General features: G+C 29.7%; 6 protein-coding genes and 1 long non-coding RNA gene across 9 annotated transcripts; 3 read left to right on the top strand and 4 right to left on the bottom strand.

Annotated features, from left to right (window-relative positions):
* Positions 1-13,076: 13,076 nt before the first annotated feature.
* On the bottom strand, positions 13,077-14,891 carry LOC111633073. The gene is made up of 2 exons (XM_023377606.1): positions 14,613-14,891; positions 13,077-14,535 (listed from the first exon to the last, which is right to left on the bottom strand). Exon 2 carries the CDS (start codon positions 14,270-14,272, stop codon positions 13,508-13,510), a length of 765 nt encoding a protein of 254 aa, XP_023233374.1. The 5' UTR covers positions 14,273-14,535; positions 14,613-14,891; the 3' UTR covers positions 13,077-13,507.
* A 4,750-nt stretch (positions 14,892-19,641) lies between these two features.
* Positions 19,642-46,076, bottom strand: LOC111632946 (sodium/hydrogen exchanger 9B2-like). Its single transcript, XM_023377470.1, has 11 exons — positions 46,067-46,076; positions 45,680-45,961; positions 45,514-45,601; positions 45,261-45,443; positions 42,879-43,054; positions 42,705-42,811; positions 34,564-34,728; positions 31,867-31,975; positions 27,316-27,452; positions 20,817-20,894; positions 19,642-20,747 (listed from the first exon to the last, which is right to left on the bottom strand). The coding sequence occupies exons 1-11, from the start codon at positions 46,074-46,076 to the stop codon at positions 20,568-20,570; spliced, it is 1,515 nt and encodes a 504-aa protein (XP_023233238.1). The 3' UTR covers positions 19,642-20,567.
* A 16,813-nt stretch (positions 46,077-62,889) lies between these two features.
* Positions 62,890-67,036, top strand: LOC111633328 (cysteine-rich and transmembrane domain-containing protein 1-like). 3 transcript variants are annotated; one of them, XM_023377879.1, is made up of 4 exons: positions 62,890-62,947; positions 63,556-63,653; positions 65,486-65,628; positions 66,740-67,036. In XM_023377879.1, the coding sequence occupies exons 2-4, from the start codon at positions 63,615-63,617 to the stop codon at positions 66,855-66,857; spliced, it is 300 nt and encodes a 99-aa protein (XP_023233647.1). In that variant the 5' UTR covers positions 62,890-62,947; positions 63,556-63,614; the 3' UTR covers positions 66,858-67,036. The 3 variants fall into 3 exon arrangements, with proteins under 3 accessions (XP_023233647.1, XP_023233660.1, XP_023233656.1); XM_023377892.1 differs by lacking the exon at positions 62,890-62,947 and adding an exon at positions 63,314-63,338; XM_023377888.1 differs by lacking the exon at positions 62,890-62,947 and adding an exon at positions 63,316-63,334.
* Positions 67,037-67,101: 65 nt separating this feature from the next.
* LOC111633318 lies at positions 67,102-76,267 on the bottom strand. The gene is made up of 3 exons (XM_023377869.1): positions 75,759-76,267; positions 68,319-68,468; positions 67,102-67,505 (listed from the first exon to the last, which is right to left on the bottom strand). The coding sequence occupies exons 1-3, from the start codon at positions 75,814-75,816 to the stop codon at positions 67,288-67,290; spliced, it is 426 nt and encodes a 141-aa protein (XP_023233637.1). The 5' UTR covers positions 75,817-76,267; the 3' UTR covers positions 67,102-67,287.
* Positions 76,268-77,389: 1,122 nt separating this feature from the next.
* LOC111632937 lies at positions 77,390-104,011 on the bottom strand. Its single transcript, XM_023377457.1, has 3 exons — positions 103,972-104,011; positions 94,736-94,867; positions 77,390-77,586 (listed from the first exon to the last, which is right to left on the bottom strand). The coding sequence occupies exons 1-3, from the start codon at positions 104,009-104,011 to the stop codon at positions 77,390-77,392; spliced, it is 369 nt and encodes a 122-aa protein (XP_023233225.1).
* LOC111633310 (calcium-activated potassium channel slowpoke-like) lies at positions 99,910-126,453 on the top strand. Its single transcript, XM_023377856.1, has 31 exons — positions 99,910-100,021; positions 106,562-106,668; positions 107,670-108,366; positions 113,343-113,404; positions 113,841-113,861; positions 113,967-114,063; positions 114,136-114,247; positions 114,326-114,477; positions 114,589-114,756; positions 116,978-117,069; positions 117,235-117,345; positions 117,421-117,526; positions 118,457-118,609; positions 118,691-118,846; positions 118,930-119,042; positions 119,134-119,292; positions 119,361-119,437; positions 119,629-119,643; positions 120,391-120,441; positions 121,201-121,272; positions 121,356-121,385; positions 121,470-121,644; positions 122,154-122,243; positions 123,022-123,196; positions 123,286-123,510; positions 123,582-123,765; positions 123,830-123,931; positions 124,004-124,134; positions 124,215-124,409; positions 124,485-124,652; positions 124,720-126,453. The coding sequence occupies exons 3-31, from the start codon at positions 108,031-108,033 to the stop codon at positions 124,798-124,800; spliced, it is 3,609 nt and encodes a 1,202-aa protein (XP_023233624.1). The 5' UTR covers positions 99,910-100,021; positions 106,562-106,668; positions 107,670-108,030; the 3' UTR covers positions 124,801-126,453.
* A 5,689-nt stretch (positions 126,454-132,142) lies between these two features.
* LOC111633069 lies at positions 132,143-134,163 on the top strand. Its single transcript, XR_002758003.1, has 4 exons — positions 132,143-132,888; positions 133,648-133,719; positions 133,803-133,832; positions 133,917-134,163. It is a non-coding gene; the product is annotated as an uncharacterized LOC111633069 (long non-coding RNA).
* Positions 134,164-137,580: the final 3,417 nt, after the last annotated feature.

The raw sequence follows: 137,580 nt of genomic DNA, 5'->3' as shown, positions 1-137,580 counted from the left end.
TCCCTTCTTAGTGTGCGTTCTCCTAACGTACCCTAACTGTGTACCAAATTTCAACTTTCAACTCCTAACCGTTTGGGCTCGTATCCATAATGTATATAGAAGTTTTAATCCTGTCTCTCTCCCCCCGGGGGGGAATTTCGAAAAATCCCTTCTTAGTGTGCGTTTTCGTGACGTACCCTATCTGTGTACCAAATTTCAACTTTCAACTCCTAACCGTTTGGGCTCTGCGCTTATTATTATTATTATTATCATTAACCCGTCTCGATTATATATTAGATGCGAATCTTAAGAATTCTTTAATATTCAAGTAAACTATTAAAATTAAACTATATCAAATTTTATAAGTAATGTGACGTCATTCACTACAATAATTATGCAACGAGATTTTTGGTAATTGTTAACGAATCAACAATTCAAATTTTATTGTTCTTTGTTTGAATCAAGATGTCATTGTCCTCTTGCAACTTCGAAGAAAAACACTGAAATTTTTCATAGTTTTGGAAGAAATAACATAAGGACGAGAAATTGCAAAATGATGGATGGAAGAGGAAAAAACAAACACACTATTTATTATAAGAAACAAACATTCAACAAGAATAAGGGATTTTTAATTGTTTATTCGTATATATGTAATATAAATATATATATAAAGTATTATCATCAAATATAAATATAATTGTTAATTATATTAGAATTAATTAAATAGAATTAGAAATAGAAATTGGAATTAATTAGAATTAAATATAAAAATTTTATATATATGATTATACAGTACTGTATATTATATTACATATATGTGGTGTGGCTAGAAAGTAACGAGACTGATTGCCTGCATGCAACAGTCGCATGTAGGCTGAAGTGAGCGGGTGGCTAAACAACCTTGAACAAGTTAGAACAAGTGCAGCAAGTCCCAACTTGCTAACGCTATTAGACAAGTCCACTCGCAGCAAGATTGCTGTAAGTGCCTGCTGCGAGTGGACTTGTTGTCAGCGCGCTTTGGAAATATGGCCAGCTTGAAACAGAAGCAATGTATCAACCCTGAAGTTTTTGGCAAAATTGAAAAAACTGCCATTGAATCTTTGCACCTGCTACATGAAGCATACAGAGATGCACATCTTTCTCATGCACGTGTGTTTGAATGGCACAGGAGATTTTCTGAGGACCGAGAGGATGTGAAAGACGATGAACTTTCTGAACGGCCCAGGATATCAAAAACTGAGGAAAGCATGCAAAAAATGAAACAAATTGTGAACCAATACTACTACAAAGAAGTTCTGGAATCTTTTCAGGAAAGGGCCAGAAGAAAGCAATGACACTTGTTGCAAAATGTTTCATCCTCCTTCAGGACAATGCACTAGCCCATTCCACTCTGTCAGTGAAACAATTTTTGGCCAAGAAGGGAGTCACACTACTTCAACGCCCACCGTACTTGTCAGATCTAGCTGTGTATGACTTTTACCTTTTCCTTAAAGTCAAGTCTGCTCTGAAGGGACACCATTTTGATTTGTTTTCTGCTGTCAAGAAAAAACGACGGAGCTGGGTCTTACAGATGATGACCTGCAGCACTGTCAAGATCAAGCACTGTCAAGTGGAAGTTGCAAATGCAGTGCTGTGTTGAAGCAGAAGGATCATACATTGAAGGGGAACACAACTAGAATATACTACTCAAGATTTAAAGTTCAAGCTTCAGTCTCGTTATTTTCTAGCTACACCTAATATATTTAAACGATTTCATACTACAGATAAGTTATTTCATTGATATATATATTATGCATATTAATAATTAAATAAAATACACTTATAGTCGTAATGTTAGCAATAAATTAAACTGTTAACCTATTATTTACAGCTATAATCATAAGGGCTTATCACGTCGAATAAGCTGCCATAATAGACACAACTACTTTGCCGACTGCACTCAGTGCTGTCAGGTGCAGTGGCCCTCCTCGTGGGCGGAGAGCCACCAATAGGCATAGCCGTATTCGACCACAGCCGACAGCGGCGTTCATTGATGCTGGCCAGCCATCTTTTTATATACAGTACTGTACATCAGCTCATGCATCACATGCTAGGTGCCTTTCAACTCGTGCACTAGCATGTGAGTACCATTCTGTGTGCTACAAAATAATGATAATTTTCTAGTATATATTTTCAATTATGTATTTTAATATACAATATATTTTTTATTATTTTATTTGTTGCTATTTTTATTTTGAATTGACAAATCTGGATTGAAAATGCCCTTTACTTAATAGAAATATTTGACTTAAAAATTTTGTGTTTTGTCATCAATTTTAGGTTACTGAATTAATGGAATATCAACGAATATCCAGTTCTATTCCCAGATTGTTATTCTGTCGAGCAATCAGGGTCAGTTTTTGGAGAACAAAAAACTACCACAAAATGGGTGTCGCCTTGACGTGGCTTTGTGGCTTAATGTGTGAAAATTTTATCAAAGTTTTAAAGATAATATTTTCCACAAACTAAGTACACCCGACAGAAATTTCATAAGTATTTTAATACAGCTTTTATGAAGTAGAGTTTTGTCACTTTCTTAAAAAAAAACACAGAAACACACAGCATTACATGTGTCGACTGTATCACTTCATTTAGGTAGAAATAGAAAGAAGCTAAACAAAATATACTGTACTAATTGAAGAAAGAAATTGGGAATATAATGATGTGACCTAGAAAAAGTTTGCCATTCATGAGGAATTCTTGATCTTTGAGACAATGTTTAGGAGGTTCTGATGCTATTTCATTTTCTGTTTCACTTATAAGTAGAAATAAGAAACAGTTAAAAAGAAAAGCAACGCTTAAATGTTGGAAGTGGTAGCATTTTAATAACAGGTTTGCTCTTTATCTGACAAATTCAGATAATTGAGTGTTTATATTTGATCCATTCAGACTCAAGTCCAAAATTATATTTTTTAAATTATTTAAATATACAGAGAAGGTGAAAAAGTGGCATGCATTTGTGTGATACAGATATTTTGTGTTTATTATTATTATTATTATTATTTTGTATTCATTTATTTATTTTGTATTTTGTTTTAATTTATGCATAAAAAACTATGCATAAATTTCAGTAATTTAAAAATTACATAAACAAAGAATGTGTTAATGTCAGTTATGATATTATTTAACTATAATATTTCCTAAAATCCATCACTGTATACAAAAAATACATATTGATGGATTTCATTTCATTCCTAATGTTTTCTGTCAGGTTTCAATTCTTGTTTGTTTCTCTTTGATAAGTTCTAATAGGAATTAGTAACATAGATAAAAATATTGATATGTAGCTTTTTATCATACCTCACAGTTTCTACCTTAGAATATTTTGTGGGGAAAATTTGTGATAATGCTGAAATCACTGCAATTTTCCATCTTTAAGTTTCTGGCTTAGGGAAGTTTGCCTCTTGTAGATATATATAATTTCATTATTTCATTTTGTTACTTAACTTTAAATGTATTAAAAAAAATCAAAAATACATTTTTCAAATTATAATGAAGGCAAAGAATTTTAAAAGTCATAGAATTATAGACTACATCACAAAAATTTAACACTTTATTTTACATATACAGTATATAATATAATCTTTACATTATATACAATAAAATCCTTTTTAATCCAACTATGGATAAAAATTTATAATTTAATAATGAATAACACTTTCTGTAACATAAATGACTCCATTTAAATATCTTTTTAAACAACTATATTATAAAAATACTTTGATTTTAATACTACAATGTTATTAAATTTGGTCTTTACAATTCTTATCATTTCATTTTAAATACATATATATAAAAACAAAGTATAGGGTGGTCACAAAGACTTGTTACCCCCTATTAAATTTTAAACTAACCAAAATTCGTTTTGTTTGTAAGTAATTATGCATAAGTATGTGTGATATAAGAAATTATACCAAAGAACAGTAGTATTAGCATAGCAAGACTACCCTCTGTTTTGAACATGATAGTATGTTAATCTTCCATCATTTATATGAAACCCCTACCATTGTTGGTCTGTCATATATTTTCTATTAAAAACAATGTTTTCAATACATTTCATTACTGTTCATTATATCAGATATAAAACTTAAGGAAGTGATTTTAAGACATTGTGACCACTCTGTATATAAAACAAATAAAAGTATAATTTTATAAGTTATCAATACTAAACTTAACACTTTTCAATTTTTATTATTGTTAGTCTTTTAGGTTAATCAGCAGTTCCCAAACTACTGACATCTGTAGACCCCTTTAAAAGTAAAAAAATGTTTACAAACCCTTATGTACACTTATTTGCATGAATCTATGTGTCTGCAAGTTACTTTCATTAGCCATAATTGTGAGTGAGAACCAGTGTGTTCTCACTCACAGAGATAATTTTACAGCAGAAGAATTTGAAGTTTTGCCAACCTTTGCAGATTAGAACCAAATTTTCATGCAAAAACTTATCTCTACTCTTCTACTGCTCATAAAATGATAAAACTCTGTGTTAATAGAAAGAAAATTGTCCAAACAATAGATTAAAGTAAAAAACATGAAGATAGAACTTGCTGGTGTTCACCTCACAGTATATGCAAATTATCTAAGTACAGTATATAGAATTAAGTATAAACATGAATTAGTGGTGGGAATTAAATATGCTTTGCATGGAAAGCTATTTTTATACATACTTATTGTATTGTTAGTAAGTGTCACTCTGTAAGGAAACTTGTCACTCTCTAAAAATATTGTATATATTACTAGGTACTTTCTGTATATTTTGAAGACCTTCTGGAACTGGTCTGCAGACCCTAGTTTGGGAAATGTTGGGCTAAATCATTGCTGATGTAAACACTTACAAACTTTTGAAAGTATAATGATATTGCACATAATAAAATATTAAATAACATTTTCAGCTTTTAGCTAATATTAAATATAAAAATAATAATAAAATTTGACTAACTGGCTAAACATATACATTTTCTTCTATAATTTAAATACTTCAGAATAGTTTTAATAAACAAAAATATGATCACAAATTTTAGATCAGATTTTTCTCTCATTGGAAACATATTTAAATACATTATGTTAAAATTCCAAGTTAAAATGAGAGAAATCATTCCAATACATCTCATAAATTGGTCTGATTATCAATTATCATTCACTACCAATGAACACTAAAACTAATAAAACTACTAAATTCACTATATTTATAGCTAGCTGCTTCACATCATTATTTTATGTAGCAGATACTATTATTGAGAATTATGTGAATATGAAAATAAAAGGAAAGATAAAAAGTCAGAAATAATAGGTGTATCTATTGTGATAAACAGCTAAGTAAGAAAAATACTTGCTTAGCTGCTTACCACTTGTAAGTACAGGCATATCTCACTAATATGTTGGGTTAGGTTCTAGATCACTGCCACAAAGCAAATTACAGCCTGTTTTCACTTTCCAATACATATAAAACCTAAGAACATATTTACATAATCATTTATTAAGTGTGCATAATGCTACATCTAAAAAATGATACAAAAGTAAAAATGATAAATAAAAAAAATCCTGAAAATCCCTTTAAGAGTAGAGTCAGCACTAAAAATAAATATAATTGTAAGCACCTTAAAGCAAGGTATGCCTATACCTGATGCCAATAAGTACTTTTTGTTATCTGTTACAAATGATTGCTAATTATTTTTGAAAAACTGTTTTTAAAATTATAACTGTATTTACAACAATAGTTAAAACTGAAATTTGTTAGCAACAAATAATAATTGCCTAATTAAAAAAAAACTTTCAATGTTTTTTTGTAATGACACTTTTGTAATGATAATGCTATTTTCATTGTATGATCACATTCATTATTATGTAAAAACAATATCAAGATAAAAGTCTTTATTTTCATTCTACAAATGAAGGAATTTAAGAAATTTATATATCTAGAACATTAAATCTTGAAACTGTTTTAATAAAAGTATCCAAATAAGAAATTCCCGTAAGAAAAACTTATCTTGGTGATGACACATTTTTATTAAATTCAGAAAAATGTCAACTTTTCAGTTTAGGAACTTGGTTATTATTATAGCTATTTGGATGGATCCACAGAAGGTTATTTCAAATATTGTATACATAAAAGAAAAGATATGGATTCATGAGAGATTATTGAAAATATCTATTACAATCACATTATACAAACATTGCGTATCTATTATGTTTAAAATGTTACTGACAACAGATAAATAACTGCAAATTGAAATTAAGTTTCCATAATAAAAAAGTGAATTAAAATTTGCAGATGCTGATAGAAACTGTGTTTGTTCTTCTGTAACATCATTTTTATATTCAGAAAGTTTGTTAAACATCCTTGAAGAAATCCAATATAAGTTTCATTTCTTTTGTTGTTTGCAAGGATCCATGTGTGCCTGAATTTTCATTCTTATTCATAATGTTGTTCTCAGAACAATGACTAATCCTGCCTAAACACACTGGTTCCTGTCCAATCACTGAAGTTAAGTGGCACAGACCCTTGCTAGTACTCTGACTACAGATAACAGGGATGACTGTGTTATTCACCCCCATCTAGAGTGTGATAGCTCTGACTGATTGCAAGTCTGGTAAAAGAGACAGGGTTAGTGTGAAGGGCAATCTGACCCTAAAATGACTGCCTAATTTAACTATTCTCTGTATAAATTATTCCAAATAAATTTTCTTCATAGTTTTACATTCACATGATATTTACTAGCACAAAGCATAGTCATCTTATGAAAATTTGCCTATGAATAAACATAAATTTTGCATTTTGATTTTACTTCTCTATTTATCTATCACATAAACAAGTTTATGCATTAGAAATACAAGTATGTATTATAACATCAGATATTGTATCTAAGTTATATCTTCTTTATAAATATGAATTATTTCTCCACTTTTAAGGAAATATGTATGTTTTATTACATTTACATTTATTTGTTTTGATTGATCAAGTTAATGTATTCAAGCTCACATAAATACATAGATAAATCAATTTTGTAACTAAATACCTGAAAAATTTATTTAAATATAAGGATACCTACAGAGTTTTGTCTCAGTGGGCAAAACAAAATATTTAGATCAACTAGTCATCATGCAGATTATAGTTATTTCAGTGTAACAACTTTTAAAGTAAATTTACTTTTACAAAATACATTTGCTTTATAAAATTCATAATTGAGAAAACAAACAACAGTGCAAGTTTTAGGAGAGGCAATTACTCTTCCTGGACTCTTTTATGGAGATTGCTTTCATATAATCTGTTAGATAACTTATTTATCTCTTACTTTGCATTTTGTAAATATGCAATGCATTATATTTGTAACTACATATCCTGTTAAATAATATGTAATTAATATTTTTCATTGTCAATTAAAATTCACGTTAAAAGTGCTATGCAAAACTAGGAATGTACTTGAATTAAACCAGAATTAAAATGTACAGAAAATAGAAGCTTAGTGATTCAATATCGATTATGAGATGTGGAAAAAAGAAGATTCATAATATCTTTATTATTTCTTGTTTTTAACAAGAAATAATAAAGATATTATGAATCTTCTTTTTAAGAAATAAGAAATTATTCCTTAATAAATTAATAAGAAATAAGAAAGCCATATCAATAAGAATGGAATTCAAGAGTATATAGTTTATTGTAGAACATATAAATAAGAATGAAAATTCAATAAGAATCTCTGTTAACAATAAATAGATAAAGGTTAAAATATCTGATATTGGATATAATTCAAGACTGTTTCAACATATACTTTGATTGCAAAAAAAAAAATGATGTTACTAATTGAAGAATAAAAAGTGAAATTTTAGACTTTAAGGATTATATATACAAATTGAATCAAAATTTATCTTTTATCAACATGATATATTCTCTTCTTGTTAATAAACTTTTAATTTTTTATCTTGTTTCCTGTACATTAGTTCTATAAAATATATATTTAAAATTCAAAATGTTATTAAAGCTTATTGTAACAAGACTTTTTTATAATTTTATATAGCAATGTTTATTTTTATTAGATTATATCAATTGATAAAAATAATTTATTTTAATAAATAAAACTTTCAATAAAATATATTAATTATTAAGTACAAAGTTATTTTGATATTGGAAAATATTATAGAATTTAATTTTGTGCATAGTTTTGTTCATCTGACTAGTTTACATATATATAGTGATCAAATAAAAATGTTTATTTGTGAAGAGTAGACTTGGCAATGCAAGCAAAGAATTTCAAATGTTATCCTTTGAGTCTGTAATATATACAATAAATGTTCAAGATTTATGTGTTTCTCATGATATATAGCAGCCATGCTGCTATACATTGCAACAAAATGTATTACAAGCATGGCTGCTTCATGGCATCACGAAATTTATTTAATTCAAGTAAACTTTTCATTTGATCATCTGATATATATTTGATAAATACAACATTGTCTTCAATATTCTTCTTTTTAATTTTAGAAATTAATCTAAATTTATTTTAAAAATAATAATTTGTACTTTTAATTTTTAACATTATTTATGTAAAAAAATAATAAATCTCAATATTTTGAGCAATATGTATTATAATACTATCATCAAAAAGGTAAATCTCTAGCTAATAGTTAACACTTTGAGTGCCCAGGCAATTATTTTATATTCCTTCCAAATATTAATCCTTATTTTAAGGTGAGGAATAATTATTCTTATTANTAATATAGATGAATTAAAAATAAATTTTACTTTTATATGTCAATATTTATATTTTAAACAAGAAACTTAAACTTAATTTCAAATAAATAAATTTTTGTTCAATTTTTTATCATATACTGTATATACCAAAGTAATCAAATAATTGAAGTGTGAATTGTTAACATGTTTTAACTTAAATTTGATAGAAACCAGTATACTGCATATGACATATCTACCATTTTGACAATGAATTCAACTTGAAATGGCAATATGCTTAATACATTCTGAAGATAGAAGCATATTAAATTCAGTCCAAGCAGTTTTGTTGTTATATAACGCTTAACTTACCTAGGTTTTCTATAGATAAATTTGTTAATTATAGTCAATCATGGAAAATGATCAACAAATCCAAAAATTTAAGTAAAAATATATTTTCAATCGAAAACTCAATAGAGATTTACCAAGAATACATATTTTTGCATTGTTCGAGTGACCACTTTATTTATTTACTAAATCGACCTAGAAGAAACCCCAATTATAGGTGTGTTTATAACATACAAAGGAATATAACTTAATAAAAATTAGAATATTAAACATCACTCTTCTATCTGTTAAAGAAAAATATAAAACATAAATATTGAAAAATGTAAAACACAATTTTTACATTAGTCTTAATGTTCAATATTTATTATAAACGTGTAATATTTTTGGTTTATAACAAGGCTGTGGAGTCGGATTCGGAGTCGTGGAGTTGAGACACCAAGAAACTTGTTACTTTTTTAAAACNTATATACAAGATGTCCCATAAGTCAGGAATTATAGAAATTATGTTGACCTTTGTTTATTCTTTTACAGATAAAGCATGGCATTGAGTGAGGAGGAATAAATTCAAGTTTTTTGGCTGTAGGAACCCATATTCAGAAAGCAGTTGTTAATGAGTTATCAGTCTGCATCCAAACTGTTGTGTTTGATTGATGGGAGGTCTGGATGCATTCCATCAAAATGACTTCATTTCATTCTTTTTTACTCACATATCATGCTTTACCTGTAAAAGGATAAACAAAGATCAACATAACACCTACAGTTCCATACTTATATAAAATGAATCTACAGGTGACCTATATCAGCAACATAATTGCAAAATGTTCTTAGATTTTCTACTTTTCATATTTGTTGTTTTTAAATATTATTTTCTTATAACTTTTATTTCCTGTAATTTCTTATCTTTAAATTTTTTGTTAAATAGTGCTTTTATTTATGGGAGAATTTCTTACTTTCCTTGCACCATTATCAATATTCATCAAGATAAGAAAACAAATATTAAACTTAGAATGAATATATACATTAAAATGCATGAATTATCAGGAATGTGCCTAGTAATATTTACAAACATACTGTATATACTTATTCTTATATCAATGTATAGCATTTTTATATTGATTTAGTTTTCCTATATACAATACAGTTAGTAAATTTAACATGTAAATGGCAGTTTGTTTTATATTGTTTGTATAATTTGCACAAATTACAATTTTGTATCAATTTCACCTTTATCCAATGATGCTGATGAACTTGTATAGCTGGAAGTTTCATGTGGAAGGTTGTCTTTATCAGTTTTTTCTAATAATCTTGGAGCTGATACTGCTATTGCTGCAGCACCAATTGGAGCTGTTAGAAGAATTGAAAGTACTGCAATAGTCAGTACCTATAAAAACATTCGATTAACTTTAAAATAGAAACTCATATGATACATATTATACAATGTGATGCATACTTGTATCCCTAACTTTTCTTCTGTTTTATCGCTGCCTAACTTTCGAGCTAAATCTAATGCAAATGGACCTATAGCTGCCTGCAAAGAATCATTTTGTCATTTTATTTTATTTTTTTAATTCAGTTGTTCCCAGCTTATGTTCCACAGAACCCCTGATTTCTGCCAATAAAATTTGGGGTTACAAATAAAATTAGTTCTTGAGTTTTAATTAATAGTTTAAATCAGGCATGGCCAACATACGGCCCGCGGGCTGGATCCGGCCCATGTAATGAATTTATGTGGCCCGCGATCAATCTTTCAACATTAGCTACTCAAGTCCGAATAGCTCGATGAAGAATTCTGACGCCTAAAAAAAAAGTCAACTTGTGTGTTTAGAGTTAACCCTCCATTACAAATCTTGTAAGTACAGTGTAGATGTTGATAAAGCATGATAATGTGAAAAATATATATGTAATCTCTATCTACAATTTAGTCTCTATGGGGTGACACCACAATGAGATCTTGCACTACCTCAAAATCTTCCTAGGGAGGCCTCTGGTTCGGCCTGTGAAAAAAATTTTCTTTCCAATTCGGCCCGGGGGCAAAAACTGTTGGCCACCCCTGGTTTAAATAGTTTTTCAATATATATTTAAAAGAGTTTCAAAAATTATTAATATTCCTTAGAGATAGGGGACTTAGGAACAGCTTACATTTGTGAAATATAAAACTGCATTGAGTCTAATGGTAGGAAAATCAAGTCATGTATTTGATTCTTTCCTGTGTATTTGATTATTAAGCTACAATTTGGAAAAATTGCAGACTTATAAATTTCCACTGTCATCCGTCTGTCTGTCCTTCCTTAATCTCAAGAACAGAATTAGATAGATGGACTAGATATGGAAAACTTAGGGGCAGGAGGCCCAGATTAACTATATAAAAACTTCCAGTACAAACTAGAAGTCATGTTATTTCAATTCAAAAATTTTCCTCTGAATGGAGTTAGATGGATGACCAACATGACTCTATTGCTAAGAGGAAAAGTGTGATGTATAAGGACAAAACACTACTAAAAACATTGAGAACAGTGTGATGAAAAATTGCAGCCCAGTATTGTGACAATGTCATAATAAATAACTGCTCATTTTCAAATTTTTGAATTGAAATAACATGACTTCCAGTTTGTACTGGAAGTTTGTATATAGTTAATCTGGGTCACCTGCCCCTGAGCTTTCCATATCTGGTCTCAACTCTCATCTATCTAACTCCATTCTGAAGATTAAGAAAGGAAAGACAAAGAAACAGACAACAATGGGAATTTATAAGTCTACAATTTTTTCAAATTGCAGCCCAACTAAAGTATCATTCCTGTTGGAGAAATTGTTGCTTAGAAGTTAGCAATATTCAAATACTTGAGTGTTCAATTAGCAATTCACAAAAAATCAAATGTGTTGATTCTTCCATTGGTTGAGCTCCCACCATATCTGCTGACAAATCATCTGCAAAAGTTAATCCTTTGTATTAATTATTAGTTTGAATTAATATTATTTGCTTTTCCATTATTAATCTTTTTTCTTTTTGCATGTTAAATAAATCAGACAAAATGATCAATTTCAAAACATTTTGTTAAGGTGAAAAGGGTTCTGTGATTAAATTAAGTTGGGAACTACTGTTTTAATTTATAACTTTTCAAACTTAAATATTTAAAATAAAATTTAAATAATTCAATAAAAGTATGGAAAAAGTAATATTGTATATAGCAGTGACAAAGAATTCATAATATTATTTGTATGTAATTTAAATTTACAGTTTAATAAAAATTGAATTGTATAATGTTGAAATATATATTTTTTATATCATACAGGATTCACATATAGTAAACTTCCACTTTTACAACCAAATTGGTTCCTGGAAAATTTTTCTTAAGTGATATACAGGTATCCCTTGATTAGAGTGATTAGTTAATCCCTCGAAGCAACCATGTATATCAAAATTGCTTTAATCAAATACTATACATCGGTACCTCAAACAAATTTTCAGTTAATAATGAATATTTTTGTTTTAATTTTGTCATCTGTATGAAAAGTTTTCTATGATAAAAATCACATTTGTCATGTCCACTATGAGTATTTTTTACTGTTTATATAGCATTATATCCTTTGTAAAACTTAAAAACATATATAATGTGCCTGATATGCATTTTATTTGCAGCCAATTCAATTTGACTTTACATTAAAAAACATTTGAAGTAAAGTTTTATAATTAACTTCTAAACAAAGAATGAAATAACACATTAGCAGTAATGTGTTAAATTTTGCAACTATCATGATTAAACTATAATATAAATAACACCTTTAACCATCCAGCAATAAAAATGTTTAATATGACAAAAATGTTTCAACCATTTTTTTAATGGCCATCTTCAGTTGAACCAATTTTAAAAAAGAGCATTAAAATGGAATGTATGAAATACAAATTAAACAGAATCCAAAATGCACATGCGCAGTTCACCTGATTTGCATCTTCGGATTATCTATAAATAACTTACAAATAACATAAAAATAAAGCCACCAACGGGGAAATATATGTTGATTACATCATATTAATCTGCATTATTGTAAAAAGATTTCCAGGCATAAGATAACCCTTCCGCATCTCTATGATTAATGCATCCCTTGCTTATGTGAGCCTTGTGTATCTTTATCTTTTCAAGATTCTTCACTGCTTGTTTGGAATTCATGGCTCTAATAATTTAGGCTTGATCCCAATATACCTTGACCTCCTGCTGTTTGGCAAATGCTGCAAGCACTGTGCTATCCATGTTCTTACTCACAGAGTATTTGTGTTCGTTGAGTCTTTGCTTTAACTGCCGCATAGTTGCACCAACGTAAACAAGGTCAGAGTTGAAACACTGATCTTTTATAGGTATAGAATATACTCTTGGTAAATTATTTCGCTTTTCCTTTCTCTTATCGTTTCTTAACATTCTATAGATCGTTGTATTACACCAATATACTATTCATAGATTATTACTATTAGCAACTCTCTTAATCATTTTGTTTAAAAAGAGGAAAATAATTAAGTACTACTCTTCTTTCCTGAATCATTTTGGGAGAATCCCAATTCTGATTCTGAAACTTCGTAATAAGCTCATCCACCTCTCTTCTCCGGTAACCCTGCTTCATTGCTGTCTTCCTAATGTAATCCAACTCTTTATAAGTATCATATACACTCGTGCAATGAGTATATGCCCAAAATGCTGCATATTTAATATGCCTAGGATCGATAGAATTCCTTGGAATAATAATGGGTTGATAAATTGGTTTGCGATAAATGTCTGTCCAGATTTCTCCTTCTTTGCACATGATAGATAGATTGAGGAAGTTAATATTACCACCACTCCCTTGCTCTAAATCCAATGTCAAACCATATGGGTTATTGTTGACTGTGTTTAGAAAACATTGCACGTTGTTATCATTTCTCCACAGAATGAAAATATCATCTATGTATCTGCAGTATAATATTATGTCATTTTGAAAAATGGGCAGGATATTGCTTTCCAGCTGATGCAAGACTAATTCACATAAGACAGCAGACATTGGGTTACCCATTAGCACCCCTCTTCCTTGTAGATATGTCTTTTCTTCAAAATTGAAAAATGATGTATAACATACTAAGTCAACCAGCTCTAAAATGTGCTTGTGGTATTTCCTTGCATTTTTGATGTTAGTAAAAAGGAAATCTCTTAATGCACAAAAACATGGCAGTAACCTTATTGAAGGGTATAAAGCCTTATAATCCATTACAGTCATATATTCTTTATCTTTAAGAGAAATGCTTCTCAGCTTCTCTACCAGTTGTATCGAGCTTTTAATGGAATAGGGGGATTCTTGTATCTTAGAACTTATAAACTTGACTAGGTGTTTTTCAATGCAGAAAGTAGGTGAATTGCATTTTTCAATAACCAGGCCTTGTTTTATTTATTTATTGATTAAACTATATATCTATATCAGAAATCATCCTCAGCACAAAAATAGCAAATTCACCAACATCTTATTTGCTGAGAAAAACATATCTATATTAAGTAAAGACAGCTGTTAGAGCCGCACTAATTTTTCATGTTAATCAAATCTCACATTAAACAAGGGATACCTGTATTGCAAATCAAAGCACCACTTTCCTCATAGACCGGGGATTTCCAATCCTTTAAAGAAAAATTTTTTTTCCATTAACCCCTTCAATATTATATACTAAATATATTATATATAAATATATATGCCATAGTCTCTTGCATAATTTTTAAAAACACTTCTTATATTTGCAAAGCTGTATTAACCTCCTCAAACTTTGATTGACCCATAAGGGGTCAATAACAACCCTTTGGGAAACCCTTTCAAAGAAAAAAACTGAAGTTTTATTCCCATGAAAAAATTTTGAACTTTACAGAGTGTAAGTAAAATGTTTTTGGGCTGTAATTTGAAAAATTGTAGACCTATAAATTCCCACTGTCATCCATCCCCATCTGTCTTTCCTTAATCTCAAGAACAGAGTTAGATAGATGAAAGATGAGATCAGATATGGAAAGCTTTGAGGCAGAAGACCCCAATTAACTATATATGAATTTTTGATGCAAACCAGAAGTCATGTTATTCCAATTCAAAAATTTTTCCCTGAAAGGTATTAGATGACTGGCAACTCTATTGTTAAAGGAAAAGTGTGATGTTCAGGGGCAAGCCATTACTAATTTGAGGTGGAGAGCATATATTTTAAATTAAATAAATTAAAAATGTGATTAAAAAGTCCTTTATACATATACAAACATCTCTAAACCTGGTAAGTCCCACTCCAGGTCGATTCCTTTCTTCCAGAATATTCTAAATTATTTAATTTAATTATAATTATTAAATTGAATAAGAGATGGTGCCTAACATCTCCCTCTAGTGACTAATTATTTAGAAATTAATTAAAACTAATTGTAGAAAAAGTAGCCTGATTTAATCCAGTGGTTGTTTGGCTTATTAAAACTCTTTTAAAATTGTAGCAGTTCTGTTTAAAAAAGGTTCAGCAGGAGATTTGCATATGTGAGGGCCCGGATTTAAGATTCGAATATTTTTATTCATTAGGTTAAAAGTTAGATTAAAAGTTAGGGTTAACTCCAAACGAGAAAAACAACCAACAAATTTTCTCATAAAAATCGCTCATAAAATTCTGTTCCCACGGGGATACTTCCTTGTAGGGGATGAGTTAACCATTGTGTCATAATTTTGTCACTTCTCCCGCTATTGGTCAAAGAAGATCATCACCTGTGATGTATGTGGGGAAATATTGAAAACATAGCCCCCATATAAAAGGAAAATGCGATGATGACACAGGAGGAAAAACAGTTCTTTTTCTATACTGTGAGTGTGCTGTGGATTTACCTGCCTCTCGTCGCCACCGTCTTCAACAGACTTGGAACTTTGACTGATTCAAACTTTGGACTAATTTGAATTACAAACTTGGAAGGATGAGCCCCGGATCAACTTTATAACAACGTAACCAGAGGTATTTTTTTCTCGCGAGAGTATGTAAGCTCTCTCTCGATCACAACTAATTTACATTTTGTCAACCCCGAACTTATGAATCAAACTTATGGAATCCCGTGAGGAAACTCCAACCTAGATTTAGGAAACACTTATCTATATAACTGTTCAATAATAAACGGGTAGATTGTTAATGAACTTGGATTGGTGTGCATTTCTTCCACCCTTATCCACTCCATCCTGAACCCGAATGAGAATAATAACTCCTCCATTCCACCGCGTATCTATTCGCGACGGAAATGATAGATTGGTGTCAGATCCTGACGTGAAATAAGGATCTAGCGATCCTTAACGTTAAAACCCTTCCGCTCAAAAGAACCCATCCTTTAGACAAGCGAGACCGGACCTCAAGGTCTTGAGTCGAGTAAGAGGTAGGGGAGTCAAGAACTCATAAACATCCTACCCCCGATTAGTCTCTCACATATCTTATGTATTTAAACAGACTCTTGCTACAATTTTATGGGACCTTTTCTCACAAACGAGAGATTTTTGGACACACATTGACTAGACCTTTTTTGTTTGTTTTTATGCATAGAATACATCTACCAACTTTGGGTACACATTTTTACATACACTCTGTGTAATAATATTGTAGTAAAATGTTACATAAAAATGGCATGCAATATTTAAATATGAATTTTCATAGTCATACTGGTAATAATTTGATATTAATCATAAAAATTGAAATTTTAAAGCAAAAGTTATTTTACAAAATAGAGATTTACTGCAATTGTTTTGAAATTTTTGCAAATTTTAAGTATTAAAAAAACAATGAAAAGATCTTGCAATTAAGCTATAAATAAAATTATAATTACATAAAGAAAACTAAATGAGATTCAAATATANTAATAAAAAAAGATCACGAATCTCTATGCCTTGTTAAAGATCATGGCATTTATATATAATCAGTAAACTGCTTCAATTGCATAAATAAAATTGCCAGACCCATGGTGAGAGTGACCTGTTGTGACTCAGCCATCCAGTCAGAATAAACAAAAGTTATTTATGAATTTTAGCACAAAATACTTTTTAAATAAGTCATTGTATGTCCTTATTCAACACTATAGCACTAGTTATTACTATATTGTTCCTGACTTAATTTTATTAAAAATATTTAATTCTTGATAAATTGTATGTTATAATAAAGATATTCAAAAACCAAAAGCAGTTAAAATAAATTGTGGCCATAAAATTAATACAACAAATTTAAATGTATAAAGTAAATCTTATTTTAATTTTTATACTGTTGTTATTTTATAAACAAAATAAATAATAATTAATAATATATTATTTAGTTATCAATATTCTAAAACATTTCTCCAAAATATAATATTGGAAGGGCCTGCATTCAGAGTGTTAAATTATGGCAATTCCTGATAATTCATGGCAATAAAGAGATAGTTAGCAGTAAGTACAGATTATTGTATGAAGTAAATAAAATTTTAATTATGACTTATATTAAGTACAAAGTACAGAAATAAATATCTTAAATAAAATAGAGAAAATCTGATTGAACAATACTATTTTCATTAAATTATAAATATACAATACAGTTTTAAAATGCCAGTTTTCAATTATTTTGTTGTTTGTATAGAAATTAACATTTTGACATTTTTCATCAGCTAATGAATGTACTAATACAGAGCACATTCATTAATTACTTACAACAAATACAAGTATGCACTGATTAACATTGTATTTAATGATAGAGGTCTCATAAAATTGTAATAAAGATAGAAAAGATACAGGTGGTTATAAATTTTTCATGCTTAGATATATTTAGATAAATAAATAGTCATCATGTTTAGAATTGTGTTACATAGAGCCTATATGAATAGTACACTACAGTAGTGTTTTCCAATCTTTTTGGATTATCCACACACTTTAAATGTAATAAGATTCCTGTAACACACCATAATTTTTAAAATAAAAATGTTTAAAATTAAAAATAAATTAGAGTTGATTTTTAAAAAATTTTGAAAATATGGAAGTTAAACTTACCAAGACAAAAAACTCATAATTTTACAAATATACTATAAAAATAAAAAGACTGTTTGAATAAATGTATAAAGAGCTAGTATTGGTCTTTAAGCTGGTGAGCCACAACATTTACAGATACTCCAAGAGTTAGTATTTGCCAGCATTTGCATATACACATACAACTTTTGTCAGGGTGTGTGATGCTGCTAATTTCGCAACCAGAGCCAGCCCTACCATAGGACGAATGGAGCAGCTGCTCCAGACATTAAGTCCTAGGAGGTGCCTCAGTAGTAAAGAAAATTAAAGGGTATAAATTAGGGGCAACCAAGGGGGTGCCATAATAGGATCATGCTCTATCCTAAAACTTGCCTCAGGCCGGCACTGTTTGCAACAATCAGCATTTTAGTGAATACCTTCTTCTCCCTTCAATTGGCCAACAGTAAAAAACAAAAAAAGGATAAATGAAATTTTTTTAAAACTGTTTATTCAAAATTCTAAGAAATATTTAATATTTCCATGGCACACCCAAAGCATTCTTACAATACACAAGTTGGGAAATATTGCACCATAGCATATAATGTTTGTCTAAATACATTATGGTGTTCACTTAACAACATATTTCTTGGAACATATCCCAGCCATTATGTGGCACATACCAATATACATAAAACAATTAAAACTGGGATATAATAGAGCTATCAAATTAGGCAATGCTGAATTATTTTAAGCAAGTTAATATCACATCTCAAAATAGTAATCTTTGTTACAGATGTTATTTGAATATTGAATTTTAAACTTAATAATATCCAAACTACTTTTGATCTCATTGAACAATTCCCCAAATCCATAGTTGCTTTTAAATTTTTTTAGTGCTTTTCTGAAGTGAAAATAATAATGAACATAGAGAGAAGGGATAGAAAATTACTTAAATGAAATTTTTTTAAATGTTCCAGAGGAGAAAATTACACTAAATTGTTTACTTTTCAACATAACAGTAAACTGTTGTCTTGTTAATACAAAACGTGAAAGTGAAATCAAATTACCAACAACAAAATAATAAAAATAAATATCTAAGCCAATATTTTAATTAATTTTTATGAACATTTTTATAATTTGTAAAAACTAATTGTTTTATAATTATTCACTTTAAAAATTATAGTTGTTACTCAGATAAAAGATATGGTAATCTCTAAAAAGAACAATGACTTAAGAATGTATACATTTGAACAATAATTTTTATTTTAAAAAACAATAATTTTATGACATATTTATTTCATAATAATTAAGTTAATGTTTTTCTTTTCATAGAAACCAACTGAAAGATTTTTATTGTATAATTTCGTTAAAAAATATCAAAAAATAATTTTTGTTTAATTTAATCCTTCAACTTGCATATCCATTTCAAATAGTTTTCTCTAGCACAGTGTTTCTCAACGGGGGCGAAATCGCCCCCATGTGGGCGTTTTTCCATGTTGAGGGAGCGATTTGTAACAATTTATATTTGGAGGCGAAAAACAATTTTCTGGGCAATATAGTAAAACATTATATTAAGAATAATTAGATATTTTATTCATTATATTGTATAATAATTAAACAAATAACATTATACTAGTCACTAGTCTATTCAATGCAGTACGAATTTGACGTTAGCCTTGGCCCTCAGCATCGGAATTTTGAAGTGAAGGGGGCGATACTACATTAAAGGGGGCGACGATTCGTTAGAGGTTGAGAAACACTGCTCTAGCACAATTTCTGTAATCTCTTCATTCCAGGATTCTTCACTCTAAGGCAAATAGTTCCAAATGTTTATATACAAGATGTCCCATAAGTCAGGAATTATAGAAATTATGTTGACCTTTGTTTATTCTTTTACAGATAAAGCATGGCATTGAGTGAGGAGGAATAAATTCAAGTTTTTTGGCTGTAGGAACCCATATTCAGAAAGCAGTTGTTAATGAGTTATCAGTCTGCATCCAAACTGTTGTGTTTGATTGATGGGAGGTCTGGATGCATTCCATCAAAATGACTTCATTTCATTCTTTTTTACTCACATATCATGCTTTACCTGTAAAAGGATAAACAAAGATCAACATAACACCTACAGTTCCATACTTATATAAAATGAATCTACAGGTGACCTATATCAGCAACATAATTGCAAAATGTTCTTAGATTTTCTACTTTTCATATTTGTTGTTTTTAAATATTATTTTCTTATAACTTTTATTTCCTGTAATTTCTTATCTTTAAATTTTTTGTTAAATAGTGCTTTTATTTATGGGAGAATTTCTTACTTTCCTTGCACCATTATCAATATTCATCAAGATAAGAAAACAAATATTAAACTTAGAATGAATATATACATTAAAATGCATGAATTATCAGGAATGTGCCTAGTAATATTTACAAACATACTGTATATACTTATTCTTATATCAATGTATAGCATTTTTATATTGATTTAGTTTTCCTATATACAATACAGTTAGTAAATTTAACATGTAAATGGCAGTTTGTTTTATATTGTTTGTATAATTTGCACAAATTACAATTTTGTATCAATTTCACCTTTATCCAATGATGCTGATGAACTTGTATAGCTGGAAGTTTCATGTGGAAGGTTGTCTTTATCAGTTTTTTCTAATAATCTTGGAGCTGATACTGCTATTGCTGCAGCACCAATTGGAGCTGTTAGAAGAATTGAAAGTACTGCAATAGTCAGTACCTATAAAAACATTCGATTAACTTTAAAATAGAAACTCATATGATACATATTATACAATGTGATGCATACTTGTATCCCTAACTTTTCTTCTGTTTTATCGCTGCCTAACTTTCGAGCTAAATCTAATGCAAATGGACCTATAGCTGCCTGCAAAGAATCATTTTGTCATTTTATTTTATTTTTTTAATTCAGTTGTTCCCAGCTTATGTTCCACAGAACCCCTGATTTCTGCCAATAAAATTTGGGGTTACAAATAAAATTAGTTCTTGAGTTTTAATTAATAGTTTAAATCAGGCATGGCCAACATACGGCCCGCGGGCTGGATCCGGCCCATGTAATGAATTTATGTGGCCCGCGATCAATCTTTCAACATTAGCTACTCAAGTCCGAATAGCTCGATGAAGAATTCTGACGCCTAAAAAAAAAGTCAACTTGTGTGTTTAGAGTTAACCCTCCATTACAAATCTTGTAAGTACAGTGTAGATGTTGATAAAGCATGATAATGTGAAAAATATATATGTAATCTCTATCTACAATTTAGTCTCTATGGGGTGACACCACAATGAGATCTTGCACTACCTCAAAATCTTCCTAGGGAGGCCTCTGGTTCGGACTGTGAAAAAAATTTTCTTTCCAATTCGGCCCGGGGGCAAAAACTGTTGGCCACCCCTGGTTTAAATAGTTTTTCAATATATATTTAAAAGAGTTTCAAAAATTATTAATATTCCTTAGAGATAGGGGACTTAGGAACAGCTTACATTTGTGAAATATAAAACTGCATTGAGTCTAATGGTAGGAAAATCAAGTCATGTATTTGATTCTTTCCTGTGTATTTGATTATTAAGCTACAATTTGGAAAAATTGCAGACTTATAAATTTCCACTGTCATCCGTCTGTCTGTCCTTCCTTAATCTCAAGAACAGAATTAGATAGATGGACTAGATATGGAAAACTTAGGGGCAGGAGGCCCAGATTAACTATATAAAAACTTCCAGTACAAACTAGAAGTCATGTTATTTCAATTCAAAAATTTTCCTCTGAATGGAGTTAGATGGATGACCAACATGACTCTATTGCTAAGAGGAAAAGTGTGATGTACAAGGACAAAACACTACTAAAAACATTGAGAACAGTGTGATGAAAAATTGCAGCCCAGTATTGTGACAATGTCATAATAAATAACTGCTCATTTTCAAATTTTTGAATTGAAATAACATGACTTCCAGTTTGTACTGGAAGTTTGTATATAGTTAATCTGGGTCACCTGCCCCTGAGCTTTCCATATCTGGTCTCAACTCTCATCTATCTAACTCCATTCTGAAGATTAAAAAAGGAAAGACAAAGAAACAGACAACAATGGGAATTTATAAGTCTACAATTTTTTCAAATTGCAGCCCAACTAAAGTATCATTCCTGTTGGAGAAATTGTTGCTTAGAAGTTAGCAATATTCAAATACTTGAGTGTTCAATTAGCAATTCACAAAAAATCAAATGTGTTGATTCTTCCATTGGTTGAGCTCCCACCATATCTGCTGACAAATCATCTGCAAAAGTTAATCCTTTGTATTAATTATTAGTTTGAATTAATATTATTTGCTTTTCCATTATTAATCTTTTTTCTTTTTGCATGTTAAATAAATCAGACAAAATGATCAATTTCAAAACATTTTGTTAAGGTGAAAAGGGTTCTGTGATTAAATTAAGTTGGGAACTACTGTTTTAATTTATAACTTTTCAAACTTAAATATTTAAAATAAAATTTAAATAATTCAATAAAAGTATGGAAAAAGTAATATTGTATATAGCAGTGACAAAGAATTCATAATATTATTTGTATGTAATTTAAATTTACAGTTTAATAAAAATTGAATTGTATAATGTTGAAATATATATTTTTTATATCATACAGGATTCACATATAGTAAACTTCCACTTTTACAACCAAATTGGTTCCTGGAAAATTTTTCTTAAGTGATATACAGGTATCCCTTGATTAGAGTGATTAGTTAATCCCTCGAAGCAACCATGTATATCAAAATTGCTTTAATCAAATACTATACATCGGTACCTCAAACAAATTTTCAGTTAATAATGAATATTTTTGTTTTAATTTTGTCATCTGTATGAAAAGTTTTCTATGATAAAAATCACATTTGTCATGTCCACTATGAGTATTTTTTACTGTTTATATAGCATTATATCCTTTGTAAAACTTAAAAACATATATAATGTGCCTGATATGCATTTTATTTGCAGCCAATTCAATTTGACTTTACATTAAAAAACATTTGAAGTAAAGTTTTATAATTAACTTCTAAACAAAGAATGAAATAACACATTAGCAGTAATGTGTTAATTTTGCAACTATCATGATTAAACTATAATATAAATAACACCTTTAACCATCCAGCAATAAAAATGTTTAATATGACAAAAATGTTTCAACCATTTTTTTAATGGCCATCTTCAGTTGAACCAATTTTAAAAAAGAGCATTAAAATGGAATGTATGAAATACAAATTAAACAGAATCCAAAATGCACATGCGCAGTTCACCTGATTTGCATCTTCGGATTATCTATAAATAACTTACAAATAACATAAAAATAAAGCCGCCAACGGGGAAATATATGTTGATTACATCATATTAATCTGCATTATTGTAAAAAGATTTCCAGGCATAAGATAACCCTTCCGCATCTCTATGATTAATGCATCCCTTGCTTATGTGAGCCTTGTGTATCTTTATCTTTTCAAGATTCTTCACTGCTTGTTTGGAATTCATGGCTCTAATAATTTAGGCTTGATCCCAATATACCTTGACCTCCTGCTGTTTGGCAAATGCTGCAAGCACTGTGCTATCCATGTTCTTACTCACAGAGTATTTGTGTTCGTTGAGTCTTTGCTTTAACTGCCGCATAGTTGCACCAACGTAAACAAGGTCAGAGTTGAAACACTGATCTTTTATAGGTATAGAATATACTCTTGGTAAATTATTTCGCTTTTCCTTTCTCTTATCGTTTCTTAACATTCTATAGATCGTTGTATTACACCAATATACTATTCATAGATTATTACTATTAGCAACTCTCTTAATCATTTTGTTTAAAAAGAGGAAAATAATTAAGTACTACTCTTCTTTCCTGAATCATTTTGGGAGAATCCCAATTCTGATTCTGAAACTTCGTAATAAGCTCATCCACCTCTCTTCTCCGGTAACCCTGCTTCATTGCTGTCTTCCTAATGTAATCCAACTCTTTATAAGTATCATATACACTCGTGCAATGAGTATATGCCCAAAATGCTGCATATTTAATATGCCTAGGATCGATAGAATTCCTTGGAATAATAATGGGTTGATAAATTGGTTTGCGATAAATGTCTGTCCAGATTTCTCCTTCTTTGCACATGATAGATAGATTGAGGAAGTTAATATTACCACCACTCCCTTGCTCTAAATCCAATGTCAAACCATATGGGTTATTGTTGACTGTGTTTAGAAAACATTGCACGTTGTTATCATTTCTCCACAGAATGAAAATATCATCTATGTATCTGCAGTATAATATTATGTCATTTTGAAAAATGGGCAGGATATTGCTTTCCAGCTGATGCAAGACTAATTCACATAAGACAGCAGACATTGGGTTACCCATTAGCACCCCTCTTCCTTGTAGATATGTCTTTTCTTCAAAATTGAAAAATGATGTATAACATACTAAGTCAACCAGCTCTAAAATGTGCTTGTGGTATTTCCTTGCATTTTTGATGTTAGTAAAAAGGAAATCTCTTAATGCACAAAAACATGGCAGTAACCTTATTGAAGGGTATAAAGCCTTATAATCCATTACAGTCATATATTCTTTATCTTTAAGAGAAATGCTTCTCAGCTTCTCTACCAGTTGTATCGAGCTTTTAATGGAATAGGGGGATTCTTGTATCTTAGAACTTATAAACTTGACTAGGTGTTTTTCAATGCAGAAAGTAGGTGAATTGCATTTTTCAATAACCAGGCCTTGTTTTATTTATTTATTGATTAAACTATATATCTATATCAGAAATCATCCTCAGCACAAAAATAGCAAATTCACCAACATCTTATTTGCTAAGAAAAACATATCTATATTAAGTAAAGACAGCTGTTAGAGCCGCACTAATTTTTCATGTTAATCAAATCTCACATTAAACAAGGGATACCTGTATTGCAAATCAAAGCACCACTTTCCTCATAGACCGGGGATTTCCAATCCTTTAAAGAAAAATTTTTTTTCCATTAACCCCTTCAATATTATATACTAAATATATTATATATAAATATATATGCCATAGTCTCTTGCATAATTTTTAAAAACACTTCTTATATTTGCAAAGCTGTATTAACCTCCTCAAACTTTGATTGACCCATAAGGGGTCAATAACAACCCTTTGGGAAACCCTTTCAAAGAAAAAAACTGAAGTTTTATTCCCATGAAAAAATTTTGAACTTTACAGAGTGTAAGTAAAATGTTTTTGGGCTGTAATTTGAAAAATTGTAGACCTATAAATTCCCACTGTCATCCATCCCCATCTGTCTTTCCTTAATCTCAAGAACAGAGTTAGATAGATGAAAGATGAGATCAGATATGGAAAGCTTTGAGGCAGAAGACCCCAATTAACTATATATGAATTTTTGATGCAAACCAGAAGTCATGTTATTCCAATTCAAAAATTTTTCCCTGAAAGGTATTAGATGACTGGCAACTCTATTGTTAAAGGAAAAGTGTGATGTTCAGGGGCAAGCCATTACTAATTTGAGGTGGAGAGCATATATTTTAAATTAAATAAATTAAAAATGTGATTAAAAAGTCCTTTATACATATACAAACATCTCTAAACCTGGTAAGTCCCACTCCAGGTCGATTCCTTTCTTCCAGAATATTCTAAATTATTTAATTTAATTATAATTATTAAATTGAATAAGAGATGGTGCCTAACATCTCCCTCTAGTGACTAATTATTTAGAAATTAATTAAAACTAATTGTAGAAAAAGTAGCCTGATTTAATCCAGTGGTTGTTTGGCTTATTAAAACTCTTTTAAAATTGTAGCAGTTCTGTTTAAAAAAGGTTCAGCAGGAGATTTGCATATGTGAGGGCCCGGATTTAAGATTCGAATATTTTTATTCATTAGGTTAAAAGTTAGATTAAAAGTTAGGGTTAACTCCAAACGAGAAAAACAACCAACAAATTTTCTCATAAAAATCGCTCATAAAATTCTGTTCCCACGGGGATACTTCCTTGTAGGGGATGAGTTAACCATTGTGTCATAATTTTGTCACTTCTCCCGCTATTGGTCAAAGAAGATCATCACCTGTGATGTATGTGGGAAAATATTGAAAACATAGCCCCCATATAAAAGGAAAATGCGATGATGACACAGGAGGAAAAACAGTTCTTTTTCTATACTGTGAGTGTGCTGTGGATTTACCTGCCTCTCGTCGCCACCGTCTTCAACAGACTTGGAACTTTGACTGATTCAAACTTTGGACTAATTTGAATTACAAACTTGGAAGGATGAGCCCCGGATCAACTTTATAACAATGTAACCAGAGGTATTTTTTTCTCGCGAGAGTATGTAAGCTCTCTCTCGATCACAACTAATTTACATTTTGTCAACCCCGAACTTATGAATCAAACTTATGGAATCCCGTGAGGAAACTCCAACCTAGATTTAGGAAACACTTATCTATATAACTGTTCAATAATAAACGGGTAGATTGTTAATGAACTTGGATTGGTGTGCATTTCTTCCACCCTTATCCACTCCATCCTGAACCCGAATGAGAATAATAACTCCTCCATTCCACCGCGTATCTATTCGCGACGGAAATGATAGATTGGTGTCAGATCCTGACGTGAAATAAGGATCTAGCGATCCTTAACGTTAAAACCCTTCCGCTCAAAAGAACCCATCCTTTAGACAAGCGAGACCGGACCTCAAGGTCTTGAGTCGAGTAAGAGGTAGGGGAGTCAAGAACTCATAAACATCCTACCCCCGATTAGTCTCTCACATATCTTATGTATTTAAACAGACTCTTGCTACAATTTTATGGGACCTTTTCTCACAAACGAGAGATTTTTGGACACACATTGACTAGACCTTTTTTGTTTGTTTTTATGCATAGAATACATCTACCAACTTTGGGTACACATTTTTACATACACTCTGTGTAATAATATTGTAGTAAAATGTTACATAAAAATGGCATGCAATATTTAAATATGAATTTTCATAGTCATACTGGTAATAATTTGATATTAATCATAAAAATTGAAATTTTAAAGCAAAAGTTATTTTACAAAATAGAGATTTACTGCAATTGTTTTGAAATTTTTGCAAATTTTAAGTATTAAAAAAACAATGAAAAGATCTTGCAATTAAGCTATAAATAAAATTATAATTACATAAAGAAAACTAAATGAGATTCAAATATATTTTAAATTTTAAAAATCTTATTTCTAAACATATATTTTTGCATTAAAATTATTTTTGAAAGATTTTATTTATTGTTATATATAATGGGAGATTTACCTGGACTGTAGCTTTGGGAAGCCAAGCTATTGCTATAAAAAATTGTTCACGTAGAGACAAACCAGCTTTAAATACAACAATGAATGAAGTTAGCATTCGAAAAACCAAGGCTATTAGTAGTACAGCTATTCCAAATCCTTGAGAAAATAAATAAATAAATCTTTTAAATTAATTCTAATATAAAAAATTTTAAAGAATATTTGTTTAAACTAGTTACAATTTACTATATTATAAAGGACATTATAAACCTCTAATTTAATAAAATTTTTAAACTATTCTTTATAAGTAATATATTTAAAATTTCATAATAATCTAATTAATTTTATAATTCTAATTACTGATTTATAATTACTGGTCTTGACAAGATTACAGAAATTGTGCAAGAGGAAAAAAAGCAAATTGAAATGATTATAATTTATTGACTAATTTTTACTAATTTATTGACTAATTGACTAATAGTTTTACATTTAAGTAAAACTATTAGTATTAAAAATTCAGGATTTGTTATCAAGTCTAAATATCTAAACATTTCATTTTACATGCTATAGTTCAGCTAAAACAAAACTATTAACAAAACTTTGGTGTAAAGCAGACAGTTAGGTTGGCATTTTGTATTAATAACAAGTAAGTTAAACTTTAAGTATAAGAATAAATGAAACAGTTTAAAATATTCTAAAAGAAAAGAATAATCTAAAGCAAGATTTAAATCTGTAACTTCTGTTAACTGTATTCAAGTATTGCCATTTATTCTATCTGACCCTCCATCAGATTCATTAATTAGTGCAAAAACTGGATATACCACTTACAATTAATTAAAAATACACCTAAATCCAGTAACAAAAAACAAATTTAATAAAAATGAACTCACATTTTCAATCTTATTTAAAGACATCATCAGGTTCTTAAGACAGAACAGAAAATAACTTTAAAAATACAAACAATTAAACAATGTGAATCATATAACATATCATATGTCCAAGGGTTGAATATACAAATTGATTAATATGTAATATAAAAATAGTAAAATAAAATATCTAATGAAAATTAATTCAAATAAAAATGTGAGGAGTCGAGTCTGAATGTTACTTTTATTTTCAGGGTTTTATTTAGTTCTTGTTATTATTTATTTTGGGAACAGTTTTATTTTGTTAAAGGACAAATCTCCACATCCAACCCAGAAAGAAAAGTCTAAATTTTAAAAAATAGTAACTCTTACCATGTCTGACACCTATGTTGCCTACGTTGCCATGCCAATCTACAATGGCATCTCAAATTAAGTGATTTCCAAATCACAATTAAAGAATAGTTCCTTAATCCCAATTGTAACTGATTCTAAAAATCAGAATTGTTTTATTGAAAAGATCAGAAAAGATGAATATGTTCAAAAGATTGTAAAAAAAAAAAATAATAATAACAATTATGTTAGACTAAGTATGTAAATGAGCTGGAGTAGCACAGCTGTTTGTTACATCACACTAGGGAGTATAAAACCCTAATCAGACTGAAGAAAATTGAGGTGAAGCTACTGTAAACAAAAAGTGAAGTTTCTGATCTGTGATAATATTCTTTTAGTAATTTTGTAAATAGTCTAGTTTTGTATTACTTGACAAGTTTTGTAAAGATAGTCTTAAGAATAGTTGTTAGTTCTAAGTTCCCAAGTGTCAGGAAAGTTTTGTGAATTGTTTTTTGTTTTGTTTTTGAACAGATAAATTTTCATTGAGAATTTTATAACTTGTATAATTCTTGTTTTCTAATGCTTTTCATATTTTATATTAACAACAATTGTACATTGTTGGTCTTGATTAATAATAAATCTATTTATTTTTTAATGAATTCTTCTTCTGGTTCCATATTCATTTCTGAATGTAGGACTAGTATTATAACAATCTCAATTGTGCTTCACGTGTTAGTTCTTCTGCTTTCTTATTATTCCATTCACATATATTACCTAACCAACTTTTCCTTCTCCTTCCTGGGCTTTTCTTTCCACAGATTTTTCCCTCTAAAATATTTCTCAAAATTTCATATTTACTTCCTCGGATGATGTGGCCAAAATACCCAGTCTTTCTTCTTTTAACTGTATTTAAAACTTCTTTTTCTTTCCCCATTCTTTCCAAAACTTCCTCATTTGTTATTCTATCTGTCCAAGATATTTTTAAAATTCTTCTATATAACCACATTTCGAATGCTTCAAGTTTGTTTGATGAATAGTCAAGTATTTATTTTTGAATTTTTTTACTGATAACATTGATTGGTAGTTCTTTTTGAACAAATTCATTTGTGTTTGCCCGTTTAAAAGTCCAGGCCTGGCACCAATCAACTCTCATTTTCATTTTTGGTTTATGTAACACCATAAATGTTAAGTTAATTCCAGGTATTGAAAAAGTAGATGTTATAAAAATAATATACAAAATGAATTTAAATGAAAAGTATGTTACATAAATGAGTAAACATATAACAACAGAAGGTTAAAATTAATAAAAGTGTGACAATAACAAATAGACAATAAATTAAACTAGGTAACTTCAAACAAAGCCCTCCACAGATTTGACACCACCACCAGATCTCTGCTTCTAGATATAGCTAGAAGCAGAGATCTTAGAATATTTTCTTCTAAAATATTCTAAATCATTATTATTATTATTATTATTATTATTATAGTCTTGATGGAATGCTTCTTATACAATATATATAAAAGTGCTTAATGCCATGCCATGCCAAAGTCAAGACATACTACAGAAAATAAAAGTTTTGTTTATGTACTGTTTGTGTATGTATTTGTGTAAGAATTTCCTGACTATGTGACACGTATTTAGTATGGCAGTCTTCTGCAGTGTGATGTATGTACTTTTATGAAGCCCTAATGTTTTCAGACTTTTGTATACTGTATGTGGTATAATGCTTGTACAAGAAAGGATTATTGGTACAATAAGTATCTTATTCATTCTCCACAGACACTTTATTTCATGGGTGAGTTCTGAGTATTTACTAATTTTTTCAGTGTTTATTTTGTATGTTGCATTTTGAAGAACTATGTCTATAATGTATGTGATTTATTTTGTTTGTCAATGAATGTGATGTTGGATTCTGTTGCAAAGGATTGTTTTGTATTGTTTTGTCTGTGATTTATAGCTTGATCATAGTATATTTTATGTGTTGTTTTCTATAACCATCTGAGGTGGTGTGTATTAGTTTGTTTGTATGCAAGCTTTTGATACATTACTTCATACAATAGAATCTTGTTTTAACAGACTATGGAACAATGGATTTCTTGGAATAACAGATTATTTTACCAAGTCCCACCAAATCAATGTAATTTTGCCTCCTTTTAGTGGATCTGTAACTTGGAATAAGGGCTTTTTCTAGCCCTATCCATTGTAAACTTTGAGTTTTTTTTAAGTTTAAGTTAATATTTGGGTGTTTCCGGGAATTTGTAGAATTTGATGATGCACTCGTTACATCTGGAATACATACAGTACAATTGAAGAATTGTACAAGGGGAGTCAGTAGGCTGATATGATTGAGGAGGAGCCATCTAGTGAATATTTTGACACAGGTCCAAGTGCAGTGCTGAAATTTAGCAAGGTCATTGAGTCTTTCCAAGTCATAAAGACCTTCCTTACAAGTTTCAGAATAAAAGAACAGACTGTACTATATATGACATAAATATCAAACAGTGGTTGTATTTAATAGGCAGAAAAGCGGCATCAAAACAAACTGAGATGGACAAATTTTTTAACAAATTGTGAATTCGAGTGAAGTGCTAATGAGCTATATGATCTTGTAACATGTGTTTCTATAGACTAAAGAACAGAGATCTCGAAAGATTAAGTACTGGAATATCTTATATGTAGTGGATTAAAACAAAAATTTTTTCAAATAAGATATTTTCCCGGATATGTGGAAAATCCATTGTCCATGATACAGTATAATGAATTCTTGGAATAACGAATAATTTTTGACTGCCCAAGCGACCCATTAAAATAAAATTATACTGTATTTGTTATTTGATTATGTCAATGTAAGTAGTCATCTTATAGTCATGTTTAAGTGACAATTAAATAATTGATATCTGAAATAGAAGACAAGTTGAGAAAATTGAGTCTTCTAAACTTAAGATCATTGTGCCTCCTGATGTCTCTCCAAGAATCATTGTTTATTTAGTTCAGTGTAAATTAGTACTAACTGTTCATAAGTTATGCAGTAAACATTTGTTTTGTTGTTTTAATACATTGACTATATAAATTTGTAAGCATCTGGGGATTTTTCATACTAAAAGTAAATAAAAATAATAAAAAACCTTTAACTGACATTGACTCACTTAATAAAAAATTAATGAGATGTTTGGAAAAGTAAATAAATCATAAGAGAAATATTTGATATATAAGAGAGACAAGAGCAACTTTCATAATCAAACTATATAATTTCTACATTATAGGCTATGTAACATGCATATAAGTCATTATTTTAATGCAGAATCATAACTTTTCACAATACATTAGCTACACTATATTCAAAATCATTAATTTCAATAATTAAGTACTAACTCACCAACAGTATCACCTTTTAAGTCTTCAAATTTTATTTCAGTACCAATTAATCCAAATAATATTGGCTGAAACAGTAGCCACAGATTACCCAGAGTAGAACTGACTAAACTCTATAATTTGAAGAAAAGCAGAACAATTTTTCTTCTTTAAATATGAAATTTTTGTGTGTGTGTTTATATATATATATATAAATAAATAAGAATATTAATATCTATATAAAAATTTAATAATAATAATCTATATAATACAATTTTAGGAATAATATTGCTTTATATATCATGGATTCTTAAGATTTTCACAAACCAATTCACATAAGTTTTACCTCATAAATTTCTTATTTTAAAATATTTTCAAAAATAATTTACCCCATCTTCAGAAAACAAAATAAAAGTATTTTCCAAAGACAAAGATAAAATTTCATAAAATATTTTAATAAAACATGTTGTGGAAAAATTTTTATTAAAGTAAAAGGAATATTTTTTATTTATTCTCTTCTTAGGAATTCAGTTAAATAATAAATTTTAAGTTTTCACATCTACTGACTCCATGGAGAATGAAAGAAAATTACAGAAATGCTATATAAAGTATAGGAGTCAATATTTATTAATGGTCACATTGAAAAAAATGGAGGTTGTCTGAAGTCTGTTATATTGTATTCAGTGTGATTTCCAATACTATTATTTATCTTTTTTAAAATTGCACCTTTATACATAAATTTTAAAATTAATCTTCAGGAAAGTGTGTTTTTAAAGATTTTATCTTTACTACAATCAATAAAAAAATGAAATTCAAAATCATAATACAGTCAAGTCCACATAAGTCAACACCCCAAGGGGAAGTGGAAATGTGTTGAGTTATCTGATATGACGACTAAAACAAAGTTGAAAATCAACCACAAAACTATAATTAGGAAAATACAGTAGTGCTTTTACAGTACAGTACATGTAATGTATCTCTCTGACTATCCATCACTGACACTAAAGTTGGTTTCTACTCCAAGTACCTCAGCAATTTTCATCGCTTTTTCTTTCAGTATCAGCCCTGAAACAGGAAGATTTGATAAACCAATTTGCTTTAGCCAATATACTAGAGCATCTTTGACATCTTTATATGGTGACTTTCTCTGGCATTTTAAATATTAAAACTTTTAAATAAACATTATTCACATAAAAGTGTATGAAGTTATAATATATTAATAGCTCCAGTCTATTTTAAAGATGATTAATTGTTTTAAACATGATTTATTTATATTAATTCCAAATATAGGGAAACTACTCAGTTTTTAAAATACAGAAATACAGTAGTTATTATTGTATAAGGAAACAATAAAAATGCACTTTTTATTATTTTACATGACTCATATGAAATGAAAAGTTTCTTTATTGATCTACTTTTCTACTTTCCTCTCGTCATTCTTAAAAGTATGTATCAAACAATTGAAGTTTCTTAATTTTCCATACAATGAAATCCAACAGAATATCAACAAAAATTGATTTTGGTTTCTATTGCCAAATTATCCAGAATGTCAGTATAAACCATAGCACTAAAAGTCTGTTTCATTGAACAATTAATACTATAAAAAACAAATCCAAATCATAATCCTTTCCCTTCAAAACTTCACAGTTGGCACAACTCACTCAAGCAAGAATTCTCCTGGCATTTGCCAAACATCTGACAATCTAATGGATAAATCTATCTATTAAATTGCCAAATGGTGGACCTTGATAATTTACAGAACATGTTTCCATGCTTAATAGACCAATGATGATAAATTTTGTTATTCTAGTTGATGCTTGGCATTGTTTGCAATGATCTGAAGAAAAACAGTCATCATCTGCGTATTCCATCCCAAAACTGGCACTTACCTATGCAGATTTTACGACTGTGGATTACCTTCTATCACTAACTAAACCACATCATATGATAATTACATCCACTAATAAGATAGGATGTCTGAATACTTTTGATAATATAGTATATGTACTGTAAAATAATAAATAGTTCATTTTTATTGCTTCCTTATACAATAATAACCATTTTAAAAACAGAATAGCTTTTTCTCCATTTGGAATTAACATAAATAAATCACATTTAAAACAATTAACATATTGGAGAAAAATAGACTTGGTAAAAATAAACACCACAATCAGACATTTGAAAAGTTTTTCAATATGTTACAATGGGCTAATATTCTTGTGCAAATAATTATATAAAACTTGACAAAAATATATTATTATTACTTTTTAAATAAGATATAATTGTAATCATAATGTATTTATAAACCCTAGAGATTGTCTTTAGGTTTTTAAATAGGCTAGCCTTCAGCAAACACACCATATTTTGTGTCAGATCACAAAGTTAAGGGGCTTGGACATTTGAGAACAAGATGGAATTATTCCTATTCTAGATTAATATTCCTAATCTTCCTATTTTGGAAGATTAAGAAAGCATATTCAGCCATAAAACAAAACCAAATCAGAAAAACAGTGATCCCAAGTGGACTAATAATACTGAAGATTGAAAAGAAACACTCTAGTAAAATATATTTTGATATACACAAGCCCATTTTAAATAAAATATAAGATTTAAAAAATAAATATTTGATAGATTATAAGATCTTTCAAGCACTTATTTTTTTTTTGGGTTTTAAATCAGTTAAAACGCAATAACTATATTATCATTTATACTTTTTACTTACATCTTCATTGCTAAATGATTTTTTCCTCCACCCAAAAGCAGCAACAAATGCTAAAGTTAAACAAGCAAGTGCTCCGATACCACCAAATTTAACTGCGCGCCCACCAAACATCGCAAACATTCCTCCAAACAGAAGTTCCAAAATTCGAAATAAATTCACTTTTTTCTATTGGAAATATACAATGTAATTTACAATGTAATTATACAATACAATTTACAATGTAATTATTGATAAATTTTGTATTTTAACATATAAGCATAACTAAATTATAATAGAATTATTGATAAATTCATCTAAAAACTTTCTGCTCATGTTTAATTTTAATTAAATCACAAATAACTAAGATTAAGAAGTAAATCAGAAAAAAATAATAAATTTGAATTAAAAATATAGATGGTTTATTTCACAATATAAAAAATATAGAATAAACTAAAATGTCTTCAAAACTTCTGTTACTTTTTTATATCATGAAATATACAATCTGCCTTTTTAATTCAAATTATGTATATTTTTAAAGGTTTTGTCTTATCTGAACTTTTTAACTGTTTTATATAATGTTGCAGAGGCATAGCTTCTAATAAAGGGTTGTCTCTGCAAAGTAAGGACTGTTTGTTCCTGGTGATTAGACATGACAGAAGTTTTGAAAATGTTTGTTTCTTCTATATTTTTTATATAAAAATTTACTTTTCAATATTTCAAGCCTATAACCAAGTCAATTTCGAAATATGAAAATTTTCTCATTCAATTTAAACTTTCATTCAAAATTTCTCAAATGTACTTGGTCAGGTATGAAACAAACATCAGATATACCAGGCACTTCATGATACCTGATTGGATTTTACTGTACAGCACAGACTTGGATGTATTTTGGAATTTTTAACTTCTCCTCAGCCAACCATTCCTATTATCTCTATCAAATTATAAATTTTCATTTAGATACCAATAAATCTGTAATTTCTCTTTACAATTTGGGACAAGTTACATACTTCAAGTTCTATGAATCACAAACCACACTCATGTTGTAGTTCCTTACATTGAAATGTTCTATATCATAAATGTCTTATATGGTACCCTTAGTTATCTATCTTAAAATTAGAAGTTAAACTATCACTTACAAGCTTCATACATAAAAACCTTTCTATTTACTCTTTTTAATATTTATACAAAGTAAAACTTTTAAAAAATAATATGAAGCTGTTGGGAACCACATCCAAAAGTTGTGTTAGCACCAATATCAACACTCTACAATAATACTTTTAAGGTAAACTTAACCATATCCATTCTTATTGTATTTTTGCAGAATGACTGGCATGCTGCATAAAAACAGGGAAGACCTGCACGCTGGAAATCCTCAATTACTGGCGTCCTGGTTAAACTGTGGCTAAAATATAAAATTAATCAGATCTAATAAAACTAGTTGTTAATTAAATGTTAAAGAAAACATTCTTCCGAGTACAATAAAATAATAACATTGTTAATTTGACTGACTTAAAATTAGGTAGAGAGTTTTTATTTACAAGACAATAAAACAATGCATCCTCTAGAAGAAAAGGATGTACAACATCACTTAAACCAGTATGCAGCATTTTCCCAGGATAAGCCAACTTGCTGGTTTTTACCATATGGAAATATCTGATTTCATGGTCTCCCCCAGATAGACTGGCATGCCAGTCATTCTGAGAAAATACAGTATTTATACTCTACCAATAACTTGCATAATTCTACACCCAAGATTCCAAAACACAGAAAAAACAAACTTTTACACATCTTGTTCAAGTTTAACTATGCATGTTTATTTTTAAAAAATCCCTCTCATACATTACTTATACTCATGCTTAAATTTTTATTCAATGCATTGTGTGTCCTTAAAGTATAAACATATTCTTTAAATTCTATTTTATAAGCATTTATTTCTTCTTCCAAGATTTTTATATTATTATTATTAATTTTAAATTTGCTTACACTACAATTGTCAAATAAATGCTGAATTTTATCTGTTTTGAATCGACTTGATGCTCTTTAATTTTTCATTTTAATTTTCTGTGTGTTTCACTTCTATAAACTTTTTTATTTTGACAAGTACAAGGTAATAAATATACATTTGATTTTTCCAATTTATTAATTTTATTTTTTTTACCTTTTTTTTTAGATAATTTAGAAAAAAAATTAAATAAGGTTGACATTAATTGTATCTTAAATTTCTCTAATTAATTTTACTTTTCATTTTTCATATATTCCTGCTAACAGAGAAAAAATATATTATAAAGTATAACTGTATAAAAATAAATATTGTTATTTTTCTGATTTATTTCTTTAATCATTTATAATTTACTCTTAAGATTAAAATAATAATTAACACATCACTGCAATATAGTATTTTATTTTTACTTTTCCAGCTGTTGTTATATATATATAACAGAAGGAAAGTATAGCAATTGGTCAAAAAATGACTCCCTAAGATTTTTACATTTTTGGATTCAGAAGACCTAGAAACATTGAGGAATGCAAAAAATATTCAGGGGTTTTTCTGTATGTATGGATGTTAGTGTGTGTGTGTGTGTATATAGTGCTGTGGCATTGCAGCACTCTCCCCCTCCCTGCCAACTTAAACTGTAGGCCTACTTTAATGTACTACATTATGTAAGGTATATATTTGTAAGACGTGATAAAAATTATATACAGTACAGTTTTGTATTTAATATATTTTTCATAAATGATCAGTTATCCAAAAAATCAGTTATCTGAACAACCCCAGTCCCGAATTGTTTCGGATAATTGATGCTCTACTGTATTGGGAGATAACAAGCTATACATTATACTATATGAAAAAATGAAAAACTGACTTACAAGAAGTAAAGCAAGAAGTTTAGCAGTGCTATGAAGCAGACAACATAAATGAACCATTGTAACCCAATTAACTCATTACCCTATCACACTGCCAGAGCCATGGAAATTGATTGTGGACCCTACAACTAAAACCTCCCAGTCCACCCTATATCTTCTTCTGATAAAGTGCTTTCAGTTTAACAATTTGTTTTTTCTCCCTTTAGCACTTGAAACTATATAAATTGATTTTCTAGACTTCACATTACATAGATTGGAAATTTAATAATGAGAATTATGATATAATTTCATAAAAATACAAAATATTGAGATTTGTGGACAGCAGTATGATAAAATAAAGTGTGCCTAATGTCTATGCATGATGATGTCCAAATCATCCAAAAGATGTTGCTGCAATATTTGTTTGAGATATTAGTGTTTGAACTGATTGTCCTAAACAATATTTTCAGTTTGTACAATATTTTGTATTGTTTTTTTGCTTTTTGCCTTAACTATTATTAAATATATCTACTAACTTAAGGTAGTTATTTATATTAGGGCTTATCACATCAGTGAACATGAATACAAAATTTCTTAAATTTAATATATATTTAAGTTTTCATAAAAAAGAGATTTACTATAATTAAAACTTTCAATATGTACAAAATATGTAAAATACACCCAAAATGCATTTTGGACTCTTCAGTTGGTGTTTTAATTAAACATATGAGAGTATACATAAAAGTTATATTAAAAGGTTGTAATAAGAATAAAGACAACACAATTAAGAAACAGGTGCTATCTCACAAGTGCAATATAATAACCAAGCCAGCCATAAGGAGTTAATTGGTGCTTCTGAAGGATTGACTGACACATTACACCTTGTAATTTTTCCTCATAGAAAACTCTGCCCTCTCCCCAACCCAGACCTCATTTAAGCCAAATCTCTCCAGATCTTGGAATTTAGAAAAAAATGGTGGTCTATAGTTTTGTTTATAATATAATCATTAACTCACATAAAATTCCTATGGATGGATTTGTCAAATAAATAATTTAACAATGTTTTCTATAAGTGTAGAAAAAAACATCTTAGTATTTTCTAGCTTAACATCTCATCTTCAGAAGTAGACAAAAATACTAAACTCAAACACACACACAGAAATCCAAAAGTTTGAAAAATGTGAATGGTTGAGAACACTTAAGACCATGGTCCCCACATCCTACAGCAAGGCCCCAGACCAGGATCATTGGTGAGCCCTCTTTCCCTTCCCCTCCTCACTTGAACCCAAGATCTTAATGGTGTGAGGCAAGGGACCTAACCACTCGGTCCCTGTGGCCGCTTTGGGATATGGTAAGGCAGCTAAATGACAAAAAATATTATTTTCATTCACAAATTAAGCAAGCATTTACAAAAACATAGATTAGATTTATTAGAGACAATACAAGAATTACACTGATGAATTTTACAATGACGAACATGACATTAAAAACAAAAACAAAATATGAACCAACACAAAAACTGAAAGAATGACAGAAATATAAAAACAAAGCACATCAACAAGACAAAACCCAAGAAACTATCGATTAAATTATTTTGCAGTATTTGGAAGATATTGTTCGGCTGTCAATTGCCATAACTGTAAATGGAAAAATTCTGATAAAAGTTTTTTCAGCTTTCCTCGTGACTCAGAAAGATAATTTTTATACTTTTATAATTGTTATATTAAGTTAATAATAGTAGCTTAGAATATTAATTAAATTATGTCAAGAATTAAATATTCCAATTAAATTGAACTTAATAGTTATTTGATTATGTCAATGTAAGTAGTCATCTTATAGTCATGTTTAAGTGACAATTAAATAATTGATATCTGAAATAGAAGACAAGTTGAGAAAATNATGGAAAAATTCTGATAAAAGTTTTTTCAGCTTTCCTCGTGACTCAGAAAGATAATTTTTATACTTTTATGATTGTTATATTAAGTTAATAATAGTAGCTTAGAATATTAATTAAATTATGTCAAGAATTAAATATTCCAATTAAATTGAACTTAATATTCCACAAGAAAATCTAAGCAAAGCAAAAAGTACAAGCTGGCCATCTTCATACCAGGCCCCTATGAACCCAGGCCACCTGACTAGTTCTGGTCAGTCACTACCATGTGGGGGCCATGCTTAAGACCTAAACATTAAATGATATGATATTATGATACCCCTTTCACCTAATTTTTCATTGTAAAACTTATGACCAAGGACGTAATAAATTATTACAAACAGTGTTACAGGAAGATCACAACTGGCTGTCAGACATAAGTCCTTATTTCACATATACAAAGAACTTTACAACTTCATTCAGAGCTCAGGAGCTCTGGATGTTCAGGGAGCTCTGGATGTTCAGAACTCTAACAACTAGTGCTTTACAAGTTGGGATGTGCAGTTGCTGAGTCACAACAGGACCACACTTTTCTACACTTCAGTGTTTTCAAGGCCCTATTCAAGTTATGTGTTTGTGTATAGACTCAATTGTTATTCCAGACTCATCAAGACTGTTGTATACAAATGTTATTTACTGTTGGGAAAAGACAGTGACCTGTCTAATTCTGTATTCGGTAATACTTTTGTAATTTAAATTCATATACATTATGTTTTTACATATATTCATTATTGTATTCACCCAAGAAGGGTGCTTCAACTGTTGCTGTATTGTATATATGTCTTTTGTATTAATTTTGTAAATTTGTTTTATGAATAAAAGATCAATGCAGTCACCCATCAGACTTCCCTTTTCATCCCCTTTCCTATCTCGCTTTATTTTTCCCCCTCGCCTCTTCTCTTAATCCCTTTCTCTCCCTCACCTTTTCACCCCAGGCAATACCTATGAGTAGTCCTGGGCCTTCATCACCTTTAAGTTATAATCTAAGTTACAATATATTATGATACTCCATGATAAAATTTACTTACAAGCAAGAAAACACACAATGTGACAATAACCAATAAAAAAGAGTCACATAATAAGTTTAGCAAAGGGTTCCTGTACATCTTCCACTGTGCCCTCTGTATTTATCATGTGTTTATACTCTTATGCCATAGATACCATTTCCATGTGTTAGGAAGAGTTTCTGCATCTTTGACATTTGATTTTGTTTATACCTTTTGTTTTTATTTATTTGGTAACCCTTTGCTTATAATGTGACTCCTCCTTTTTTTGGTTATTATCACATTGTGTGTTTTCTTGCTTGTAAGTAAGTTTTATCATGGAAGTCCATAACATCATAGCATTTAAACTTTAAATTTTAAGTTTTCTTAACCATTCATAATTTTCAAACTATTGGAATTTTATGGAGTGTTCAAATTTAGTATTTTTGTGCTACTTCCAAAGATGAGCTGTAAAGCTCAAAAATACTAAGGCATGTTTTTTGAATTTTTCTGTACTCTTAGAAAAAGCAGTGCAAATCATTTCTTTCACAAAAATAATTGTTATGAAGAAAAAATTATGTAAGGAAAGATTTCAAGACATTTAGTTTGCTTAGAAGAATGTCTTAAAATGTATTTAAGACTATATATCAAGAGACTTGATATCTTAGTAAGGGTTCCCTATGAAATTATTTATTTATTTATTTGAAAATCAAATGTTATCCTTCAAAACCAAAACAGACAAATGTTCAATATTTAAGTGTTTTCACAATATGTAGCAAGGCCATAACAAGCACAACTAACTCATTGCATTGTCAAGTCTAATTTGTGGCATCATTGAACTCCTCATGCTGTTTCTTGCAAATAAATTTTTTCTTTGTCCACTTGGTATAAACTGATATGAAAGGGACCTAATAAGTCCATACTCGTCTCATACAACATAAAGCTACTACTGACTGAACTACTACTCATCCAAACTAGAATATTTTACAAAAATATGTCAACACCTTAAATTTCCAGCAGCAATAGTTTTAATAGCACATTAATGTCTTTGGCTATGTATTAAAACAATGTATATGGAATATATAAGGAAAAACACACATTTACAAATTTGAAAATAAGAATAAACTTTCTAAACGATCATATAGAATAACAAAATTATAACATTTACGAAAATTCAATCATAGAAAAATATACGTATTTTTTTAAATCAAGAACTGAAACTAAATCCAATTAGCATTAACAAGACTCGACACTCTGGGTGTTCTCTTTCCATTAAATCACCTCTGGGTGAAAGGAGAACACCCAGAGAGAATAAGCTCGTTAATGCTAATTGGATTTAGTTTCAGTTTTTGTTTTAAAAAATACATATATTTTTCTATGATTGAAATTTAAAAAATTTTTGTTTTCTTGAAATCTTACAGAAAGTTTGTTCTTATTTTCAAATTCATAAATGTGCATTCTTCCTTATACATTCCATACACATTGTTCTAATGTACAGTTCAGTTCATGTGATGATGGTCAATTAAAATGATCAAAGATGTTAATGTGCTATTAAAGCTGTTCTTGCTGGAAATTTAAGATGTTGATAATTCTGCTATTGATTAAATGTGAATAAAAATGATGATAGGAAGATGTAAAATATCAAAGTAAAATTTAATCAAAAATACTGATTTTAAAAATCACACTTAAAACTTCAGATATAAATTTAATACATTAATAAAAATAAACATATATAAGAAAAATAGCAGAAAACAAATACTTAATACTTCTTAATATAATTTTATGTAAAAAAAGGAAATTTCTTTGAAAGAGTAATAAAATGAAATCTTATGATGATAAAATTTTTTCATCAAACAAATTATTTTAGGAAAATACAGCCCCCAAACTTTCTTCCAAAAACCAACCAAACCATTTGATCTATCATACAGAAAAATTTTAAGGTAAAGGAAAAAATATATTAGAAAGATATAGAATTAAGTTTTTATGAAAGTAATGAAAACCAGATTTGAATTCAGAGTGTCATTTTTCTCATCCACAAGCATATCTTTTTAGGATAAATCTTTCTCTTCTCACTGATAGAAAACATTAATATCTTAACTATTTAAATTAAAAATCAATTTGTTCAGTTCTATTAAATACATTTTCGTTCCCATAAATATAGTTCTCAAGATGTTTTAGATGTAATAAAACAAAAACATTTGAAAAAACTAGTTTTAATTAATTTTGAGTAATTTAACTTAATTAATAATTTAATTTAATTTAATTTAAAAATTTAATTAATTTATACATTTAAAAATATATAGTTTTCTTATTATATAAAATGTTAAAGTTATCATATATTTTCAAAATTACAATTAGTTTTATTAAATTTACATAATAAAAAAATAGTGTATATAATTTACATCTGAATCACCAGGAACAAACCACATAATCCATCCCAAAATGCAACCATACACAATACCAATCACTGCTTCTAATGGACCTTTGGCAATATTCCAAGCTAAACTTCCTATAAAAATATGTTAATATAAACAAATTAATTATTTTAAATTAAAATTAAGGTATTTAGTTCATACCAGTAGAGAATGTAATTCCTAAAACAACACCAAATCCTGTTATCGCTAATATATCATCCACACTTGCAGCTGCAATCACAAGAGTGGGTATCCCTTTATTAACTCCTAATCCTTTTTCTTCAAGCAATAACATACTTGGAACAACAACAGCAGGTGATACAGCAGCAATAACAAATCTGCAATTGAATTAGATTATATATTAAATATTTTTGAATCAAAGAATCAAAATATAGTAAGAAAATATTCAATTTTTATTTCATTAAGTCAGCAGTGTTAAAACTTTTTGATCAATGAGCTGAATTGCATAGAGAATAGTTAAATCATAAAGTAGTGCTTACAAACATTTTTACACATTCCAAATATTCCAATTTGAGACAACACGCATGCTTATTTGAATAAAAAAAAATATCAAATAACAAAGTTTGCACTTAAAAATTGTGAAATTTTGTATGAGGGATTTCCCAAATTCTCAAACTGTGTTAGAGAAAAACTGTTGTACAAGTGCTGTGTTGTATGAGGAATACCTGTATATTATGCTAGCTCAATCCCAATGTCAGCCCAATCCCCTTTGGTAGCATAGGCCCATCACTCCACAATTCTCTCTTCCATGTTGCATTTTTTTTATAATAATTCTTTGTATGAATAATTAGAATACAGTAATACCCCAAACTTATGCGATAGGTGGGACCGAGCGGTAACCACGTAAGTCGAATTCATGTAAATCGGGGTATAATTTCGCATATAAATACATACAAATAATTTTTAATTGGGGCCGGAGACTAAAGAAAACAATAATTTAGAAAAAAATGTTTAATAAAATCTTAGATAATACATATGTATAACAAATTAGGCCTATATTATTTTACAATTTTTCACATTTACTTGATTATCACGCCATAATTTTAACATTGTTTCCATCTCAGCGATAATACCGTGACGTTTACGAATGATGCTTGAATTTAAAGATTGAGCATTTTTCACAGCTTCGAGAATTTTTTCTTTGCCTTTTATAATTGTTCTGACCGAAAATTCCGGTAGATCAAACTTCTTTGCCAATTCACAAATTTTCATTTTTGTATTGAAGTCTTTAATAATGGGTACGTTCGTAAAGTCAAACAAGTTAAACGCGTTAGTAACGAATCATTCGAAAAGTCTAACCAAATAGGAATAACGATGACTTCATTCTTGCTTAACTCGTTCGACTTTACAAACATACCCAATGTTAACTTTACATTCCAAAGATAAAGTTTTTCTTTTCTTGTTTGATGCAGAAGAATTAGTTCTACTTCGTTTGGATGACATAGTAGAGTCTCTGTAGATATAACAAACACAGAAATAAATAACACAAAATAAATTGTAGCTATGTGTGGATTCTGCGCGACACATCCGAACATGTAAATTGAACAATAGTGTGGGGGGAGTGAGTAATCAAGGGTTGCGTGGCGCTCAAACAAAAGATGAATCGACGAGATTTGAAAATCGTGTAACTCCGGGTTCGCGTAAGTCGGGTTCGCGTAAGTCGGGGTATTACTGTATTTTTTAAAATAAAATTGTAAATTAAATACAGATTTTTAAAATTAGCAGTTTTAAGTTTTAAGTTTTAAAAATAATCTGAAACTTGTCAGTAAAATAATTAAATATCTGTATTAGCTGTGAAAATGTTAAAATATGAAAGGTTCAACAGTGTGTGGTCATGATTTATCTGATCTGATTTTAAAATTTCATAATTGTTTAATTTATTAATTTCCTGTAATTTCAATGTATTTTTTATAAATATCTCACCATAAACTGGAACCGTATATTCGCAAATCACACCTAAATTCAAACTTTCCAGCAAATAAGTCAAAAAAAAATAAAGATCGAACGTTTTCAGCCACTATTTATAGAACAGTTTTTTCAATTTGTATTTCCTGAGGAAGGCCGATAAATTTAGTGGCCAAAAATATTCAATCTTTATATTTTTTGACTTATTTGCTGGAAAGTTTGAATTTAGGTGTGATTTGTGAATATACAGTTCCAGTATTTTTTAAACATTGAAATTCATAAATTTTACATAGGAATAGTTTCACTTAAAAAATTACCTAAAATATTTTACATTGTTTATGCAACAATAATAATAAACAAACTGTTGTTTAAGCATATTTAACCTCTCATCATTGTAGTTTCAAAAGCACATTAGGAAATTGTATAATTATAAAATTTCTATTTTTTTTATCATCTACTCATATGACAGATTCTTCAAATATCCTTATGGACCAAATTAAATTGTGCAATGAGCCAGATCTGGCATGCATACTTTAGTTTGAACACTACTGCATTAAATTACCAAATAAAAGATAAAAAGTGTTATATAATATTGATTAATTTTAAAGGTTTACTTACCCAAGAATGAAACCCCATAACCAAGGGAATTCTAATAAAAAGTGTGAAATTATCGCTATAGTAATGCATTCTACTATACATGGAGTGAAAGCCAAGCGAAAACATGCTCCACTTAATTTCCTAAGTACAATAGGATCTAGACCTAATCCGGCCCGTAACAATATGATGACTAAAGCTATACTTCTGTAATAAAATTTTAAATTCAATACAAATATTTCCATTATTTTCAATATTAATAAAACAAGAAAATCACCTTAGATCTGATGACCATTTTGGATTTAAATCTTTTGCAACGTCAATATATGGTACATTTTGTAAAATCATCCCCATTATAAGCATTCCTAGAATGAATTAAATATATAAAAATAATTTAATTTAACAAACTATACTTAGTTTTACAATATTACACAGAGGCTTACCTAACAATGGAGGTAATGTCAACAGTGAAACAATTTGTCCGCCAATGTAGCAAACAACAACGACAACAACAAGTGCAAATATTTCACCTCCTGGTAGTGCTAAATGATTCAATAAACCCCATAATGATCCCCAAACTAATGAAGTTGATAATATTAATCCAAACCACGATAAAACTGACGGTGATAATAAAAATGCCTTTAAAAAATTTTTCTTCTTTGATGAAAAATTTGCATTAGATAGCTGAAGAGGTGACTGTTGTTGACTAGGAGGTGTCTGAAAATCTAAAAACATGTAAATATATATGCTGATTTTATATAANTTATTTTCTAGGAATTATCATATCCACAGACTCCAAAAATACTAGCCAATCAATGACTTTATTTTACCCAGATGCATTTCAGAAATTACAATATTTTCCTCCTCAGTGGGCTTTCATACAAGCTAAACAAGGCACAATTTTTCAATATTGTGTGAGAGTTCTTGCTATGAACTGTGGATAATATAATTCAGTTTACCCTATTTTGTATTTATACATTAAGTTACATCACTTTGTAGAACTGCAGGTTATTGTAGAGGTTTAGTGAAAATTTATAAAATTAAATATTTTTAACTTTAATATGCAAAATATAGAATTTGAGAAATTCTTTCTGAATCATGCTGAAGAAAGCTAAAATAATCTGCAATATTTAACCAATGTTATATACAAAGACATTTATAATGTATTTATAATATTAAATGAACAAAATTTCTACTTCATTAAAATTTCCAGTAAATAAGCAAGCTCTAGTGCTTTTAACTCATCTACAGGTTAGGCCATCCATTAATTATGTACAGTTTTTGAACTACTTTTGACAGTCCCCCTTCCTGTTGTGTGTTCAATGTGTTCAATATTTTTGGCAAACTCTCTCTCATTTAATTATGTATACAATAGTTCATGGTCCGCCCTGTTACTGAAGAAATGGTTTTAAAAAGTTCTGCAAATATTTTCTAATTGATAATTTGTTCACATGACTAAGTTAGTAATTAATTTATAAGAACAAATTTGTATGCCACTAATACCAGTAAAAAACTCCATGTAGACACTGCCTTGAGCCCTTTCCTCCCATTCTGTACAATGATGTATTTTTCATGACTCCCTCTATCCTTCAAACTGTACATGTAATTAAGTGATGGTTCTGTAAAAGCATTAAATTACAGTATAGATAAAATTTAGAATATATTTAAAATTATATTTTAATCAATTTTTGTTAATAACACTTTCATCAAATCAATGTTAATAAAGTAAATATTTCAAGTAAACTTAGTGTATTAAAATGTAAAAATTATATTTCAATATTTGACTTAGCATAAAAAACAATTTGTTCCTGACTTTTGAAAAATATACATTGCTAATATTTGAATAATCATTCTTCTGAACTGTTAATTACTATCTATATTGAACTATACAGATATAACAACATACAAGATAATAATCTGCATTATTTTATATATAACAAAGTAAGTACAAATCTTATAAAATGTATTATACAATATTTTAACATAATCAAAACAAAATTTAAACTATTTTGATCTGAAATTATTAAAAATTGAATAAAACATGATGAACAAATGATTTGAAATTTTAGTTCGACAATATATATTTGAACTAATTTTAAATAATTTGAAGTTGTTTTAACTTTATTTTAAAGATATCATCACTAAAATAAGTGGATGGCAATAACATTACAGCAACATATGAAATAGTAAGAAGAAGAAAGAGAACATTACAGCATATATTGGAGTTATAATATTAATAAATGGAAATGGATATTGTTTAAGCATATTTAAAAATTTACATTTTAATTTTCAATTTCAATTTTTTATATAAATTTCAATATAAAAAAAAACTCTTTCTGTCCTGTGGCCACAAAGAGGTCCTTTTCCACACTCATTGTGGGTTTGGTAAGGCTCACAATGGAAGTAGTTGGATAATGATGAGGGATAGGACCAACATAATTGGGACAGACCACTCATAAAAAATTCCTAGCAAATTGCTTGATCCTAGGTCCTCAGAGTGTAGGCTAGCTATCTTAATTGCTTTGCTCTTCTGACTATCAAAATATAATGTTATCAAATATTGCAGAAAGAGGTAATAAGACTTAATAAATTTTAATTTCCAAACATTTTAAAGGAGAGCAAGAAAAAGATTAAATGGAGTGAACAACCATTAGGAAACTATAAATAATCATTTCATAAGTTGAAACAATTACTACACTGTAAAAATATTATTTATTGTTATATATGACGACCTGTTTAGATTAATAAATATATTTGATTTTAACTGTAAGATAAAAGTAATAAATGCTAAATATAAATTTTGTTTATCACATTTTAAAATGAAGAAATAAATATACTCGTATTTTTTAAATTGTTTATTAAAGAAATATTTTTATTCATAATGAAAATAAATAAAACAAATTGGATCTAAATTATATGAAAAGATTCATTTCTTTTATATTATGTAATTGGAAGCTCTTATCAAATATAATTTTATATGACTATATATTGAGCAATTATTAAGAAAAACAAACTATTTAATTTAAAGTATAATTGAAACTGTTTTTGCTCCAGACTTATCATAAAATAAGTCTGGAGCAAAAACAGTAAACAAAACTTATCATAAAATTCAAGTTTTGTTTACTTCATAATTGTATTTATAGTGTGAGATAAGAAAATTTATTACTTATTCATACTTACATTAAAAAAATTTTATTGATTAAATTACTTATTAGAATAGTGAAAAAAAATTTGAATAATAATGTAAATGTGTTGGTGAAAAGTAACTAGGCATTGAAAAATTACTATAATTTTTGTAATAATAATGCAATCATAATAAAAATTATGTGTGCAATTACATCAATCAACAGAATTTTATAATTCCTCAATAGTTGTGTGGGTAGTGACTGAGAGAGGCTATATATGCAGTGGCAACGAAGATGGCCAGCTGCTTGTCTGTCCAGGAGCAAATGCAGATTGCTACAAGCTATGAGGTGTGCAAATCAATGGTTAATGTGCAGAGATATGGTGAATGGATTTCATGCCTCAATCCGTCTGGAAACAACCAAGAATTGTCATTCAAAGCTAAAATGATCAAAGGTTAGGTTGTGAGCATACAGAAAGGTGGCTGTCCATTCACATCACAATCTGAGGAAAACATGTCATTGGTGGATGGCACTAGTGCCTACATTTAATTTTAAGGTATGCTCCTGTATTTCTATTTAATAAGTATGTGCCAAATAATTTTCATCATCTTTGCATTAGAAATATAGAAATTATAGCAATTTCTCAATGCCTAGTTATTTTCCACCCACCTTATATACTAAACAATATAATTTATCCTTATATTCCATTTTTTTTAATTTCAATATGTAACTAGTTCAGACACCATTATTTTCTAGGAATTATCATATCCACAGACTCCAAAAATACTAGCCAATCAATGACTTTATTTTACCCAGATGCATTTCAGAAATTACAATATTTTCCTCCTCAGTGGGCTTTCATACAAGCTAAACAAGGCACAATTTTTCAATATTGTGTGAGAGTTCTTGCTATGAACTGTGGATAATATAATTCAGTTTACCCTATTTTGTATTTATACATTAAGTTACATCACTTTGTAGAACTGCAGGTTATTGTAGAGGTTTAGTGAAAATTTATAAAATTAAATATTTTTAACTTTAATATGCAAAATATAGAATTTGAGAAATTCTTTCTGAATCATGCTGAANACACTTCGGGTGTCATTGTCTCCTATTACCCCCAGATGGAACCGTCTCGTTGCAAAGAAACAAGCTCAGGGTTCTCATTGATTTAGCGTTCTAGTGAGTTAAAATTTTAAATCACATTATATTCATTTTTTGGTGTAACTGTATATTACTTTGAAGGCATTTTTAAATACAATTAAATTAAAATTATTAAATTAAATTAATCTAAAATATAAACAATCAACGTCCCTCCCTCAGTGGGCCGCGGTAAAATTATCAAACGTTGGCCGGTCCGCGGCGATCAAAAGGTTGGGGACCGCTGTCCTAAAGGATTTAGTTTGGAATTCAATTTGTTATTTTTCACAGATAGTTCTGGTTTAGATGACGTTGTAGCCGAGTAATAAATAACAGAATCCGGGGAAACGTTCGACGTTGATAAATAAGTTTAATTTTCACAAAAATAACTAAAGTTCCGAAGAAGCAATCGTTCTAACAATGAATTTACTATTTACTATTTAATTGGGATCGATCGTAACAAATACAACGGATGGGTCCCCAAGTACCGACAAACAAAGAATCTACTCTATTTTAGGTCTAACTTAACTAATTTTTACAAATAACTGGGCTCAAAAGCAAAAGGGAAGATGTTAAGATAAAGAACTCTTTTTGCTCAGTTTTACTACAAAATATAAACATGTCTGAAAATAAATTATAATTTCTTAAGATATTTGCTTTGTTTAAACTATATGACATTATTTTTTTTATCTTTAAAGATTACATTTAAAGAGCGAAAGATCATGCTGTAATTTGTTTACAAAAAATGAATGGGCGCGTGTCGGTTTCACTATTTGATTTCTAATCGCTTTCGAATGCGGAACGAGTGACGTATAACACAGAAAATATATTATTCAGCAATTTTTTGTTATCGATACATCAAAATGCATTAATATTACAAAAGAAACAATAATATATAAAAAGACTTTACCTATAAATAATTATTTCTTTCATGCAGGAACCGCTACCCTTCCTGATAATACATTATCTATGATTATATGACATTAATTAAAATATTTAATAATAAATATTTTTAAAATTATTAATTTATAAATTTATTTCGTTAAAATTCGGTTATTTTTTAATTATTTTCTCTTTTCATTAAAAAAAAAAATTTTGTTGTTGATTGATGGCAACATTGCTATTTTAACTTATTTTTGAAAAAAGTAACTTATAAAAATAATAATCAAATTTAATTTTTAAATTTATTTTAATTATGACGTGATGTTAAAAATATTTTATGTATTTAATAAAATGCAAAAGGCATGAATTGTTTTCATAAGTAAAAGAACACGTGCAAAATAGCAATTTATACTCAATATTTTTACAGAGAAACTCGACGTAGAATAGCTTCGTGTCCATATAATAAATTATTTACAATTTTAAAATATAATGTTTTAAAAATTTAAGCCATGAATTAATTTAAATATCAATCTAATCGCTATTTAGCAAATATACACATGATAAAAAGTTATTATTGTCTTAATTTTGTGCTATGAGAAATAAGGATGATCTCGTTTAGTTACAAAAGAAATTTTCTTGAAAATCTTTGTAATAACTTTTATAAATTTATGGTGAATAATCCTAAGAAGAAAAACGAGCAAACTTTGTTTCAATGAAAGTCTGATATCAAGAATTTATGTTCTTGTTTCGGAGCAAAAATTTCAAATTGTTTGCTTCTTAGGATTATTTATTACAAATTTACAAATCAACTCGTGAATTTATTTTTATTTTATCTGTTCTGTGGTACAAGGAGGATAATTTTTCTAGCCCCTTGTGAGTTCGGCCAGATCCACAATGAGGTATTCAGAAAAGGACATTTAAGTCTGACGACCCTCGAAAAATTCTTGGAATTGGTTGCTTGGATTTGATCTAGGATTCTCCGTAGTGGTAGACTGGCGCCTTAACCGCTCGGCCATCCGGAGTATAATATGTATTCACAACTATCACTTGTTTTGATTCTTCACAGTCTAGACTAAAAGTCAAATGTTATAATTATGATTTTTATTTGTTAATTTTCCAATTTTGATAAATATACCTGGCTTATTACCGTAAAAATTATGATTTTGAGTTCGGCACGTGGGCAATCTGTCGACGGGGATGCCTACCGGGAAGACTTTCTAAGGAACAAACGTGGAGAAAACCTGGAAACTCCACGTGACCAGTCCGTTGGCAAAGCGTGAACCCACGACCAGTATTCAGTGATTTTAACCACTCGGCTACTGGTAGTCCTCGGGCCGCCCAAAGCAGTGGTCCCCAACCCCCTGGCCGCGGACCGGTACCGGTCCGTGGATCAAATGGTACCGGGCCACCCAAGGAACATTAAATTATTTCCATTTTATTTACTATGGTATTTCCTCGGATTTGTGCGACTTTTAATGGGCGACGGAACAACGGAATAAACTGGACATAAGAAACACACTTCGGATGTCATTGTCTCCTATTACCCCCAGATGGAACCGTCTCGTTGCAAAGAAACAAGCTCAGGGTTCTCATTGATTTAGCGTTCTAGTGAGTTAAAATTTTAAATCACATTATATTCATTTTTTGGTGTAACTGTATATTACTTTGAAGGCATTTTTAAATACAATTAAATTAAAATTATTAAATTAAATTAATCTAAAATATAAACAATCAACGTCCCTCCCTCAGTGGGCCGCGGTAAAATTATCAAACGTTGGCCGGTCCGCGGCGATCAAAAGGTTGGGGACCGCTGTCCTAAAGGATTTAGTTTGGAATTCAATTTGTTATTTTTCACAGATAGTTCTGGTTTAGATGACGTTGTAGCCGAGTAATAAATAACAGAATCCGGGGAAACGTTCGACGTTGATAAATAAGTTTAATTTTCACAAAAATAACTAAAGTTCCGAAGAAGCAATCGTTCTAACAATGAATTTACTATTTACTATTTAATTGGGATCGATCGTAACAAATACAACGGATGGGTCCCCAAGTACCGACAAACAAAGAATCTACTCTATTTTAGGTCTAACTTAACTAATTTTTACAAATAACTGGGCTCAAAAGCAAAAGGGAAGATGTTTAGAATCATAGGATTATACAAGTATTTATAGAAAGAGAAGGTTCAAAGAGGGTGACTGGCGATGAAATAAAAAAAACCTCAGATTGTTCCGTCATATGGGTCTTCCTTTCGTACCCGTCGATACGTACGTCTCCTTCCAGCTCTCTCCCGAAAAATCTTCTTTGTTCTCTTACGAATCTCCCTCCGTCCTCTGCCAGTAACCCCTCGATAGATCAGGTGTCACCCTTTTTGTTTTATAACAGATCAGACCACATGGGTCAACTAACTACAGTGTGGTTAGGGAAACAGAAGCCGGAAACAGTTTTACCGCGGGAAGATGGTATAAGGAAAATAAAGAAAAGAAAAGTAAATAACAAGGCTAAATAAAGCCACAACGTTCTCCATCGCTCACTCAATTCATTGTGCCTCATCCATGTTTATCAATTTATTGTTAATCAATGACTTGTTGTAGAAGAAAAAAATTAGGACACAGACATAGATCATATATGCTAATATGTTGCAATAAATCCAGTCTAGATAAGCTCCGTAATCTGTAATTTATATAATCTCGTTTCTTTCCTGTTTGTTTTATTTATAACAAATCATTTTAAATTTATTTTATATCATAATTTCTTCACAAAAATAAAATTTATAGCTCTTTTAGTTTTATTTTAATGTATTATCATTAGTCTTCTAAATAAAACGTGTATTGTTGACAAGCTTTAAATCAGTTTTCTATTACAAAATATTAAAATCATCATATAAAAATATTAAAGATATAATTTTATTACGAAAAATATTTAATCTTATATAAATTAAATTTTAACTTTTTAAAATTAATATAAAATTATATACAGCACATTTGCAACATAATATTTCATCCAGTGCCGTAACAAGGCAGGTGCAACAGGTGCACCCGCACAGGGTCCACTAGGAAGGGGGCCCAAAATGCAAGTATTTATTTTATTATTTTCGCAAACCTAATTAATTAAGGGGCCTAAATGAAAATTCTTGCACAGGGCACAGGAATAGCTGGTTACGGCACCGATTTCATCATTTTGTATGTCTTTTTTCTGAAAATGAATGTCAATAATTACAGCAATTTAACGATCTAAAAAAAATAATTTAATTAACATTATATTTTCTTTAATATTCTAAGTCTACTCCCAATTACGCTTTATTTAACTTTTCTCAACATACTTAAAGAATTTAGCATTACATTACATTAATAGTCCATAATTTTATTTACACCAGCTACAGCCTTGACTTGTATTTTTATTGACGGGGATTATATTAATGCTGACTCATAATGATTATTCATTGTTTATATTCTGCTTAACTGTACTAGAAAAAATATATTACAAACAGTTTACTAAAGTTAAAAAAAAGTATAAAATTTCAAACCAAATTTATTATGAATCATGTTTGCAATTTCTTTACGATTATTTAGTTTAAATTTAAAAGAAAAATAACAATACATTTATTAATTATTTTTATCTGCTAAGTTATTTCTAATTAATTTTATTAAGAGAGCACGGAAAGAGCAAATTCTGACTGGGGAAGAAATTTGAAACCATATGAAAGCACACCATTTCTTATCTGCACTTTGACAACTCTGATATAAATTTGTATAAATTAATGAAAGAAAATGCCACAGTGTTGTAGAAGGCAATTAAAATATCACTTAGGAAAGTTAATTGAAGAGGTAGCAATTATGACAGTAGTAAAAGACTGACGACAGACGGTCGAATGGCCGAGCGATTAAGTAAAGCCTTTCGCTACCTGAGATTAGGATGACAGCTACCACTCTGAAGATCCTGGATTAAATCGGGAAAAGTCAAAACAAACGCCAGGAATCTTTCGGGAGCAGTCCGCGAGGATATGTTGGGCCCCGTCTCTCACCATCCGACCTCACTATTGTGGGCCTAGCCGAACTCATAATGGGCTTGTTAAAAACATGCCCATTATCCAGTGGCGTGCCGTCATTGGAAGCGGTGGATGCGCCGCTTCTCTTGTATTTTCTAAAAAATAAATACATATTAATTTTAATTATATGAAAATAATCGCACAATATTTTATTATAACCGCATTATGTATCTTATTACAAATTTCTATACTACACGTGAAAAATAAAGATAAGATTGCTATTGTATATTCGAATATTAGTGGCGGAGTGGAAGCGCTGTATCGCCAGCATCCAAAAAGTCAGATTCGCGCATATGCTTTACAGAGCACCAACCTCACCCGGTTTAGCTGGTGGAAGCCTACGACCTCGGGTGGATGCTACACGTATAACGCATCCAATTGTATCCGGGACCGGTTCTGGGCTGTTAGCCGCCTGCCCGCTAGATATTTGACCGCCCTCGCCCGATTACGTGAATCACGAGTAGATTTATAACTTATCAGTAAATTCTTATCAGTGGATTATGTTTTTATGATATTTCTGTATAGTTGACAGGAGTTTTAAAAATCCATTAAAATATTTGATATTTTTATTCCGCTCTCCGATTTTATATTACTTTCAAATTTCAATGTTAAAGCAGTGATATTACGATTTCGTATATCCCATCTCCAAGGGGATGTAGAAAAAAACGTGTACAATTCTTGTATAATGTTAAAAAATGAATAATGTTACTTTGACAGAATCATTTACAACTAAATTTAATGAATGAGAGAGATGTACGAGGTACAGAAAAAATTCTAGAATTTATTTTTTTTTAATTTACGATTTATGTATCCGTTGTCATAAAAATTTGTCTTTACACTTCCCCCCGACTACAAATATTCGAGTACAAAGTAACTGATTTCGACTTATTTCTACTTAAGTAGTAGTTAAATAATTAAGCGATTATGGCAGTGTTTCTCAATGGGGGCGATATCGCCCCCATTTGGGCGTTTTTCATGTTGAGGACGATTAGTAACAATTTATATTTTGGGGGGCGAAAAACAATTTTCTGGGCAATATAGTAAAACATTATATTGAGAATAATTAGATATTTTATTCGTTATATCGTACCATAATTAAACAAATAACATTATACTAGTCACTAGTCTATTCAACGCGGTCGGATGGCCGAGCGGTCAAGGTGGCAACCTACCACTCTGGGGGAGTTACAGCTAATAGATATACAGTAATATATTTAAATTAGTAGGTGTTATCAAAGCAAGAATTGGCATTTAGAGGGCATACGGAATCTATTAAATTTAATATAACAGAGGTAATTATATTGAACTTGCTTATTTATTAAGTGCGTTAGATAATTATTAATTAAAAATACATTTAGAGAAGTCTACGGTTTTTACTGGCTTATCGAACAAACGAATACGAATGGACCCTAGACCATCACTGACTGATTGCTCTTGAAAGTCGGCTTCTTACAGAAACACAGCTTCCCTATCATCAAATGTCACGACAGGCCACTGTCATTATCCAATGTCCTCTTAGTGCCCATAGGACGGAAAGAGTTTTAAACAAAAATAATTCACAATCTTTAGATGGTAAGAGGGTCTTTTTAATAGTAATTAAAAAGACCCTCTTACCATCTGTAGAGCGAACAAAACACGAAACTGAAAATATATACAGTAGTACTTCGAACGACTCTAACTTCAAACACTTCAGACTTCGAACGTTAAATTCGACAAACATTCGTCTCGGAGTTCGAACTGCGTGGACAGTCAAAAACAGGCTTGAAGCGTAAATGCAATTTGTTGTGTGACTGGGTAATTTCTCGCTCTCGTGTTATGCTCGTATGTTTTCATCGCTTTTTTCGCTTTATTTTTGGTGTGTTTAGTTATATAGTGTATTGTGTGTTATTTGTCGATTTTTAATAAGTTTTTCCAGCAATTTTTCTTCGTAGACAGCTTTTGGGAGCTCCGTACGTTTTGTATCCTTTAGTTCAAAAATTCCGGAACGTTTTAAACCATATTTGACAAGTTCGAAATTTAGGAACATCTTCCCCATACAAATTACAGTTTTTTTTTTTTTTACTGTTTGTTCGGCATTATGTCATTTTCAAAAGCTTATGTCCGATGTGCTTTTTATCGGAAGACATTTCAACTTCTTCTAAACACAAAAAATACGATCTCACCTTAGCAATAATCTGTTAAATTTCAAAACAGTTATAATTAAATCTATATGTATGTTAACGTCTGTTAAAAATACTCAAAAACTTTGTTTGACCCAATATAACCTTTATTTATTAACCATGGCATCCGAGAAGTGGGTGTAGTCAACGAAAGCTAAGAGGAAGGTTGTAATATCGACGATTAAGGTGAAAAAAGGAAGTTATTGAGAAGCATGAGATCGATAAGAGTGGAATGGCAGATCTTGCGGCCACGTTTAAAATGCCAAAGTCGATGGTGTGCAAACCAGTTAACGCAATTTTCGTTTTATTCTACAGTATTTACATATTTTATTTATTGTTTTCGTGTTTAAATTTATTATTAAGGGATTTAATTTTGTTATTTTTACCTTAAATTATGCAAATTTTCTGTTTTAAGTTTATCGAAATGGGTATTGTTCAGGGTCAGGGAATGGATTAATTTGCTTTCCATTATTTCTAATGGAAAAAATTGATTCGGACTTTGAACGATTCGGAGTTCGAACGAATCGAATTGTCTTAAAAAGATTAATTATATTCGTCCGAAATGTTAGACATGTGAAGGAAAATTGCAGAAAACTCTACTGTTTATTAATCAGGAGTGAATAGTGTTGCCACCTTTTCAAAATCGCTGACCCGGACGGCAGGTGAGGTTTGTTCGAACAGAAGTTCCTGACGCATGCGCAATGTCATTTTGCATTGCGAAGAATAACGTGTAGTGCATGTGGGTTTTAAATCAGTTATAGTTAGGGACTAGGGAGACTTGGGTGGGAGTAACTAAATTATGAAAAATCAACTACAGATGACTTAGCTCTATTGGATATTGGAGACGTGTACGAATATGAATCGTACAAGCAAAAAAAGAAAAAAAAAACATAAAAAGGTCGACAGGTTGCGCACGATATTCCCGGGAAAAATTGGATGGGTGGTAACACTAGGAGTGAACGAGGGACCGACTACTACAGTTTATTGGTTTTATCCATTTAGTCACTAGTGGTGGACAAACTTTTAAATCAGTGTTTCTTAATCTGGGGTCCGAGTGATGACGATAGGATTTAACCGTTAGATGTGTAATATAAAATTTAAAGCTGTCTTATGCTATATAAATTTGACTGTACTGTACTGTGTACTCTCAGATCCCACGATAAACTGGAAACACTACACTGCTGTCCGGGATCCTCACTACTACCATCTGTACCTTTGGACTCATTTGGATTTCATAACAAAAAAAAAGAACACAATTTTCAAGAGTGCGAGACCATATTTTGAGATTTAAGAGGGTGCCGATTAATAAAAAGGTTAAGAAACGCTGTTTTAAATTTTAAAAAATATGACATTAAAGTGTAATTTTCTGTTTATCAAATTTTATTGTTGGTGAAAGTTTTTTTTTTAATACTCTTTCCGCCCTGTGGGCACTAAGAGGGCCTCTTATAGCAGGCCCATCATGGGTTCGGCCAGGACCACAATGGGGCGACCGGGTGGTGAGGGACAGAGCCCGACATATCCGAACGGACTACCCCCGGAAAAATTCCTGGGGATTCCAGTATCGTGCCGTGACATTTGATGATAGGGAAGCTGTATTTCTGTAAGAAGCCGACTTCCAGGAGCAATCAGTCAGTGATGGTCTAGGGTCCATTCGTATTCGTTGTTCGATAAGCCAGTAAAAACCGTAGACTTCTCTAAATGTATTTTGAATTAATAGATTATCTAACGCACTTAATAAATAAGCAAGTTCAATATAATTACCTCTGTTATATTAGATTTAATAGATTCCCTATGCCCTCTAAATGCCAATTCTTGCTTCGATAACACCTACTAATTTAAATATATTATATCTATTAGCCGTAACTATCTTGTTATAATTTTCAATATTTATTTTATATTGTGTACTAATGTTAAATTCTATTCTATTTTGATTTCCAAATTGCTTCAATTTTACGAAAGAATCGATGCGAGATTTAGGATTTTCGTGTCTTTTGCCAGCTTTACTCAAATTATTTAAATCGTCAAAGCCAATCTCATTCTACACACTAATTTTATTTGAAAATAGTAGGCAAGGCCAACAAAACAAATTTTGCATTTTTATGCATCCACAAAGCCATTTTATATCTTCATAAATTTTATCATGAAAATGTCGAACAAATTTTTTCTTTTTCATTATATGGTCTCGAGCCAAAACTTTTTGAAATAAATTTTCGATATCACAATTACATTCTAAATTGCTAGCTATAATATAAGGGCTAAAATTAAAAATAAAATTATAAAAACTTACTTGTTAAAATAAAATGTGTGATCGATATACAATTATACATACCTGGTACAAAATATTCGATTGTATGAATATAGTTTTGTGAAGAAATGTACATAAAAATAGCATAAGATATTCTTTACTTTTTAAATATTAAAACAATCCACTTAGTTAAAAGTGCTCCCTACCAGTGTCTCGTGGATGGAATCAGAGACGATCTTGGTAGGTGTGCGGTGCGTGCATGCGTGCCAAATCCCGAGGGTGCCGATACCGGTCAATGTCAAATGCCTCTTTTGTCGCATCACTAGTATATCTCAAAGGAGGAGACAGGGTTGTAAATTTTAAACGTTTCTCGCCATAGCTGTAAAAATCTAAATATGTCAAACTTAATAGATTGTCCGTCGTTTGTTTTCTAACTAATTCGTTTTAGGACTAGGTATTGTCCACGGAAATTTCCAAAATTTACAAATTCACAAATTCACTTTTCGGTCACTCTCGTTGAACTGGAAAATTTTCTGTTGTGTATTAAATATTTTTTATTAATAAAAATTTAAGATTTGTTTTAGTTTATCACATTATTTAGTTTTGTTTTATTTATTGTTTTATATTTTTTGTGTGCTCTATTTCTTACGGGAGAGGGAGGGGCCCGGTAAGAAGAAAATATCTAGGGCCCCAAAGTGGGTTAATCCGGCCCTACTAACAGCCCAGAACCGGTCCCGGATACAATTGGATGCGTTATACGTGTAGCATCCACCCGAGGTCGTAGGCTTCCACCAGCTAAACCGGGTGAGGTTGGTGCTCTGTAAAGCGTATGCGCGAATCTGGCTTTTTGGATGCTGGCGATACAGCACTTCCACTCCGCCACTAATATTCGAATATACAATAGCAATCTTATCTTTATTTTTCACGAGTAGTATAGAAATTTGTAATAAGATACATAATGCGGTTATAATAAAATATTGTGCGATTATTTTCATATAATTAAAATTAATATGTATTTATTTTTTAGAAAATACAAGAGAAGCGGCGCATCCACCGCTTCCAATGACGGCACGCCATTGGGGGATTCCTTGACCCGTCCGAATTCGATCCCAGGTTCCCCAGAGCGGTAGGCTGTTACCTTGACCACATTAAAATAAATTTTAAGGATTTATCACAAATTTTCTTCATGTATTTGTGGCAGTGACGTTAAACAAAACCCCAACTTGGAAGATAAAGACAAAGACCAAGACTTGTAATTCAAGATCAAGGCGCAAGATCCTGATATCTCACGATACTGCCTTTTTAACTGCAATAATTTAAAAATCTTCGTAAAATCCTTATATAAAATATAATTAAAATACAATATAATTTACAAAGCAAAAAATACTGTATAAAAAAGAAATACCATTGCGAAAAAATAAACAGTTGACAAAATGGTATGATGAAAGAGGGCATACGATACATGGACGATCCGCCAAAAGGAGGACTTTCAATGGTTCCTATTTCGGCGAAGAAAATTCGAAAAACTTCATGTGGTCAGCCCATTGGTCAGGCGTGAACCTGCGGCCAACTATTAGTATTCAATAATTTTAACTACTGGGTCACTTTTTTTTTACAGCTCTTTCCGCTCTCTGATCATTAAGAGGACCTTTTTTTTCATCAAGCTCATTATGAGTTCGGCCAGGCTCACAATGGTGCGACCGGGTGAATGAGCCCGACTTATCTGGACAGATCGTCTCCGAAAAATTCCTAGGGATTTTCGATCGGTCCGAATTCGATCCTAGGTCTTCAGAACGGTAGGCTGTCATTAACCACTCGACTAGTGGTAGTTCTTGTTGACAAAAAGCATTGCTAGTCAAAATGCCGTATACTGCCGTGATAGACTGCTATCTATATGGCCAGATCACCGAAAAATCCATTCCAACAGCACTAATTATTTATAAAACTGGAATAATGGAGAAAATAAAGACATTTGTAAATATTCTTAAGAAATGTTTTTATTTTTCATTTTGTCTTAATTTAAAAACATTCGATACGACTTTCATTTTATGAAAACATTTACGCACCAAAGAACTCAATATATTGATACTGTTGCTGTTATGATATAAAATGCCGAATAGTTTAAAAAAGGAATGCGGATCAATACAACACACTACTAATAAGTAGAGCAGGGGTCGCCGAAGTGGTCGATATCGACCCCCAGGGGTCGATGCGACTAGGGGGTCGATTAGGGGGTCGATGCAGCTAAGGGGTCACAACCTTTTTTTTTTTTTTTGCTCATACACATACACTTGTAATAAAACTTTACGGTGGGGGTCAATGTGAAGCTTTGGAAAGTGGTTGGGGGTCGACGGTTAAAAATGTTTGGCGATCCTGAAGTAGAGAGACCAGACTAAGACACTACTTCACAAGATTACGACGAGATCAAGACATTTTTATAACACTCTTCACACTGTCTCTACACGTAACATCACTGACTTGGGGCAAAGGAGATATGTTATCTCTGCCCGCTGAATAAACTTAGGATAAAGTAATTTATTTCATTGTAAAATTTTAATATTTAAACCGTATTTATAAATACAGTAGAGCGTCGATTTTCCGAATCAATTGGGGACTGAGGTTGTTCGTATAACTGATATTTCGGATAACCGATTTATGTAAGAAAAAATAGTTTAACGTATCCGATGTTGAAATTTTTCTCCGTTGCGTGTCGCTTCGCGTTGAATTTTCGTCGATGTTAAGCCTAACGAAGACTATTGTATCGTTAAAAATTATTTTTTTATTTTGTACGAACAAAATAAACATATTAAAAAATATAAAAATAATAAAAAATTATACTTCAGATGTTAATTTATATCAAAAACGTAAAATATTTGAGTAGCCCAAGACATAGCCAAAGATTGAAGCGCCACAGCACTGGCGAAAATTTAAATTTGACGACTGGAATTCTTTCGGATGATTGACGTTTTAGATGATTGACTTTCGGAAAATCGACGCTCTACTGTACATATAATTATTTATATAATCTTCAACAAATTTTTAAATTGTCTGCTTACGTATTACTTCTTAAATAAAAATATGAATTAATTTCCTTGTTAATTCTTTCTTTAACATTAATATTTTCATTAATGTAAAATGATATTGTGTACAATTTAAAATGAAAATATGTAATATTATAGGCCTATACTAGCAGACAATCCGCAATACTCGCGGAATAGGATATCGAATAGAAAAGGTTAATTTAGTATTAAAAATTAAAATTAATGCCTAAGTTTATAGTCTCCACTACACGAAACATAAACTACTTGCGTTGCCAACACCAACTTCAAAAATCCAGCGAGTTGCTTAACTTTTCCGGCAACATTTGGTGGCGGCGAATAACGAGGTGAATAAAATCGTTAAGTCCGATCCCTCTCGAGATATGATACGATTTTCTTTATCTCCCCATCACCTCGACCTTTAACCGCCAAAATTTAATACCATCAATCCCCCTAATAAACAAACCTCCCTGCAAAATTTCAGAAATTTTCGACAAAAACAGGAGTTATTAAGCTTCAAAGAGTATGAATAAAATCATACCCTCCCCACACACACTAACATCATACCTACAGAAAAAAACCCTGAAATTTTTTGCATTTCTCGACGTTTCACGGTATCTCGAGTCCAAAAATGTAAAAATCTTCGGGAGTCATATTTTAACCGATCGCTGTGTTATATATAACAGAGCCGGGAAAATAATATAATGACTGCATCATCATTATATCTGTTATTCAATTTGCAATCTACACTATAACTATCGTGTTAACTTTGCATTCCATTACCTTCAACTATGGCTTCTAGTTTAACCCACTATATTAATTTATCTCATCTTTAAACATAAATTATTAAATGATTATATAATTTTTCAATATATATTATTTAATAATTTTTAATTTTATTAAATAATATAATTAGAACAAAATTAATTAACTCGAATTTGATTATTTTCATAATTCGAATTTTTTTCATATCGGCGATTTAATTAAAATTATATTTTGGAAGCCGAAAATGTATTTTAGAAATATTCAAAAATTATAAAAATTAGAAGAAATTATTATTATTTTTCCCTAAAATTAGTAATTATATTTAATTTTTTATATTTTAAATAATATATAAATATTTAATTAACATTTATTCTGTAGTTAGAATTATGTATTCTATTATAATCAATTAATTTTTTAAACATTAATATTTGTTCTAAATCACCTATTTAATTTGTAATATAATAATTAAACACGACACTTGTACTCTAAAAATTCGCACTCTTAACAATATTTTTACATTAATAAGACATTAATGTGCTGATACAGGTAAATGTGTAGGGCCTATTCATAAGCAAACAGTACGAAATTAGGACAAAATAAATAGAACAAACATGCTTTGTTAGAAAAGTTTCAATAGCACTTAAACGATTACATAAACTCTTCTCTACAAATGATTAAATCAATAACAGTCTTAATTTGGTTGGTAAATATAATTGGAAAATCCAATAAGTGTTCATTATTAAAGTTACAATCAATGAATTTCTAATCAATTAAAAAGTTTTAATTCTACATTAGTTAATTTAAAAATGTATCGAATTAATCTAACGTCGCTTTGACACATTAATAAATTAAATATTTTAATAACTAGACATTTAATTCATTATAAAATATGAAATAATTTATTTTTTTTTTCATTTCAGATTCATTTTACTTTGTATAAATTTTATATTTTTAATCATTTTATAAAATTAGAATAAGTATGCAACCACAAAGTCCTCAATATCATCATAATCTTCAGGTATGATGTCTTTAATTCATTTTAAATGTTAAAATTTATTAAAACGTCATCTATTGATATAAATTGAGACCCACGTCTAGTTATTTACTGACTAAATTTTTAAAAAATAAACAATCTCTCGTTGGTTTTGTTTGTTTGTGTTATAATGATAAGATGTTTAAATTTGATTTGTTTCTGTAAATAAACTTTTTAAAGTTTATATAAAATTGTTTTTCTTAATTTAGTATCTAGACTTGTTTACAAAAAAAGTTACAATGCTTAGATTTAATTAACCTTACTGTATTTATGAGAAATAATTATATATATTTTAGATGTCTTTTATATTTTTAGTGGCTTTATATAACGATAAAAATATTTTAAAGCGTCATTATTTATAGATGTAAATTGAGATATAGACTTATCCTTCAGACGAGAACACCTGTTCGGCAGGTGATTTAAACAAAAACTTATGATTTTCAAGATTGATTCCTTTAAATTCCACTTTAATAATGACTGGTGTTGCCACGATCTAAGCCATCTTTTGAATTAACTTATCTCGAATGTAAAAAAACAAATTGACGTCTTAAATATTCAAAATATCTGCTATAATCACAGCCACTTTATTCTTGTAAATGTTATAAATTAATATATAAAAGCTACGAATTTATATCTTATATACACGCTCAGATTATTTTTTAGAATAAGGTTTATATTGTAGTACGTTAGAAAATCCAAGCGTAGAAATGAAACATACAAAAATTAATTTACAAAATAAGAGACTTGTAACATCATGCTCCATTAATGAAGTTCGAAATTAAATTTTTACTGAGCTAAAATAAAAATAAAATAAATCACAAATTATATAACTCGGTTGCAAATTATATATATTTAATATTAATAATATATAATATGTTTGCAAGAATTATTTTAATGTAATAATTAATTAAACTCTGTAAGTACTGTACATACTGTATGTATTCTTAATTAAAATGTTGCATTGATCAATATTAAATTTAACTATTAGATGAAATAAAGTTGAAAATTATTGGTAAGTGATCAGTCATTAAACTAATATAAATTTCATTAATATTCACCTTCTCAAGAATAATATATTTTAGCATTTTTTAAAATAATTTCTAACTATAAAGTGCCACTCAAAATTTTAATTTTTTAAATTATTTATATATTATTTATTATATTAAGTTGACGTTGATTGAATTATAATTTGTGCTGTTATTTGACTTCGAATTTATAAGTTGACTGAAGCTGACAAGTCTCGGTTAGTTTATAAATTTTCCAGTAGCTGTTATATATCATTCATTTAAAACACAGAACAACAGTAATTGTATCTTTTAAGTATTTTTGAATAAAAAATTTATTTTGCACATAAATTTCTAGCATTTTCTGTTAGCCATTTCGTGTTTTTAATAAGGTTATTGTACTTTTTTTCGTGTTCTCTTAAGCATGATAAAATCATGAATATTTATGAAGTTATTATCTTCCTCACGAACTTTTTCACATTAAATTTGCAATATTGGGTGTTTAATTTGAATAACTTTCTTAAACAAAAACTTTATTATCTAACAAAATTTATCTAAAGCCTCATATCTTATTAAAAGAAAATGTGACGATAAAAATTTTATTATTGATTAAAATATATTTCCATTTTGCCTCTTATTTTCTATTATTAGAGTCGTTAATATGGCAAAAGATATTATGATTATTCCCATTAATCACGCTTCAATATTTAAATTATTTTCAAAGTTAAACATTAAACTATTCTGTAAATTATTTTGTAGTTTTTTTAAGAGTTTTATTATATATAAGATAATCGTTTAATTCTTTGTGTACAGGGAACACCGCCACCTTATCCACAAAAGGAACAGTTTATTTACTACCCGTCTACACCTGCATCTCCAGGCTTGTTTTATCCTACTCCGCCTCCTCCTACCGTTTCTCCTCCTTATCCTTTACAGTATCCTTACGGTCAGACCGTGTAAGTACTTATATTAAACTAAATAAATATATAAATTAAAAATAATCTTACTTGAAACAAAATCGACTTGACCCTTGCCACGCATTAATGCAATTCACGAATTAACAAACTTATATATATACAATGATAATTTATCTGGAAAAAATTTTATCTTTATGTACCGTACACGTACGTAATAATAATTTATATGACAGGTACAACAGCGGAGCAACGTTTAGACGTTTCACATACGTATTTTTATGTTAGTTCGAAAACATTCACTTTTCTCTTGATGGTACAACATTTCGTTTATACAACTAAATTCATTACGAGTTTCATTTATACGTCATTTCCTTTCTGATGAAGATAATAATAATATTGCAATATTCTTTTAAAAACTGCACTCAAAATTTCTAGAACATATTCTTTGCTCTATCGTCGCATTCTCAGAATTTAATGGTATAAAATTGATTCAATCAGATTATCTCTTGCAGAAATGATTAGCATTAGGTTATTGCTAATAAGAGTGAACCGGTCACAACGTTTGTTATATTCTATAACAGTAAAAGAATTCATAAGCGTTTTTTGTTTTATCACAGCAACTTTCCAATGTAAATTATTAACCATTCTAACATAAAATTCCAAATGGTTCTTAATGGATATTCTAAACCTTAAAAAGCAATAATAATGTATTTAGGAGGTTGATACCACCTGTTGACAATGGCATTCGTCTTGAACAGATGAAAATCATTTTGGAATTTTTTGCTTTTCATAGGATATGTGAATTATGCCAACTCAATCACTATAACTTCGAAAATAAACACGATACTCCTATGTTTAATAAAAATGCACAGTAAAATATATTGTATTGCTTATTTTGGCATAAAAGCTATTAGTTCTTGAATTCTGTGGTGCATCTTGAGTAAATTTCGATAAGTTCCTATAGGTAAAAAGTTTGATTCGTATTACTTTATGTAATATGTTAAACGTTTGAAACACAATATGTAAATTGTATTACAGCAAATTTGCAAAAGTTATTTGTAAAATATTATTTAGAATATTTATAATTTTTATTTATAATGTCTGTTTAAAATTAAACTTAACAGATTTTAATTTTTTTTTTTACATTTAGAATTTTGCGAGAACACTCCCGGAATGGCTTAATGGAGAAGTGTTGGCTCTTAGCTTGCTGCTATCCTTTGCTGTTTTGCTTAAGTCCCTGCTGTTGTTGCTACGACTGTTTTGACTAACTACAGTTTATTTTTATCATAAGTACATTTTTTATTTTTATCATCATCTCTTTCGATGACAGGTATATTCCACGACAGAATATTTTATGATAAAACTCGTACATTAATTAAAAACGCGTCAAAATTTTTGAAGCTAAGTGGTGGTGAATTAAAATTTAACAAAAAAATACAAGTAAAAACGTTACATCTGATTTAAAAATTCATGTAATAATATATATATATTTTTTATTCTATTTTAATGATGCCACAAGTAATATTACAGCACATGATTAATTCTCGAGTTTGACACTTAAAAATGAATGATACATTCGGATAAAATGATTTCCCGTTTGATAAAGAACATAAATATGCTACTATATATGTCGATATCCGCGTCACGATTCATAAAACATGAATAACTTCAAATACGACTTATAACATTCGAGAGATTTCAGTGAAACGGCGACTCGCCCCACTGCCACATGTTAAGTATGATAGCTGATAACATTAATAGTAAGGAAAGCCTCCAAGAGATGGCGGAGTTGCAACCGTCAGTAGAACATGTGTAAATGCAAGAACGATATTCCCTCTCGTCACCTGGCCTCTGCACGTATTCACAATAGTCACCATGATCACGTGACGAACAGAACCTCTTAGTTCCTATCTCACCTGCACAAAAAAAAAGACAATATACGTCTTAACGTATTTTACTACACGACTTTTTCGAAGATAGAATAAATGTTAATATATCTCACAAACAAGACATTAATTATAGGTTATATAAATACGTTTTATAATTATTTAAAAGAGTATAAATTTTGATAAATTAATTTAATTAAAAATTACTTAGAAATGTTATTGTTTAACAGTATAGTTAATGGCCAAATAAAGTAGAAAATATGTAGTTAATCTTTTCAAGAAATACTTTGTTAACAATCCCTAAAGACATTCCAATTACTTTTAATTGTCTGTAGTTTTTATGTTGTTACTCTGTTGTCTTAATCGTTTTCAATGGTATAAGATGTGTAAAAACTAAACTGTATAAAGGCTTAGAAGTGTATACATTCCAAACTACAGTTATAATTCAAAATAGCTATTTATATAAAGATTATTCTTTATATACACTATAATGTGTGATTTTTATATTATAAATTATAAAAAATTGTTAACAAAAGCATTTTTTGTAAAGATTAACTAAATAATATCCAGTTTATTATAATTTTCTACATAAAGAAATGTATAATCTATACAAATACTGATTTATATTTACATCGAGATTTAAATAAGTGTAAAAATGTGCTTAGATAGCTAGATAAATAGAAAATTTGCATTTCGAATACATATGTTTTTGTATTTATATCATAAAAATTTAGATAGATATTTTTACAAAATGACAACAATATATCGCGTGAAATATGACAGGAAATCGGATATAACCCGCTCGACAGACAGAATTACGTTGTAATATTTTTTTCTACTCACCCTCGAACATTCCTGTAGCTTTGATGCAATATTGAGCTTCGAATACGTCAGAACAACTTTCGGGTTGTAAATTAGCATTTTCGTGATCGAACCTTTCGGAACAGTGCAAATGTGTCTTCGATTCGCATCGATAACACTTTATACACGACACTGCAACCAATAAAAAATAATATTTAAAAAAATATATATATACAGCAATGAAATCTATTAAATTTGACAGAGTAAAATTACGTTTGGTGCAAGTTCTAAAACCTCTAAAAACTGTTTTACATTACAATCATTTTTTGTAAATTATAAGACCATTTTTTTTACTTTAAAAGGAATTGCTTTTGACACGTGTTTCTATTTAAAAACTTTTATAATTTTTTTCTTTTTGTAAGTAAAAGGAATTCTTGTACTTTTTATCAAGAATTAAGTCTGATACTATTTACCAATAATTGAAAACTAAATTTAGTATCAGACTTAATTTAGTTGGCAATTAACATAATATACGATATAGGTTAGTCGTTACTATAGTGATGCTATGTTGTCAGTTTCGTTTCATTCAGTTCATTGAACTTCAGTTACGTTCACGTGTTTCCAATAAACATGAATGAATCGCGTAACCGTTATTCGTAAATTAGAATATCGATTCTACCACATCTTCAATTATTTGTGTATAGTTCATAAATTAACATATAAAAACATCACTCGACAATCATCCTATTTTCAATTAAAACGTCATCTTATACAGAGTGACCCAGATATCAGTTAACCATAAATATTTCGTTGCTTACAATTGTTCAAAATGAGAACTTTCTTGTTCAATGCATAATTTATACGACCTTTGTGATTCATTTTCACAAAGTACAGTACCTAGAAACCCACAATAAAGTGGTTAACTGATTTTTTGACCACCCTGCTTAATGAAGAGCTGAAAATCATTAATATAATAAACTTAGTATTTAATAACTATTTGATATAAAAACCTTTTTTAAGCTTATATTAATATATTTTAAAGAGTTGTTAGTGGATTTGCAATAAATATAGTCATTTGTTTCTAAAATTTTGTAAACTTGATGTTAAATTCATCAAAACGAGAGATTTTCTTAATCTTAAACTAAAAATAAACTTAATTGGTATATTAATTAACATATTTAACTGTTATTCTTAATAACATTTAACTTAGATGTTTACATTATCGCATTCTCCAGTCTTTGAATTTATTTTATATCATTAATAACTTAGTCTTTTAGGTTTGAATCGCTGTGTGAACAACATTGTAACATGGCACAGATTTTCTTGAATTAAAATGATTTATTTTAACATTAAATTTGGTCAGTGTCATCGAGACCAGATCGAAGAACAAGAGGAACACGAAAACAATTCGTAGAAATCGATTAATCACTTTAACCTAGAAAACGATTTTCGAAACATTTAAATCCTCCCAGCTTCATTTAGACAGTAAATTTCAGAGTTTAAGTGAAGACAGGGCAATGAAAAATGCTCGAAGGACTTTTTCAAACTATTTTTTGAATAATATTTTACCGATTAATTCGATACAATAAGGAATTTGATCATTTCAGAACAAGCTAAATCGCGTTTAAAATACTTTTATACCGAAATCTGATCTTTACGTTACTTTACGAATGCAAGATTTTAAGAAATCCCTTTGATAAAAAATAAATATTTGATAGTTTAATTGCGAGAGATCTGAAAATTCTGTGGATTAACGTTAATAAAATTCCTTTTATTTTTATACGAAAGCAACCATTTAGGCGCTGCTTTTATGATGGCATTCAGAAATTCTAAGTTATAAAATACTTTAACATAAAAATTTCATTTAACAAAGTGGTTGGTATTATTCGAGTTAGTTACAGAATGACATTCCAAATCAAAGCTTTAACGTTAGCTAGCGCAAATAACGTTTTAAACAAACATTAACCATCACTCGAACTAATTTGTACAGCAAAATAATTGTAGACATACGAAAAAGAAGCGCAAACATTTAAGGACAAAGTATAGTTTAAATATAAATATACTGTAGAATGATTTCTGAAAAATTTAAATCTAATTTTTACGTTAAAACTGAAGTTCTTGATATTAAAATTTTTATTTTAGTATTAAAATGACTTAAGAGATAACAAAAATATGATAAAATATTCGGTATTATAAATGATTCATTATTACTTGAATTTTAATGTGAAAAATCTATCAGATTATTGTTGAATCTTCCCGATAAAGACTTTTAGAGTAAAGGACTAAATTCTGAAACCATAAAATGCATACTGATTCTTGAGAATATATCATATAATTAGCACGGCCGTTTGTTTTACGCTCCAGACACAAAGAAATTCCGAAATTTAGTCGTTTATGTAAAAAAACGTAATGCGAGGAACATTAAAATTCATTTTATAACTGGTTTAAAAATCTGTTTTTAATTATTTTATTGAAATTGTGGATTTCGATAAGAGTCGAACCCCACATTTGTGATTAGCTTGGTTCCACCTCACCACTCATAGGTCTTAGTTATACATAAATAAATTACCATAATTTTTTTAAATTTATACGAGCAATTATTTATTATGACATCGTCATAATGCCAAGCTGCAATTTTTTATCATATTTTTAATTTATTTATTTTAAACCTACAATTAGTAGTGGCATGCCCCTGAACATCATACTTTTCCTTTAACAATGAGTCGTGCTGGTCATCTATCTAACACCTTTCAAAAGGAAAATTTTTGAATTGAAATAACATAACTTCTAGATTACATCGGAAGTTCGTATATAGTTAATCGGGACCTTCTGCTCCTAAGGTTTCCATATCTGGTCTTGGATTTCATCTATTTAACTCCATTCTTGATATTAAGGAAAGACGGACGGACGGACGACAGTGGGCATTTATAGGTCTACATTATAGTCCAATTTTGCTATATGGTAATATAGTGTATTATAGTATATANAATCACGAATAACGTTTTCAATAATTCGTGTTACGTAATTTTTCATTGGTTTATTGAAAACCCAGGTGGTTCTTTTCTTTAAAAACACACCTGTTTGAACCGGCAAATAAATTATAAAAAATTTGCAATTTACATACAAATACAAACGAAATTTAAGAATTATTTAAGATAAATATTCTTATGTATTTATATATAAAATCGATGTATAGCTACAGGCCAAAGTAGAGGATTGTCAGCCAGAACATTAATTCGTGCCCCAGATATAAAGAGCCTAAATATAAGCCCAGAAGAAAGGTGTTTTCTTGTTTAAGATAATATTTTAGAATAAAAATATTGGCCTAAAAATATGGAAAAAAAAAAATCAGAAATGATATCTTAAGGATATTATATTATGCATTAAACAAATTTTACTTTAAATAATTCCTACATTGCATATTTTACGGTTAAATTAAAAGAAAAAAGGGCTAGAAATTCAAAATAATTCTTAATATTTAATAGAATAAATTGCTTATTTCAAAATTTAGTAAATATTGTACGTTATAAATAGTATCTTAACGCTTATTCTTATAATTTTTAACCTTAAAACAGTTATAATTAAAGAATTTGTATATTAATAGATATAATAATTAGTAGAATGATATTCAAATTTCCATTTTTAAACATTTGATTAATTAATTAAATTATAAACGAATTAGAGCGTACGTTTTTAAATTCATTTTCTATTTTTGCAAATGCATTTATAATCATTTCTGTCGAGCTAAGTCAGATCTATATTCGTTAATACATTTATAAATTAATTTAAATTAACATAAATTAATATAATGTCTAATTCTCATCAGAAAATGTGCCGGTTTCTGTGCTAATCGAATGAGATATATGCACGTGGTTAATTTTATGAATTGATTGAAACTGATATATTTTTAAACAGTCCAAAAAACGTGTCTATTTAATTATAATTAAGTGAAAATATGCACTCGATTAAATTTTCGGAACCGAAATAGATAAATTTTCGATCCATTTCATTACAATTAAATGGAAAATGTTCAGTTGGTTATGAAATTCATAATTGTATTTATGAAATAATTGTAAAAATACATTGATTTAATTCAAATAATAAATAAACACGTGGTTTATTTCATATTTCAATCCATTCGCCGAGATAGATCCTTTAATAGTCTTTAATTTCAATAAAAATGGCGAAAAATTGTAAACGAAACAAATAATTTTTAAGTATCGATTTTAAGATTAATCAACGGATTTAACTGCTGGAATTTTATTTTAATCAATCAAGCGAAATTTCTTTAAAAAGTAATTTTAATATTTTTCTCATTTGGAAATTTTACACTTTTTATTTAAAAAAAAAATTCTTTCAATTAAGTGCAAAAGTAAAGAAATTTTTTAAGATTTAAGTGTAAGCATTGAACGTGACTTATCTTTTTTTCGAAATTACAATGTAGCAATCGAATTCGGTAATATTAATTGGAGTAGATTCGTGCTTTAAAAACTACTTAATGGATTATGTAATAGTGATTCGTATGGAAATTCTACCGTTCTTTTCCTGGACAATTTCGAGCGATTGAATCGGAAGACGAGTAATGACGAAACAACGATCGATAATAAAATATTAAGCTTTAATCTTAAAAAAGTTTTGATGGCAGAACTTAAGTCAATATAACATAAAATAGTTCCAGTTGGAATGAGCCAACTCAGCAACCAATTATGTAGCAAACGGATGCAGTGTCAGCTGAACTCGACGCTTTAAATTTAAATAAATTCGTCGTCAATTCATATTTAACCTTTTCATGAGAAATTTGTTTTTGTATATTAAAAAAATTATCATTTTTTTTTAACTTGAAAATATTTCTAGTATAATTTTAAATCTACAAAACATGTTTACAGTACGGCAATTCATATTGATATGTTTATTTTGTTACAATAGAACTGAATATAAAGCTTATATATAAATAATTACGTATACATGCATATATGTAAGCATATGTATGTATTTTATAAAGATTTATATTATTTTTACTACATAAAGCCTAAATATAGTATTAAAATCTACACACATTTTGAGAAGAATTCAGAGATAGAAACGAAATAAGGCCCGAACAAGTCATAAAAGTAGGTCCTCACTTCTTTCGAAAAATATGTGAATAAATAAATAAAAATACTGAAAACAAAATTTCAATTATTTATCAAGACGAAATTCTACTTATATCACTTTCGTATCTAGTTTTTAGAGGCACGGATTAAGGTTAGCAGGGTCACTTTGTCAGTGCCTCGGACATAGAGGCATCTCTGTACTTTAGCGGTTCCTCTTTTGGGACTGTTAAAATTCATTAATTTGTAGAATGTTTGAGGAAAAAAAGGTGATGAAAACTCTTCTCTTATGACACGCTGTAAATTACATGAAAAATTATCATCAATTTATTATATTTCGCAACTAAAATCACGAATAACGTTTTCAATAATTCGTGTTACGTAATTTTTCATTGGTTTATTGAAAACCCAGGTGGTTCTTTTCTTTAAAAACACACCTGTTTGAACCGGCAAATAAATTATAAAAAATTTGCAATTTACATACAAATACAAACGAAATTTAAGAATTATTTAAGNCTATATATATAACTTATATAACTAAATAAATAAAATTATAATACTGTATTATATATATTTATATATAACATGGATATAAACGTCATGCTTATGTGCATGTCTATGCTTACTGATACACATTAATTTTTACGTCATTTATTATGTATATTTAAATGTATCTCCTAGATTATGTTGACTGTTGTATAGTTATGTACCTGACTATTTCTAACAGTAAATATTGAATTTTATATGGCCTCGGGGTTAGTCCCCAATTATTTTTAAATTCCTAAGTTTTTATATGACATACAACCAATATAAATCAAAATCTGATAAACGCTTTAGGTCAAAAATCAAATTTGAATAAATTTAAATATTATTATATTTGCCCAAAGCACAATCATTAAATTTTTAAATTAATTATTGAAAGTTGTTAAATTTTGAACTGATTTTATAAACAAATAAATATTAGTTAAACTTTCAACATATATTATCGCTTAAATACTTAATTCGTACTAAAATCTTATGTAATTTATAAGATTAATAAATATAGGAAAAAATTAACTTATTTTGAGCTTTACATGTATATAAACCACATAAAGTAGAAGGTTTATAATAGCTTTAAAAACATAAATCTTGTATAATAGGAATTATAATGCTTACATAAAAACTTAACTTGCATTGTGTAGCTGCATGCAAACTGTTTTTCAAAAAAGCCCAGATTTCCTTTGAAAGGAAACTATTTTAAACAGTCTTGGATACACACACATATATGTATGTATATAAATACACTGCATACACTGCCTATAGTTTTCGTAGTAATAATATCGAGGGAATTAATTTATTTTAAGCAGTTAGAATTTATAAGATTTTAGATTAATCCTTTGATATATTCAATAATTTAAATATTGACTCTACCGAATTATCAAAGAGAAATATTCATTTTACTATTTTCGCTTTGGTTCGAGCTTAGTTTCATAAATCGCTCATTAATCCTCAACTAACAACTCAGATTTACACGTGACCTTTACAACGAATAAACTTTATTAGTTTATAAACATGAATATTCATTTTTGTGACAAAAAAACACCACCATTTAAAATAGAAAAAGATGGAAAATTACCATTAATTATTAGTCAATTATCCATTAATTAACGGCATATAAAAGATGGCAAATTATCAATTAATTATAAGTTTCAATTATATTTTATTAATTTGATATAGGCCTAGGCCTATATATTTTCGAAAAATTTATTTTTTTACATAGTTTTTGAAGATATTTTAGAATAAATTCTACCTATTCACTGGAATAGCTGGAAAGAATCTTCCTTGACATTTTTCAATCTATAATAGCATGGATGCAGCACAATAAGATTTTCTTTTGAGACTTTCTTTATTCGTACGTTTTGTCGAAATGTATTATTTAAAACGGGGAGAAAATCGTTTTTTAAAATTTAGTTCGTAAAATGTTAATTTTCTAACCCTGTATAGATCTGTTACTAGATAAAGGTGGAGACGATACAGCGTAGTATGACTCCAGTCAATTCAAAAAGTACAGGGTGTGCAGAATAAAGAAAAATACTCTCCTGCAGAGAAGAGTCAAAGTTAAGCGAGTCACTCGCACCACCACCAACACCTATTGTCACTGGCAACCACCTCCCGAGTTATAGAACACTTCAGAAAGAGTGTTTTAAACCGTATATTATCCCATTAAGACTCTTCCTTATCTACTAATCCTCTATTTTACTTACCCGTTCAGTTTTTAAAGCGATTATCGCCGATTTAGAATCGACCTACGGCGATTGGCGACAACTTTTAAAACTATTTTGAAATCTAACAGGTGTGGCTTTTTGGTAGGAGCCATGTTTTATACGGGTAGAACCGAAGCCGTAACACTTACCTGAAGTCAGCACAACGCATCCCATACAGAGAAATAATATCCAACCGGTGGTTTCCATCTTTGCTTCTTTTTCTAACTCAACACGGTCGTCTCGGAGTACTTTTTTATGTTAACAACAATCAACTAACCGTCATCTTGGGGAGCAGGACTAGTATTTACACCTGTGAACTCCACCGCTCGGGTCGGATATTACGTCTACATCGTACAACCAATCAGAAACTGCCTATATAGTAATGTTAGCTCAGGCTATGCCAAGCCAGTTGCACTAGTGAAAGCGACTGTCTTATCCGTTTATCAACAGTTTTAAAAATTGGAGAAAAAATACGAGTATTTGAAGCTATTCAAATCATTTTTTTTCGCCGTTTACTATTTTAAAAAAGTTGCAAATAACATGGCAATTAGTGGTATTGTGCCGTTCGCTAATTACGCTAATGCCGCTCATTAGTAGCGATTTCAACAATCTACAAACGTTAAAAGGAAATCAATGAACATTAAGGACAACTACAATCGAACGGCGTACAATATTTTAAACGTTCATATTAGATATTCCGCCATTAAATTTCCTTAATTTAGCACGAAAACGTGTGGATTTTTTCCGACTTTCTCCACGTGTAATACAGCGCCACCTGATGTTATTTTTATTTAATTTTTAATATAAAGTATTTTAATGTAGATACGAATTTAATACTGTTACGTATTTCAATTTTTTTGTGTGTGTTAAAACTTATTTCTTTTACGTCTGTTTACGCGAATTTATCCGATTTTGAGATATGATTTAAATTATAATTAAGAGTTTAAAGTTTTGTTGTTGTTAATGGATTGTGTTGCTAGGATACCTGTGACGTCGGATAGATTGAATATCTTTTAAATCATTCATACGTAAAATTTTGAAGGTTATTTAAGTTAAAAATTGAGTTGAANTCTAAATAACAAATATATCTTAATTATTATATATAAAATTTTAAAAATTTGTGAAAAAATATATATATATTCTAAACTTTAAAAATGCATTAAAATTGAACTGTATACTTATAAGTAATGTATAGTAAAATATCTTTTGTAGAAGTGAGGTCAAAAGAACTAAAGGAAATAAATATTTTGTACAAAAACAAATTTAAAAAACTGAAAGAGTAAGTTGAAAAATATTAAAAATACCGTCAAAAATTAATCCAGAGTTAAATGTACAGTACATGTTTGAATTACATCTAATATAATTTATGCATGTACATGAACTCTTGATTAATTAAATTACTTTAATGTTTGACAATTTGTTTCAATAAAAGAAGAATTCTTTGAGGAGGAAAAAAAAATTGAATAATGAGTTTGAATATGGAATATGATAAAATGTAATCATATTTTATAAAATCGTTAAAATAATATTAAAAAAAAAAATGCAATATGTATATTTTTCTATTGTTGACTCATGATGACAAGTTTAAAATCTGATCGTGTTCAAGTCTTACAAAAAGCCTTCACTACATAAAAAGCAGTTGAAATTAAATTTTAAAAAGTATTTGAGAAAGAAAACCATTAAAAAATTAAATAAAAATAAAATAATATAAAACTTTAAAAAATTTTAAAAGCTTAAATTATGAAAAAAGTCAGGATATTTTGTATTATTTATTTTTGTTTTAAATCATAAGTATTATTAATTGCAAGGCAATTAGTAAACTTCTCGTAAGTTGTATATTAGGAGATATATTGCAGTTATCTGTCGAGCATGCACGATGACAAACGATGACTACATCTCCATTTTCTATTCCATCTTCGCATTCCTCTTTTATAATGTCGTCAGGACTGCACGTCCGAGTAAGACGAATTAATTTTCCTTGAGAAAAATAAAAAAATGAAAGACAAATTTTAATTTAGAATTACGTTTTCTTAATAATTTTCAAATTTATAACAGCTAATTAAATTGTATAGTATATATATACATTTTAGATTATACATTAGAAATATTTAAACTCCTCATACAATTCTAATACAGTTGAACCCTTATAATCGGCCATCTCTAAATAGCGGCCATTTTTTTCAGAAACGTTTTTGGAACAAAAATGCATACGAAATAACCTCCGAACAACAGCCAGTCTTCATATTCCCGCCAGTAGCCGTTGTTCGGAGGTTTGACTGTATTAGTCTCGTAAAATTAAATTATTTTTTTAAAATAACAAAATTTGATATTAATTAAAAATAATTTCTCTTAGAGGGCACTGTTAAGTAGTTATGGTGATTGGCCGTTTTGAAAGTTTGAATTTTTCTTCAACGTTATTGGCCATTTCGAAAATTTGAATTTATTTTATTGTTTCTAGCCATTTCTCGATCGTAAAATTGCGATCTTCACGCAATTTATGGTTTATTAATTAATTAATGAAACAAGTGATAATTACTTGATTAATATGGTAGAATAAATGTTTTCATACCGTGTAGTAGTAGATATTTGTTCTCTTCAAAAGAAAAGAACATCCTATTCAAACTGTCAAAAAATTATTGATACCATATTTCAACTTTAGTATGTACCGCCTGCCAGGCTTTTTCAATATCTTACATAAGGTTACTTTTGTCGCAGTCAATTTTCTGTTCAATTTTACAAAGAATGAATACAATTGCTTTGTCAACTTCGATGTTAAAGACCAATTTTAGTGTTATACTCAAGGGGATTTTTAATAATATAGCATACGTCTATATTAAAAATTCTTTTATCTATCTGTTATATAACATTTTAAACATTTTAAACGTTCTCATCAAAAATAAATAATTCATATTTGAAATATAACTAACTTAATTTAGAACTAAAAATTTCCCCATATTTGTATTCTTAACACCTAAATAGAGGCCATTTTCCCGTAGAAAATCCTCCCGGGAGGAATCCCTTTCGCAGATCTCCTGCGAGTTGCGTTGCCGTATAAAACAACAACAAATGTGGGATACATGGGATAAGTCTAGGAAACAAGATTTATGGCAAACTCAATAGCTTTCACATGAAGTAAATAAGTTACTGCTTAAGGCAGTATTTTTACTCAATCTTCTAATAGTGGCACCCCTACTTCTTTGTCAATGTATGAGTTGTTGCGCTTTGTGTATTTTTAGTAATACAGTACATATAAGAAATGTAATGGCGTTGATCAGCACTACATTTCGCCACACCCTAGCGTGCCGGATAATTTTAATTAATTTGCACGAGGTCAGTGCCATNAATTAATTTGCACTAGGTCAGTGACATCTAGGGACACTCAGAGAAACTAATGCCAAAATTAAAGGAGATGCGCCGTCACGAATTCTTTAATTTTAATATCTCAATTGTATACCGTAAAATGGGTGACTTCGACCAATTTTTTTTAAAAAATGGGATTAAAACTAATACAAATAGAATTACAATTAATATATTAAATAATAATAATAGCAACCCAACGGGTATTATGCACTTGTGACAGAAAAGTTTTCATTTTTAAATCATGCTCATCTTTATCATAGGGGTGACTATGTCCTGTCGTTGGAAAGTGCGTGTTGTACTACAGTTAACCTTCTATGAGTTGAATATGACCATTAAAAAATATTTTTAAAGCTTACTATTTATTTATTCTTTTAAAGTTTATAAACTATTATTAAAAACTATATAAAATAAGGTTTAAAAAACTCTTTTTTATTTAAAATAAAATATTAGAAATAGAATCATAAAATAATTATTACAAACATTTTGATTACAAAGATATTACTGATATTATTTTTCCCATATCATTAACAAAAATATATTTGTAATAAAGATCAATTTTTTAAAATTTTTATTACAAAATTATAAAAATTTAAAATAAGAGATTGGTATTTTTATCAATGTTTTTTCATTTCAGAGATTGAAAACATCCCTGGCCTGTTAAGAGCTGTTGATTCTTGTATAAGCTGAATTATATTTCTATTTTCAAAGTTGGGTATATCTTCCTTAGTACGTCACTTTCAATAAAAATGGCTGATTATCATTGTAGTAACTATGGCACATTTAGAGTCTACTCTCAATATTTTTCCTGGAAATTTTGAACCCCATTATATCATCCATGTTAATAATTCAACCTGGTTCAATGCCCATCCAATGTATTTGCCAAATTCTTGTAAAACTCTTCTACAGTTTAAGTAGAAATTCTACCTCTTCTTGCAATGATATTATCAGATATTCATATAGCTAGTTTCTTATTGCATTGTAAAAATCCTTTTATAAAATCATATCCAGGTATATTTTTGTTCCTTTATAGTCCATATAAACCTTTATGGCATGTCGTAATTCAGTTGTTGTAATGAGAAATCCAAATTCTTATGCCATATTAAGATGGTAACTGGTGATGCTTTCCTCTTCTGTGGTCAAAACTATCTGACCTTCTTTCAAAGGACGGTTTCCATTAATTTTATTTTGTAAAGTTGTCCTTGCAATATGGAAGTAAGAACTAGCTTCTCGTTGTGACATTCTACCAGATTTACAGCTTCAAATGCAGTTTATATTGTTTGTTTATTTTTATTGTTTAATATTTTGGCTACAATCACCCCATTTTACGGTACCTTTAACAACTCTAAATAGTTGGAAATAGTAAAAATAATTTTAAAAATCCTTGAGTTCGCAAAGATTTATAGCCCAACTTAACAGATTGAATTGTATAGGCCTACAGAACTTATTAAAAAATACCTATCATTTAAAATATGTGTATTTGATATTGCTTATCCTATAACGAAAACATAAATAATTAAGTTCGAAACTAGATTATAACGATTTAACAGGAAAGTTTCAATATGTATATTGCACTGTTATGATTGACTAAAGGAAATTTCGTAGAGAAAATATATTCTGTTGCAAAAAATCGACGTTTTTGCAACAGCATATATTTGAAATTTATCCTGTTTTGCAATTCACTGCAGTTAATTGTTAATATAAAATTGCAAGTAAAAAAGTTACTGGGTTAATGGAAGTTTAAAACGCTTATGGAGTTACTGTAGCGTCATTATCCCAGCATAATATCGAAAAGAGTTTTAAGATTTGAGAACAAAAGCTTGTTATGTAAGTATATCAACTTATTACTAAACGTAGTTTCATAAAGAAGCAATGATAAAAACAAAAGAAATTGTCAATTCTACTTTTCGATTTTTCGGATAGCAAAAATTTCACCGTATTAACATTACCATTCAAAAATGAACATTCTGACAACACATGTAAGAGCAGTGTAATGGTTTCAGCTGCGTTAGCTCCGTTCCTTCGCCATCTTTGTAGTCTAGCTTCCACTTGCTTAGTTTGCACGCGGTTTGTTATTTGACAAGTTGCAGCGCTTTTTTTCTATTTAAACATAATAAAACTGCAGTATTTCTATATCATAGACAAAATTAAAAAAGTTGCTTTTCTAATGGGCTATTCTCGCAATCTGACAGGACGAGATGTTGTTTTATATAAAGAAAAAGTTTCATTATGTCAAAATGTCGATCCATACGAAGTCAGCATCTTCGTTGTACGGTACAACAAGAGTTGTAGTCTAAAGTAGAATTTGGTTTTGACAACAAATTATCATACTTATTTTACTTTGTAAGCTCTCACAAATGAAAGCTGAGAAATATATGAGACCCAAGTGGCTAGATTTCTCCTGATTACGTGCTCTTTCATAACGCTCCTGGTATATAGTTGGGTTGTGGCCATTCTCATATCCCATTTATAATGTTTGCACCCAGTCTGGTGACAATACAATGAGGAAGGTTTTCTTTTGGGATGAAAAAAAACTTTATCAATGATATACAGGTAACCCCCGTATAACACGGTAGTTACGTTCCAAAAAATTGCCGTGTTATGCGAATCCGTGTTATACGAAACAAAGAACTAGTACGAAAAGGAGGGTTAGGTTCCAAAAATTAAAAAACATGCTATTATATTTTCATAATTAAGATAAATATCTTTATTAAAATTTTTTAAAGTGATACATATTAATATAAATTAAACAGTGTTTTCTTCGTCATCACTAAAAACACTATTAATTAACCGAGAGCGTTTTCTTTTTGGCAAGTTATCCTTATCCTCTGAGCATTTTTCTGCATTATCTTCAGATCCATGCTTTACCTTTTGCAAAATGTATGTAATTTTAGATTGCTTGCTTCTAGTTAAAAGGTCTTTATAAATTTCCTTATATGGTGCTAAGCACTTATGAAGAATAAAGCAAGTATGGAATAAGGGAAAAACATTCGGCAACATCAGAAGCAGAAGCGTCGCGATCTGGCAACATTGAAACAAGTTTCGAGAAGGACCACGTGTATCGACAGAAGGCGAGAAGAGAAAATTTACATACTTAAGTACTAATAGTTCACGAAAATAATAATTTTCGTGAACTATTATTACTTAAGTATGTAAAAATTTATTACATTTCCTGTTGTACGAGGGTTTTACCCAATTCTCGAACCGTGTCAGAGTGAATCCGTGCTATAAAAGTACCGTGTTATACGGGGGATGGTACCAATTCTCGAACCGTGTTAGAGCGAATCCGTGCTATAGAAGTGCCGTGTTATACGGGGGTTACCTGCATTTGTTACTAATGTAAAAAAAATTATTGTAAAAAGTAGCATTTTAAAGAAATACTAATATTGCTCACAAAATAATCTAACTTTGCTATTTGTAAGTGATAAATGAAAATCGTTGGTTTATATGTTACACACTTTTATTTATGTAAATTAGACTGGAAGGACAATTAGTTCAAAATGCATTTCTAATTTTTCATCTGCTAAGCAATTATCTTTGCTTAATATTAACTCTACTATATATTTATTACAAACATACACTAAGAAAACAAACTGAAAGGTAAAAAATAAAGTTAGAACAATTATTATCTTTTCAAACTAAAATCTGCGGTTGTTAAAATTATTTAACTTTGTTTTGTCGGTATTAACAAAAGGATTTATGCAAACGGTTGTACACACTTTATGATACTTATGCAAAAATTCATCTAATCATTTATTGATAACCAGTACTTTGATTTATTGTTTACCTGAAATTAAATGTTTCTGACAAACTCGTGTATTGACATTCACTTTATCTGTACTGAAATCTTTCCGACTAACTCCTGAGAGCCATGAAGATTGCCTTTGTTGTGAAAGCTCCTCAATTTGGGGTCCTTTATGACAAATAATGCCAGAAATTAAAAAAAAAATTATATTCCTTTGTTCTTGAGTGAACTAGCATTACATCCAATTACACAATTCACCATAGTGATATTTGCGACGAATAAACAATACAAGAACTCCAGCTAAAGCGCGCGTAAATACAAATAAAATGTAAATAAACCACAAATATGGCGCCTGACAATTGCGCATGCTCATGACGTCACTCGTGATGTCGACTTGAAACCTCTCTATATATAAATTCTCGTATTTTCGTATTAAAAATTAGTTTTAATCTAATTTTCTTTTGTAATTGTTTCTCTATATTGTTTTTCTATAACCCTCAAGCCATGATTTTTATATTTAACAATGGCCGTTTCACATATCGATGAAAATATATAGGCTAATTTAAATTTTATCCTACGCATGAAAGTTATTTTCTCTTTTAATGTATAAATTCGTATTTATTCACAATTACATAAATGCAGTAGTGTAACTAAAACTGCTATTGGCCCACCAGTTGCCAAGCGGTCTTCGTTTCCTGAATACTGGGAGTTCGGTCATGGGTTCACGTCTCGCCAGGACGGGCTGGCCACTTGGAGTTTTCCGGAGTCTGTAACATCGGAGTAACTACTTACTCTTAAAAAGGCCTCCCGGAAGGCATTCCCCCTAGGCAGATCGCCCAAGTGTTGCGTTGTCATAACTGAACCAAACAAACAAAAACTACTACTAGAAGGGGCTGTGTACACACCTACGATCACTCTGTTCCACTATGGATGTAGCTACTAGTGCTGTGGATAAGTAAACTCTTAAATATTGTATATGCATGTGTTTAAGTGCGTTTAACACATTGAAATCTATTTTTTTGTAATTACTACTGAATTTTCTTTAATTATTTATTTACAAAGAAAAGGGGGCTCGTGCCCTTAGGCTCCTCGCAGGTTACGCTACTGCACAAAGAAAACTTTCATTACCAATTTTATTATTCTTTTATGAAATTATGCATGTCAGTCAATCAATCTTTTTTCCTTGACTACATTGTTATAGCCGTTAGTGATCCATGACCAGGAAGATTAGTAATGGATGAGTGGGATTTGGTTAATAACATTGACATTATAATTCATTTTATTCATTATTTTACCTACTTAGATTCAAGCATATGAAATTTATTATTTTTTTATATGAATATAATGGATCTCAGATAAGTATGTTGCAATTTTCACTGTTCCTTTTTAAATTATAGGAATTAGTTTGCAGAACAATTTAATTATGGGATACGATAGAATGATTTGAGCAAGAAAATATGTCTAGAGATCAATTTAATTAAAATGGCTGAGAGTATTTTACAAAAAAATATATGGAAGAAACTAAAATGTCTTTATGTCCAATCACCAGGAGCAGTCTTACTTTACAGAGACGACCTTTTATTGAAGACGTAGCCTCTGTAAAATATGCAAAACAGTTTTAAAATGTTCACTAGTGATAAGTCAAAAATTAAGCGGAAATATGAAGACGTTTCAATTTCTTTCGTGTATTTTTAATGTAAAATACTGTCAAGCCATTTTAATTTAAGTTATATATTTTTAATTTTTTACCATTTACTTCTTATCAATACGTGGGTGTGGGTAACAGAATAATCGTTTTTGTTTCTGAAGTGTTGCATAGCGAACTGTACTATTTACGTCACCGCTTTGTATGTTATACATGTAAAATAAAATAAAATACATGTTAATAAAAATAATGCAACGTTCGTTACTTCTTGCTTTGTATTATTTCTCAGGAAAATTAAGAGAACCCCTAACTGGTGAGAACATGAGTTGCGTAATTTATGGTTAGGTATGTGCGACAGTGTTACGGTGCATTATAGAGTGTGGGATGGTAGTTGAAAAGTATAAAACGTTACTTAATTTATGAACGATTTCATAGATCAGCAGATAGCTAAGGCAGTACACACGCTCTGAGTGGTAGAATGGTGCCTTAAATTCTCGAACTTTAACCCAAATCCTCAGAGAGTGTTCTGAGGATTTGGGTTCGAGTTCAAATCGTCTCAAAAATCGTCATGAATGGTTGACCTGTACATATACGGGTGAAACCGTAATATCTCATGGCCCTAGGCTTTCAATTATTTTGGAGCACTAGGGCGCACATTGCAATGCCTCAGCAAAAAAAAAAAATGTCGGTTTCCTAGGGTTCAGCCTAGTCAGCATTATAAATAATACGGCCCTGTATCTGGGACCGTTTTTCACCACTCGTCCTCTCCCGTTGTGTCCAATTCGAATCCACAATAGAAGTGGTCACAAAGTTAATAATTAACGAATTAAATTACTTTATGATACTATAGTGTTGCAAAAAGCTTTTAGGTAACGTCCTCAAATTCTCTGATAACCAAAAGTTGAAATATCTATATCCATATATAATAATAATAATACTATAGAAAGAAAATAAGCATCGAAAAATGCCACATAGTCAATAGGAATCATAATTTAATTTATGAACTACATTCTGCTAATCACACAAGTTTAACATGGCAGTGCAGCAAACCGAAAGTGCCGCTATTATTTCTCTTTCGCTTCGAAGATTTAGGCTAATCGAGGATTTCAAGTACTGGTACTTAAAAAAAATTTGGATTTAAAAGCTTGTCGTAATCTGCATATATTTTGGTAATAGTTATATATTTATTAAATATTTTTCTAATTAATTTGATGTTTATAGTTGTTTGAAATGAAAGCGATTCTTATTCCGGACGATAGTCTAATGGCGGCCCATCCGGTTCCGACATAGCGGTGTGATTGTGCCCCGAACCTGTTAATACAATTGTATGTCAAATATGTTATACATGCCAAGGTAAGCCAATTTAGGTTGATGTTTCAAGCAAAGAGATTGAAATCCACTGGTCAAGAAATAAAATTCCAAAACGAATTTGTCTTGTAATTTGTATCAAGATATATTCAGTCAGATCCTTTCACAAAATTGTCTATTGATACTGAAATTTTGTCATTTCTGACATTTTAAAACTGAAAATTCTCTTAGAATAAAAGAAAGCAAAACAAAAACACTTACATTTATTTATAAATTTACACTTTTATGATTTTATTTACTTACTTTTACTTCCAAACAAATATATAAAGTAGGGATTTTCTAGAATAATAAAGTTGCAGATTTCCGTTTTCTTTAAATTTTTATATAATTCTTTTCAAACTAATCTTTCTACCAAATGTCACTACTTTGATTTATAAATATTATTTCTCAATGTCAGAATGTAAAGTCGAATGAAAAATCACGTAATTTTTTAAATACAAATTGCTAAAATTAGAGAATACTAATCAGTTTTTAAAACCAATTAAATGTTTTAAACTAAAACTTGAAAATTTCCAATTAAATATCAAGGAAAATCTTAATTAAATGTTGCATTTTACTTAGATTTAGATTCATTTTACATTTGAAAAGTTTTCTGATACAGTAAAACCTTTGTGAGCCGGACTCGTACGGTACAAAATATTTTTTCCGTTCACACAGGTTTCTGTTTTGAGTGGGTTTTACTGTATTACTTGAAATTTTTCATTGTGGCTTCGAAGTGGCATAACCTCTATAACGAACAGGAATAATAAGACTTCAAGGAGTATCAGTAAAATTTTTAAATTTGAATCCAAATTTTCAGAGAGATATCAGATGAATGCCAAAGACAAAAAGCTAAAATTAAGTTTGAATCTAGATTTAGTAATCTAAAGACTTAAATTACTTTATTACTAAAACATTCGCTAAATCTACTTAACTGTGATTTAATTACTTCAGTTATTTCTAATAAAATAGCAATCAAAGTAATAGAAAGGCTCCGGGTTTGAATCCTGTCTGACTCTTAAGATTTTAACGAACAATTTTGGCTGTCGCATCACTCATTATCCCTTAATTAATAATCGTATTGGCCAACCTCACAAAGAGTCAGGCATTCTAATTATCAAATAGTTTCTGAGTATATAATATACGACATATTCGCATAGCCCGTTAGTAGAGTGGTCTTGATGCTATACACGAGATATTATCGTAGGCTTTAGCATGTGTTTTCTCATACTATGTATAATAATTTTATTACACAAAGTATAGCATAAACTACATTATGACTTTAATGATTTACCTATTTCAATCCTATTAAAATACGAGTGAAATGGTGTGTCCACTCTTCAGCCATGCCGAGCAACCCCATTGCGGGCCGGACCCATCCGTAATTTGCATAGTTGGCTTGCATCAAGTCTAAATTAGTAATTCCGGTTCCTTACGTTAACTAATCAATCAGTTTTTCTAAACAATATATGAATTTGATAGTCCCTGCATTGATGAGCAAACTGAGCAACAATCGGGAGCATTATTTACCATTTATCAAATTTAACTTAGTTTATAGCTATTAATTTTAAATTACGGAAATAATTTATTCGAACATGCATTAAGTTTGTTTACGAAGACTTTCACAATATTTATTACTTTGTAACACGCTACAAATATATAGAAATCAAATTTTATGATACGAGTTGCATTGAATGAAGTCCGTTTTAAGTTTAAAAATTAAAAAAAAAATTATAAAATAACATCGCATGAAATTTTTATAAATCAGAAGTTTATTTTTTAAAGAAAGAATTAAATTATAGATTTTGAGATGGAAAAAAATGTATAAGTGAACGTAGAAGAATACTTTATACTTTTCTATGAAAGTAAACACAAACCTTATCTGAAAAATGTCTTTGAGTGTGACAATTTTGTTTTTTATATTTCGACTTGTTACATACCCTTAAGCAATTTATATTACTGTGGGTAGTCGGAGATAGGACGAGGTCGTACCTCTTTCTGTCGGAAACAGTTTGGTGAAAACTGCCCACTTTGTCAGTGGATGGCTTTTTACGTTTTACGATCCCGAGCAGTCGGGATTCTTTTTGTCAGGTCGGGTGGAGGAGGTGAGAAGGGTCGTCAGTAAGGCGCAGGCAACAAACGAGCAAAGGACACCATTTAACAAGAAAATCAAAGATTTATTATATAACAAATGGACAATTATGAACATCGAATGTCTATCGAGATTTTTTTCTAACTTCCGGGTACAAGGAAGAGGACCGAGAGAGAGTTTACACGAGTTATTATCATATCTCTTTACTATTTCCACGGAAGTTCGACTGTCCCTTTCTTGATCGAGGCACAAATTTATAAGGGTCGCGACTAACGTTCGTAGCGCGCACTTAATAAAGGAAGTTCAATGATATGGCTCCTCAGTATAGTCCGGCTTGTCACTGGTCAGCAGTTGGTGAAAAACTCCCCCGAAGAGGGGTTAAAGCGGGCTTATATAGATTCGTCTTGGAAAAATACATCATTGACTGTTGTTAGAAGTAAAAGTTACTTTTGCAGGGGTGGAAGTTGAAAGGTGTTCCCGGGACCATAATAAAATAATGAACGTTAATCGGACGTTAATTGTAAACTTTAAGTCTTGTAGTGTGAGAATGACAATGTTTTGATGGGTGAATGTTTACATTCAAAAAGAGGATTATAACTTTCTATAGTTGTTGAGGAGACAATTCGATCTCCTGGCGATGTTGTTTTAACGGTTGAGTGACGAATTTAGTTAAAATATGTCGAAAGTTTATGAGAGTAGGGAAAAAATTGGTTTACACACAGCTGGGATCTCAAATCACTAAAGAAAATTAACTTTTTACATATTATTCAGTTGTAAAATCTAATTACCTAAATAAAATTATTAAAAATTAAAATAAATAATGATTAGTGTCTCATAATATTATTATAATTGTACAGTAGAGCCCGGTTTTACGAGCGCTCGTTTTATGATAATCGCGTATAAATATTCTGTTATGACTGTATAGAAGGCCTTATGTCAAGTTAACTATCTGTGAGTAATGTTAAGTAGTTAAAATTTCCTTTTCGAAAATATAACTAATTTATGATATTACCTTTATGGAAAATAGGACGAGACTCACTTTACGACGGATTTCCGGGAAACAATTACGCCGTAAAACGGCAACTGGTATACATAATAATACTGCAGTTAAATTAAAATAACTCAAATTAAGCATATAATCGCGAATTAATTGCATTAAAACGCATTAAATAAAATGTATAAAATACGAATTTAAAAAAATTTAATGTAAGATTTTAAGAATTTACAAATAAATAAACGAAATTTTTAATGTAATAAATAGTTAGCGAATAATATATTCGTATTTATTTAAATATTTCAAGTAATTTGTAAACAATAATTTTTAAAAAATGATATAAAAAATAGAACATTAAATATTATATTGGCGCCATCTATTGGCTAGAATTTTTATTCTTTTGCCATATTTGGAGAATTTAACTTCTCTAAAATTAATTATAAAATTAAAAAAAAAGTATAACATGTAAAAAATAAATAAATTTTATATTTATTGTATTAAGTAGTTATATAACCTAAAATTTGTAATCTGCAATTTCGAAAAAAATTCATAAAATTATTTCTTTATTATAAGGAAGAGGGAAGCATGGTATATTTTGAAAAATTAAATTATAAATTTATAATGATTTCTAGTTGAATTTTATCCGGGAAGATAAAAATTGACGTTTGAATTTTCTCTCTTTTAGAATTCAATACTCTTTGACAACGTACTAACAAGTTCCTTTTAAAGCTAAATACGTTTTACATTCTTGTATTAAATAAACGGGATTTTATGTATATATAAATTCATATAATTATGAAATACAAATGTGAAATGCCACATATGAAAAATTTACCAACAATAATTTAAAAGAAATCACATTATTAATTTTAACCTTTTTAAAAATGGCTAATTATTAATAAAAATATTATAAATATAATTTTTTTTTCAATTTAAATGGCTATTCTAAATTAAAAACGAATATTCAAAGTTTTATTAAATTAGAAAAAATCGATGACGTAAATTAAAATCGGATGACGTAATACGATTCAAAATTCTGTTTTTTGTTTTAAATAAACGATTTATTAATTTATTTACATAATAATTTAGATTCATGAAGTTAATATAGTTTAAAATTTAATAATAAATTTAAAAATTTGTTTGTTTTAAACAATAGGCTTTGCGTATGTAACAAAATTATCGTTAGCGTAGTCTCGTATTAGATATGAACGTACAGTACTAAACTTTTTTTATTTTAAAAACAAATAATTTGATTAATTATTGGAAATGCTTTATATAATTTTTTCGGATGAAATAAAGTTATAAGAATATTATAAATAAATTTTTAAAGTTTTTTTTTATTAAGTTTAAATGATATAATAAATTAAATTTTAAAATCGGAAAACAAATGCAATATTTCTCGATGACAACGCAAAAACAAATTTATTATATACAGTACTTAAGATGTTTAAATAAATTATTTATGCAAGAATAAATATTGGATTTAATTATAAAATTTGAATCAAAATGATAAATTTAAATATTTAAAATATAGTATTAATGAAAATATATTGTGACGTAATGTTCAATATTATTTAAGAAAAATAGAATGTAGTTTTTCGATTATTATTATTATTATTTGAAAATATAATAATTTTTTTAAAAAATAAACATTTTCTACGGCGATTTTGTTTAATATTAGCATAAAAAAATACTTTATTCGAAAATAACTGGTTTTAAGTAGAATTAAATTGTGAAAAAAAAGGCAGACGATAATGTAAAACTCGTTATTTCTCGCATTTAGCGAGATATTTCGAAGGACTTTTTTTAATTTTTAAATTAAAAAAATTTTTTTTTGAAATGACAAAATATTTTAATTTAATGGTTTGTACGCAATGATATTAAAACTTTAATTAGTTAAAATAATAGATTAAAATAGTATAAAAACCAGACGACATTTTATAAATCTCGCGTTTTATACGAGAACGGCATCGAGATTTTAGGTAATTTTTCTTTCCGTGTAAGTAATTGAATTATTTTATAATTATTATTATTGAAGAATGTATAAAGATTTATCTTTTACAAAATAATCGCAAATTAAGGTTTTTTCATTAATATAAGACACGTAATAAGATGAATATCTTTTGACGTTTATCAAAAAAGATGTTTTTCTTTTCCTTTGAAATGAAAACATCATCAATCACTTTTTCTAATCCATAATCTTATAGATCCTTAAACATTTCAAACTTTTTATCACAGATTATGCATTTTAATCAATAAAAACTTTTATAAAATTAAATATGTATATATATATATGTGTGTGTGTGTGTGTGTGTCACACACGTTTAAAGATATTTTTACATATGTATACAGCCTATAGTGTGTACACACACACACACACACACACCTACTTCCAGAACTCTCAACCTGTAATTGGAATTTTGAAAAGTATCACGACCAAAAAAAGCTGACAGTCAAAATTTTAATAGAAATATAGTTTTGACAATTTTGATGGGATTCTCTAGTGATGGCTAAATTCTAGGCAAATATATTGTTAAATGTGATTATCGCTTCTGTACAGAAATTATAATTTTATTTTATTCCACCTATTTTGTAATTTTAATCACAAAAAGCACTAATACACTAGTGTAAAACAGCGATTTCCAAATATAGGGTCGCCATGCAAATCGAGTTAGTTACCAATTACATTTTTGCATCAACATTATTCCTCTACTTACCAACTGTTTAAAAATATAGACAATACAGGATTGATGGCCAATCAAAACGAGCAATTATTTATTGTAACGTCGTCAGAATGCTGGGCTGCAATTTTTTATCATATTTTTTAAAATTTATTTAATTTAAAATATAGGCCATGATTTTAATTGTGCCTTGCTCCTGTACATCGCACTTTTCCTATTAACAACAGAATAATGCCGGTCATATATGTAACTCTGTTTAGGGAAAAATTTTTGAATTGAAATAATGTGACTTCCTGTGTAAAGCGGAAGTTCGTATATAGTTAATAGGGGGGACCTAATCTTACCATATCTGATCAAGATTTTCATCTATCTAACTCCGTTCTCGAGATTAATGAAGGACTGACAGACGGACGACAGTGGAAATTTATGTCTACAGTTTTTTCAAATTGCAGCCCAATAAGCAAAAACAAGTTAGTAGATGAGTTTATTAACAATGTCATTATAATACATAAAAGCATTAATTTAATTATAGGAAAAAATGTTACAGAATTTTTAAGGTATAGATTTCCACATAAGGAACTGAATGGTGAGCATCTATTATATATATTTTGTATAATTTATAACGAAACTTTTGCATGTTTCAAGCTCTTACGGCCACATTCACAACCGAGGATTAAGAAGTAGAGTTAGAAGTTAACCAATAAGTGTTCACGTACTTAAAATAAAGTGAATTGTAATTCTAACCCCAGCTCTGATCCTTGGTTTTGAATACGGCCCTTAAACATTTTAAAACAAATAATTCAATGTACAACGAAAAAGCTATTGTAATTTTCGAAATAAATCGCCCAATGTCTCAAAAATTTTGAAAAAATTTTTATTATTAAAACAAAATACAATTGTACCTCGTACTTCGAACGACTCTAACTTCGAACATTTCAGAGTTCGAACGCTAAATTCGAAAAAATTTACAAGTACATGCGGAATGAAAATTGCACTCGAAGAGTAAAATAAGCTTCTGAACAAAGGATATAATCTCAAATTAGTAATAATGTGTTGATATTCACAACTGTTATAATTAAATCACCCATATATGTTAGTCTAGTGATGTGCCGGATATCCGTATCCGTATCCGCGGATATCTGAGGGAAAAAAAAAAATCCGTATCCCTATCCGTTACTTTTTAGCGGATCTTTAACAGATCTTTTATCTTAATGAATTTCATTACTTATATGAAATTTTATAGATAGGTAGCAATAAAATACTAATAACTTCAATTCAAATCACTTTTTATTTCTTAAAATCACATATTTGGCACATTCATATTGCAAAAATTTTATTATGCAAAAATCATTTACTATCGTAAAATATTTCCATATTACACTACTAAACTTTTTTGTCGGCGTTGTTTTTATTTTAATTTAACTCAACACTCTCCAAAAACACAAACGTAATATGTGCTATCCCGTGTCACACTAAACCAGTTTTTCTCAATGGGGGCGATATCGCCCCCATGTGGGCGTTTTTCCATGTTGAGGGGGCGATTTGTAGCAATTTATATTTGGGGGGCGAAAAACATTTTTCTGGGCGATATAGTAAAACATTATACTAAGAATAATTAGATATTTTATTCGTTATATCGTATAATAATTAAACAAATAACATTATACTAGTCACTAGTCTATTCAATTCAGTACGAATTTGGCGTTAGCCTTGGCCCTCGGCATCGGAATTTTGAAGTGAAGGGGGCGATACTACGTAACGGTTTTATTGAAGGGGGCGATACTACATTAAAGGGGGCGACGATTCGTTAGGGGTTGAGAAACACTGCACTAAACTATAAACAAAAACACGAGCAGTGCAAGTCAAAACACGTCCCGTTATCAACACAAAGCGTCAACTATCGGTCCAAGGTCACACGCACCGGCGCCGACTGAGTACGAAAGTTACATTGAGATCCGTATCCGTATCCGCGGATCTAGACACTAATGATCCGTATCTGTATCCGTATCCGCGGATATACATTTTTAACGATCCGGCACATAACTATATGTTACGTAACGACAACTTAAAAACATGCAAAAACTTTGTTCAACCCAACATCACCTTTACTTATTAATCATGGCATCCGAGAAGTGCGTGGAAGCAACGAAGTTTAACTATTAAGAGGAAGGCTTGAAAAAGGCCTTTCTCTTAATAGATGAAACTAAGATGATGAAAAAGGAACTTCTCGCAAAGCATGAAAGCGGTACACATGTGGTGAACATGGCGGCCATGTTTAAGATGCCGAACTCGACTGTGTGCAATCAGTAAATGTAATTTTCATTTTATTAATACATTATTTACGTATTTTATTTATTGTTTTCGTGTTTGAATTTATTATTAGGCATTTAATTGTGTTATTTTTTTTACCTTAAATTATGTGTATTTGGCGTTTTAAGTTTATCGAAAGGAATATTGTTTAGGGTCTGGGAATGGATTAATTCTCATTCCATTATTTCTAATAGAAAAATTGCTTCAGACGGCCTTTTGGAATGAATTAAATTCGAAGTACGAGGCACTACTATATAATACGAAACAACGCTTTTTTACTCTTTTCATCCTGCTCATCAAGGCCGCGGGATAAACCTGGCTGCAGGTACGGCCAGGCTCATAATGGGGCAGCTGAGTCGTGAAAAACGGGGCCGGACATATCTGGACGGACCACCCCAAAAATTCTTGGGGTTTTTCGACCCGTCCGGATCGATCCCGTGTCTCCCAAAGCGGTAGGCTGACAACTTAATTGCTCGACTATCCAGACATCCGAAACGACACTTTTAAAGATTGATAATTTGAAGCATTGACGAAAAAAGCAGATACATAACGAAGATAGTGGACATGTCGACAGTATCCTCAAAAACTAATTGTCCGCGCAAAAACTGGGCAGTTGAGAACTCTGATACTTGTATATTTATATATGTATCTATTATCTATGTGTTAATACATATGTGTATTCAGAAGACAGCGAGAGCATATAATCCTCCTTAACCAAAAATTAAAAAAGAATATATAAATAAATAAAACTTGTTACATTTTTGTTGAATATATTATATATTCAACAAAAATATAACAAAAAGAAAACCACTCATTCTTTCTGAAATGAAAAGATTTATCTACAAAAATTCAATTCATGCACAAATTATTCCCGAAGCCTCTTTACGATGATAGTTAGATACGCCAATGTTTATATAAACAAACATATACATTTATTATAACATGCCATACTCACCATTGAAAGTTTTAACTTCTAATGTAATACAATATTTCATATCTGTACCATTACAAGGAATTGAAGGCGGAGGATTGTTGATGCAATTACTATCCACTTCAGACAGACATTGCACACATTCTATGGTTAGAACTAGATGAAAAGTAATAAAATTTGACACAACAAATACTATCCAAAATTAAATGTCAAGTGTAAAAATTATACTTCGAAAAGAACTTACTAAAAAATAACTTTGAAGAAATAAATTTAACAATATTTAACACATTTTTGCACTGTATTTTATATATCGTTATATGTGAATAATAAATGAAGTCATTCCTAGATATTTTATCAAAGACGAAGAAATGTATTTTGAATGTTTANCTGACATTTTAAAACTGAAAATTCTCTTAGAATAAAAGAAAGCAAAACAAAAACACTTACATTTATTTATAAATTTACACTTTTATGATTTTATTTACTTACTTTTACTTCCAAACAAATATATAAAGTAGGGATTTTCTAGAATAATAAAGTTGCAGATTTCCGTTTTCTTTAAATTTTTATATAATTCTTTTCAAACTAATCTTTCTACCAAATGTCACTACTTTGATTTATAAATATTATTTCTCAATGTCAGAATGTAAAGTCGAATGAAAAATCACGTAATTTTTTAAATACAAATTGCTAAAATTAGAGAATACTAATCAGTTTTTAAAACCAATTAAATGTTTTAAACTAAAACTTGAAAATTTCCAATTAAATATCAAGGAAAATCTTAATTAAATGTTGCATTTTACTTAGATTTAGATTCATTTTACATTTGAAAAGTTTTCTGATACAGTAAAACCTTTGTGAGCCGGACTCGTACGGTACAAAATATTTTTTCCGTTCACACAGGTTTCTGTTTAGAGTGGGTTTTACTGTATTACTTGAAATTTTTCATTGTGGCTTCGAAGTGGCATAACCTCTATAACGAACAGGAATAATAAGACTTCAAGGAGTATCAGTAAAATTTTTAAATTTGAATCCAAATTTTCAGAGAGATATCAGATGAATGCCAAAGACAAAAAGCTAAAATTAAGTTTGAATCTAGATTTAGTAATCTAAAGACTTAAATTACTTTATTACTAAAACATTCGCTAAATCTACTTAACTGTGATTTAATTACTTCAGTTATTTCTAATAAAATAGCAATCAAAGTAATAGAAAGGCTCCGGGTTTGAATCCTGTCTGACTCTTAAGATTTTAACGAACAATTTTGGCTGTCGCATCACTCATTATCCCTTAATTAATAATCGTATTGGCCAACCTCACAAAGAGTCAGGCATTCTAATTATCAAATAGTTTCTGAGTATATAATATACGACATATTCGCATAGCCCGTTAGTAGAGTGGTCTTGATGCTATACACGAGATATTATCGTAGGCTTTAGCATGTGTTTTCTCATACTATGTATAATAATTTTATTACACAAAGTATAGCATAAACTACATTATGACTTTAATGATTTACCTATTTCAATCCTATTAAAATACGAGTGAAATGGTGTGTCCACTCTTCAGCCATGCCGAGCAACCCCATTGCGGGCCGGACCCATCCGTAATTTGCATAGTTGGCTTGCATCAAGTCTAAATTAGTAATTCCGGTTCCTTACGTTAACTAATCAATCAGTTTTTCTAAACAATATATGAATTTGATAGTCCCTGCATTGATGAGCAAACTGAGCAACAATCGGGAGCATTATTTACCATTTATCAAATTTAACTTAGTTTATAGCTATTAATTTTAAATTACGGAAATAATTTATTCGAACATGCATTAAGTTTGTTTACGAAGACTTTCACAATATTTATTACTTTGTAACACGCTACAAATATATAGAAATCAAATTTTATGATACGAGTTGCATTGAATGAAGTCCGTTTTAAGTTTAAAAATTAAAAAAAAAATTATAAAATAACATCGCATGAAATTTTTATAAATCAGAAGTTTATTTTTTAAAGAAAGAATTAAATTATAGATTTTGAGATGGAAAAAAATGTATAAGTGAACGTAGAAGAATACTTTATACTTTTCTATGAAAGTAAACACAAACCTTATCTGAAAAATGTCTTTGAGTGTGACAATTTTGTTTTTTATATTTCGACTTGTTACATACCCTTAAGCAATTTATATTACTGTGGGTAGTCGGAGATAGGACGAGGTCGTACCTCTTTCTGTCGGAAACAGTTTGGTGAAAACTGCCCACTTTGTCAGTGGATGGCTTTTTACGTTTTACGATCCCGAGCAGTCGGGATTCTTTTTGTCAGGTCGGGTGGAGGAGGTGAGAAGGGTCGTCAGTAAGGCGCAGGCAACAAACGAGCAAAGGACACCATTTAACAAGAAAATCAAAGATTTATTATATAACAAATGGACAATTATGAACATCGAATGTCTATCGAGATTTTTTTCTAACTTCCGGGTACAAGGAAGAGGACCGAGAGAGAGTTTACACGAGTTATTATCATATCTCTTTATTATTTCCACGGAAGTTCGACTGTCCCTTTCTTGATCGAGGCACAAATTTATAAGGGTCGCGACTAACGTTCGTAGCGCGCACTTAATAAAGGAAGTTCAATGATATGGCTCCTCAGTATAGTCCGGCTTGTCACTGGTCAGCAGTTGGTGAAAAACTCCCCCGAAGAGGGGTTAAAGCGGGCTTATATAGATTCGTCTTGGAAAAATACATCATTGACTGTTGTTAGAAGTAAAAGTTACTTTTGCAGGGGTGGAAGTTGAAAGGTGTTCCCGGGACCATAATAAAATAATGAACGTTAATCGGACGTTAATTGTAAACTTTAAGTCTTGTAGTGTGAGAATGACAATGTTTTGATGGGTGAATGTTTACATTCAAAAAGAGGATTATAACTTTCTATAGTTGTTGAGGAGACAATTCGATCTCCTGGCGATGTTGTTTTAACGGTTGAGTGACGAATTTAGTTAAAATATGTCGAAAGTTTATGAGAGTAGGGAAAAAATTGGTTTACACACAGCTGGGATCTCAAATCACTAAAGAAAATTAACTTTTTACATATTATTCAGTTGTAAAATCTAATTACCTAAATAAAATTATTAAAAATTAAAATAAATAATGATTAGTGTCTCATAATATTATTATAATTGTACAGTAGAGCCCGGTTTTACGAGCGCTCGTTTTATGATAATCGCGTATAAATATTCTGTTATGACTGTATAGAAGGCCTTATGTCAAGTTAACTATCTGTGAGTAATGTTAAGTAGTTAAAATTTCCTTTTCGAAAATATAACTAATTTATGATATTACCTTTATGGAAAATAGGACGAGACTCACTTTACGACGGATTTCCGGGAAACAATTACGCTGTAAAACGGCAACTGGTATACATAATAATACTGCAGTTAAATTAAAATAACTCAAATTAAGCATATAATCGCGAATTAATTGCATTAAAACGCATTAAATAAAATGTATAAAATACGAATTTAAAAAAATTTAATGTAAGATTTTAAGAATTTACAAATAAATAAACGAAATTTTTAATGTAATAAATAGTTAGCGAATAATATATTCGTATTTATTTAAATATTTCAAGTAATTTGTAAACAATAATTTTTAAAAAATGATATAAAAAATAGAACATTAAATATTATATTGGCGCCATCTATTGGCTAGAATTTTTATTCTTTTGCCATATTTGGAGAATTTAACTTCTCTAAAATTAATTATAAAATTAAAAAAAAAGTATAACATGTAAAAAATAAATAAATTTTATATTTATTGTATTAAGTAGTTATATAACCTAAAATTTGTAATCTGCAATTTCGAAAAAAATTCATAAAATTATTTCTTTATTATAAGGAAGAGGGAAGCATGGTATATTTTGAAAAATTAAATTATAAATTTATAATGATTTCTAGTTGAATTTTATCCGGGAAGATAAAAATTGACGTTTGAATTTTCTCTCTTTTAGAATTCAATACTCTTTGACAACGTACTAACAAGTTCCTTTTAAAGCTAAATACGTTTTACATTCTTGTATTAAATAAACGGGATTTTATGTATATATAAATTCATATAATTATGAAATACAAATGTGAAATGCCACATATGAAAAATTTACCAACAATAATTTAAAAGAAATCACATTATTAATTTTAACCTTTTTAAAAATGGCTAATTATTAATAAAAATATTATAAATATAATTTTTTTTTCAATTTAAATGGCTATTCTAAATTAAAAACGAATATTCAAAGTTTTATTAAATTAGAAAAAATCGATGACGTAAATTAAAATCGGATGACGTAATACGATTCAAAATTCTGTTTTTTGTTTTAAATAAACGATTTATTAATTTATTTACATAATAATTTAGATTCATGAAGTTAATATAGTTTAAAATTTAATAATAAATTTAAAAATTTGTTTGTTTTAAACAATAGGCTTTGCGTATGTAACAAAATTATCGTTAGCGTAGTCTCGTATTAGATATGAACGTACAGTACTAAACTTTTTTTATTTTAAAAACAAATAATTTGATTAATTATTGGAAATGCTTTATATAATTTTTTCGGATGAAATAAAGTTATAAGAATATTATAAATAAATTTTTAAAGTTTTTTTTTATTAAGTTTAAATGATATAATAAATTAAATTTTAAAATCGGAAAACAAATGCAATATTTCTCGATGACAACGCAAAAACAAATTTATTATATACAGTACTTAAGATGTTTAAATAAATTATTTATGCAAGAATAAATATTGGATTTAATTATAAAATTTGAATCAAAATGATAAATTTAAATATTTAAAATATAGTATTAATGAAAATATATTGTGACGTAATGTTCAATATTATTTAAGAAAAATAGAATGTAGTTTTTCGATTATTATTATTATTATTTGAAAATATAATAATTTTTTTAAAAAATAAACATTTTCTACGGCGATTTTGTTTAATATTAGCATAAAAAAATACTTTATTCGAAAATAACTGGTTTTAAGTAGAATTAAATTGTGAAAAAAAAGGCAGACGATAATGTAAAACTCGTTATTTCTCGCATTTAGCGAGATATTTCGAAGGACTTTTTTTAATTTTTAAATTAAAAAAAATTTTTTTTGAAATGACAAAATATTTTAATTTAATGGTTTGTACGCAATGATATTAAAACTTTAATTAGTTAAAATAATAGATTAAAATAGTATAAAAACCAGACGACATTTTATAAATCTCGCGTTTTATACGAGAACGGCATCGAGATTTTAGGTAATTTTTCTTTCCGTGTAAGTAATTGAATTATTTTATAATTATTATTATTGAAGAATGTATAAAGATTTATCTTTTACAAAATAATCGCAAATTAAGGTTTTTTCATTAATATAAGACACGTAATAAGATGAATATCTTTTGACGTTTATCAAAAAAGATGTTTTTCTTTTCCTTTGAAATGAAAACATCATCAATCACTTTTTCTAATCCATAATCTTATAGATCCTTAAACATTTCAAACTTTTTATCACAGATTATGCATTTTAATCAATAAAAACTTTTATAAAATTAAATATGTATATATATATATGTGTGTGTGTGTGTGTGTGTCACACACGTTTAAAGATATTTTTACATATGTATACAGCCTATAGTGTGTACACACACACACACACACACACCTACTTCCAGAACTTTCAACCTGTAATTGGAATTTTGAAAAGTATCACGACCAAAAAAAGCTGACAGTCAAAATTTTAATAGAAATATAGTTTTGACAATTTTGATGGGATTCTCTAGTGATGGCTAAATTCTAGGCAAATATATTGTTAAATGTGATTATCGCTTCTGTACAGAAATTATAATTTTATTTTATTCCACCTATTTTGTAATTTTAATCACAAAAAGCACTAATACACTAGTGTAAAACAGCGATTTCCAAATATAGGGTCGCCATGCAAATCGAGTTAGTTACCAATTACATTTTTGCATCAACATTATTCCTCTACTTACCAACTGTTTAAAAATATAGACAATACAGGATTGATGGCCAATCAAAACGAGCAATTATTTATTGTAACGTCGTCAGAATGCTGGGCTGCAATTTTTTATCATATTTTTTAAAATTTATTTAATTTAAAATATAGGCCATGATTTTAATTGTGCCTTGCTCCTGTACATCGCACTTTTCCTATTAACAACAGAATAATGCCGGTCATATATGTAACTCTGTTTAGGGAAAAATTTTTGAATTGAAATAATGTGACTTCCTGTGTAAAGCGGAAGTTCGTATATAGTTAATAGGGGGGACCTAATCTTACCATATCTGATCAAGATTTTCATCTATCTAACTCCGTTCTCGAGATTAATGAAGGACTGACAGACGGACGACAGTGGAAATTTATGTCTACAGTTTTTTCAAATTGCAGCCCAATAAGCAAAAACAAGTTAGTAGATGAGTTTATTAACAATGTCATTATAATACATAAAAGCATTAATTTAATTATAGGAAAAAATGTTACAGAATTTTTAAGGTATAGATTTCCACATAAGGAACTGAATGGTGAGCATCTATTATATATATTTTGTATAATTTATAACGAAACTTTTGCATGTTTCAAGCTCTTACGGCCACATTCACAACCGAGGATTAAGAAGTAGAGTTAGAAGTTAACCAATAAGTGTTCACGTACTTAAAATAAAGTGAATTGTAATTCTAACCCCAGCTCTGATCCTTGGTTTTGAATACGGCCCTTAAACATTTTAAAACAAATAATTCAATGTACAACGAAAAAGCTATTGTAATTTTCGAAATAAATCGCCCAATGTCTCAAAAATTTTGAAAAAATTTTTATTATTAAAACAAAATACAATTGTACCTCGTACTTCGAACGACTCTAACTTCGAACATTTCAGAGTTCGAACGCTAAATTCGAAAAAATTCGCTTCGGAGTTCGAAGTACATGCGGAATGAAAATTGCACTCGAAGAGTAAAATAAGCTTCTGAACAAAGGATATAATCTCAAATTAGTAATAATGTGTTGATATTCACAACTGTTATAATTAAATCACCCATATATGTTAGTCTAGTGATGTGCCGGATATCCGTATCCGTATCCGCGGATATCTGAGGGAAAAAAAAAATCCGTATCCCTATCCGTTACTTTTTAGCGGATCTTTAACAGATCTTTTATCTTAATGAATTTCATTACTTATATGAAATTTTATAGATAGGTAGCAATAAAATACTAATAACTTCAATTCAAATCACTTTTTATTTCTTAAAATCACATATTTGGCACATTCATATTGCAAAAATTTTATTATGCAAAAATCATTTACTATCGTAAAATATTTCCATATTACACTACTAAACTTTTTTGTCGGCGTTGTTTTTATTTTAATTTAACTCAACACTCTCCAAAAACACAAACGTAATATGTGCTATCCCGTGTCACACTAAACCAGTTTTTCTCAATGGGGGCGATATCGCCCCCATGTGGGCGTTTTTCCATGTTGAGGGGGCGATTTGTAGCAATTTATATTTGGGGGGCGAAAAACAATTTTCTGGGCGATATAGTAAAACATTATACTAAGAATAATTAGATATTTTATTCGTTATATCGTATAATAATTAAACAAATAACATTATACTAGTCACTAGTCTATTCAATTCAGTACGAATTTGGCGTTAGCCTTGGCCCTCGGCATCGGAATTTTGAAGTGAAGGGGGCGATACTACGTAACGGTTTTATTGAAGGGGGCGATACTACATTAAAGGGGGCGACGATTCGTTAGGGGTTGAGAAACACTGCACTAAACTATAAACAAAAACACGAGCAGTGCAAGTCAAAACACGTCCCGTTATCAACACAAAGCGTCAACTATCGGTCCAAGGTCACACGCACCGGCGCCGACTGAGTACGAAAGTTACATTGAGATCCGTATCCGTATCCGCGGATCTAGACACTAATGATCCGTATCTGTATCCGTATCCGCGGATATACATTTTTAACGATCCGGCACATATGTTACGTAACGACAACTTAAAAACATGCAAAAACTTTGTTCAACCCAACATCACCTTTACTTATTAATCATGGCATCCGAGAAGTGCGTGGAAGCAACGAAGTTTAACTATTAAGAGGAAGGCTTGAAAAAGGCCTTTCTCTTAATAGATGAAACTAAGATGATGAAAAAGGAACTTCTCGCAAAGCATGAAAGCGGTACACATGTGGTGAACATGGCGGCCATGTTTAAGATGCCGAACTCGACTGTGTGCAATCAGTAAATGTAATTTTCATTTTATTAATACATTATTTACGTATTTTATTTATTGTTTTCGTGTTTGAATTTATTATTAGGCATTTAATTGTGTTATTTTTTTACCTTAAATTATGTGTATTTGGCGTTTTAAGTTTATCGAAAGGAATATTGTTTAGGGTCTGGGAATGGATTAATTCTCATTCCATTATTTCTAATAGAAAAATTGCTTCAGACGGCCTTTTGGAATGAATTAAATTCGAAGTACGAGGCACTACTATATAATACGAAACAACGCTTTTTTACTCTTTTCATCCTGCTCATCAAGGCCGCGGGATAAACCTGGCTGCAGGTACGGCCAGGCTCATAATGGGGCAGCTGAGTCGTGAAAAACGGGGCCGGACATATCTGGACGGACCACCCCAAAAATTCTTGGGGTTTTTCGACCCGTCCGGATCGATCCCGTGTCTCCCAAAGCGGTAGGCTGACAACTTAATTGCTCGACTATCCAGACATCCGAAACGACACTTTTAAAGATTGATAATTTGAAGCATTGACGAAAAAAGCAGATACATAACGAAGATAGTGGACATGTCGACAGTATCCTCAAAAACTAATTGTCCGCGCAAAAACTGGGCAGTTGAGAACTCTGATACTTGTATATTTATATATGTATCTATTATCTATGTGTTAATACATATGTGTATTCAGAAGACAGCGAGAGCATATAATCCTCCTTAACCAAAAATTAAAAAAGAATATATAAATAAATAAAACTTGTTACATTTTTGTTGAATATATTATATATTCAACAAAAATATAACAAAAAGAAAACCACTCATTCTTTCTGAAATGAAAAGATTTATCTACAAAAATTCAATTCATGCACAAATTATTCCCGAAGCCTCTTTACGATGATAGTTAGATACGCCAATGTTTATATAAACAAACATATACATTTATTATAACATGCCATACTCACCATTGAAAGTTTTAACTTCTAATGTAATACAATATTTCATATCTGTACCATTACAAGGAATTGAAGGCGGAGGATTGTTGATGCAATTACTATCCACTTCAGACAGACATTGCACACATTCTATGGTTAGAACTAGATGAAAAGTAATAAAATTTGACACAACAAATACTATCCAAAATTAAATGTCAAGTGTAAAAATTATACTTCGAAAAGAACTTACTAAAAAATAACTTTGAAGAAATAAATTTAACAATATTTAACACATTTTTGCACTGTATTTTATATATCGTTATATGTGAATAATAAATGAAGTCATTCCTAGATATTTTATCAAAGACGAAGAAATGTATTTTGAATGTTTAATCTATCAATTTAATCAATATATTAAAAAATTATAAGATTAGTTTTATTTATAAGCGATTTAGGAAACATGAGATTTTTTAAATCAATAATTAATTACTTTACTGAATAAATAAAGTAAAATAAGCTATTATTAAATAAATATTAGGATTTAAAATCAGAATTATTCTACTTTTATATAGAGAAACCATCACAAGGAATTGAAACTGGAGGAAAATCCTCCAGTTTCTATTTTCCTCCAGTTTCTTAAATGAAAATCTTAACATTGACTGTAATGGACTAAAATCATTCAAAACTTTTATCGAAACTTGTTGCTTGGAATTTTATAACTGGAACTATTTGTAAAAGTTAGATTTTTCTATTAATTACATCGTGTTTCGTTTTTCTTTAATTTATTGATTAAACTTCAGAAAGATATCAACGGTATCAATATCATTTTTTTCTTTTTTAGTTGCTGATAGAAAATATCTCAAATTCAGTATCGGCATGTGATTCAAAAGCTATTTTCTTTCATTTCCTAAGAGATTGAATGCAAGCAAATCAATAAAACTCTTCAAGAGAAATAAATCATAAAAACATAAGCTTATTTATATTTGTTTTATAAATACGTTAAAAAACACATTTATTATTTTAAATTTAAATAAAACTTTAAAAGTAAAGAAATATTTTAATTTTTAAAACAATTAACTTACTTGATGTTAAAAGTTTATTTAATAAAATATCATTCACCTGATAAAAACGAATTACTCCAAATTAAAGAGCAGATGAAAAAATTGAGACAATAACCAGACCTATAATTCATTATAATCCTATAAAATAATTATTTCGAAAATGAAAAATCTCTATACCATTTGTAAATTTGATAGATTTTACTTATTTTTATGCCCTCAGTTACGATGTTGGGTCATTCGTTCTCTGCCTTTTTCTAACGTGATTGAGTAGAGTTTGCTAGATATATTCGAAGGCATTGCCATCTGTTGAGGGAGAAAAATGAAAATGTTTATTATTATTATTATTAAAATATTATATTTAACTATACTAATATTGTTATAATTAACTTAATCAATCATTTTAAAAAGTCGTAAATAGTTTTGAACGATCATTTTCGACTTTTAACATTACGATATTTATATCAAAATTGTTAAATTATGGTTATATTAATCATAATTATTTTCAAAGTTAATAGGATTTTAATAATTTAATAACTAATGTCACAACAGTTATATTATATTATACTTTTAATAAGAAAAATCCACGGTTTAATAAGAATCTGTAAGATAAATTTTTACGTCTGAATCACTTCTAATTATCCAATTTTCTCGGTTTTCATAAATAACATCAATTTAATATTATATTTAATTTATTTGTTTTTACAACATAAAATAAATTTAAAATATATATGTAGGCCTATATTCTAAATATAAATATACATATATATGTTATACATTTTAAAAATTTGCACTTACCTTTTTAAAAATAAATAAATAAATATATATATATATATAAAGTAAAGAGTAAAAAGTAAATGTAAATTTTTAAAACGTATATCATAAATCATTTAAAATTAAGTTATATTTTAAAATTATAACTCGAATAAATTTGAAAAAAAATTAAAATATTGAATTTTTAAATTCTGTTTTAAAATTCAGTTTTTTTTTAAAAAATAACATTTTATATTTAATTATTATCTTGTGCTTATTTATAATGAAACAAAATACAAATATAAATAAGTAATTTACAAATATTGATTTTAATTATTAACTTAAAATTTTTATTTTAATTATTTTAGATGTTATTTTTAAAAAAATAAAATAAACTTTTTAGAAGAGTTGTATCTCAATAGATGGCAGCATTATATTTTAATATCTGACACTTCAGTCTTTAAACATCAAAGTAATTATACGTGTAATAATAATTTAAATAGTAGGGAGAAAAAATTAAGCTGCTTAGAACTGAATTACTTAATTTAAAATTAAAAATAGAAAATTTATGCAGATTGTTGGTTATAAATAAAGGAAAATAAATAATATTTTTCTAAAAATAAATTGGATAAATTTCCAAATAATTTTAGAGAGAATTATTTTAGTTTGATATGTCTCAATAATACAAACTATAGGCAGTTATTTTTAGATCTTGTTACAATTAATACATTTTTAAAATTATATATATGTAATATATTAAATTAAAGCAATTATTCGTCTTCTCTTAATTAATTAACATTTACTTACAGATGATTAATAAGCGGCAGTATTAAAAAATGCTCATAACATCATGATAATGATTTAAAATATAGACAGAGAGGCACGATGTTTCGATAGATCAAAATTATGATTCAAGGTAAAATTTATTATTCGTAAAGTATTAAAAAATGCTTTTATATTTTTAATTATTAAGTTAATTTTTATTATTTATTAAATATGTCGTTTTATTTTAATAAATGTTTGATTAAAAATAAGTTAAATTAAAATTCAGATGTTACTATATATCAAATATTATTATATAAATAAAACGTATTTAATTAAAGTTTTATAATTTCGATTAAAAAATGAACTTTACTAAATGTTTGATGACAGAATTGTCTGCAAACTTAATCCTGTAAATGTGATTTTTCCTTACGATATATAAGCTGTGAAGTGAAGTTTCGTTTATTTTTATCTGCAAAAACTTTTATTTCTTTGAAAAATATTAAAATATTTAAAAAAGAATACTAAAAACATAACAAATCAATTAAATAAGTTAAAAAGTTTTTTTTAAATAGAAAAGAGCATTATTCCGTTTTATCCAGTCGGACTTAAAGTCATTTATCTAAAAGAAATTCAGTTTAAAGAAACACTAAATTTAACTGTATTATCCATGACAGCTTTACCTACGCCAGGTGTGTGTGCAACCCATGGGAATAAATACATTTGGTAGTATTTTATTTAAAAAGCAAACTCGGATCTCAGATATAGCGAAGTAACAGGCGATGGACGGACAGACTCTTCAACTTAATCGTAAAATGTTTTGAGCAATAATTACCCTTATCTCGAAGACATTAATTCATTTTTATTAGAATAAATTTAAGTCAGGCATATGTAATATATAGGCGTCGGAATGGACAATCTTCCGGGTCATTGACCAAATAACAATGCTGTTTTCTTTGTTTACAGTTTATCAAGTATACATAAAATTCACGGTTAGGATAATATAGTTATTAATAAGTTGTTAAATAAGAGCAGTAGTTTAACAGCAGTTTTACAAGTGCGATAGGGATGTAGGTTATGAATAATTTTTGGCTAGAGAGGAAACCGTTACTTTAATGATTACAACAGTTGAATTATTTGTGTTTATCATTGCAGTGTCAGAATGAGGATAGCGCATATGTCATAGCACATGCGTGGTGTTCATTCCTGTGCGGCGCTGGAGTAGCAACTGAACTGGCTACTCAGTCGTCATCGCAGTGATAGTACAAACAAGACTTTTAAAAATGGTTTCTGACAATCTCAGCTCTTCGCTTTCTACAGACAGCGATATGACCAGCACCGACATGGATGACGCAGATGATCATTTAAAACTCCCCACCACATCGAACATGTAAAAATCAACAGTTAAACGTGTTCTGGTCGCCAGCTATACGGCGAACACTCCAGATATCCGAGACTATGAACTCTCATCTCGCAAGCTTAATCTATATAAAGAACGGCAGCTGAAAGCAGTGTCATGGCGGCTGGAGAAACAGAAGTCGACGTGGATGGATTCGGAACGACGACAACCCTAACTCCTCATCAAGAGTGTATGAAAGTTAGAAAATGGTGGTGCTTTTTGCTGTCAAGTATATTCACTTTCCTTGCAGGTCTGTTCATTATTCTTTTATGGAGGGCATTCGCCTTCCTCTGTTGTCGGAAGGAAAAGCCAACTCAGGCCAAACAAAAACAAGAACGTGACTTAAAAGGAGCTAATAAAACACCCGGAGAAACAGAAATCGGATTTATGACCGAAGCTAAAGATTGGGCTGGTGAATTGATCTCTGGCCAATCAACTACTGGTAGAATACTAGTAAGTGCCATTTTCCATCTTTTTTTAAATCTTCATCAAATATTAATATATTTTTTGTTTTAATATCTACCTCGATTAATAACTCGTACGGTAGCATTAGAAGGGATATCATAAAAAATAACCGGATCTATATATAATTCCTAACTGCAACAGATAGGTAGTTTGCGTGCCTAGAACTTCTGTAATCCTCTCGTTTATCATAAGAACTGTTTAATTTTTCAACACAAGGCGTAGTTTCAATTTATTTTGTAAAATATTAATATAGTATGTTTTTGAACCACTTGAAAGCGTTTGAAGAGGCTCAAAAATATACCATTTAAACGTGGAGATATAAATATTAAGTATACTGTTTATATTTTATATCCTAACGTTCATCGAATAACTTAAAAGAGTTTATTAAAAATTAAGCGTTACTAGAGACATCTCCATGCTGTAGACATTATTCAATTGTTATATGAATCTTCCTGTTACCATGACGACATACTTCTGTTTGTCTGACTTATAAGTACTTGACGTTCAACACGGAAAAAGGATTCTTATTCCATTTTTAAACTCTGATCGAGTTTATCAAGGATTTAAAAATATCGATGATACCGCATACTGCGTTTTATCTCTATTATCTGTTAAAGTACAGATTACCGCAACAGGTTATATAGTAAATCAAAATGGTCACGTTCCATTCCATTTGCTTTACTGATCCACTTAGCGACATCAGAGCCGACATGTAGATAACGTTAACCGACCATGCTCTCCATATCTTGATGAAGTAATGAAAACGGTTTATCGAGCTTGATCGAACAGCTGATCGACGTAAATGTTACGTCATAAAAGCGTAGATGATTTTATAAGATTGATTTTTTACATTTTGAATAGTTTTCCATAATGGCGGTTAGTTATTAAGCGAAAAATTAATTTGGATTCATTTATGAGTTGTAGGAGCGACAAACGATCGTCTCGACTTCTTTCAATCAATATGTACAAAAGACGGAATTCAGCTGCGATTTTCTATTCACGTGAGCATGCGACTTCGCAGTAATTTCTTCGATCGATAAAATTGGGCAATACTTTTACATAAAGGAGATGCTGCACTTCCTCCTAACAAACATTAAATAAACATCTATTTATCAAACGATCGATAATTAAATGCTACGATTATCTTGTCTAGATACTAGTTTCGCAATCGGTAATTTTAGAGTGAATTGCTTCTTTCTAATCGTTCAAAATTTGTTCTTATGATCTATCTCTTTTTATATTCAACAGTTTAAATTTAGAAAATTTCTTTTTGAACATTATCTGGAATAAAAATAGATGAACGTCTTCGGCAGATGTGCTACTTATTATGATTGATTGAAAGGTTTTGTTAATAAGTTGGGTAAATGCGTGTAACGTCGAGACACAGCTGTTATCTCTCTTAACAAGACGCATACAGATAGGATTAATATGGAAAATGATTTTATAATTATTAAATGAATATGTTTTTACACTAATCTACATTTCTTTTCAAAAACACACGCACAGTGCGGATGTTTTGGGCTGGCTATTCTAAAAAATATTAAAGGACACAGGAACAATTTTACGATATTAATACCAAAGAGAGATCATTCGGAATGCCAAATGTCATTCCCTAATGTTAAAATTTTCCTCTTTATTCTAAACACGTTAGAAGCGATAAGGAGACAAATAGAATAAATTTCTAATTATCTATTATCTTCAATAATATAGTTTCAATATTTACACAAAATTATATTAAAAAATCGAGATATGTTTCCTTTTAAAAATTCGTTGAAAACGTATCCGTTTGCAATTTAAAAATATTTATACGTAAAATTGTAATACTAAAAAATGTATAGTTTTCGTTTTATTTTTTAGTTTTACGATATTCCGGATGATTTAGGCTAATTTTTCTTTTCTATACAATCTTCTTCAAAAAATAAATAAGAAAATATCATTTTGTCAGGTAGGAAAACGATAGAATTGCGTGATACTGAAAAAGTTTTATAATACTGTATGTTGCGCTTTGTAGAAAATTTCGAATTATTTCTCCCATGACAATTTAGTTCAAAATACGGTACGGGAATAATAATTGAAGAAGCTATTTTTCGTTAATTTTGCTTCCAAAATTGCCATTACGTAAGTTTTATCGAAATTTGTTTTTTAGAAGCAAAATTTATAGGCTTATATTTTTTTTTAAAGCAAAGTGGAAAGTTTTATTTTTGGTTGCTAGTAATAGTAAATCTTAACTCGTAAAGCAGCTGGCTTTAAAACGAAGCAAAGAATATGTATGTGTATAGGCTATATATATATATATATATATGTATTGGTTATAACAAATTGTAACCCTAACATATTTCATAGTATAAAATTAGTTTTGGAATGATAAATGGATGTATCTACCTCTTACTATCCAAACTTTCGTCTGAAATGGTTCTAGAATAAAAACCCGAGATGGTCATTCACTAGGAAAAAATAGATTTATGGAACTTACTGATCAATCATGACTAAAGTCGTATTTGCAATTTATACTTGGAAAATCTGCTTTTTTTATTTCCATTCCTGACATTTACTAGATTTATTATTTTAAATCGTAGATTCATGTATGTAGATGAAATTCTAATTTTTAGAAACTTTCTAGAACATTTGCATAGTTTTGAAATTATATTTCAGCTAGATAAATTATTTGATAGTTAATTTTTGCTGAAAGTTTAATATCAATGAATAATACTGTAAAAGAAATATTTTAATTAACGCAAAACAACCACAAAGAATAATTAATATCTACAAAAAATATGCTAAAAAAATAACTTTTATCATTAAGCAGTTCAATTATTGAATTATACACGAGACATTGCAGGTAATATTTTATGCAATTTTTCTAATCAATTAGTTTGCTTGTCAGAAACAACTTGGTAGAAGTTTATTTTTTATTTTCTTTTTGTTATTGCAGACGTATCTTTTTACAAATATGTTTTCTTCGAATTTTATTCTATATGAGGAATGTGATTTCGGGTAGAAATTTGAGTGATGTATTGTAGAAGATTACCGCTCAAGTCGAACTCGTACATAATGCGACTTCAAATACTTCAAATAGGAGATTTAAATAAGACACGGATTATCTTCAATAGCACTTCTGTAAACTGACTTTTGGCCTTAACATAGATTAATATAAGACACTATGCCATTCCGTTTTATTATATACTTCAAAACTTGTACATTCTCGTGTATAATAGAGTGGTTGTTGCATATTTTCGACTAACTGTACCGAAACACTTTCGTCTTGACAGTGAAGGATTACCTAGTGATACACCTGTACCTGCTTCTTTCTCAATTCTTTTATTTACACAATCGACTCCAATTCCCTTAAGAAAGATGTCTGGTTTTTTAAAAGAAATTATTTTGATGCATCACTGATCTTTATACTAAGTAATACCGGAACATTATTTAATACAAACGAATACACCTACAAAAACCTAAAATATATGTTTAAATAAACGTAAAAAGATATATATCAATGTTTGTTATTCGAAATGTTAAATTTTATTACATCTTTTGTTCTAGTTCATCAATGATGGGAAATTTTCCAAATTTTTATCCAGAAAGTTAGTTTTCAAGGTTATTTAAATGTCAACAAAAGTTTTTCGATTTAAACAAAAATAAAAAGATTTTTATCCAAATATAAAAATGGCGCAGCAGCTATATAAAAAAAAGAAGGAGAAAACACAAAACGGACAGAAATATTTGTGGATATGGAATGTAAAGATTACATATTTTATAGCTTAAAAAACTATAAATAATCTTTCTTTTATGAACACAGAGCTTGAGTTAAATAATTTATTGTAAAGATAAATTCAGTTAAATGATATATAGATCTAGCCAACAAAAATACGAACAATATAAACTACGTTAAATAGTTCTTTCCAATAAAAATTGGCGTTTGGTAGTACTTGTGACGTAATTATCGATGTTCTCTTAGAAAGGTTGTTCGATTTATCGATCTATTCTTGATCTAAATTTTCCAGGTATTTTGTTTGAAGTAATTTGTCCTTGGTATGTTATTAAAACCATTATTAAATATTTTCTTTAATTAAAATAATTCAGTTTAAAGACCGCAAAGATGGGTGGAAACAGAGAAAAACGTGAAAACGAAATTTATAACTGCTTTTATATAGTACTTTATGCTAATTCATTAATGAAGTCTTGGAGTTTTATAGCTTTTAAACATATATCTAGGGGAAGGATCAAATATTTTATTTAAGCGACATTCTTAACATATCGAAGTGACAGAAGTTGAATATCTAAGGAGGAAAACCGAATGATTGATGGGTGCACACACCCACTTTTACATAATCCACCAACGGATGCAGAAATAAGATTGACATTTTGAATAATTCATTTGGGATAAAATATCCTCAATTTTGTTGCCTGGCTTTTTATTTTCGGATTATTAACTTATTTTTATTGAGAGAAAAAAATGAAGAGATAGTCTTCGTTTCCGATAATGTCTAGCATTATATTGTGTTAATGCTTGTTAAATGCGTTTGTTATGCATTTATTCAAATCCTATGCGATTTCCATGATTAGTGTCAATGCAGGCTAATTTACTGAATTATAATGAAGAAGAGCTATTAAAAAACACGAGATGCTCTATTTAGTTTTATGTTTGTCGATTAAATTGATTTGATTAATATTAGATTTGACATGTTAAATTTTAAATGTAATTGATGTACTTGAAGAATCTACATCATATAATTTTCGTCCGTAATTAACGTCTGTTGTATGAATTAAAAAAAAAGTAAAGTAAAATAAAAATTAGAATTAGAATTGTTCTTTAAAATTAGAATTGCTTATCACTCAAACGAAAATAATATTAAAGCAAATTGATTTTTGAATTTTGATCGATTTACTCGATATTTTTTGATTGAAATAATATCATAAAAATGTTTTCCTCTTTTTTTTTATCGATTTCTTTCTATTTTTAGGTAGTATTGGTATTCCTCCTCAGTATATCTTCATTAATAATCTACTTCATCGATGCTTCCCGGTAAGTAATGTTTTGTCTAATTACCAATGTGTAATTTTCTTTACTAACATAGGGAATCATCGCCCCATCTAAGTAATATAATCTGAAAGGCATTTATTATAGGCCTATAGATTTCATTAAAAAAGTAATCTTTCTTTATAAAATTTCGAAGCTATAAAAACAATGCATGTACTGTACAGTACATATATAGACCTATGTGTTTATATGTAATGAGAATTATTCCTACATGACGTAGCTGAGATCGATTTTAACCTTTCTTAGCATCGTCGCCGCGTATTGATTACTGGATCAGAACTCCATGTTGATCCTGACGTCATAGCTCAAAAGATATATATTTTACTTTTTTTTTTAATTTTTGAAATTAACTAAATTGAAATAAAATATAATGAATTTTTATGCAAAATTGACTATTTTATACTTGCTTTCATTGCATCAGTACCGGACATTCTACGAAAGGGTGAGTGACCTTTGTCTATGCAGTTTGGATAAATCTTTAATTTCTTAAGAGATCAGAAAGTAGTTTTTGATGATGTTAACATGTTTCTGTACTTTGTAAACGCAGGGATGGCGTCGAGATGTGTCAGTCCTGGGCAACAAACACAACACAGCAAATAGACCTTGCTCTGAATATATTTTTTATGGTGTACTTTTTTATACGTGTTAGTAGATTTGAAAACATTATTAGAATGTTGACGAAACGATTTTGTTTTCTTATATAGTTTTACTTACAGTTTATAGCTGCCAGTGACAAGTTATGGTTCATGCTGGAACTTTATTCTTTCGTCGATTATTTTACCATTCCACCGTCCTTTGTCTCCATATATCTTGACCGTACATGGATTGGTAATTTTGTGTTTTATTTATTTATTTATTACATTCTCATTATCTGAAATTACTTCATTTACGGTGTTATCTTATAAGGTTTACGGTTTCTGCGTGCTTTGCGGTTAATGTCTGTGCCCGATATCTTGCAATATCTGAACGTGCTCAAGACTAGCAGTTCTATACGCCTAGCCCAATTGGTGTCCATTGTGATCAGTGTCTGGCTGACAGCAGCGGGTATTATCCACCTAGTGAGTCTTATTATTATAATAGATATAATCGACAAAATAGTAAATCTAATAAATCTTATTCAAAAAATTTAAAATGAACAATATTAATCAGAATCTCGATTATGTTTTTAGTTAGAAAACTCAGGAGATCCACTGGATTTTGCTAATCCTCAAAGCTTAACTTACTGGGAATGTGTTTATTTCCTTATTGTCACTATGTCCACGGTAGGTTATGGTGACATTTGCTGCAAGACGACCCTCGGAAGAGCGTTCATAGTCTTCTTTATCCTTGTGGGCTTGGTAAGCAAGAATTTAATTTAACTAGAAGCATAAATTTATTTTTAAATGTAGCTATTAATGGAGAAATCATTAGTTAAGGTTTATGTGTATTAACTATATTATAAACTGAATAGAATTTATAATGATATAATCGAATAATTATAGCGGATTTTATTAGCGATGGGTTTTTATCAAAATGAATTATCTCAGAATGCTCTTTTAAGGGAGGTGATAAAAACAAACAAACAAAAAAAAGCAATTTTATCATCCTAAAACAACTTAGTGTTAGGCCTAAGTAATTTACACGAAAATTATTAATTTGGTTATTTGGTTAGTCGGTTTTAGAAGTCTTATTCAGTGAAAATTTATAATGCAAGTTTAAGGAAATATGTTAAAAATTGCAGTTTTTGAAGTCAAAAACTTCAATTCATAGTATTGTAGTAGGCCTATATTTTAGCTTGAAACGTTTTTCCTCTTGCATATTTTGTTATTTTTTAGAATTCAGAATTTTATTATAATTTATTTCTTGAATTCCTTCCCTCTTTTTCTAGTCAAGAAAGCCCTGATTATAATTGTTAGTATTGGTTTTCCCAAGTTCTGAAGCTATTAATTAATTGCTCAAAATTTTCATCAGAATTTTAGAATGTTTACTATAATTTCAGAGATTGTTCTACTTACGATAATGTTCAGAAATTGTCAACAAGGCAGTTTCGTGACATTCCACTACCGATTTTCCGTTCAGATTGCCCTTCAGACGACATTACTGCTCCGATAGGGATCGATATAGGATGTGTTGAAGTACACCTGGGTCCTTCAGTAATAAGCTAACGATCTTCCGTCGTAAATACACGTTTAATTAATACGAATAGCTGATTTAAATTGTACGTCTAAAAATTATACACTTTGAAAAAAAGAAAAATTTTTCAGTATTCTCTCGTATAAGGAAACTATCCCTATTTATAGATCTCCAAATTTAGGTTATGCTTTTTCCTGCAGAGCAGGAATAACTTATAAAAGACCATAACTGAATTTAATTCTTTAAATTGTTCTAGTAAAATGTTAACATTGAAGAAAGGGGAACAAGAAATGGACAAATGGAAATTAGACGGTTTGTTAACACTTATTAAATCGAAATATTTTTAAAATTACATTACCAGTCCTATCCTTTTATCTACCCCTTATGTTTTATTTCCTTTATATCCTGCTCGGCTAACCTGGAATGAAAGAGCCCCTTTTCACCATCTTTTATTTACTGGGCAGTTGAATTGTTTTCACCATACCAAGCATTTTAAGTATGAGAACATGCCTGATAATTCGTAAATTCATTACTAAGCTATCCTCCTTGTAGATATGTTGTTTTGTGTGTATGATTTAATCATATCCGACAATTTCTGATGCAGAAAATTTTTTTGTAGTTACAAAATAGTTTTTATCCAAACAAGAGCTTTACCGTTTTTAATAGTATAATAAAAAAGCTTGTTTCCTGCTTAGGGAATGTTAAAAATAGCTTTATAATACGTTACATAGAGAATTAAAAGAGAGAGAGAGAGAGAGAGAGAGAGAGAGAGAGAAAACAATATGCATGATTATTGTAATAGTTTTAGTAGATTTTTTGAGTATTTAAAAATTGCTTAGCCGTCTTTAAGTGATGGCTGTATGGCAGAATCCAATGATCTTTTTTTTTTCTTTTTCCCCTGCTTTTTTTCTTTATTCATTTGTAGGCCGTCTTTGCAAGTTGCATACCCGAGATCCTAGAGTTAGTTGGAACTAGACCCAAGTACGGTGGTGAATATAGAAGGGAACATGGCAAAAGGTATAGCTGTGGTCCGTACACTTTTAGCTGGTCGATGTTCAGCACGTTACGTGGGCATGTTTGTATTAATGTGATCGTGTTATCTCTTGTCACCTATCACCTCTTTCTCTGGTACTTTTTCTGTATCTTTAACCTTCCTGTTTCCCAGTCTTTCCCATTCTTTCCGGACTGGTAAGTGCACTGTCTAGTGCATAACACATTACAGAAGGGCTAAAAATTTTAATGCAAAGGGAATAAAAAAGCGTACCACATTTTCATAGGGTCGGAATATCGTCACATAGCTAGCATTGTTGTTTTAATTATTATTTTTTTTTACTTTTCACTCTGTTTACTATCTGTTGTTGTTGTTTTCTCTCTTCTTTCTGTATTGCCTGCACTTCTACACTGCATCTACGTGGCACATCTGCATTGTTGCACGTAATCTGCTAGGCCGTGTTTGCTAGCTGCATACCAGAAATCATAGACCTGATTGGTTCCCGACCTAAATATGGTGGTACCTTCAAGTCAGAAAGAGGAAGAAAGTAAGTTGAGATTTCGTATTTCAAATATTTAAAACTTAGTTGTTTCTGTACTCTTTCTCTTCCTTTCTATTTTTCCGAGTCTTGGCTTGATGTGTGCTTAAATACAGTGTCAGTTGTGTACGTGTAATGGGGCCTGCGTCGACATTAACGAACATTCGTATTTAGGCATATCGTGGTCTGTGGACATATTACGTACGAATCGGTATCCCATTTCCTGAAGGATTTCCTCCATGAAGACCGTGAGGATGTGGATGTTGAAGTGGTCTTCTTGCACAGGTGCGAATATCACTTTAACGTTTACGTAAAAAACGGCTGCTTTAACAAAATAATCTTGTCATTTTCATATTGTAGGAAGCCTCCAGATTTGGAACTCGAGGGTTTGATCAAGCGACATTTCACCACGGTAGAATTTTTTCAGGGGAGTGTGATGAATCCAATCGATCTCCAGAGAGTCAAGGTACTTTTTAATACTACTTCCGCAACACATAGAAAGATTGCACAGTAAAAATTTAATAATAGCTCGGAGGACACGGTAGAATGATGGTGATATATATATATTGCTATAAACTTTGTGATATTAATAAAATTCGTTTTAGACCGAGGGAATTATTTATTTAAAAAATAAAATATATATATGGTGTTTACAATAACTTGGATTATTCATTTGTTTAAAGTTTTTCATAATTAGCTAAAAGTTAAATGAGATTTTATTCCTGAATATTTAACAGTAAATTTGATTTATGTTTTATGTTAGAGAAAAATTTTCTCATATTTTAAATATATTTTTAGTTAAATTTTTATTAAATATAAAATTGAGATTATCTAGGAGTACTTGTATATCTGATTTTTTTTTCTTGAGTAAAAAGTTCCGTTGAAGAGTAATGAATTTAAGTTTTTTTATAGTAATCAATGTATAACTAAATTTCAAATTTTAACTCAAAATACGATAAAAATTTAAAATTATTAATATTATTTATTTCGCGTTAAAATTGTTTTTTTCCTTTTAATTGAATAACGTATCGTGTAAACTTTGTTCCATTATTCATTCCCATTATATAGTTATCATAGTCACTAAAACATATTTGCTCGTGATCACGCAGGTATCCTACAGGGTATTGTAACCTCTGTATCGGAAACCGTTATTATTCGTGAACACATGCGAACGTCCATATAGAACTTTTTTATTCTATTCTATAAGATATAATTAAATGTTAACCATTTAATATAAATTACTTTGTATTGTTAGCTAACACGCAACTTACAAATCGCATGCAACATACGTGAACAGTTTATAAAAAGTCCGATGCGTCTGGTGTTAGAATTAGTTTTAAAAATAACTATTAAAAGGGGAATTTTATTAAACACTTATATTTTGGCAACATTTTAGGTCCACGAGGCAGATGCTTGCTTAGTATTAGCCAACAAATACTGTCAGGACCCGGATGCAGAAGATGCAGCCAACATCATGAGAGTAATATCCATCAAAAATTATTCAGATGACATAAGAGTCATAATTCAGCTCATGCAATATCATAACAAGGTACTTATTAGTAACATTATAAAATATCTGTCGGATATATTTTTACATTGTAATGCAAAAACATTTTTTCTATCTTAAAAGGCTTATCTCTTAAATATACCAAGTTGGAATTGGAAACAAGGTGATGACGTCATCTGCGTTTCGGAACTAAAACTCGGTTTTATCGCTCAGAGCTGTTTAGCTCCTGGCTTTTCCACAATGATGGCAAATTTATTCGCCATGAGGTCTTACAAAACGGTACGTAATTTCAACAGACTGCCAGAATTTTCGCACATTTAGGAAGAAAAAAAGAAAAACAAAATTATTCCTTTGTATTTTAGTCTCCGGATATGCCAGCCTGGCAGAATGATTATTTGTGCGGAACTGGGATGGAAATGTATACAGAAAACTTATCGCCTTCTTTTACTGGAATGACATTTCCCCAGGCTGCAGAGTATGTTCCGTGCATGTATAGTGCATCGAGTCCTTTCTTTTTCCTGTTATTTGTCTAGATTTTTCTTTTTCTTTCTTTTTTTCCTGGGCAGATTGTGCTTCGTCAAGTTGAAGTTGTTATTATTAGCAATTGAAGTTCCGAACGAAGACAATACCGACACAAAAATTGCCATAAATCCTAAAAAGAAAGTTAAAATACAAACCAATACACAGGGGTTCTTTATAGCCCAGTCGGCTGACGAGGTTAAAAGGTATTAGAAATATTGACGATAAAATCTCTTCGTGACTGAAATGTAATATATTTTTATATGATTTCCAGAGCCTGGTATTACTGTAAAAACTGTCATGAAGATATTAAAGATGAAAAGTTAATTAAGAAATGTAAATGTAAAAATCGTAAGTAGCTAAGCTTTTTATTTTATTTGTTTTTTTATTCTACAGCGATTCAGTGTATTCATATTTCCCGATTAAATATTAGGTTATGTTTCGATTATAACTTAAGTTAATTCGGTTTCCAACTTCCGCATTAGTAAAAATATTAAGCATATTATATTAATTTTATAATTTTTATTTTATCTAACATGGAGCAGTCCGATGTCCAGGTAATAGCTGCTAAGTTATCTGCTAATTGTGATGTGAGAAATGTAGAACTGTGGCTTCTTGTCTTCTTTATTCTGCTTTCGTTCATTCTTTGCTCCTCTTGACATCAATAGAATTTATTCTTTAAATACGCTAGTGTGCTTTCATCACATCAGTACTTTTATTATATTAGAATATAAAGATTAGAGCGTAGGCTTTAATATATGTTAATCTTTCATAACTTATGTTAGATGCATTTATAATGGCGAAAATTAGTTGAAGAAGCATGTACTTCTATAAAATGAAACTGTTCTCTCTTTTTTTCTTTTGTACTTTGTGATTCATTAGTTAGTTGTATGTATTGCTAAACATTTAAATGTTGTGATGTAATTCCTTGAATGAAAATTTCTGTCGTCTTCTCCTTTAGAGTGACCATTTATTACTAATTTTGGTCTTTTTTCAATGATCATTAAATGTTAAATACCTTTCTTATACTGTATAGTGATTTTATTACGTAGACCTGTAGATGGGTCTTGGAACATAGTAAAGATTTCTAATTAATTAATCATAAATATAAATTTTAGTATATTCATCATTGGAGATGTTAAAAAATGGTCACTATATAGAACTGTGTATTATATATTGTCCTCCATTTTTGTGTCGTTTTTTGTATTGAATATTTTTAGGAATTAATTAATAACTAAGATTTTTATCGAATTACTTTTAAGTATTTTTTAAGATTCATTCTAATAATTACGCTAACATTACAGTCGCACTATTTAAGAAAGGAGTGAGAGCAGTCCAAGTTGTAGGAAGAGCAAGTACGTAGAAATTGAATGGAAATTTGGTGTTATACCATTTAGACACATAGTTGTGGCTGTATGTTTATATATAAACAAAATGTATACGTGGCTTTTGTACATTGTAGAATGCCATAGTCTGCTTCACGTCAATTTTAACTATGTTTAGTACATTAGAGCGGATTATCCCAATAAATGCTGATATCTGCTATTCTGTACAAACGGATAATTATAAATTTTCTCTACACAGAACTGATATCACTTCGCATGTCGCTTTTGGTATTTTTTTCTAAAACTAAAACTATTTAATTGCTTTAATGTATCATTTTTCACAGAAATGTCGAGTGTTGAATTGTTAATTATTGCACTTAAACTTGCTCGAGTGTGTATGTGAATTGATGTTTTAGCTTTAAAAACTATTTTAGTGTCAAAGGTGAGAAATTAATCATTAAATTATTTCTGATAAATTTAAACACAAAGATTCTCTATCATGCCGGTAATTAAATACTGTACAGTACATTGAAATTAATATATATTATTGACTTATAAAAAATAGAATAATCTGGATTTTACTCATTTTAAAGTTAAGAATGTTTAGAATGTTTTTGCATGATTATATGAAAAACCAATTCACTGGAATCGACATTCACAAAAGGTAAAATGCATGCGGCATGGTAAAGAAAGCTTGGCTTTGCACATTGTTGTCACAGGCTTTGTTCTTTTGTCTCTCATTATAAAACTGCTTTTCGAATATTTTGTGTTGTATTTTGACTATTACAGACGAAAACCTAAACAACTCCACATTTCCCACTTTTACGCCTCCCGAAATCCCCAAAAGAGTAAAATTACGAGGTAATTCGATACAAATATTATTAATTGTAAGTTAAAGATTCGTAGAGACGTTAAGAACTGAAATGTAGATTATATTCCGACAGCCGACGTGACTAAAGAGCACGGAGATGGATGTGAGTGCTTCTATAATTAACATGCATAAAATTAAATGACTTTTTATCTGTAATTCAATTATACTCCTTTAAATTTTTTCATAGTCAGCAATTTGCAGTCTCAAACTAGTATGATAAGACACGGAGGAGCAAGCGGACGTCCAAGAAATACATCTAGTAGTAAAACTCGTCCACATGGTAATCCAACAACTCCTCTAACATCTCCGAATAATCGTGGAGCGGGTGGAGGCGGTCATTCCGCTCCCGGTACATTTTCCAGGTAGGATTTTTACATAAATATGCATGATTGATGTTCATCTGTACAGTACGTCTTATTTCGTCTTGTATGTCTCTGCACTTAGATTTATTAGTTAGATTTAATTATTNAACGCACTGACTCTAATACGATCGTTAGTGACTGGTGGTGCTACGCCGGAGCTAGAATTAATTTTAGCAGAAGGAGCGGGTCTTCGAGGTGGTTACAGCACCGCTGAATCGCTTACGAATCGGGACAGGTGTCGAGTGGGTCAAATTTCACTTTATGACGGTCCTCTGGCACAATTTGGGGTAAGATATATACATATATATATATATGTATACTTATGTATATATATATATATATGTATATATATATTATTTATGTATATATGTACGCGTGTATGCAGCTCGTCCACTGTTTCGTGCACCTCACCGTGGATTTTATGTATAGATTCTTCTTGACATTACACATTCTGGTTGTGCACAATGTTTCATCACAGTATTCTTCCTCTTCCTGTTCTTTTTTTCCAGTCCGGTTACGGGCACACCACAAGCCTTACGGACAACTGGTTCCAACATGTATGCTGGCTTACACCTTGCCTATGAAGTAAAAAAGCTCATGTATGCTTCTCTTCTATCACTATCATCCTTCTTCTTGCGAAATTTTATTTTTTTAATATATATATTTATATCTTTTATTTGGCTATATGCGTACTTTGGTATAATATTATAGGGTGAATTTACACCAAGGTACGCATTTATTCATGCTTTGATTGTAATTATTGCTCGACAGTGTTTAGCATGTTTCTGCTTTATTAAATTTTTAAAGAAAGAAATTATTACAGGTGTTAATATGCACTTAATTTTAACGTTAATGTAAAAAATTTAAATTATTTAAAGTTTACATAATGTTAATTACTTGGTTAGTTGTTTTTTTAGAAAGCTAAGCTTGGAAATTTGCTGAATATTGCTTGAAGGAATGCGGAATGCATGTAAAAGAAATTGGCCAATGCACGTTCAGAATTGAAATCGTCAGTTCACACGCTTTTCAAAACACTCGAATTGATACAAAAAAAAGAAAAAGAAAAAGAAAAAAATCATCCAAAGAGGAAATTTAAATGTATTGAATGGTCCAAAAATCTGTATTTTAGGGGAAATGCAATTTCGGAGGCATATTCCAATAAAACGCGAAATGTGTCCGAATAAAGGGTTTTTGGATCAAATTAGTATTAAAAATTTTTTTTATTTTTATTTTTAAGTGTTCCAAGCTAAATGCATTCTCGGCATGTTTTATATATTAAATTGCTTATTTTTATTTAACTAATTAAAATCCTTAAACGTGCCATTTAAAAAAGAGTATAAAGTGCTCTTATTAAACGGCATAAATATGTCATCCTAGGCCTACTAGTAGACCAACTGGCAGCAACGGACCAGCTAATCAGGATCGATCGTTTTCTGTCGGTCTAGCTGACGATCAGGCCAAGGATTTCGATTTTGAAAAAACCGAAATGAAATATGATTCCACGGGAATGTTCCATTGGTGTCCTGCCAGAGCAATTGAAGATTCTATTTTGGTGAGTGAAGTAAATATTAACGTTTTTTCATGTACAGAAATTAATAAATGATCTCCTTTTATTATTATTTTATTCCTATTATTTTTAAGGATCGAAATCAAGCAGCTATGACAGTTCTGAACGGACACGTGGTTGTGTGTCTTTTCGCCGATCCCGATTCACCTTTAATTGGTTTAAGGAACCTCGTCATGCCTCTCCGTGCAAGTAATTTCCACTACCACGAACTCAAACATGTGGTCATTGTAGGCAATGTCGACTATCTGAGGCGAGAGTGGAAAATGTTACAAAACCTTCCCAAAATTTCTGTACTTAATGTATGTTATTTTAGCATAAGCCAATGTCATTTGTAAATTACTGCTTACTTAATCGCAATATGCTTCCTTAGGGATCTCCTTTGAGTCGAGCTGATTTACGTGCGGTTAATATTAACTTATGTGATATGTGTGTCATCTTGTCAGCGAAGATACCCAGCAGCGAAGATCCTACTTTGGCTGACAAAGAAGCCATTTTAGCTTCACTTAACATTAAAGCCATGACGTTCGATGACACAATCGGCGTTCTAACCAATAGTAAGATAGTTATTTAATCTAATTTTTGTTTCTTTATTTCGATATAATTTTTATTTTATAATAGATCCTAGCGGTCCCGATGGTTTGTCACCCCTTGGAAGTCCTATTGTTTTACAGAGAAGAGGATCGGTTTACGGAACAAATGTTCCGCTTATCACAGAACTCAGTAAGTTAAAAGTAATTTTGAAAAATAGTTTATTTCAAGAAAAAGCAACAAATTTTTTCTGTTTATTTATAGTTAATGACACAAATGTCCAATTTTTGGACCAAGACGATGACGATGACCCTGACACAGAATTATATCTTACTCAACCATTTGCGTGCGGAACTGCGTTTGCAGTCAGTGTTTTAGATTCACTGATGAGCACAGTAAGTAAACATCATAAAATTCTGGCTTGCACTTCTAAATATATATATACATATATATTTTTTTTCTCTCCTCGTTTCAGACATATTTTAACGCTAACGCACTGACTCTAATACGATCGTTAGTGACTGGTGGTGCTACGCCGGAGCTAGAATTAATTTTAGCAGAAGGAGCGGGTCTTCGAGGTGGTTACAGCACCGCTGAATCGCTTACGAATCGGGACAGGTGTCGAGTGGGTCAAATTTCACTTTATGACGGTCCTCTGGCACAATTTGGGGTAAGTAGACAATTTTTTAATAATAATTTATGCAGTTTGCAAATATTTAACTCATTTTTCTATGTTTTCTCGTAGGAGGGTGGCAATTACGGAGATTTGTTCGTTTCCGCATTGCGCAGTTACGGAATGCTTTGCATCGGTCTCTGCCGGTTTAGGGATACAAGTTCCTCTTGCGAAGCTTCTTCCAAGCGTTACGTCATCACTAATCCACCCGCAGACTTTACACTTCTCCCTACGGACATGGTAAGTCGATTTTTTATATGTGCGGAAAACGGCGGAAAAAGTAATTTGGCTTTTTCCTCGAATGCAGGTATTCGTTCTTCTACAGTTCGATCCCGGGTTGGAATACAAACCGAATCGTGGTGAAGAGATGAAGGACGATAACTCTTGACTCTTGCACTGTAGCGCCTTGACTGATGGGCCGTACTCCTTCATTTAACGAGAACGAACCAAAATCGATATGGGGAGAAACATTTTATTTTGTATCCCAAATGCTTTTAGGTTGTCCACAACCTAAGACTCACAATGGGTTCTAAAACTGAAGAACCCTACAGTCAAGGTTGCTACAGTTCCATTACCAGCATTCCAAAACACGCACGCGCGCGTGTAAATTTTAAAGGCAGCAGCAATACCGACGCGGTATCGACTCGAATGGAGTAGATGCCACTTATATATCTATACATACTGTACATGTATATATATATATATATATGATTATACATAAACATTGTCCTTTCTACCCCTGCCGTCGGCACGTGTACAGAGATTTACACGCATGTACAATCGAAGATGGCAGGAAATTAGTCGAGGCAAAGATTGTGTTTGGAATGGAGGAGTTATCAGGAATCGAGCCCTTAACCTCCGCTCCTGTGGCGATTGTGTATACCTGTGCCTCCCGAGGACGGTGGCCTGAAACTCCTCCTCCAATCTTTGTCGGAAGTCGTGGTGTAGGGTAGCCACTACCAACCGGTCCACCGTCTCTGGTGGTACAGAACTATGTAGCACGACCGTTCAGGTTAAGGAACAACTATTCTCCAGTTCAAAGTCGCACTCGGGTTCGATTGCCGGGTTATGTTAGTGGTTACCTCTTTTTCATTTATAAACTCATAGTGGATGAAAAAGAATCTTAAGAAAAAAAAAAAACTCATTTTTCAAGCTTCTAATTCCCCGCTTCGTATTAAGAAAGATGCAATCACACACACAAAAAAGAAACTTTTAGAATTATACGGTGCTGGTTTAGCTTGAGCAGTTGCCTTCTATGTCCAACTAGTTTTAAAAATTTAGTCTTACGCGGTTTACTATTACAGTAATATAGTTCAAATAATAAGTAAGAAGAGATGATGCAGGGGAAAAATTATAGTTCAAAATGGACACAATTTAGGGCCCAGAAATGCAGATTTAGGATTAGGGTAAGGAAAGTAGCATTCATCTCATGCGGGGAGTTTCGATTTCTCTATTGTATTTCTCTCTATCTATCTCTGTTTCGGCTCAGACAAGCATCTCAAAATGGTGATCTTCAGCAGCCATTAGCTTTAACTGTTCTACACCTCCACAAATAGTTGTGTATCACCCCTCAGAATGAGAATGGGACTGTTCGTTACCGAGGTAATTTATCTGTACAGTTTGAGATGGTTACTAATAAAATAAGTCATGTTGACACTTTCACTTCAGGCTTTTCAATGTTTACATTTGATCACACACGCGTACCGAAACGGTGTTGCGTGTATTCTCGTGTCGCCATCTGGTGTAAAGAATTGTAAAACTTTAAATATCTATAACGTAAACTACCGTTTTGCGGGTGATTCAGATGACGAAGTAATGCTTCATAAAATTGAAACAGTTGTTAAATTATGACTTTACAAAACATAACACACGTATGAACCCATAAAACTAGAAGTATATAATCTTTAAACTTGCAAAATTTCAGCACCTTTATAACCATACAAACTACTCGATGGTTGAGACGTGTAACGTCCGAATGTTAGAATAATTTATAAAAATTGATTGCTCTTATCGCTAATTTATGCGATAAACTCGCTAATAATTTTCATAATTTATAATAGAGTAATTAATTAATGTAAAATTTAAATTATGGTTTTTTGGCAAGAATTTTTAATATTTTTTTTCTTATTAACTTATAATTAATCTACTTTTATATTTTTATGTTAAAAATTGCTATTATAAAAATCTGCACTTACTCAGCATCCAGAATATCTAAAGTAAGATATAAGAAATTTAAGGTATGGGACCATTTAAGTATTACGCCTCATCCCACAGGTTAGGAAAAGAGGGGTTTCGTTTGTATCTGACGGTTGTTGACGGTGAGTCTTTGATGTATGATCACACCCGTCGTTTATTTTCCCCCCAGTTATCACAGAATTGTCTGAAAATAATTCCTGAGTATTTGCGAGTGGTTTAAACTCCTGGCTTATATTATTAAAGAGTACCTTGGTTTCTGATGATTGATGACGGTCACTTGAGGGAGGATTAAATCGGGACAAATGTTTATGATGTAATACTTGAACAGCCCTATAAATATTGTGTTTGAATAAATAAGCAATTAAGAATATTTCAAAAATAAGGAAAACACGAAGCACTGAAAAATTCTTCAAGGAATTATATTGATTTCACTGAATTAAAAAATATAGAAGTCATGGAAGAATATTGAATACATTCTAAATTAATTATACTGTTATTTTTAAGTTATAAAAGTAACAAACAGTGCAAAAAAGATTTATATAAATTATTTATTGGATCATATAGTAATTAAATATAAGAGTTAGGATTTAATGATGATAAAATAATATCAATCTTGCTCCTTTGCAACATGAATCCATTTGCAATAATGACTGTATTTTATTGATTAATAATCAGTACAAATGACATTATGGAACATATAGAACTGCTATTAACAATTCTTGATTGAAAAGGATGAAAATAATACTGTAAGTTGGCAAAGAAAATGGCATTACCTCTTGTAGAAACTATTCTTGAAAGTTTTATCTCATCAATTCTATCATCCACCAAACCTTTACAATAGGTGGTTACAAAGTAAAGATTGATAACTAATATGGATTACAGGGATAATTAAATTAAAACTGATTACAAAAGTTAATTAAAATTGTAAAAGAAAGAGAAATATATTTTCAATTACTTCTTGGATAAAAGTTTAATTCAAATTATATTTGGAATAGGAAAAATAATATAGTTAGATTGTAAGAATTCTTCTACTTCTCAATTTACTATTGTATCATCCATTGAAAATTTCAAAATGATTGATCTTACATAATGAGTTTGGTATCTAAGTAAATTTTATTATGCCATCAACATTACAATGGCAAGTTTTCAAAGCTATTTTAGAAGAGAGTGGGTGCTGAATATATAAAAAGTACATTCTTTAAGATAAAATGCTTGAATGAGTATTTCTTTAGAAAATATTTTTCAGAATTTTTTATAGTGTAAGTAAACTGGCACCAAAATGATTAGTTTTGATTGATGGAACTGATAAGTTACTGATAAAATTTATTTGACAAAATCAATTTGCTTCTTCTACAATTAATATATTTGTTAGAGTGCATGTAGTTATAAAATGAGTAATTTATTATTGATAAGAAATATATTTCAATTTAGTATATAATTTATTATTCATGCATTTTTTATTATTAAAAATATAAATAAAAAATAAAATCCAGAGAATACTATATATAGTTTAAAGAAAAAGATTAAATAAGAAACTAATAAGTTTTTAATGAAAAACGTTTAAGTAAAATACTAAATTGTAGAATTTGAAATCTATTGCTATACATACTGCCTGTAATATCCAACAATAGATATAAGATTGTTTTCAAATGCTTTAAGCAGCTATAATGAAATTAGTCCCAGTTATATGAAATGTTCCCTATGTAAATTCCCATGATGGTAATGTTTTTCAACTTCTGCATTTGATTTTGCCCTTTTAATGTAAAGTTTTCACTACAGTATTGAATTTATTTGTATTCATTTTCAACTTCTTAACAGTGTGACAGAGTAAATATAAAAATATAGTATAATGAAAAAACTCCAAAAACTGGATGCATTTACTAAAATTAATACCAAAAACCTTAAATCCAATAAAAATAGAATATTTCTTAATGAAACAAATGCTCTATTTTTACTGGATTTAAGGGTTTTTGGTATTAATGTAGTATAGACAAGTAAATATAAAAATGCCACTCTGTTGGTCTTGCCAGACATCCTTTATTTCAAAGGACAATTCTTTACTTTTTTTTAATTAAACTGTCCTTACCTTTCATTGAAACTAGAAAGGATGCAATTTGTCCTTTATTTCCATTTTTTTAATGCTTCTGTTTTGTATTGGCAGTGGCAGATCCCTGTATACCAATCCATATCCTCCTGCATAGAAACAATGGGTATAGTGTCATTTCTTGTGATGGTGAAGACATAGAGAACTAAGAAATAGGAATAGAGAATCCCCCAATTGTAGGTTACAGGGAAGATGCAGCAAGTCTTAGGGGTGGTCACAACCAGGTAAAAGTTGATCCAGGGCTAAAGTCCCTGGAGAAAATTTGGTTGCATATTTTAGCCAGTACACTTACCAAGTAGCCAAGTTACTCAGTAGAGCTAGTAAACTATAATCTTGCCAGAATTTTATTTTAAACTAACAACAAATACAGACTGGACAAATAATATTAATAAGAGTATCTGATCAATCAGTACCTGTTACAATATTTGCAGAAAAAATATATATCTTCTATTTCCTTAATGGTGTTATGCCAATGCTTAGAAAGCTATGATTTACTATTAAATATTTTAAATTCTAAATTAAACTAAAATCTGTAAATATTTACAGTCAATAAGAAAACTATAATTTTGAAATCAAACTCTAAAATGCATAAGCAGAATCTTTAATTATTAAGTTAAAAAATCATTCAGTTTTACTTTTTACAGGTGTGACAGAATGGAGTAAGGAATGTGGTAGCATTAATCACTTTTAAGTGTACTTTAATCCAGTCTCATAAATCTGGCAATGCTAGCTAATCTTGAGAACTTGGGTTCAAGTCTTGATTAACTCAATTTTACGTAAGTAGCTTGATCCAGAAAATTGGACCTTCTCTCTCTCACCACCCAGCCACTCTGGCCTAGCAGAACCACAATGGGAATAGTATTCCTATTATAGTATAGCTCTCTTAGTATCCAAAGAGCAGAAAGAAAATAATAATAAATAATAGTTTTGAATCACAATTTTAAATACTAATGTCAATGCTCTAAAATGAAAACAAATATAACATAATGTATGTATTACTGGATATTATGGGACATGCCTCTCTCTCTCTCTCTCTCTCAGTATTTCTTATCTGGTATAGCAGACTTACTATTTATTTCTGAAATATTTTAGATTCTGACTTATTTCAGAAGATGGAATTCTAAAGATGGATCAGAATCAAGACAAAAATATTTTAAAAATACACCTTAAATTTTATATTTAGAGATTATTTTTTAATATTTATTTTACATAACAAAATATTCAAACATAAGAATGTTGATGAATTGTTCAATTGTTGAAATTATTGATTTTATTATTATGTGTTGGGTTTAGTGGGTTATACTCGGTACACACTGGTGGCTGTGTACTATGCCGGACCAGAGTCAAGGCATAGCAACCAAAACAAAACTAAAATTAAATGTGTGTGTCAGTGTCAGTGTCTGTATTAAGGAATTTCCTAACAATATGGCATGTATTCAATATAGTGGCCTTCTGTAGTGTGATGTATGTATTTCTACTCAATTGTAATGTTCCCAGGCTTTTGTGTAGCGTGTGTGGTATCACACCTGTACAGGAGAGAACAACAGGTACAATAACTACCCTATCCATCCTCCACAGATGCCTTATTTCCTGGGCGAGTTCTGTGTACTTGCTAATTTTTTCAGTGCATGTGTTTTGTACATTGTGAGTGTTTGGAATGGCTATGTCTATAATGTATGTGATTTTATTGTGTTTGTCAATGAGTGTGATGTCTGGTCTGTTGTGGTAAATTGTTTTATCTGTGATTATGGCTCTGTCGTAATACATTTTGTGCGTGTTATTTTCCAATACTGTCTGTGGAATATACTTGTAGTATGGTTTGTGGATGTCTGCCAAATTGTGTTTCTTTGCAAGCTCTTGGTGTATTATATTTGCTACTTGATTGTGTCTATGTAAGTAATCTGTTTGTGCCAAGAGCTTGCAACCAGAAGTGATGTGTTGTATAGTTATTATTATTATTATTATAAATTAAATATAGATGTTTCAATTATGATAGATTTTTCCATTGTCCATATTGGAAAAATATTTTTAAAAATCTGAATAAATAGTATAAAATTAAAACAATTTCTCAAATATTGGAAATAGACCAAAAAAATTATTATAAATTTTAGGAGGAACCCAGTTAATTCATATATTTGAGACCAACTATTAATCAGTTAATAAGAAAAACATACAAGGACTATTTGAAAGTAATGTAAAAGTGGGCATAACTTTTTTATTTACTGACATAGATAGTTCAAATTGTACATGTTGCTACACAGTACCAAGGCAAGTTTAAGGATGGAGCGAGATCCTATTATGGCGCCCCCTTGGTTGCCTCTAATTTATACCCTTTAATTTTCTTTATCACTGAGGCACCCCCTAGCACTTAGCACCTGGAGCAGCTGCTCCATTCACCATATGGTAGGGATGGCTCTGTTGCTACAGTAACTCTTCCTGTATACAAAAGTAGTATTCAACATAGTCTCTATTACAAGCAATGCATTTGTGCCATTGTTGATCCCAATTCTGGAATTTTCTTTGAAAAAGTTAGGTGTACACTGTTGTACCCACTTTTTCACAGCCTTTCCCCTTGTCTATTCCATCAAATTGTTGTCCCCAAAGACTGTTCTTCATTGTACTAAATAGGTGGAAATCAGAAGAGGCCAGACCTGGCTGTATGTAGATGGAGAACACCAACCAGCCAAATTTGCCAAATGCGTGATTTGTTGCCAGAAATTTATATGGTGGTGCATTGTCATGATGAATGCAAATCCTTTTCAGATTCTTGTTTAGTCTCTTCCTCCTTGTGGTTTCTCTAAGCTTCTTGAATGTCTCAATGTACTATACACTCAACACAATATGGCTGTGTTCCAGGAAAATCAAAGAGAATGAGGTCTCATCATCCAAAAAAACAGTTACCATGACCTTCTATGCTGAAGAAGAATTACTCTATTAACATGTGCAATTTGAACAACCTCTGTCAATTAATAAAAATGATATACCCAATTTTGCACTACTTTTAATACAATACCCATATTTAATAAAAAAATATAAATAGTATTCTTTTATTTACATAAAATTTCATAAAATTTACATATATTAACTACTTAGGTAATAAACTGCAGTATTTTCATCACTAACATGCTGCCAGGAATGGATCCACAGGGGTACAGAGACTTAAGCTCATCCCATTGACACAAAAAAAATTTAAATTTGTTTGAACTTCAAAACATTGTTTTTAAATACGTTTATGATAACAAATATGGTTTATTAGATCATCTGCAATACAATTATTGTGCACATATTAATAAAAGGTACAGTACTTATAATTCAAATATTTTGAATTAGGGGAGACCGGGGCAAGATCGGCATGTTAAGCTTTACTTAAATTTTGTGTAATAAATACTGCTGTAAACTGAAAAAAAANGATGTGAGAAATGTAGAACTGTGGCTTCTTGTCTTCTTTATTCTGCTTTCGTTCATTCTTTGCTCCTCTTGACATCAATAGAATTTATTCTTTAAATACGCTAGTGTGCTTTCATCACATCAGTACTTTTATTATATTAGAATATAAAGATTAGAGCGTAGGCTTTAATATATGTTATCTTTCATAACTTATGTTAGATGCATTTATAATGGCGAAAATTAGTTGAAGAAGCATGTACTTCTATAAAATGAAACTGTTCTCTCTTTTTTTCTTTTGTACTTTGTGATTCATTAGTTAGTTGTATGTATTGCTAAACATTTAAATGTTGTGATGTAATTCCTTGAATGAAAATTTCTGTCGTCTTCTCCTTTAGAGTGACCATTTATTACTAATTTTGGTCTTTTTTCAATGATCATTAAATGTTAAATACCTTTCTTATACTGTATAGTGATTTTATTACGTAGACCTGTAGATGGGTCTTGGAACATAGTAAAGATTTCTAATTAATTAATCATAAATATAAATTTTAGTATATTCATCATTGGAGATGTTAAAAAATGGTCACTATATAGAACTGTGTATTATATATTGTCCTCCATTTTTGTGTCGTTTTTTGTATTGAATATTTTTAGGAATTAATTAATAACTAAGATTTTTATCGAATTACTTTTAAGTATTTTTTAAGATTCATTCTAATAATTACGCTAACATTACAGTCGCACTATTTAAGAAAGGAGTGAGAGCAGTCCAAGTTGTAGGAAGAGCAAGTACGTAGAAATTGAATGGAAATTTGGTGTTATACCATTTAGACACATAGTTGTGGCTGTATGTTTATATATAAACAAAATGTATACGTGGCTTTTGTACATTGTAGAATGCCATAGTCTGCTTCACGTCAATTTTAACTATGTTTAGTACATTAGAGCGGATTATCCCAATAAATGCTGATATCTGCTATTCTGTACAAACGGATAATTATAAATTTTCTCTACACAGAACTGATATCACTTCGCATGTCGCTTTTGGTATTTTTTTCTAAAACTAAAACTATTTAATTGCTTTAATGTATCATTTTTCACAGAAATGTCGAGTGTTGAATTGTTAATTATTGCACTTAAACTTGCTCGAGTGTGTATGTGAATTGATGTTTTAGCTTTAAAAACTATTTTAGTGTCAAAGGTGAGAAATTAATCATTAAATTATTTCTGATAAATTTAAACACAAAGATTCTCTATCATGCCGGTAATTAAATACTGTACAGTACATTGAAATTAATATATATTATTGACTTATAAAAAATAGAATAATCTGGATTTTACTCATTTTAAAGTTAAGAATGTTTAGAATGTTTTTGCATGATTATATGAAAAACCAATTCACTGGAATCGACATTCACAAAAGGTAAAATGCATGCGGCATGGTAAAGAAAGCTTGGCTTTGCACATTGTTGTCACAGGCTTTGTTCTTTTGTCTCTCATTATAAAACTGCTTTTCGAATATTTTGTGTTGTATTTTGACTATTACAGACGAAAACCTAAACAACTCCACATTTCCCACTTTTACGCCTCCCGAAATCCCCAAAAGAGTAAAATTACGAGGTAATTCGATACAAATATTATTAATTGTAAGTTAAAGATTCGTAGAGACGTTAAGAACTGAAATGTAGATTATATTCCGACAGCCGACGTGACTAAAGAGCACGGAGATGGATGTGAGTGCTTCTATAATTAACATGCATAAAATTAAATGACTTTTTATCTGTAATTCAATTATACTCCTTTAAATTTTTTCATAGTCAGCAATTTGCAGTCTCAAACTAGTATGATAAGACACGGAGGAGCAAGCGGACGTCCAAGAAATACATCTAGTAGTAAAACTCGTCCACATGGTAATCCAACAACTCCTCTAACATCTCCGAATAATCGTGGAGCGGGTGGAGGCGGTCATTCCGCTCCCGGTACATTTTCCAGGTAGGATTTTTACATAAATATGCATGATTGATGTTCATCTGTACAGTACGTCTTATTTCGTCTTGTATGTCTCTGCACTTAGATTTATTAGTTAGATTTAATTATTAATAATTTAATTTTAATATTTAATTCCATTATGTACTTATTCATTACTTATTTTTGTTTCTATTTTATTTTTTTGTTTTTAATTTTTATATTTATTTAACAGTTAAATAGTCATTTTTGTTTGGTGCTAATATAGTTAGGTTCCATGTTTTATTTGTATTTTGAATTATTGATGACCATTAAAGATTATCGAAAGTGTTTTTGTTAAAATAAATTATTGCTGGATTACAAAGATTTTTGTTTTGAATTGAATATTTGATCACTTAAATGTTTTCTGTTATTTAAACTATAATATATTCACAGTCTCCACTTTAAAAACTGGTTATACATAATAAGAAACTCACTCAATTGATATTGGTATTTTGAATGAGATTTTTTTGTTAATATATTCACTCATTGAGGAGAAAATTGCATTTAAAGTTGGGGTATCTTTTGGATCATTCTATATAATTTATAAAACAAAATTTTAGATTTAGATTTAATTATTTAAACTCTGATGATAAAACAAAATGTTTAAACTTTTTTAACAAAAACATTAACAAATAAACTTCGTTAACAAAAACATTCAAATTAATGTTTTCTTATTTATTAATCATATAAATCCTTCAACAAAAATGTGCAACATTAAATATAAAAAATACATTTTTATAAATTGGTCTTTCATTCATATATTTTTTCATATACAGTACAAGAAATTAGTCTTTTTATTAATAATTTTGCATTTATTCATTAGAATCTCTCAATGCCATTTTCCTTAACTACAGTACTTGTTTAGATTATTATTTAATCAATATTTATCTTTGATTTTAATATGTCATTAGTTAAAATTTAATATCTTACTAAACTTATTGTAATATATTACTAAAATAGCCTGAAACATGTTATTAAAAAATGTTTAAACATTTCTAGAAACTTTTATCTTAAATCTGTTTTGATTTTAAATATGCAATGATTATATTGGTATTATTCTAAGAATTGCTATGAATATAAATTGAATTTTTGATATAAACAGTAAAAAAACATGAGATGATGTATACTGTTATACAGGAGTTGAGACGATCATTATCTCCAAGACTTCACTTAAATTATAACTAGAATCAGGACTGTCAAGAGGGAAACTAAGGATTTTTACCTGGGCCCCATAGTGTTTCTATCTCTATAAATTAATGTTATATTTTTACTAACAAAAAATAAAATATTTAAATATTTAAGACTGCTTTTTATTAACAAAGAAACATTCTCTATGTATTTCATTTGTTCAAAAAAAAAAAAAAAAACAACAACAGAAGAGGTCATTCTACCCCTGGGCCCCATACCAAACTTTTGACAGCCCTCACTAGGACCATACTGGAATTGAAGCATTAGTTGTGAGTTCTAGCTAAGGAAATTCTTTAGTTAAAGAGATCTCATACCCCTGAAACTTGATTAAATTAAAATGAGCAATTATTTATTGTGATAACATCACAATGCTGTCACGGGCTGCAATTTTTAATCATATTTTTAATTTATTTAATTAAAAATATATGTTCTCCACCTCAAATTAGTAGTAGCTTGCCCCTGTACATCATACTTTTCCTTTAACAATAGAGTCGTGCCAGTCATCTATCAACTGCTTTCAGGGGAAAAGTTTTGAATGGAAATAACATGACTTTCAGTTTGCATTGGAAGTTTGTTTATAGTTAATTAGGGACTTCGCCCTATCTTTCCATAACTGATCTCAGCTTTCATCTATCTAACTCCATTCTTCAGATAAAGGTAAAACAGACAGATGACAGTAGGAATTTATAGATACAGTATACAATTTTTTTTTTAATTGCAGCCCAACTAGAGTAGATTATGAACTGCATATCATTCTTTCTTCATAAATCAAATGAATTATATTTTTTGTTTCATTCAAATTATCAAAGAAGTACAGTATATGTATTTATCTTAAAAGATATTTTTTAAAATTAAAAAAACAGGGAGACTGTCTTGTGTTTCTACAAAATGCCAATAATATCCAACATTGACTTTAGAAAGTAGGATGACAGGATGATTCAAAAGTTGCTTTACAAAACAGATATGAAAGGACTGCTCTTATGACAGAAGTGCACACACAACATATGTGCTAATAGATATTTGTCTTGACTGCAGGATAAGTCAAGACAGATACTTATCTTGACTTATATTGAAACTAAAGAGGCTCTCAAGCTTTGGCTCCCAAATCTAGGAGGTCCTGTATAGCTGAAATTTTGAAAATTTATTTTCACTTTGTAATTTGCTACATTTGTGCAGTTTAAAATTGGTAATAACCCTGCATTTTATTTCATCCATTATTCTGGATTACAATTCCACTAAAGAGAGGTAAAATTATATTGATTTGGCAGGATCTGAAGAAAAAAATTTGTTATTCCAAATTCTTGTACATTTTTTCTTTGGAGTTTTGGGCTTTATCTAGCATCACTGTACCATAAGAGGCCCATGGCCAAACCTTATAAGACCCGTGGTTATATTAAGCAAAATTATAATATAATGAAGAATGGTTATTAAAAAATGAAATAAAATGCAGGGTTATTACCATTTTCAATTTGTAAAAGTATGCATGTATGTATAGTTATACATTTTCCTAAGACAAAAGGGGATCTATACAAGTGTATATTCAATGTAATGTAAGTCTTATCGACTACGTATTTTGAGATTCAAGTTTGCTAAAAAAATAATTGTTTTTGAAGACTAGAAATTGCATTTAGTTTGAAATGTGTTCAATAGCAGGATAATTATACAAATTTTGTTATTCTAAGTTTATATTTTATATATAGGCATATGTATGGTTACCATAACAGTTGAAGGCAAAATACAGACAGATCAGCATTAATAGTACTCAGAGACAGTGAGGCAAAATAAAACAAATTTATTCATATTTTTCAATCTAGTAAATTTAGGTATATAATATAAAGTTTCAATTTACACTTTCCTTTGGGCATAGAATGAAATTTTAAATGCTAAATATGGATTTATGATAACCCAAGGCATATGGGTCCCTAAGATGACAGCATGTTTCAGATTCTCTGAAAAGTATCAAATGACAATAAGAAAGCTTTGAAAATATTTAATAAATCTTGTTATACAGGTAACCCCCGTATAACACGGCACTTCTATAGCATGGATTCGCTCTAACACGGTTCGAGAATTGGTACCATCCCCCGTATAACACGGTACTTTTATAGCACGGATTCGCTCTAACACGGTTCGAGAATTGGTACCATCCCCCGTATAACACGGTACTTTTATAGCACGGATTCACTCTGACACGGTTCGAGAATTGGGTAAAACCCTCGTACAACAGGAAATGTAATAAATTTTTACATACTTAAGTAATAATAGTTCACGAAAATTATTATTTTC

This window comes from Centruroides sculpturatus, unplaced genomic scaffold, assembly GCF_000671375.1.
Source record: "Centruroides sculpturatus isolate CEXI.00-Female unplaced genomic scaffold, Cexi_2.0 scaffold110, whole genome shotgun sequence".
Taxonomy (NCBI): domain Eukaryota; kingdom Metazoa; phylum Arthropoda; class Arachnida; order Scorpiones; family Buthidae; genus Centruroides; species Centruroides sculpturatus.
Note: the sequence above shows the minus strand (reverse complement) of the source record. Positions and strands in the feature narration are given on the sequence as shown.

Bases quoted from the DNA above. Each gene is read 5' to 3' on its own strand.
- LOC111632937 (XM_023377457.1), bottom strand. From the start codon at position 104,011: ATGAAATATTGTATTACATTAGAAGTTAAAACTTTCAATG. The intron at 94,868-103,971 runs GTGAGTATGGCA...CTTTTCATCTAG, and splicing joins AGAAGTTAAAACTTTCAATG to TTCTAACCATAGAATGTGTG. The intron at 77,587-94,735 runs GTGAGTATGGCA...ATTTTTCTCAAG, and splicing joins AGAAGTTAAAACTTTCAATG to GAAAATTAATTCGTCTTACT.
- LOC111632946 (XM_023377470.1), bottom strand. The intron at 43,055-45,260 runs GTAAGTAAACCT...ATTCAATTGCAG, and splicing joins TTATGGGGTTTCATTCTTGG to ATTTGTTATTGCTGCTGTAT. The intron at 20,895-27,315 runs GTAAATCTCCCA...GATTCTTTGCAG, and splicing joins TTCCCAAAGCTACAGTCCAG to GCAGCTATAGGTCCATTTGC.
- LOC111633318 (XM_023377869.1), bottom strand. From the start codon at position 75,816: ATGGAAACCACCGGTTGGATATTATTTCTCTGTATGGGATGCGTTGTG. The intron at 68,469-75,758 runs GTAAGTGTTACG...TATTGGTTGCAG, and splicing joins ATGCGTTGTGCTGACTTCAG to TGTCGTGTATAAAGTGTTAT. The intron at 67,506-68,318 runs GTGAGTAGAAAA...TTTTTTGTGCAG, and splicing joins AGCTACAGGAATGTTCGAGG to GTGAGATAGGAACTAAGAGG.
- LOC111633328 (XM_023377879.1), top strand. From the start codon at position 63,615: ATGCAACCACAAAGTCCTCAATATCATCATAATCTTCAG. The intron at 63,654-65,485 runs GTATGATGTCTT...CTTTGTGTACAG, and splicing joins AATATCATCATAATCTTCAG to GGAACACCGCCACCTTATCC. The intron at 65,629-66,739 runs GTAAGTACTTAT...TTTTACATTTAG, and splicing joins TATCCTTACGGTCAGACCGT to AATTTTGCGAGAACACTCCC.
- LOC111633073 (XM_023377606.1), bottom strand. From the start codon at position 14,272: ATGACTGTAATGGATTATAAGGCTTTATACCCTTCAATAAGGTTACTG.
- LOC111633310 (XM_023377856.1), top strand. From the start codon at position 108,031: ATGGCGGCTGGAGAAACAGAAGTCGACGTGGATGGATTCGGAACGACG. The intron at 114,064-114,135 runs GTTAGTAGATTT...TTTTACTTACAG, and splicing joins TGGTGTACTTTTTTATACGT to TTTATAGCTGCCAGTGACAA. The intron at 123,932-124,003 runs GTAAGTTAAAAG...GTTTATTTATAG, and splicing joins TCCGCTTATCACAGAACTCA to TTAATGACACAAATGTCCAA.